Source organism: Pseudorca crassidens, chromosome 2 (genome assembly GCF_039906515.1).
Source record: "Pseudorca crassidens isolate mPseCra1 chromosome 2, mPseCra1.hap1, whole genome shotgun sequence".
NCBI lineage: Eukaryota > Metazoa > Chordata > Mammalia > Artiodactyla > Delphinidae > Pseudorca > Pseudorca crassidens.
Window position 1 is genome coordinate 177,571,756 of NC_090297.1, and position 144,179 is coordinate 177,715,934.

Below are 144,179 nucleotides of genomic sequence, written 5' to 3' on the forward strand. Positions count from 1 at the left end.
TACAGTATTTTGTCAATTAAAAATTACTATGTCTGTTAGAATTTCATTAAATTTAGAAATCAATTTGAAGATGCCTGCATCTTAACAATATTTATTCCTCAAATTCCTGGAAGTCATTTATGTGTCTCAACAAAGTTTTATAGTTCAGGAATTTTGAAGCTACTGGGAACAAACTGGAAAATTAACTGGAGTTATGAAGTCTGTGAATTCAGAGGATCCACCTTGCTATCTCAGCTGAATGTTAATTACGATAATAAAATTAGATTTTGGAAAGTAGTTTCATAGCAACCATCTTATTTTATCCTCTCGTTTATTGTAAATAATATAATGTAATTCCTAAAATCCCCAATTTTACACATTCCCTCTGCCCAACTTGCTCTTTTATCCCTATAAATGTATCTTTAAATTATGTATTTCCTTCAAAGTCAGCTAGAAGATTAGTCTTCTGCAGAGCATTTCTTTTTTCCCTCTCAGTTTTGTTGAGAAATGGTTGATATATAACATGGTATTAGTTTAAAGTGTGCAACGTAATAATTTGATAGATGTATATGTTGCAAAGTGATCACCGCAATAAACTTAGTTATCCCAGGGCATTCCCTGATCTCCCCAACTCACTCAAAGAAGTACTCTTCTCTCCTAAATGCCTTTGTCTCTGTCTGTCATAGGAAATATATAATTTGCATTTAATTATGTGTTTGCAAGTCTCTGGGTCGCTATAGCACCCAGCACAGGGCCTGTTAATAGTGGGGCACCCAAGTGGCCATATCGTTAATGGTTGCTTGGCTTCCTGGCCACATGGCCGTGAGGATGGAGAAGCTGCTGTGCCGGTCGATTTCCATGTGCACCCAGACCACCGAGGAGCAACATTCACCTATAGTTATGAAACCCACATTTTAAGCTTAGGATACCTGTCTCCATTACCAGCTTTATCTCATGTTTTGTGTCACAACCTTACTATATAAAAAATTATGACAGTAATGAGTCCTTCTCTGAGTGAATATTGGAAATGTCATAGATGCAAAATAATCCTTAATCAGATCTACCCTTCCTCTTCTTTCTGTTTTCCTTCTCTCTTTTCTTGCTACTGTTCCAGTTATTTTTATACTTTTATAGGAGTGCTTTGTGAAACCCAGATCTGTTTATATATAGCTACATTTTTATCACCTTAAGATGATTAGAAGAGGTATGGGGCTCGAATGTGTTTCATTAAAAAGGCAGTAATATAATGTCTTGTATCATTAAGTCCATGTAACACCTTAAACACACAACAGAGGATGCAAATACATCTGCGAGTGTACATATATATGAACTTACAAGGATATATATTTACACACACACACACACACACATATATATATTCCCATAAAAGAGTCCTTCAAATGAACACTCAAAGACTGATGGAGTGGACAGATAGGTGTGATGTAGCCCTGTTTGTATGTTACAATAAGCAGAGGATGCCCTGATTCTTTAGGGTTTTTATTGGTCAAAATAAACCATGTTGTATATTAAAGACAGGAAGAACCATGATCAAGCATTGAAATAGTTATAGTATTAGCATTCTCAGCTTCCATGCCACTTGCAAAGAAAGGAGCATTTCTCTTCTCATTCTTAAAGAAATATAAAGGGAAATTCACTGTAGTTTGCTTTTGAAAGCATAATGAAATAAAAATAGTAAACACGGAGTCCTGACTGGTGGGGGAAATCCATGTCACTATTTTGTGTCCTAGTTTATTTTTTATTCTGCTGTAACCTTTGATCAACACCAGTTCCTTTCCTTTCTCTCCAAACAGAAAGAGGTCAACATAAACATGCCTGTCAAGGATCTGACAGATTTATTGTGCAAGTTAGATTTTGTTGGTGTTCTCCCCTTACATTTTGCATCAGGAGCTGGATTTTTTTTTCTTTCTTGAAATATATATATTTTCATCTCCTGAAAGAATGCAAACATAAAACACATAGGTTTTTCCAGGAACTTTGAAATATGGTATACTAGCTAAAAAAAAAAGTTATGAGAATATTCTTCATTGCTTGGAGATCTGTGATGATAATGAAAAAGTAATATGGGAACAGTGAGACACCTGAGAGCTTAATGGATATATTCAAAAATAAGACTTGCATATTCCTTATGTGAACTTTTTAATTTTAATTTTTTTCAAATGGAGCTCAGTCTATGCATCAAAAGTCACACGAAAATTGAGGCATTTTTACATACGGGTCAGGAGAAAATATCACCATCTCTGCCCCACATCCTTTTTATTAAAAAAAAATTTATCACCTAGATAATTCAGGTTAATTATTTTTCTGACCTAAATCTTCTGGGAAATGACTTTAATTATCCAATTAACCTTGTATGTGTACAAAGTTTAAGTAAGGCACAGGCCCAGAAGACTGTGTCTTTTAAAGTGTAAATTCAGTTAACCTGTTTATTGACATCATGTGATTAAAAATACAAAGAAAAATGATTTTTCAATTTAACTGGAATGAACTTAGGCCCTTTGCTGAAATCAGAGACCAGGTACAACATCATCCAATGACTAGGAGGTCATGGGAGAGCTGATCAAGTATGTCCTGGTTGGGAACAGCCCTCCTACCCTAGGCTGACTTTGAGCCCGGTTGAGTGCTATTAGCAGTTTCCTAGGGCTGCTAGGAAACATACCACACACGGCTTGGCTGAAAGCAACAACAGAAATAACTTCTCTCACAGTTTTGGAGCCTGAAATTCCAAAATCATGGTGTTAGCAGGGCCGTGTTGCCCTGAGGACTCGGTAAAAATCCTTCCTTGGTTCTTCCTAGCCTCTGGTGGTGGCCATCAATCCTTGGTGTTCCCTGCCTTGCAGCTGTGCCACTCCAGTCTCTGCCTCTGTCATCCTTAGGTGTTCTCCTATGTGTCCATTAGGCTGTCTTTTTTTTTTTTTTATTATTGAAGTATAGTTGATTTACAATGTTGTGTTAGTTTCAGGTGTACAGCAAAGTGATTCATATATATATTTATATATAAAAAATATATATAAATATATATGTATATATATTTGTTTTACAGATTTTTTCCCCTTATATGTTATTACAAAATATTGAGTATAGTTCCCTGTGCTATACAGTAGGTCCTTGTTGGTTATCTATTTTTTATGTAGTAGTGTGTGTCTGTTAATCCCAAACTCCTAATTTATTCCCCCCCCCCTCCTCTTTGGTAACCGTAAGTTTTTTTGTTATTGTTCTTTTCTGTGGCTCTATTTCTGTTTTGTAAATAAGTTAATTTGTATCTTTTTCTTTTAAGATTCCACATATAAGCGACATCATATGATATTTGTCTTTCTCTGTCTGGCTTACTGCACTTAGTATGACAATCTCTAGGTCTGTCCACATTGCTGCAAATGGCATTATTTTGTTACTTTTTATGGCTGAGTAATTTTCCATTGTGTATATATACCACATCTTCTTTATCCATTCCTCTGTCAATGGACATTTAGGTTGCTTCCATGTCGTGGCTATTGTAAATAGTGCTGCTATGAGCATTGGGGTACTTGTATCTTTTCAAATTATAGTTTTCTCCAGGTATATGCCCAGGAGTGGGATTGCAGGGATTGTGGTGTTTTATAAGAACACTTGGATTAAGGGATTACTCTAATCTAGTATGAACTCATCCTAACTAACTACACCAACACCCTTATTTCCAGGTAAGATCACATTCTGAGGTGCTGGAGGTTAGGGGACACAATTCAACCCATAACACGTGTCCAGTTGTATTATCAGGATGCTGGTCTGCCCTCCATGGCTGAACTCCAGAAAGGTCTCCACAATGACCTACCTAATGAGCATTTTTATGTTTCAGTAATACCCAACCTCCGGATGGTATTGCCACTGCTGATTACTCCTGCCAACCTGAATTCTCCCCTCCCTTGGCTACTTGGCAATGTTACTGAACCAGACTTGGATCCGCTTGCCATGTGCAGTAAAGCCAATCTACTGACACCAGGTTGTGGTGAAGGAAAGGACAGTGTTTATTGCAGGGCACCAAGCAAGAAGAACAGGCAGCTCATGCTCAAAAGAACTGAACTCCCCAAAGTTCCTTTTAGGGAAGGAGTTTTAAAGGCAGTGTGAGGGAGGGGGCTGCAGGGGGCGTGATCAGCTCGTGCACAATTCTCGGATTGGTTGGCATCAAGGTGAAGCTTCGAGCGTCATCATCCTTCTGGATTCAGCCAGTCTAGGGTCTATGCTTGTGGTCAGTGGTTTTCATCCGGAGGGTCTGCTTCCTGTAAAAACAACTTAGGAATGTGTGCCAGGCCTTTTTCTGTATTCAGGGAACTGAGAGTTCCGTGATGCTGCTGTGTGGTGGATTTATAGTCTAGATTGTTACCAGTTTCCCGGTCCAACAGCTCTCCTTTGTTTCTACGTCTTCCCATTTCCCAATCTTTAACTCTTGAGCCAGCCTTTTGAGACCCAAGGGAGGCCTGGGAGACTAAAGCAGAAGCCTTTCACTTCAAAGGACAGGGACACAGGGGCTTGCATACCATTTCAGTCCTTCCTTTTCTTCGATACTCCTCAGTCTGGAGGGGAGCAGCTTCAGGAAAAGACAGGAAGTAAAGTGTTGGATAGAGAGGTTGATCATAAACTCAGCAGAGGAACTCAGTTTTAGGAGGAGTCCCTGCTACGTAGAACTGGTAGTTATCTGAGTGATCGGAAATTTTTGGCTGCCATCTCCTACTACTCTAGTTGCTCCAAGGCTTGTCTGCTGAACCAAACCCATATCACTTCTGACTTCCCCATTTTGGTGTTCTGTGGTCTTGTCTGTGTTCTCCAAGGTCCTAACGTTTAATTTTTCTTTTCTAATAGGCTTTACCCAGGTGACATCATCCACCCGTATGCCTTCAACTACCACCTGTATGCCGATAATTACCTCGTTCATATGTCAGTCCAAGATCTTACCTCTCAACTGCCTCCTGATACTGTCCCTGTGGAACGAAGCCAGGTAACTTAAACTTTTCATATCTCAGACTGAGCATGCATCTCCCTCAGAGGCAGAAGTTTAGGTATCATCATTCTAGAATCCTACTTCTCTTTACACTACCCACAGTCACTTGATAATTAAGTCTCACCTATTCAACTTTTTACACAAGTCTTGTTGGAACCTTCCTAACCACTCCCCAGTTACTGCCTAAGTGCAAGCCCTAAGTTTTTTTTTTTCCTGGACTAGGGCACTGCCTTTCCTATAGGTCCTTCTGTTTGCAGACATATCCCACTTTAATCAATTCTCTGCATGATATCTAGGGTGATTTAAAAATAGGATTTCTGAACACATCTCTTTCTTGCTTAAAACCACCACCAGCATAGTTTAATGATGCATTTTCAACCTCTTAATTCAGTTTTGGAGCCCTTTCTATCACTCTTGCCATGTCTCCTGCATGGGTCTCATGCTGAGCTATGTGCTGTTCCCTGGATGAAGTATGCTGTTTCATGCTCTTATACCTATGCTCCTGAAATTTGCTCTGCTAGGAATAAACTCCCACTATGTCTCATCCTGCTGACCTCTGAGTCATTTAAAATCTTTTAAAGTACAGCTTAAGGAAATTTTTATAACTGAAAGAGAACCTAGACTACAATTGAACACTTGTTTGAAGATCTGGATTATTTGAATTCAATTTAATTTTGATTTTTATCAATCAACATAAAGATAAAAGGTCTCCCTCTGACCATTGCACAATTAATTGGAAAAATTAGTTGCACCAATAGAGTTCTTCTGTCCCACTATTATTGCTTAATTATTTTGAAACCAAAGCACATGTGGAGGTGGATTAAAGCAGTCCTAGGATTAAGCTGGATTGATGACTCTCTAGCTGGCATTTCCACTGAGTAGCTATTAAAGCTATTTGGGCTCAAAAATTATTACTTACTGTGAGACAGTTTCACTTCAAATGGAAAAGTAATGTACTGAATGGTAAGCAATGGGGTTGAGGTAGACTGTCTTGGAATTGAACTGAAAATCACTTCATCAATCACGAATTTTTGGCTGTCATAATGACTGAATTACCTGGGTGAACTCTAGTCCGATGAAAAAGAACCTAGTTATGTGGACTGTCTGACCTCTCTGTCATCAGTTGTACAACAATCTGCTTGATTACTCTGTGACTGGCCTAAACTATCTGGAAAATGATCAATTTTCTGTCATGTCTAATCCTGTCTGTATTATAATGGAGGCTGTTGCTAAAACTGCATTGTACTCAATTCTCCATCACTGGTGAACAAGGTCACTGTAATTGGTAATAAATGAAGTCTTTTCTCATCATGTGAATGGGGGATTCAGATTTAAACAGTGCCTTAAAAATGAATCATTTAATTTAATCAGAGTGTCTGCAGTTAAGTGGTAGTACTTCCCTCAAGTAGGCCTTGAAAAACCTTGTCTTGTTATTTCAGAGTTTCCATTGCTGACTTTTATCATGATTTTGAAGATATCAGATGTTTTGACACCTGCATCAATTTGACGCTTTCTTCTATTTTATTCTCATGTTACATTCTTGAGAGTGTTAATTAAAAAATAAATAAATAAAATTGCTCCCACTAGACAGTGGGTGATACAATAAGAGTCACTTGTGATTTGCAAGCTACAGAATCTCTACAAATAGCCATTGGTCTACTGATAATGGATAGAGTGACTATAAATACTTATGATAAAAAAAAAGGCTCAGGTTTTTGATTTCCTTAAGTACACACTTGCATACTCGTTTTAACAGTGGGAACCCAAACATTGGACACAGGCTAAGAAAAAGGCTAATAATATTTACGTGCTTTAGTTACCAGATCACTAAACCTGATTTACTCTCATGGATAATGAATGAAATGTTGGGATTAAGTGAAATTTAACTTCCATAATCCTGAAGTAAGGATTTCTTGCAGAGTATGTTAATAGCAGCAGTTCCTTTCAGAAACTCTTTTTGGTTGGCATTTATAATGATTAAGACATACAGGTATTGTATCTGCCATCATCAGTCTTCAGTTTACTATTCCAATCATCAATTGTACTATCAGTACACTTTAAAAGAGCTCTTACAGAGATAGATTTAAGAATGATTCCAATTAGTCTAGTTAAAAAAAAAGCTTAGAGAGTAAAGTATAATTTTCCTTTAAAACTTATATGGAGAAACCAGAAGTTCAGGAAGTTTATACCAAGTGATAGATATGGTCAAAATAAAGTTCACTTGAGTTATAAAAATTAAAGAGGCAGTTCTGAAAAATTCAGAATTCATGAATTCAGGAATACATGTGGAATGTAAATTAACAAAAGGAATAAAAGCCGTCACATGTAGTAAACTTTCTTAAAATTAGATTACCTTAATGATCCAGCACGTTTAGTCTTTGATGTATGCCCCCCAAAATGCATGCACACGTGCATCAAAAAAGATATGCATAGGAATGAACAGAACTTCATTTTTCATGTTAACCCTAAATGGACCATGACCTAAATTCTCTCCAAAATAAAATGGATCAATAAATTGTGATGGGTTCATACAATTGAATTCTCTACACAATGAAGATAAGTAAGTTAAAGCTACAGCAACAACATGATGATCTCATGCGTATACTTTGGAGCAAAAGAAGCCTAACAGCACAATACAGGATGCATACTTCCATTTATGTAAAGTCCCAATTACACTAAGTGTTGTAAGTCACCTCAGGTCCTTTCAAGGAGGAGGTAGGAGGTATTAATTGGGAGAGAACCCGAAGAAGGCTACCGGGGACATTCTTTCTTGATCTGGGTGGTTGTAACATAGATTTATTCACTTCGTGATAATTCTGCAGTGATTTGTAAACTTTTCTCTATCCATATTATACTTCAGTAGAACAGTTTTTAAAATTAGATTTTTTAAAAAAGAGATCCTTGAAAACCATCACTCTAATATACAAAGAAAGCAGTATTTTAAAAAAATTTTATTTATTTATATTTGGCTGTGATGGGTCTTCATTGCTGCGTGCGGGCTTTCTCTGGTTGTGGCGAGCAGGGGCTACTCTTCGCTGTGGTGTGCAGGCCCCTCACTGCGGCGGCTCCTCTTGTTGCGGAGCACAGACTCCAGGCACGCGGGCTTCAGTAGTTGTGGCACGTGGGCTCAGTAGTTGTGGCTCGTGGGCTCTAGAGCACAGGCTCAGTAGTTTGGCACATGGGCTTAGTTGCTCCGTGGCATGTGGGATCCTCCCCACCCAGGGCTCGAACCCGTGCCCCTTGCCTTGGCAGGTGGATTCTTAACCACTGCGCCACCAGGGAATTCCCCAAAGCAGTATTTTTTACAAGTCAGGCAGTGCATCAGTTTTAAGTTACTTCCTGATTTTTTAAAACTTATTAACTACAGTTGCCATGCTGTACATTATATCCACATTACTTATTTATTTTATAACTGGAAGTTTGTACCTTTTGGACTCTTTCACCCATTTCCTGTTATTATTATATAATAAAGATGCTGAGAGAAAAACTATGAACGACAGAGAAATAGATAATGCAGAATGGTGTGGTGGAAACAACTAGTGATTTTCAGTCAAATGATTTGAGTTTTATTAGCTGCTATGATAGTGATCTTTAATTTTCATGTCCATCAGCTGATATATAATTAATTTTATATATATAAAATATGACAATGTATATAAAAACACTTTGAAATGCTAACCAAAACTATCGCTTTAAATCAATACTACTGATATTTGACATAGAAATTTCGATATGTGTCTCCAGGAAGCCTGGACAACTGACTGGAAAGGACCTGAAAGACACCTAATCAAATGACATATTAAAATCCAGACAATCAATAGCATCATCTATTCTTTAATGTGCCAGTCATGTGCTTTTTAAAAGAAGGAGTTCATTTGATGTGATTTGTTTCTGGTTGAGACTATAATATTTGGGAAATGGAAGCAGTCAGATGTTATCTTTGAATGTTGGAATGTGTTCCCATTTGGCCAGTCGAATTAATTTTAATTAATTAATTCAATTGAATTAATTAAATCAAATCAATTCTAATTAAATTAATTTAATTTTAATTAATTCAATTGGACACTGGTGTCCTAAGGTACTGCAGAATTGTAAATAACACAGACACCTTGCCCTTAAGTAGTCACAGCTTTAAGCAGTCTAACTTTTGAGAACCTACTTGGGGAACTGGACTGGGGGTGTGGCAGGTCAGAGATGGAGCTGGTCACTGGTAAGAAAAACAATTAGTAGCTGCTAATATTGTGGAAATCGGGGGTAAAGCTCAAAGCAGGAAGAGAGGTAAAATCAGGAACAAAAAAACAATCTGGGTTTCTGAAAGTTTTCCTGAGGGACATAGAGGCAGAAATCAAACCCTCCCTAAACAAACAAAACATAAAACATTGCTATGATATTGGGAAGGTCCACCAAGCATTTGTGACCTCAGAGTCTAGGGTTCAATCTGGGAATCATAATGGCGTGAATGTCTTCAGTAAGTCCCATTAGCTAGCTAAGAAAGACCAAAGACACTGCTACTATTTTTTTGAGAAACCTATCTCTGGGTGACAAGACATCATGTGCAGTGTTTACTGAATAACAAAAATATCCTTTCCCTACCCCTACCTTGTACTTAGGAACTAATTTAAATTGTTTCATAGAACTTCCAAAATACTTAAAAAGAAAATGATTCAAAATTCTAAAGCTTTCACTTATAGCCTGATCAAGTCCATCAAGCATTATCTTTTAGATAAAATATATAACCTGATCAGGTTACATCTGTATTTTTCTCTTCTCTGGCATATATTTTTAAACTTGAGAGCTCTTATTTAGTGATGAGTGGCCATGATGATAGTGCTTTGTTAGCCAAATTAAGGGTGTTGCTTTCAATAAAAGTTTATTGAAATTACTATTTGCTAGGTACTTTTCTGGGTGCTTTATAACTGTGAATTTTTCAGTTTAGGCAACAGTAGGCTTTGTTGATTCATCTAGGAAATTCAGTCTTTAAATTGAACATTTGAAGTATGCAGAATCCTTAAAAATCCTTAAAAATTCATTTGTGTCTGTAATTGTTTGAAATCTGTACTGATGCAGCACAAAATATTTCCATTGAAAATTTCCTAAAGAACTAGCTGCATTCTGTGATTGAATAGTTTGTGAAATTTTGGGAGGGAAAAATATGGGACCCTTTTTTTTCAGAGCAATATTAATTAATCAGTGTTTCATTTAACAAGTATTTCCTGAGTACCTGCCGTGTCTGGTGCCTTATGTTATGCTCTGAGTATGCAAAGGTTAATAAGACATCTTATCTTGACTCACAAGTAGTTTGTGTGGCGATTTGCAGTTTGATATGCAAGACTCCTCAACCAAAACTAGGAAGTAATGATGTCTTGCATTCAGCCCATAAAAACATTAAAAAATTGCCAGTTGATTGTCACCTCTATAGTGACAGCCATTGGGTATACAATCTTTGTTCCAGAGATGTGAAATTCAATAAGACTCTGTGTATATATGAATGTATGTCTGTATGAGTGACAGGGAGTAGGTGAGAAGTGAGAGAGTTGTTTTAAACTTTATTAATAACGAAGAAGTGGGGGGAGGAACCAAGATGGCGGAGTAGAAGGACGTCCTCTCACTCCCTCATGTGAGAACACCAGAATCACAACTAGCTGCTGGACAGTCATCGACAGGAAGACACTGGAACTCATCAAAAAAGATACCCCACATCCAAAGACAAAGGAGAAGCCACAATGAGATGGTACGAGGGGCTCAATCACAGTAAAATCAAATCCCATAACTGCTGGGTGGGTGACTCACAGACTGGAGACCACTTATACCACAGAAGTCCACCCACTGGAGTGAAGGTTCTGAGCCCCACGTCAGGCTTCCCAACCTGGGGGTCCGGCAATGGGAGGAGGAATTCCTAGAGAATCAGACTTTGAAGTCTAGTGGGAATTGATTGCAGGGCTTTGACAGGACTGGGGGAAACAGAGACTCCACTCTTGGAGGGCCCACACAAAGTAGTGTGCGCATCGGGACCCAGGGGAGGGAGCAGTGACCCCAGGGGAGACTGAACCAGACCTACCTGCTAGTGTTGGAGGGTCTCCTGCAGACGCAGGGGGTGGCGGTGACTCACCGTGGGGACAAGGACACTGGCAGCAGAAGTTCTAGGAAGTACTACTTGGCATGAGCCCTCCCAGAGTCTGTCATTAGCCCCACCAAAGAGCCCAGGTAGGCTCCAATGTTGGGTTACCTCAGGGAAAACAACCAACAGGTAGGGGAACCCAGCCCCATCCATCAACAGTAAAGCGGATTAAAGTTTTACTGAGCTCTGCTCACCAGAGCAACAGTCAGCTCTACCCACCACCAGTCCCTCCCATCAGGAAACTTACACAAGCCTCTTAGATAGCCTCATCCACCAGAGGGCAGACAACAGAAGCAAGAAGAACTACAATCCTGCAGCCTGTGGAACAAAAACTACATTCACAGAAAGAGAGGCAAGATGAAAAGGCAGAGGGCTATGTACCAGATGAAGAAACAAGATAAAACCCCAGAAAGACAACTAAATGAAGTGGAGATAGGCAACCTTCCAGAAAAAGAATTCAGAATAATGATAGTGAAGATGATCCAGGACCTTGGAAAAAGAATGGAGGCAAAGATCGAGAAGATGCAAGAAATGTTTAACAAAGACCTAGAAGAATTAAAGAATAAACAGAGATGAAGAATACAATAACTGAAATGAAAACTACACTAGAAGGAAGCAATAGCAGAATAACTGAGGCAGAAGAACGGATAAGTGACCTGGAAGACAGAATGGTGGAATTCACTGCTGCAGAACAGAATAAAGAAAAAAGAATGAAAAGAAATGAAGGCAGCCTAAGAGGCCTTTGGGACAACATTAAACACAACCACATTCACATTATAGGGGTCCCAGAAGGAGAAGAGAGAGAGAAAGTACCAGAGAAAATATTTGAAGAGATTATAGTCGAAAACTTCCCTAACATAGGAAAGGAAATAGCCACCCAAGTCCAGGAAGCGCAGTGAGTCCCATACAGGATAAACCCAAGGAGAAACACGCCGAGACACATAGTAATCAAATTGGCAAAAACGACCAATAACATACAAGGGAAGTCCCATAAGGTTAACAGCTGCTTTCTCGGCAGAAATGCTACAAGCCAGAAGGGAGTGGCGTGATATACTTAAAGTGATGAAAGGGAAGAACTTACAACTAAGGTTACTCTACCCGGCAAGGATCTCATTCAGATTTGATGGAGAAATCAAAAGCTTTACAGACAAGAAAAAACTAAGAGAATTCAGCACCACCAAACCAGCTCTACAAGAAATGCTAAAGGAACTTCTCTAAGTGGGAAACACAAGAGAAGAAAATGACCTACAAAAACAAACCCAAAACAATTAAGAAAACGGTCATAGGAACATACATATCGATAACTACCTTAAACGTGAATGGATTAAATGCTCCAACCAAAAGACATAGGCTTGCTGAATGGATACAAAAAGAAGACACATATATATGCTGTCTACAAGAGACCCACATCAGACCAAGGGGCACATACAGACTGAAAGTGAGGGGATGGAAAAAGATATTCCATGCAAATGGAAATCAAAAGAAAGCTGGAGTAGCAGTACTCATATCAGATAAAATAGACTTTAAAATAAAGAATGTTACAAGAGACAAGGAAGGACATTACATAATGATCAAGGGATCGATCCAAGAAGAAGATATAACAATTATATATGCACCCAACATAAGAGCACCTAATACATAAGGCAACTGCTAACAGCTATGAAAGAGGAAATCAACAGTAGCACAATAACAGTGGGGGACTTTAACACCTCACTTACACCAACGGACAGATCATCCAAAATGAAAATAAATAAGGACACAGAAGCGTTAAATGACACAATAGACCAGATAGATTTAATTGATATTTATAGGACATTCCATCCAAAAACTGCAGGTTACACTTTCTTCTCAAGTGCGCATGGAATATTCTCCAGGATAGATCACATCTTGGATCACAAATGAAGCCTCAGTAAATTAAAGAAAATTGAAATCATATCAAGCATCTTTTCTGACCCCAACACTATGAGATTAGAAATGAATTACGTGGAAAAAAATGGAAAAACACAAACACTTGGAGGCTAAACAATACATTATTAAATAACTAAGGGATCACTGAAGAAATCAAAGGGGAAATAAAAAAATACCTAGAGACAAATGAAAATGAAAACATGATGATCCAAAATCTATGGGATGCAGCAAAAGCAGTTCTAAGAGGGAAGTTTATAGCTATACAAGCCTATCTCAAGAAACAAGAAAAGTCTCAAGTAAAGAATCTAACCTTACACCTAAAGGAGCTAGAGAAGAAAGAACAAACAAAACCCAAAGGTTGCAGAAGGAAAGAAATCATCAAGATCAGAAAAGAAATAACTGAAATAGAAACAAAGAAAACAATAGCACAGATCAATAAAACTAAATGCTGGTTCTTTGAGAAGATAAACAAAATTGATAAATCATTATCCAGACTCATAAAGAAAAAGAGGGAGAGGACTCAAATCGATAAAATTAGAAATGAAAAAGGAGAAGTTACAACAGACACCGCAGAAATACAAAGCATCCTAAGAGACTCATACAAGCAACTCTATGCTAATAAAATGGACAACCTGGAAGAAATGGACAAATTCTGAGAAAGGTATAACCTTCCAAGGCTGAGCCAGGAAGAAACAGAAAATATGAACAGACCAATCACAAGGAATGAAATTGAAACTGTGATTAAAAATCTTCCAACAGGGCTTCCCTGGTGGCGCAGTGGTTGAGAGTCTGCCTGCCAATGCAGGGGACACGGGTTCGTGTCCCAGTCTGGGAAGATCCCACATGCCGAGGAGCGGCTGGGCCCGTGAGCCATGGCCACTGAGCCTGCGCGTCCGGAGCCTGTGCTCTGCAACAGGAGAGGCCACAACAGTGAGAGGCCCGCATACCGCAAAAAAAAAAAAAAAAAAAATCTTCCAACAAACAAAAGTCCAGGACCAGATGACTTCACAGGTGAATTCTATTAAACATTTAGAGAAGAGCTAACACCCATCCTTCTCAAACTCTTCCAAAAAATTGCAGAGGAAGGAAGACTCCCAAACTTATTCTATGAGGCCACCATCACCCTGATACCAAAACCACACAAAGATACTACAAAAAAAGAAAATTGCAGATCAATATCACTCATGAATAATAGGTGCAAAAACCCTCAACAAAATACTAACAACAGAATCCAACAACACATTAAAAGGATCATACACCATGATCAAGTGGGATTTGTCCCAGGGATGCAAGGATTCTTCAATATAGGCAAATCAATCAATGTGATACACCATATTAACAAATTGAAGGAGAAAAAACCATATGATCATCTCAATAGATGCAGAGAAAGCTTACGACAAAATTCAGCACCCATTTATGATAAAAACCCTGCAGAAAGTAGGCATAGAGGGAACTTTCCTCAACATAATAAAGGCCATATATGACAAGCCCACAGCCAACATCATCCTCAATGGTGAAAAACTGAAACCATTTTTACTAAGATCAGGAAAAAGACAAGGTTGCCCACTCTCACCACTGTTACTGAACATAGTTTTCAAAGTTTTAGCCACAGCAATCAGAGAAGAAAAAGAAATAAAAGGAATCCAAATTAGAAAAGAAGTAAATCTCTCACTGTTTGCAGATGACATGAATACATAAAGAATCCTAAAGATACTACCAGAAAACTACTAGAGCTAATCAATGAATTTGGTAAAGTAGCAGGATACAAAATTGATGCACAGAAATCTCTTGCATTCCTATACACTAATGATGAAAAATCTGAAAGAGAAATTATGGAAATACTCCCATTTACCACTGCAACAAAAAGAATAAAATACCTAGGAATAAACCTACGTAGGGAAACAAAAGACCTGTATGCAGAAAACCAGAAGACACTGATGAAAGAAATTAAAGATGATACCAACCAATTGAGAGATATACCGTGTTCTTAGACTGGAAGAATCAATATTGTGAAAATGACTATACTACCCAAAGCAATCTACAGATTCAATGCAATACCTATCAAATTACCAATGGCATTTTTTACGGAACTAGAAGAAATCATCTTAAAATTTGTATGGAGACACAAAAGACCCCAAATAGCCAAAGCAGTCTTGAGGGAAAAAAAAAAAGGAGCTGGAGGAATTAGACTCCCTGACTTCAGACTATACTACAAAGCTACAGTAATCAAGACAACATGGTACTGGCACAAAAACAGAAACATAGATCAATGGAACAAGATAGCAAGCCCAGAGATGAACACATGCACCTATGGTCAACTTATCTATGACAAAGGAGGCAAAGATATACAACGAGAAAGACAGTCTCTTCAATAAGTGGTGCTGGGAAGACTGGACAGCCACATGTAAAAGAATGAAATTAGAAGACTCCCTAACACCATACACAAAAATAAACTCAAAATGGATTAAAGACCTAAATGTAAGACCGTACACTATAAAACTCTTAGAGGAAAACATAGGAAGAATACTCTTTGTGATAAATCACAGCAAGTTCTTTTTTGATCCACCTCCTAGAGTAATGCAAATAAAACCAAAAATAAACAAAAGGGACCTAATGAAACTTCAGAGCTTTTCCACAGCAAAGGAAACCATGAACAAGATGAAAAGACAACCCTCAGGATGGGAGAAAATATTTGCAAATGAATCAACGGACAAAGGATTAATCTCCAAAATATATAAACATCTCATGCAGCTCAATATTAAAAAAACAAACAGCCAAATCCAAAAATGGGCAGCAGGCCTAAATAGACATTTCTCCAAAGAAGACATACAGACGGCCAAGAAGCACAGGAAAAGCTGCTCAACATCACTAATTATTAGAGAAATGCAAATCAAAACTATAATGAGGTATCACCTCACACCCGTTAGAATGGGCATCATCAGAAAATCTACAATCAGTAAATGCTGGAGAGGGTGTGGAGAAAAGGGAACCCTCTTGCACTGTTGGTAGGAATGTAAATTGATACAGCCACTATAGAGAACAGTATGGAGGTTCCTTAAAACACTAAGAATAGGATTACCATATGACACAGAAATCCCACTACTGGGCATATACCCACAGAAAACCATATTTCAAAAAGACACACGCACCCCAATGTTCATTGCAGCACTATTTACAATAGTCAGGTCATGGAAGCAGCCTAAATGCCCATCGACAGGCGAATGGATAAAGAAGATGTGGTACATATATACAATGGAATATTACTCAGCCATAAAAAAGAATGAAATTGAGTCATTTGTTGAGACGTGGATGGACTTAGAGACTGTCATACAGAGTGAAGTAAGTCAGAGAAAAACAAATATAGTATATTAACGCATGTATGTGGAACCTAGAAAAATGGTACAGATGAACCGGTTTGCAGGGCAGAAGTTGAGACACAGATGTAGAAAACAAACGTATGGACACCCAGGGAGGAAAACTGTGGTGGGGTGGTGATGGTGGTGGTGGTGGTGGTGATGGTGATGTGCTGAATTGGGCGATTGGGATTGATATGTATACACTGATGTGTATAAAATTGATGACTAATAAGAACCTGCAGTATAAAACAAACAAAAAAATAACAACTAATACTAAACTTTCTTTGGATTATTTGTATGGAAATACGTTAATATAAATGTTTCAGACATTACATGAAATTTCTAAAAATCTTATATATTCTGGTATAATGTTATAAGTCATATTTCTAGTTATTACTTTAAAATGTATATCTCAGAAATAACTAAATTTCCTTGTCAATTGCATTAGAAATAACTAAATTTCCTTGTCAATTGCATTATTATGAACTTTCATCAAATCTTTAACCGTGGTCATTTTTTTTTTTTTTTTTGTGGTACATGGGCCTCTCACTGTTGTGGCCTCTCCCATTGCGGAGCACAGGCTCCGGACGCACAGGCTCAGCGGCCATGGCTCACGGGCCCAGCCGCTCCGCGGCATGTGGGATCTTCCCCGACCGGGGCACAAACCCATGTCCCCTGCATCGGCAGGCGGACCCTCAACCACTGCGCCACCAGGGAAGCCCTAACCGTGGTCATTTTTTAGTCTTTTGTCATTTACAGACAGTTCTGAGTGTACTCTGATGCTTTTGCAAAAATATTCCTATAAAAGGGTTTCATCTTCAAGGAATTCATGGAAAAGACTGACAAGTAACTGACTATACTGCTTAACTGAATGAATAAGCGTTTTCAGAACTCTAATGGAAAACTGATGAATTCTTAAAAGTGCTAACAAAAGATCAAGATAAAAAAAAATTAATTACATGGGACTGAGTGAACTGATGAGGATGATTATAATTTTTGTGCCTTTCTGTTTGTATTAAAAAAGAAAAATAATGAAGAAGTTTCTCTCTCATAAAAAATAAAAGCAGTGCAGTTGTATCTTATGCAGAATATAGACTCACAGCAGTGATGTGCCAGAGCTGGCTTGTTCAAGCTCACGCAAGTTGGCTTGTACCAGCTGGTGGGAGATGATTGTGAAGTTTTCAGGAATTTTGTGATCTGGTGGTTAAGCAGAGCTATTATTAAAAATTAATTATACGCTTTAAAAAATTTTATTGAAGTATAGTTGATTTACAATGTTGTGTTAATTCCTGCTGTACAGAAAAATGACTCAGTTTATATATATATATGTGTATATATATGTACATACATATATACATATATATATTCTTTTTCATTTTCTTTTCCATTATGGTTTATCAGAGGATATTGAATATAGTTCCGTGTGCTACACGGTAGGACCTTGTTGTTCTAAACAATAAATTTAGAACTAAATTATATTAAAAGCAAAAGTAAGCAATGTTAAAAATCTATCACCTCCTAATTATTTTCCTACATTTTATTATTCTCGTTGCTCTTAAGTTCATTTACCTGTAACATTGTATCTTATGGAGGAGAAACTATAAAATAGCGTTCTACTGTGCGTCTTTTCCCAACTCTGTGTTCGGTGACATCAGGTGGATAGCTTGAAATCGTCCTTGGGACGATCTACACTTCAAAAATAGGCAAACACTGCAAATCAGGTTTCCCGCTCCAAGCTTCGAGGCCCTGGTTAAACGTTCACCAGCACACCGGTGACTGCCGTGCAAGGCTCACCACTCCTTTCTTTCTGTTTCAAAGGGTGGAATCACAACCTCATTAACATTCTTTCTCTCTTAGTCCATATTTGTCATTTCTCACCTTGTAGGACTTGAATGAAGTAGATGGCAAATCTGAGAACTAATTAATCACTGTTCTCACAGTTGTATTTTGAGTTTAAGGGAGTTAATGTGGGGCACAAATGAAACTACCCCTTCCCAAGTCAGGCCACAAACATGCAGACTTTACCTCGTGTGAAGTCAAGGGTGTGGAGAAAGCAAATGAACCCGGAATGAAAATGGGCATGAAAAGCTTATTTATTGTTCTGTCAATTGTGAAGCTCCTTGCAAAGACATGGATTAAATGAATATTCGTCACAGATAAATACTTATTCAGTGATTGTCCTTGGGGCTTTGTCACTGAGAATAAGTAATCAATAAGTGGGCATTTAGGGGCAAATATGTATCTGTAATAATTCACTGAATGTGAAGTATAGTAGGTCTAAACAGCAGTGTATGAAAACAAAATGGTGGGTGTATCATATATATTGTAAGACATTTTTAGATATATTACAGCTGTCATATATTCTTTATTTGACATATCCTAAACTCTTTGTAATTATTACTTCACACTTACAGGGTCCAGATGATTTTCTTATTGAGGAAACCAAGAAGAGAAGGCTAAGTGAGCTTAGAATCTTCACAGCAAACCTCATATAAAATATGAAAAAGGAATAAAATGATATTTTAGAAGAAAAGCAGCTTTGTGATGTTATAATCAGCTGAGAAAAATCTTTTACAGAGTTAATATTTAGTTCTGCATAGAAAGACAATCTGTAAAACTTCTGTGTCTATGTATCCATACAGATCAGAGGCTAACAAAGCTTTTCCGTAGAAGGCCAGATGGTAAATGTTTTAGGCTTTACAGGATGTAGAGTTTCTGTCATAGTGGTTTACGTTTGCTGTTGTCGTAGTGCTGAGTCAACCAGAGACAAAGTGTAAATGAATGGGAGTGGTGCTTTCCCATAAACTCTTATGGGGACAGGTTTTGGATTCTGGGGCTGTACTTTGTTAGGCCTTGATCTATGGCAATAGGGATTTGGTAATCACGCTCGCCAGCTGAAAGTTCTCCTCTGGGACCTGAATCACTTGATTAGGAGTTCTATTCTAATCACAGTAACTGGGGAGCTCTGAAATGTCACTGTTTTGCATTATGAAGGCTGATATGGCAGGGAAGTAAGACGGTACTTTCGCTGTAAGGCATAGACTGAGACTGTTATCTAGATGTCTTATACTCCAAAATATTTCCTCAGTTATCTGCATGCACTCTGAGAATACTGTAGACTATCTGGATAATCCCAACCTTTTAATGTACTTTTCATGTTTACAGCCACAGTATGAAATTTGCTAGCCATAAGACAACCATAAAATCTCATGCATAGGACAGATGACTGCACTGATTTTAGGACCTTTGTTTTTAAACATGAGATTCTAAGAGTAACTAAGATAAAAGTTTGGAAACTGAAACCAGCATAATTAAACAATATAGGGACTGGACATACTTTGTGCTAAAAATAAGCAAATGTAATTTAGCTGCTGGTTCTTGGAAAATAACAATGTGAACCAACTGAAATAGCATACTTATTGAGTGTGATAGTTCATGTTACATGTCACCTTGACTGGGCCCTGAGGTGCCCCAACATTTGGTCCATTATTCTGGTGTTTCTGTGAGGGTGTTTTGGAGTGAGATGAACATTTCAATTGGTAAACTGAGTAAAGCAGATTGCCCTCCATAAGGTGGGTGGGCCTCATCAAATCAGTTGAAGACTTGAACAAAAGGTTGATTTTCCCCTGAGTGAGAGAGAATTGTTCCTGCCTGATGGCCTTCAAACTGGGACCTTGGCTTTTTTCCTGCCTTTGGATTTAACTGAAACATTGGCTCATCCTGAGTCTCCAGCTTGCTGGCCTTCAGACTGGAACTACACCGCTGGTTCTTCTGATTCTCAGGCCTTTGGACTCAGGCTGGAACTAGACCATCAGCTTTCTTGGGTCTCTAACCTGCTGGCACTTACCCTGCAGACCCTGGGACTTGTCAGCTTCCATAATCCTATGAGGTAATTCCTTATAATAAATCTCTTTCCACATATATTGTTTCTCTGGAGATCCTGACTAATTAAGATCAACAGTTTCCTTATCTAGACTTTTTTTCAAGAAGGTTGCCACACTGCACCTACCAATCCAAAACTACTATGTCATTCATTCTGCCCAACTCTAGCCAGTTTCCTTCTTTGTAAGACTCACCTTAATATCACGTATCCCAGGCCATGACACTCTAAGTACTATAAATATGGTCCTCTGACTGTCCCCTTCTGGACACTACTGTAAGTCCATCATGGTAATATTATTCTTTAATGTTGTAGATCTAATAATCTTAGCTTTGCTCAAAGCTGGTTTTCTGAGGATCCTAAAGTGTTGACAGTTGGAATTTACTGGACATTAATTTGAATTAATCATACATTCCTCATTCAACAAATATTTACCACAGGGCAGGACTTGTACTCAGTGGCTGGGAGTGTTCTGGTCAACAAGACAAACACAGGCCTCATGTTCATGTCCTAACAGAACTTAGATCCTGTGACATTCCCTCCGCTCTGAAGATTCTAGTGGCATGAAACCAAATTTGTTCCTCACCTAGCCCTGACTTTCTTTGCACTGGTAGTTGACAGTTTCTCTTGAATATTCTTCTATAGGCACTTGTAAGTGAATAGTGATGTGCTCACACATAATAGCGCCTGCTTGTCATACATCAAGGATGTGCTAAAACCGTTTGAGTTCAGTTCTGTTAGGCCATTCTTCCTAATCTGTTTTTGAGCTTTCTGTCCCCCCCATCTTTACCGCACACTTACAAAGGGCAACGGGGATTTGCTTCACTCGTACACAGACCTGGGGACTTGTGATTCTGAAGAGACCCACTGGCTTTCACTTGGGCCGCAAGTAAGATACAAACTGCAACCCTCGAATTTAGCCAGATGCCGAAGTGAATCCTACCTTGGTTCCAGTACATCACGATTCACTGGCACTTAATTTCTGTGAATGTAATTAAGATAATAAGAGTCTCCCATTAAATCAATGGCATGCTCTTGTTGCTATTAGGGTAAAGCAAAAAAAAAAAAAAGATCAATCTTTATGAAAAATAAGAATCTGATTTCATAGAGTTATGTCTTAGAGAAAAGAAAGCTGACATTTATAATGATGGGAGTAGCTGTTTCCAGACAAATATCTTTCCCACTTTGTTCGCCAAAAGATCCTGAGCAAGCAGGGTGGATCTCGTCACTCGTTTATAGAGAATGCAGAAGATTATGGAAAGCAGCAGGTGTCAGGGCAGAGAAAGCAACTACTCGGCATACCTGCTTAATTTATTAAGGAAATTTAAGTGCTTAAAATAGATGTAGCTGTGTTTGAAGTGAGACACAAATTGTTGAGAGCTAGCTTTTCAAAGCACCTACTGTTTTTACACACGTGCCTCCAAATCCACAAGTATAGGACTGCCCAAGTGCAGCTAATTGTGCCTGTATCTGGTCCTACAGCAAGGCATGTGGCCAGCTACATACCTAGTCCATTCCTCAAGACAGCAATTATTTCAATATACAGTTTTTTGCTGGGAAGCTCTTTCTGCAACATAGTTTTTGGGAAACCTCTTGAGGTAAGACCAGTTCTTTTCAGCTAAAGTTTGGCCTTGCTTCTGGAACAGTCATGCACAGCAGCCTGGAGCATCAATGCTGAAAACCAGTGGAAGGCGGTCCCCTTTACAGACTTCACAGCTCAAACCTAACCAAGCCCATCTGGCTTCATTCTGTCATAAAATGGGAGTAACTGACTAGAATAGCAAAAACGTTACATTTTATCACAAGACTGTGTTAATGCAGTTGCTTTTGTTTGCCATTATTCCTTAATAAGATACACTAAAATCACCATAATGCATGTAAACAACTATCCTCTCTGGGATAAAACTGGATTAATGACATTTTGTGTTTATAGAAACAAACACCATTTAGAAGCCATTCCTCCCCAGAGATTTTTCTTAACCAGCAACCAGGTACTTTAGACCTGAAAGGCAAACATAGCTAATAATACTGAAAGGTTATTAGTGCAGTAGGGTACTTATCATCCTCGTGCAATGGAGAAAGCAGGTTCATGTAAAAGAATCATAAAGAGAGTTTGCGTATTTATATGGAACGTGGGACTGTTGGCTTTCTCTCTCTCAAAGCTTAGAGTTATTTTTAATTATGAAATCCCTTGCTGATGAGGATCTGACAAAGGAGAAAAGAAAGTAGTCATTTCTAAATTGAAAATCTGAAGTGTTCTCGGTTAACCACATTTTGAACAGCAAGATAGGAAACATCCAGATGGTGAGATGGCATTTTCAGCTTAATTAACTTTGACTTAAAAGTCGTAGATGTATAGATTCTCCGTTAATAGGAGCCACGCCTCCGCCATGCATAGTTAATCTGCATTATACATCGGATTGGCTTATGTAGTATCCTTTAAGATGGACAGAGTGGAAACTGTCACATACTTCACTGTGTTTTTTGCTCACACTCATTTTTTAAGTAAAAATGACTTCTTTTAATTGAAAGTGAATTTAGAAATTAAGAAGTAATATTTAGCCCCAGGTACTAGTTTCCCATTGCTGCTCTAAGAAACTACCACAGATTTATCTTGTAGTTCTGGAAGGTAGAAGTCTGAAATGGAGTTCACTGGGCTAAAATCAGGGTGTTGGCAGGATTGCATTCCTTTTGGAGGCTATAGTAGAGAATTTATTTCCTTGCTTTCCTCAGTGTCTTAAGGCTGCCTGCATTCCTTGGCTTGTGGGCCCCTTTCTCCATCTTCAATGCTAGCAGTTTTATCACTCATAACCCTGCTTTGATTGTCGTATTTTCTTCCCTGATTCTGATACTCATACCCAGCTCTTATAGGGATCCTGATGATTACATTGTATCCACCTGGATAATTCAGGCTAATCTTAGCATCTCAAGATCTTTAGCTTAGTAAATTAGCTTCATAAGTCATTTTATCTATGCAGGTAATATATTCACATATTTCTGGGATTAGGACATGAACATCTTTGGGAAGCTACTGTTCTGACTACTATACCAGTCATTGCTTTATTTACTTAGTTCCTAGTTGCTCACTTTACTTACACTGTTTTATAGTGCTTTTGTCAGAATAACATTTGTCTTATGTAGGTTCTTAGTGGTTTTCTGGTTAATGTATCATTTCCAGCGGATAAACAATATTGTGATTCAGTCACTTATCGGCCTCTTAATTTTTATTATTCATTCGTGAAACTGATATTTATTTACTGCCTTTTTGGTGCAAGATGCTGGGTAAAAGGAAATGAATCAGTGGTGACTCACATCAGATTCCTTAGGTGTAGACTGGTCCCATTTTCTTCCTTTGAAATTATTGAAAATTAATTCTAAGATACAGAATATACATTGACTAGGCATTACTCCTTCCTAGTTACTTTGCTTCGTGGAGTTACTGGTTAAAATGATAAAGGAGAGATAACCTAAGTAGATGTTAAAACTACATTTTTTTACAAAAGAAACTAATGGTTTATTAACAAACCTAAAACAAACCCCATTTAATATCTGCAGTATGTTACTTTTTCAGCACCATCATTAATTTAAAATTCATTTTTAAAAAACTGGGTTTTTCATGGCCAAGTCAAAGAAAATAATCCAATGGGAGGTAAACCTGAGATTTTCTAACACCAAAAACTTCCAATGAAATGGGAGAAAAAAGTAGCAGTGCTGCATGGAAAGAGGAAGTGAGTATATTTTGTGTATAGCTAAATACGAGACAGACAGTTATTTTAACATCTTACAAGCTCTGGTTTTATGTTTCCCTCTTATAGAGATAATTTTTAATATGCTTTGATATGTTGTACAATGCAGTAATGTTTCCTGAAGGGCTTAACGCGTTTTGCAGTGTTCTGTATGCATTGAATTTAATAAAGAGGAATTTGTGAGAAATTTTGAATCTTAAAGGGACTGTTCAGTGGTTCTGTAGGAATTTGAGTTTCAATGAAATGTAAACTCATTGAAGCACCTGCTCTGATAAAACTGTGAAGCTCGGCACTTTCTCTTCCTTTCAGGCATGTAGCTTTGTCTTCCAGTTACTCCACTAAAAGCTTCCAGTTCAATGGATGAACTTCTTTTACTTCACTAAGAAAAGGTCAAATCCTTTTTCCTCCTCCAATCACCTCTCACCACTTACAAGCGCTGCGATGCAGGGTGAGTTATTGAAAATCGTATTTTATCTTGAGATGCTGCAGTTAGTGCTTTCAAGGCTTCTAATCAGAGTTGGCGCTTGGCTGTCCCTGCGGATTCTTTTACTGCTGAAATAATTTCCCCTTTATTCTAGGTGTTTAAAGCAGCCTCAGAAAGACCTTTCCTCTGACTCTTCCTGTATACTTACATGTTCCTATCTGGGCATATGTTTCAATGGACTTGATTTGAGGATTGCTGTTATTTGGTGAAATGGTAAAAATGTGAAATAACTTACTAGAAAACAGCATAAGGGAATGTAGTCAAAGATATACTCAGCACTTAGTGGACTTAGAGGAAAAAAAGCAGTTTGGATAATGTTTTTAAGTAGTTTCTGCATGGAGGATTTTGCAGACAGTTAATGTGAATTCATTTTCTAATTTATAAAGTGCTACATGTATGGAAAGTATTATTAGCTAAGATATACACAACATTTTGTGTGTGTGTGTGCGTGAATAAATGAAATGGTTGCAAATGGTTTGCATTTCAAAATAGCTTCATTTAGGGATGAGACCAGGAGGAACGTGAAATGGTGCTGAATGAGATGGTGTTTATGACTCAAATTTTGATTTAAAATTTACCTTTTTTTTGTAATGTAGGCAGTTGTGACATTGATGATGCTAATTTAGGAGTTTTCTTTAAATTAAAATACTTATTTCCAAAAAGTGCTTACTATTCAAAATAATTAGCATACAATTAAGTATATTTCAACCAACTGGTAGTGATGCTTTAACTTCAGCTGTGATCATTGAACAGCCTCATGTTTGCTGTAAGGAGATAATCGTATTTTTTAGCATAAAAAACCCACAACTCTTTATAAATGGGCTAAAGATTAGCATTAAGGATTTAACAGGCGATACATATAGAGAAAGATTTAAAGCAATAACATTTAGCTAAATTCAACCCTAAAAATATGAAATTGTTCTTCTAAACAATTCATTTCTAAACCCATTAGATTCAATGAATCTAAACCCATTCACTTCTCCAGACTTTATCAGAAAGATCTTTCTATAACGCACTCTAAATGCTTATCATGGAACAGTGGCTTTTCTGGGCCATGGGAGTATAACTCTGCCGGTGCTGGCTGGGATCCAGTTTCTGCAGTGTCAATCACAGGGCAGGTTGAGCCTCCATTTCTGTTGTCCTGCTCTCACTTTGTCTAGTCTTCTAAACACATTGCAGAAGCAAAGCAGGAATGAATTTCTGAAAGTAAGTAAGACATGTCAAAAATGTTGATACATGGCCTCGTGTAGACATTCTTTGGGTGCCTGCCTGGGATCTGTCCTTAACTGTTAAGAATGGTCAGTAAATTTACCCACTGTCTTAATACTGGATTTATTATGACAAAAACTTCCAGTCATGATTTATGTAAGCTTCCCGGTGACAAGGTTCATATAAACGTATTGCTTATGTTATTCCGATGTAATCTCATGGCAGTGATGTGATGTTATGGAGAAATCCTGGAACACGAGACTTCAAAGAGATGCTCAAATCTACTCTTTTCTATGGAAGTGTAATGAGCCCAGGCTTCTGAGGAGACTCAGTTATTCAGCTGAAAACTAGGGTTAGGTAATCAATTGCCAGGATATTTAATTAATAATGTAGTTTTCGGAGGTATTTCGTAGTATCAAAGAAGGAGTGGAATTAACATCTAAGGATTTCAATTTTAGTTTTGTTCTGCCATGAATAAGCTCATGTCCTCATGGGACTTGTTTGAAGCGTCATTTCTAAATCAAGGAATTGTGTTTAGTGATATCAAAATATTCTCCCAGCCTTTAGTGTATTTATAATTTTTGGATGATTCTGGTCTGTATTACCACATACTTGGCAGTAATTAATAATCAGCTGCCCTGCTTCTAGATTTTCCTCTAATGCATCCTACGTGCTGCCTTCAGAGCAAGCATTGCAGGAGATTTTATCTTTCTTTTTCCTTCTGAAGTCGTTAGCGATTCCTTGATGACGATAGAAGGAACTCACCACAGACTCATTCTTATCTGCCTTTTTAAACTTTTGTTACTGAGTTCTCTCATACATATTTTTTCTGCTTCAGTCTGTTTACTGAAAGGAAACCAAAGCAAACAAGCCACCAACCAACTGGCCAACTAAACAACACAAAAATAGCCTTTGTGCTTTACCCCTTGGATCAGAATGACTTTTTTCTTTCTTCCTGCATAACTAATCTTATTTCTCCTTTAAGGCCTCACTTGGCATTTTGACCTACAAGAAAATTTTCCAAATCCTTCTAGAATGAAACCAAGTACTTCTTTTTAAAAATTTATTTTTTTATTTTTTTGGCTGCGTTGTGTCTTTGTTGCTGCGTGCGGGCTTTCTCTAGTTGCTGCGAGCGGGGGCTACTCATCATTGCGGTGTGCGGGCTTCTCACTGTGGTGGCTTCTCTTTTTGCAGAGCATGGGCTCTAGAGCGCGGGCTTCAGTAGTTGTGGCGCACGGGCTTAGTTGCTCTGCAGCATGTGAGATATTCCCGGACCAGGGCTAGAATGCATGTCCCCTGCATTGGCAGGCGGATTCTTAACCACTGCACCACCAAAGCCAGTACTTCTTTGAGTGCATTACACTTTTGGATTGTGCTGTTCTCTTGACATCTCTTATGAAGAGTCTTCTATTCATGGCTTAAATTTTAATCTGACACATATTGATTGTTTACTTGCTCATATGCTTATTCCTTTTATTTCCAACTAGGATATAGGCATTTTGAGGAAAGAATACATGTATTGCTTTGTACTGTGCTTGTTACATAGTGTGTATTAGTGAAAAAGCACTCAGTAAATATTTGTCAAAAGAACCTATAAGGGCTTCCCTGGTGGCGCAGTGGGTGAGAGTCCGCCTGCTGATGCAGGGGACACGGGTTCGTGCCCCGGTCCGGGAAGATCCCACATGCCGCGGAGCGGCTGGGCCCGTGAGCCGTGGCCGCTGAGCCTGTGCTTCGCAACGAGAGAGGCTACAACAGTGAGAGGCCTGTGTACCACACACACACAAAAAAAGAACCTATAATTTGGAAAAATTTTGTTTCCATAGAAGTAAAACACATTTTTTTTCTGATGCAAAAAATAAAGTAGGATGAAACAACTAAAATTTTGTTTTTTTCTAGCAAGGTGCTATGAAGTAAAATTATGTGGCTAAGAAAATGCTGGTAGGATTTAGGTATCAGACCCTAAGATTAATAATTAAATACTGTTCCATCATCGGCTTCTTATTATTTGAGATGCTGTCCATCAGATTCTTATTTACTATATAACAGCACTGTGATTAGCTTGGTGAAATCCAACTAAATCGGGGACCTCTGGCCTTTGCTTTAAGGCCATTCAGCCCAGTGTCATATACAATAGAAACACAGACATTTATACAGAGCACTGAAAAATAATGTTTGCTTATCCCAAAGCTCTCTTGAAGATACTGAGAAGTGTCTTCAAGGTACATAGCAATAAGATACCTACAAATCTTCCTAAAATTGTATCCTAAAATATGCTTCTTAACAAAACTTCCTAAAATTTCTCTTTAGATACCTGGATATTCTTATTCTCCAGGAGTTATTTGGTGTTTTTATTCTCTCTCTCATCTTTTTCCAATACTCCATTATTATGCATTATTTTATTCAGGACCACAGATTCCTTGGAGCAGATCAACACAAAGAATTCTGCTGAGCAGCCTGGGGAGGGAGGCTGTGAATACTTCTACTTTAATATTTTCACCTTTGTTATATATTCTTCATCAGCCCTGTGTTAGAGGTTCTCTTTCCTCGTGTTAGGGTCTCAGGCAAGTGAAGGTTAGACAGAACACAGAACTAGACCAAGGTTACTGTTTCATTTAATATTGCTGCATAAATCACCCCAGAGCTTAGTGGTACACCATAACCATTGTAGTAGTCATACAGACTCCATGGGTCAGGAATTTGGACAGTGCACCACAGGGCCGTGATGTCTGGGGCCTCAGCTGGGAAGACGTGAATTCTGGGGATGATGGATCTCGGCTGTAAACTTTTGGAGACGCCTTCATTCACGTGTGCAGTCACTAATGTTGCTGTTGACTGGGCTGAACTCTCAGCTGGTCTGTTGACTGGAACATTTACCATGGCCTTTCCGGGTGCTCTCTTTACATGCACTAGTTCAGGCTTCCTCAGAGCATGGGGGCTGGGTTCCAAGAACAAGCACTCCAAGAAAACAAAGCAGAGGTGTGTGCCATTTTTATGGTCAAATCACGAAAACTGCAGGTGTCACTTCCACAGTACTCTGTTGGTGGAGGCAGTCATAAAGGTATGCCCAGCTTCAAGGGGAAGGGATCCTTACCATTAAGTGGAAGAATGTCAAGGTACATTGCATGAAAAGCATGGAGGTTGGGAGATACTGTTGCAGTCGTCTTGGAAAGTACAGTCTTCCTGAATCTTCCAGAATCACAGATGGGAGATATTGTTGCAGCCATCTTTGGAAAATACAATCTTCCAGAATCACAGAATAGCCGAGTAGGGATTTGAACCAAGTTTTATCTAACTCCAATTCCTATCATTTTAATCACTATTCTAAAATTCATTCTTCAGTGTAAGTAAAAATTCTGTCACAATGCAGAATTGTATTCATTACATTTTAGATATCAGTAAATAATTCAAAAGGAAATGCATTTGCAGAAATGTTGGATTATGCAAGAAAAATTTGTCAAAAAGCCATTTTAAATGTACTGTTTTCCAAATAATAATGGGGAAGACTTTATTTTCTTTCAAAACCACATCTTTCTAAAGTGAGTGTAGGGTTTTGGCTTACATTGAGTTACTCTGATATTTTTAAATGAGATGTCAAATATAATTTAATGCTTGCAACTTGAAGCAAGCCTGACTACATTTAGAGTTTGACAGCATGCAGCGTTTCTATTAAGCTATCTATCCATGCGGATCAAATATTATGTTTAATGGAGAAGCCTATTAAGTGATACCTGTGGATCTATGTATATATGGATTATTGATTAATAATGATGAGTGTTTACTGAGTGCTTTCTGTGTGCCATGTTCCTTTCATAGTTTATCATTTTTTTTAGCATGCGTTTTTTTATACAGCAGGTTTTTTATTATCTATTTTATACATATTAGTGTATATATGTCAATCCCAGTCTCCCAATTCATCCCAACCCCCTTCCCCTGGCCCCCCCACTTTCCCCTCTTGGTGTCCATACATTTGTTCTCTACGTCTGTGTCTCTATTTCTGCCCTGCACAGTGGTTCATCTGTACCATTTTTCTAGATGCCACATATATGCATTAATCTACGATATTTGTTTTTCTCTTTCTGACTTACTTTACTCTGTATGACAGTATATAGGTCCATCCACATCTCTACAAATGACCCACTTTCGTTCCTTTTTATGGCTGAGTAATATTCCATTGTGTATATGTACCACATATTTATCCATTCGTCTGTTGATGGGCATTTAGGTTGCTTCCATGACCTGGCAGTTTATCATTTTAAATGCCTTCAATAAATGTGTGGGGAAGATGCTATCACTTCATTTTGATGGATGGAGAAGCTTAGAAGTGTTTCTTGATACTTTGTCTAAGGTCACACAGCTGGTCCAGAGCAGCATTTTTAAGCTCTATTTTATCCTGTTTCCATCACGTATGAAATGTAACCGTCTCATTCAGCCTTTGAGTATCTAAACTCCAGCTGTTCCCAAGGTGACATTTTGATAGGATCCACCCTGGTCGGTTGTGCCTTGAGGAGCAAGGTGGTGCCACGTTGGTAAATGTATGATATTCATGAACACCTCCGTGAGGTCACTGCAGTTTAGGAACTGCATGGGAAGTGCAATTTCTTTTGTTACTCATAAAGATCTGTGGGTCATCATTCTCCACATTTTATAGATGAAGAGTGGCTTCAGAGCTAAAATGGAATATAGTTTGTCACTTAGATTTCACTACAGGGAATCATGCCTTTAAGTACTTCACTTTTTGTCCATTAGTGCTTCTTCCTGTAATACAAGCACATAGATACACACACACACACACACACACACACACACACACACACACACACACACACACACACACACACACACACACACACACACACACACACAGTGAAAGGTGAGAATTAGGTGGATGAAATAATGGGACTAATTGTTTCCTTTAACAATGCTTTTCAGACTTATAAAATTTATGTTCATGGAAGATTGAAATACATGTAGCTAATGCTTTAGTCTGGGTTAATATGATTACTAACCTCTTACACGTATAGTGCAGCATCTGATGAATCATGAGCATTAATATAAGGGTGAACTGAACCATTCCTTCCTTAATTTAAAATTTCTGAGAATAAATATAGACCCAGTTATGTAGGTGATGTTCAGGGTGAGGAAGTTGCCTGTAGAATAGGACTCCTGAAATATCAAAAAGGAGTAGGATTTTCTCTTCTTCTCTGTAGTTTAATGGAACGCTTCCTCCACATCTACTTTTAGTTAACAAACCCCTTTCTTCTCCTGTGGGTACTCTTCATTGATTCTAAAATCTGTTTCCAGTGGTCTAACCATAGAAGTCTTTCCTTGGACCACCCATGATTTAATTGATGTTTGGGCATTGTTTTCAGAACATTTTGACTATTAACATTTAGGTTAAATTCACAGATTGTCCTGACATCCCACCACTCATTGCTTGCAGATGATACTCTGATTTTAACAGTTTGGAGTTTTTAACTCAAGATATCATCTTGTGGTGCCCCCTGGAATGGTGCATGCAGTTTTGGTGTAAGGACATACCAAGAGGATGAGAACTTGAGTTTGGACATAAAAGTATTAAAAAGTATGATGAACAGAGGGATATGGTTGAAGTCTAGAAGTGAACAGGTAAATCGAATCCATGTGAGGTTTCTATATCAGGTAGTTAACACAGATACAGAGTGAAAATGGAAATTGGTTAATGTTTTTAAAGTAAAATCAAGAATATTCATAAGAAGTTGTTAAGAGGAAGCCAGTTGCATTCAGGGCATATTTCTAACTTTTGGAGGGTGACATCATGGTGGATAACCATTGTGTTCCATCTCAAATCATCTCTTAGTCACAGAGGTGGAAATCTGGGTGAGTTGCCCCAGCATGACTTTGCTTATGCACTTAGCTGCCTTGTCTTCTCCTTTGTTCTCTATGTGGGAATATTTATAGACTATCTATAGTCTATTTATTATCTTTGATTCCTTTCTCTTAGCAGTTCTGATAGAGAAATGCATGAGATTTTATTCTTGACACAAAGACCAGTATTATTATTTTTTTAAATCTCATGAAAATGATTATAGGCAAGCTCTATTATTAAATTTAAATCAATCTAGCATATTTAATCTATGTCTGTCTATACCCAATTCTATAGCTATATCTGTAATTTATTAACCATATTGCTTTGAGACCTATTTCTTTGGCTTGTCAAGTAAGTTTTCTACTTTACCCAAAGCCTTATATTCTGATCTGATTTTTCTGCATTCTTCCTTCTACTGACTCTGGCTCATTGAATGCCTAGGGTGTACGTGAGTGTCAAGAGACTGCAGTTTGGGGACATTTGACAAAAAAGCTGCTGAATGTGCCAGTAGGGAGCTAATGATGCAGCAGAAGGGCCGTGAGTGATGAAGCAAGACCTGCCAGTTACTGTGCTTCCCTTTGTCTGTTGACCTTGGGGAAGTTCAGAGTGCTGAATAGGTCGTTGAGCGCTTACCCACTCAGTTCCAGGCGCCCACCATCCGTGACCTCATGTGCCTAAGGCACGTGTGGCAAGTTCTTCGCATTAGTTTGGCACTTAAGGAAGATCAAGCTGTCATCTTGAGAAGAGCAAAGATATTAGAGCCGTGGAACAGATTTCCGACCCTAATCCACAGAAACCATGCTAGTCTGAACTCAGAGGAAGACCAGTTTTATAGACAAAACAAATAATACAAATGGAATGAAACAAATACTGAATAAAAATAAGTTCCATTGATTTAGTCAATACCTTCCTGGTAAGCGTCAGGGAAGAGAGTCACATGTTGCCAATTGGGGATGAAAGCTGGGACACAGCAGAAAATTATGCACGAATCTTAGGACAGGATATTACATTTGTTTCACTTGCTCCTTATGTCTGAGACATAAATGAATGCTCCTTAATATGTCTTTCTTCCTCCAAGCAAGTGTGCCCTGACCCAGTTACAGAATATTTGTGGCAATTTTAGATGAAGGGTGGAGGGGAGAGGGTTATGAGTCTGAGATAGTAACAGAAAATTTCATTTACTTTGTAGACCTCCATGCCTGGAAGTCTTCTGGCATACTAGTGATAGAGTTTTGCTTAGCCCAGGTCTTTATTTTAGCTTGAAAAATAACATTTGTTAAAATAACAAGTTCACTGGGCTGATCTTGGGTGAAGGCTTTTATTTGAGAATAAGGATTAATCCAATCATACTTAATTTGTAAAGTGCTCCAAAATAAACTACAGTTGCAGATTGTATCTATTGTTTAATTTAATACAAGTGTACAGATTTCATTTTATGTGAGACTTTATGTGAGACCCCTGGAGAAGGGCTTCGAAGGATGAAATACCTCCAATACAAAAGTAAAGAAACAAACAAAAAAACCCAGAATCATTTAACCTTCTGTTAAAACTATAACCTTTGTCTCCCATTTTTTTTGCAATTAAAACTGTCTGAAGGGCTTCCCTGGTGGCGCAGTGGTTGAACGTCCGCCTGCCGATGCAGGGGACACGGGTTCGTGACCCAGTCCGGGAAGATCACACATGCCACAGAGCGGCTGGGGCCGTGAGCCGTGGCCGCTGAGCCTGCGTGTCCGGAGCCTGTGCTCTGCTACGGGAGAGGCCACAGCAGTGAGAGGCCCGCGTACCGCAAAAAAAAATTGTCTGAAGACATTAGTATCCATCTCTAATCTCCAAATAGCTAGATGTACATAAGATCTTAACATGACAAATAGAATATAGCCTTCACATTTTCTTGGGCTTGGAAGGAATTAAACCATGCATATACGCTCCCTAAAAAAATTCACACCTCAGCCTGAGAAAGCCTCAGAATTGTGCTGAAAAGTGAAAACTGGCACTCAGATTGGCAGGGGAGGGGGGAAGGAAATTTGCTGAGGTTACTTGTTTTTTATGGAGGCAGGTTAGTGTGGGATAGTGCGTTTCAAATTGTAATATGCTTTACATGGGAAATACGTGATTCACAGGGGATTTTGCTCAAATGTAGGTTTTAATTCAGTGGGTCTGAGATGAGACCGGAATCTGTTTCTAATAAGCTCCCGGGTGAGGCCAAGGCAGCTGGTCTGAAGATCATACTCTGAGTAAAAAGGAGCTACAGAGGAAGCCACCTATGCAAACGCTAGGGTTAAATCCTACTTCCGTTTACTAGCTGATCTTAATCTCTCTGAGCTCCACCTTGCTACCCTGCCCAATGGAACCCATTTAACAGGAACGTTGTAAACACAATAATGTTGATAAAGCATTTTTTTGCATTTAGCACTCTACGCTGTGTCAATAACTATAAACATAGACTATTTGGAATTAAATAAAAGCTCATAGAGCATTATTATAATTATTTATTCTTTTTTGGTGGGATGTAACCATTTTTTGATGATAATTTTTGAATTGTTGCAGATATAGGAAGAAATAGAAATAAGTACTGAGTACGTTGGACGGGAACAACGGAGAGAGTCCCAATACTCATACAGATCTATCTAGAGCTGTTCTCAGAGGCTGGTCCTGCCCAGCAGCATGGCCTCGGCTGGGAACTTGTAAGAAATGCACATTCTCAGACCCCATCCCAGACTTACTGAATCCGGGACTGCCTGGCCTCCCAGGATCCAACAAGCCCTCCAGGTGATTCTGATGCACGTTAAGGAGGGAGGCCCACTGAGGAACCCATCGGGGAGGGTTGTAGATTGAATAAACCACTCCTGGCTTCTGCTCTGCCCAGTGACCCCATTCCATTCTCCGAGTCCAGCTCCTCACATGAATAAATAGTTTCGCTTAGAAGGTATTATATATGTGTTACTAATGAAATAGCAAGATGTTAAATAATCAGGAGCCCAAGAAAGAGGTACTGATGGGGATGGATACAAAGGCAGAGACTAATAAAAAAAATAAGAATAGGAAAATTTGTTGGAGTCTGGGGGTCAAGAAAAACTGATCTGAATAGAGTCAGATTAGTGCCAAGCAACCAAAACGTTTAAAATAAAAAAAAAACAAACAGGCACAATATATCCTATGCCTTTGGATTTCTCTGTTTTATATTCAGCAATGAACTAGAAATTGTAACTATGGCAAAGGAAGCTTTAAGGAAAGCACCACAGTTTTCAACCTATGTTAGAGTGTGGAGAGTGATACAATGTAAAACATCCATAAATTCAGGAGCCTTCTGTGAACCAGGAGAAAAAAAGAAGAGGCTTCAAACTTTGTAGATGAGTACAGTCACTAGAAGGTTTAACTATGGGTGCGCCTGTAAATTCGAATCTGCAATGTCTGCATTTTAATCCCTCTCAAGGTTCTTGAAATCTGAGGTTGTCGCACATGGCTTTCACTAAGGCATCTACTTGTATCTGTCTGTCTCCACCCACAAGGCATGACACTGAACATTTCTTAAAATAGAAAAAGAGGGCTTCCCTGGTGGCGCAGTGGTTGAGAGTCCGCCTGCCGATGCAGGGGACACGGGTTCGTGCCCCGGTCCGGGAAGATCCCACATGCCGCAGAGCGGCTGGGCCCGTGAGCCGTGGCCGCTGAGCCTGCGCGTCTGGAGCCTGTGCTCCGCAGCGGGAGAGGCCACAACAGTGAGAGGCCCGCGTATGGCAAAAAAAAAAAAGAAAAAGAAAACCGGCTTTATGGAAGTTGAGGTAACGTCTCTTGGTTTCCGAACAAGTTGTTTTGCATTTCAAGAAGATCTAAGAAATCAGACTATCACTGTGTACAGGCAGTGATTTGAGATAAGCTATGTAACCAAACCTTTTAAAGTTCTCATATTTGGTTTGTATCAGGTCAGGGGAGAGGAGAGGAAGAGGGAGGGAGTGAGAGAGGAGGAAGAAGAGGGGGAGAAAGGGAGAGCAGTATGTATACTGTTTTATATTCATCCATTGATTTAGAAAGTAGTACTGTGTGTATCTTAGTTCAGTGAGCATTATAAAAAACCAGAGCCCTGTTTGCTTGTGGCCCTGTGTGAGCAGGCAGAGTGAGTGACCTGTTCAAGCCACGGAGATGCACCTCAAACCTGCTCTCTGCAGGCGGGGTGCACCTCAGCACTGCAGGCCTGTTTCTAAGAGGCACTAACTGACAATGCTCTTGATGCCAGCAAGAAGCCAGGACTGTATGCCTGCTGCCCTCAGCTGCATTTCCCCCATAGTGTGTTCGTATCATTTTCCTTAGTGATGTGTTCCCTTGGTGATAGGTTTCCCTTTTCCTAAAGGGAAAAAGGGAAGGATGAAGGAGCAGAAGCCCAACTGTGGAAACTTTCTGTCCCTAAACTCCTCCCTGAATCTTGCTCTAAGGATGAGGGGTATTTTTCTGGCTTCATGAAAGGGAGTCCTTTCTTCGTTGGCCAACATGAATGAGAATATCGCACTTATCATGAATGAGGCATCTTCTTGGCCTAGGGTGTCTAAAATCTTGTTGTTTCTATACTGTAGAAAACAAGTCCAGTTTTACTTGCATACTTATTACTTTATGACTTTCATCTCACTGGATCAATTATGTTAATTTTATACGCCATCAGTGAGGTCAGCAATGGGTGTCTTCATTTTCATCTTTATAACTGTTTCCAGTATTGGCACTCAATATTAGTTGAATAAACAAATCAATGAGTAAGTATTTAGCGTTTCTTAAAATGACATTGTAGTGTCAGTGGATAATGGGTCTGTTTTTAAATAGTAATTGGGGTGAACTTTGAGAAATTGAAAATCACATTATTTGGAGTTGGAATGAATATTATAATAAATACGTGTTGAAGGAATGTGATTAAACTGGATTCTGTCTGTTGTTTTACCAATGAGGAGACAAAGAGGTTAATTGATTTTCTAATTGTTTTATATCTAGTTAGTCACAGAACTGGTACTAGAATACCTTTTTGGAATATTTTTATTATAGAAAATTGCAAACCTTTATGAAAGTAGAGGAGATAGTATAATAAATGTCTTATTTCCATGAGTACCTTCAAGCCTATTCTATTCATTTATTCAGTATTGTTTTTATCAATGCCTGTCTTTACCCTCTGCTGTTCCCAGATTATTTTTATGCAAATCCCAGAAATCATATCATTTCATTTGTAAACATTTTAGTATTTAGCTTGAAGTGTTAGAGACAAAATATCCACAGTACCATTAATTCATTAAATAATAATTCCTTATTATCATTAAAAAGTTTTTCTATTTTATATTGGAGCATAGTTGATTATCAATGTTCTGTTAGTTTCAGGTGTACAGCAAAGTGATTCAGTTATACATATACATGTATCTATTCTTTTTCAAATTCTTTTCCCATTTAGGTTATTACAGAATACTGAGCAGAGTTCCCTGTGCTATACAGTAGGTCCTTGTTGGTTATCTCTTTTAATTATAGTAGTGTATATATGTCAATGCCAAGCTCCCAATTTATCCCTCCCTCTCACCTTTCCCCTTTGGTAACCATAAGTTTGTTTTCTAAGTCTGTGAGTTTGTTTCTGTTCGTAAATAAGTTCATTTGTATCATTTCTTTTGTTTTTTAGATTTCACATATAAGTGATATCATATGATATTTGTCTTTCTCTGTCTGACCAGATTATTATTTAATATCCAGTCAGTGTTCACATTTACTTGTTTGTCTGGTACATTTTTTTACACTTCATTTGTTAGGACTGGAATTCAAATAAAGTCCATACATTGTGATAAGTTTTCTCTCTTCAGGCTATTTTAATATACGTGTTCTCCCTCCCTGACCCCCTGCTCGCCTTCCCCCTAAATCTCCTTTTGTTTTTTCAGTTGTTGTTCATGAATCTAGGTCATTTTTCCTGTTTTCCCAAGTTTGAATTTTGCTGGTTGCCTAGAATACAATTTTCTAACATAAAATTTGTCATTTAGACCTATTTAAAAAAAAGAAAACTTGGGGTGAAAGATACAGATATATTGAAAAATGTTTCCATAATGTATACTCTTAAAATTTGAAAAGTTGTGCCATCATATTTATTTCTATTTGAAAAAGAAAAAACTCAAAAATAATATCTCAAGAAAGTTTTACCATGGCATTCCTTAAATGACCTTATTAATTTTCTAAAGTGTTTCTCTTTGATACTTGGATTAAAACCAACTTTTAATTAATACAGAAAAATACAAATCAGAACTGTGACAGGAACTTTCATAATGCTTAAGTGTTTTTGTTTTGTTTTTACTGATTAGAGCAAATCCAAAGCAGTTATATTAATTTTTTATAATTATTCAGTTTATTAGCCATTCAGAATATGAACCAAATGGACATGAAAATCCCTAGTCTTCTAAGAACATATAATAAAACTCTCAGTAATGCTAGTTGGTGATTATTTCTGGGTACAGGAGTGTCATCATTTGCCCTTTCTGGTTTATATAATTCACAGGGCTTCAGGTTTTATCTCTGTAGGCGTCTGAGAATGCTGCTAGAGATTTGTAATGGTAAACTGGAGTCAACTCATGAATTTTCACTTTATTGCATAAAAACAAAGGGACTAAAATATATATTAAAGAAGTGTGGAATATGAATTTCCAATCACACTTAGGTAGAATTAGCTAATCCATCTAAATTGGAATAATATCTTAACAATTGGTGCTACATTGAAAATTTCTCTAAAAACAAAGTCATCTCCCTCATTAGAGATGTCTGTTCTCCTTTTGCTCCTTTGCTGACCTGACTTTCCTCTGGGCACTTTAATTTCTGCAGCTGTGAAAACACTGGCATCTTAAACAGAGCTGCCAGGGAGCCGTGGAAGATGCCCACGTGATTTCTTTTCATTTGAAACACTTAGGAGGGGAGGCTGGGTGAAGGGTATATGAGGACTCTCTTAACTATACAATATTTTCAGTTTTTCCTTAAATTTAAAACTATTCCAAAATAAAAATATTTTAAAAACTTGAGTTTTATTAATTTCACTATATATTACTGAAATTTCATTAAGTAGGAAACACATATTCATCCATGCTTTCTTCAGCCTACCCCAATTTAATATTTAAAAAATAAAATCAGAAAGGAGGAATAATGTAAAGGCTTATATTTGGCATTTTAATGGAACAAAAATGGTTATTTTGTCTATTTCAAGGTTAACACCATTTACTGAATGTTTTCTTCTCAAAAGAGATGTCTGTTTAATGGCCACCTTATATTTTCAGAAAAATATCATTATAGAATGAGAAATATCAATTATTACAAGATGAGTTATTTTATTTATGAAAAGGATAAAAATTAATGAATTCTATGATTCCAATAATTATTATTTCATGACATTGGAACTAACCAGAGCACTTGGGGATGAATTCTTAGTAGCCAAGCGTTCTGGATGGTTGAGAAGTTACACTTTAAGTGTGGAAGTTTTAACTATTACTGTAACAGTTTTGAATATTATATTCCTCTCTGAAATTATTGTTTAATGCTTTCCTGAGGACTTTGCATCCTGAGTCTTATTCTGTCTTAAATTTCTCAATTCCATTTTTCATAAGACTTCCAGAGACATCTTACTAAATGTAAAAAAAATTTTTGAACTTCCTTCAGTGACTTTCTTCAGCCTTCAGGATAAAGTCCCAAGTCCATCTTGTGACAGATGACGCTCTTATGCCCGGTCCTTGTGGACCCCTCCATCTGTTCCTTTCACCAACTTTCTCTGCCCTGGGTTCTTGTCATACAGACCCAGATTTCACTCACTTTTTCTGTCACACGAAGTGTGAACAGTGCCTGAATACCTTCTTCTACTACTGGTCTTGGTTGAAGCTTAATCATCTTTTATTTATTTATATATTTATTTTTGCGGTACGCGGGCCTCTCACTGCTGTGGCCTCTCCCGTTGCGGAGCACAGGCTCCGGATGCGCAGGCTCAGCGGCCATGGCTCACGGGCCCAGCCGCTCCGCGGCACGTGGGATCCTCCCGGACCGGGGGACGAACCTGCGTCCGCTGCATCGGCAGGCGGGCTCTCAACCACTGCGCCACCAGGGAAGCCCCTTAATCATCTTTTAAATAGAAAAGATTTAAACAGACAATCCTCCTCTTCTCCCTTCCTTCAGGCTACCACAGACGCTGATGACCTCTGTCACATTGCCTGTGATGCTGTATTGTAATTGACTACTTGTTTGTCATCATATAAGATGGAAAATATTATGGACACAGATCATTTGTCATTTGTCATTGTTTTTCCAGCATTTATCATGGCATCCTGCATATAAGAACCAGTCAATAAATGGTGGTGGCTGTTGAACAATTATGACATTATAATTATTGGAGTTTACTGAAAAATATAAGGTTATATCATATTACATCAAATGCTGTGCTTCTTAAACTGTTGAGTTTTCATGGTATAGTTGTTCTGGGCATTCCTTCTCTCTTTGGTTGTCATTGGCCGATGCTTGATCCTCCAGTGTGATCTGTCCATGGTAGCTGTAACTTTTTCTGATTTGATAATTTTCATATATTGTTTTTGTTTTCATCTCAAGTGAGAATGTGAGATTATTCTATTTGTGGCTAGAACTGTTTGCTTCTAAGTACATTAATTCTATTCAAGAGCTGATTCATTAAATGCTATGATTTTATAGTACTGTTGGTTTGATATGGGTTCCTTAAATTCTTGATTACTTCAATCTAATCAACCATTGTTTTTGTATTATTCAATAATAGCTTCTATTTTTCTGAAACAAGCAAACTGCTATCATGTGCTATAAACAGGAGCTTGCTGAAATAAGTTTAACCAGGTCTATTTCAATGTTAAAAGCAAAACAAAGCCAACAAAAACTTTTAACTTAAAATTCACAAGGGTAAGTAAAAAAATATTTATCACCAACCTCTAATTCCGTTTATGGAAAGATGGATACATCATGTTATGTTATCTCAAATGATTAGGAAACTTTTTACAGTAGGAGTTGGGATGGTGCTTATTTTTCAAGTTGATAACAACCAATTTTCTAAGTGAAACCATGTGAGGATTGACTCTTTTCCTTCTAGCTTATAGATGAGAAAATCGGTATACAGAAAACTAAAGAGTTATACTGACCCCTCAATTTTGGCCATTTTTAGTGGTAATACTACCTCTTTTCATTAACTCTGTTTCAAAGGCAGTGATCATTTAACTCCCCTCTCTCCCATAACCTGTTTTTTTAATTAAAATATCATGTTATGTGCTTTGTCACACAGTAGATTTAGGTGTCTCTTTCCTTGGGCGTCTTGTATCCTTGCTGAGACTATAGGACTTAAATTCATCTTCTCAAACAGTTAAATGTTCTCAGCAACGTGCCCAGGATTGACAAACTGAAATGCAAGTTGGACATTTCGATGTGAGCAGAAGAAGTGTGGAGAGAGCGCCCTATAAACTTGTTCTACTCAACCTTGAAGACAGGTTACGTGTTAATTCCCTGCTTCCAGTAAAGTACATCAAGTGTATACGCAGTGTTCCTGAGAGCTTCTTAATGAACTGAAAAGCAAACAATTTGAGGTGGGAAGAAATATATTTCATCAGCCTCCTGCACAACGATGATTTCCCTCAGCTTGTCCTACATACTTGATTCTGATTAGAAGAAGGCAAAGGAGCTATTTTAACCTTTCTTGATAAAGAAATTGCACTTGTCATTAATAGAATCTCAGATCCCACATCATTGGGATCGTTTACGTTGATTGTTAACATGCAGGCTAGCAAGGCACCACGAGACAGTTAAGTCGAGGAATGTGTTTTAGAGGCCATTTCTGGATAGAGAATTCATCGTTTTTAAATGACCCAAATGACAAAGGTGACGGGATTGATGTGATGACCTGGCTAAGGAGGCTTTCAAAACTTGTGATTAAAGTAAACTCCTCAAATTGTTCTACTCCTTTTCGACATTTCTTATAGTTGGGTTAATAAACCACACGATGGTGGCTGAATGTTTAAAGAAAGAAGAAACGATGTCTTTGGGGAAAAACAGACTCAATGCAGAGATTTCTGAATTAAGATTCTTGTGCTACAAAAACACAGATAAAGGGCAGCAAGACCAAAATGTAAGGATAGACCCCAGGCCCCCCTTGTGTTGCTGTTCCCACTGCAGGTCTGAGTAGAAGAGGGCCACCTTGAGGCTTGTTGATATACTGCAGGCTGCCTGTTAACAAGCTAGCTTCCCAGCTTCTGAAGTCAGATGGCCTCTACTGGGAACAATGAGACTTTTGAGAAATGATCTACATAACTTTGACCAAAACCGTGCTCTGCCTAACTAGTAATAAATCGAGATGATTTCATAGTTAGCATGATGCTGTATGTTTCATAGAGCAAGTTCAACATGTAATCTCAAGCGTTGTTCACAAGGACTTTGGAGGCACCATCATCATTTACTGACGAGGTTCACAGAGACTGTTACATACTTGCTGAATAACTAGAACATGAAACTGGATTTTCTGATTTCAAATCCAGAGCGATTCTATCATTTTGCTGTCTGGATTTTTACCTGAATGTTATGGTGGAAGTCATCTGGACAGAGAACATCTTTCAGTGATCAGGCATTGATATCTACTACTATATCTGTTACTGGTTCTTGCAACTAACTTGTTACAGAGTGTGGCTTTTTCTCTTCACGCACCCTGTATTTCAAACTTTGCATCGTAAAGCATGATACACAGATAGAATATGACTCTTTGGCTCTACCTAACATATTTTAATGTGATGTACTGTTGTCTTCTATAATGCTACTGTCTAATTTCATGTTAGGATTGTTTTGTGTGTGAGATCAAGTAATTCACTAACCTTTGGGATATTCTGGTTATGAAAATGTTGGTTTCTGGTTATAGAATTTGGGGATGTTTAAGACCCTGCTAAAGAAACGCTCTTGGGGCTTCCCTGGTGGCGCAGTGCTTGAGAGTCCGCCTGCCGATGCAGGGGACACGGGTTCGTGCCCCGGTCGGAGAAGATCCCACATGCCGCGGAGCGGCTGGTCCCGTGAGCCATGGCCGCTGAGCCTGCGCGTCCGAAGCCTGTGCTCAGCAATGGGAGAGGCCACAACAGTGAGAGGCCTGCGTAAAAAAAAAAAAAAAAAAGAAAGAAACGCTCTTAATGGTCATATATTTTTATCTGAAGAAGCCAAAATATTTTTTCATTGGAATATTATTATTATAGTCAACGTTTGTTTATTGAAATGCACACATATACCTACACCCCGATTTTCAGGATGGCTGCAAGGAATTCTACATTATTTTAAAATGACCTATAATATGTATAGGGAACATTTTAATAACCTCCCCCCCTTACACATAGCCTCTGTTTCATTCTCAGGAGTTTATTCAATTTATAATTTGTACCTCAATCATGAGGCAGAATATTTAATATTATCAAGGTATATATTGTCCCTAAAGTAATAAAGTCTATAATATCAATATGATGTCAATAGCATTTCCAGATAGGTTTTTTTGAAACTGAGAAAAAGTAAATTTCAATTGGAAATTTATTTGTAAAAATAGCAGGAACATTCTGAAAAAGAAGAGTAATACAGGAAGAGAATGTTTTTTTTATCAAATATTGCATTATGTTTTAAAGCTACAAGGACATTTGGTGCTAGCAGGGGTAGTAGAACAGTGTAGTGGTGTCCAGGAACAGGCCCCTATGAATATTTGTGTATATGAAGGTGACATTTCAATTCAGTCGAGAGAAGGTGGTTCACTCAATAACGAGTATTGGGAGAACAATGGTTCATGTGGAAAAATAAAGATGGATCTCAACCCTTTGAGAAAAGGGAAAGAGACTTTCCCTTTTCACTAGTCCTATCTTATCCCATTTCACATTTGTACTCTGTTCAAGTTTTATTTTTATAATAAAAGTAGCTTATTTTTTCAAAAAGCTAATGACTTCATAATCTGACTCCCTAGTGTTGTGTTAGTACCAATTTACTCTGTTGTTACCATAAAAATGAGTGATTTGTTATTCTCATGTTTCGTATTTTAAATGTGGACTTTTGAGTTGATAGCAACAACAAGATACCTTGCTTAGAAAATGAATTGTCAAGCAGATACTTTTAATAGTTTTAGTTGCCCAATTTCCTATGGTGCTTCTTGCTGACAGCTTTTGATTCTACTTTAAGTCTTTGATTTTATAAAACTCAGCTTTCTCTTAGGATGCAGTGCCTGTGACCTTCCTTATAGGCAATGATGATTTCTGTTCACCATTTAATCTATGAGTTCCTGTTTTTTTTTTTTTTAATAAATGTTAGATTTTTATTTATTTATTTATTTATTTTTGTGGTACGCGGGCCTCTCACTGTTGTGGCCTCTCCCGTTGCGGAGCACAGGCTCCGGACGCGCAGGCTCAGCGGCCATGGCTCCCGGGCCTAGCCGCTCCGCGGCATGTGGGATCTTCCCGGACCGGGGCACGAACCCGTGTCCCCTGCATCGGCAGGCGGACTCTCAACCACTGCGCCACCAGGGAAGCCCTGAGTTACTGTTTTGAGCTGAGCTTCTTACAGCCGTGACTCAGTTGTCAGCATGGCACAGCTTCGACCTCAGTAAAATCCAGATGCCTATGACAGCACCTTGGAAACACAATGTCTTCATCTAATAATAATTTGAGATGAACTTGCATCCTTGAGATTGTTATATGATCTCAGAACACAAGAATCCCAAATGGTGGGCAACATTTCCAAGCGATGAAATATTTTTTGCCTCTCTCTTTTGGTGATATATTTAAAGGGGTGCTTTATAATACCTCTAATTTATCCTATAGATAAATAGATATAGTTTTCTGTGGGGTGGGATATATACATATATATGAGTGTATGTGTATGTCTGTGTGTGTTTATTGCCTAAAATAGTGTTTTACATTATAAAGGATGGTTAATAAATATTCATTATAAGAATATTTGAAATACAAAGTAGACTAGTAGCTTATAGTAGGATTCAGACAACCACCCAATTTTCCCTAAGCTGGGAATTTACATTGTTTTATTTAACTCTTAACTCTCATATTTACTCCTTCCTGATAATTCTTTCTTCTTTCTTTCACCTAACCTGCCACCTCAATGTACCTTTTCAGTTACATGAAAGATATACAAGAAGACATACATGCTGAAATCTTAACCTGTTTTTGTAAGGCTTCTGGGTGGTGTGAACTTTTGATGGAGAATAGTTAATAAAAGGAGAACATTTCAGACTGGATTGAGGATAAGGTCAGGCCTACTGCTTCAAACAGATGTCAGCTCCACATGGACTTACCTACTAGAGAAAAGAAAATGTACTTCCTAAATCCATACCATATATATTTTTTACATATATATGTGTATGTATATATATTTAAGAATTAAGACGTTTTTAAAGATCAGTTTAAGGTTCACAGCAAAATTGAGGGAAAGGTGCAAAGATTTCCCCTGGCCCCTCATGCACTGCCTCCGCCAGTATTAACATATCCCTGAAGTTTACATTTGTTACAATTGATGAACCTACATGGACACATCATAATCATCCATGGTCCATTGTTCACCTTAAGGTTCCATCTTGGTTTTCAACATTCTATGGCTTTTTACAAATATATAATGATATGTATCTACCATTATGGTATCATTTTATAGAGTATTTTTACTGCCATAAAAATCCTCTGTGCTTTGTCTGTTCATTCCCCTGCTCCTCCAACCCATGACAACCACTGATCTTTTTACTGTCCCCATAGTTCTGCCTTTTCCAGAATATCACATAGTTGAAATTATATAATATATAATCTTTTCAGAGTGGCTTTGTCACTTAGTAGTAAGCATTTAAGTTTCCTCCGTGTCTTTTCATGGCTTGATAGCTGATTTCCTTTTTAGTGCTGAATAATACAGGCATACCTTGGAGATATTGTGGGTTTGGTTCTGGACCACTGAAAGAAAGCAAATAACACAATAAGCGAGTCACATGCTTTTTTTGATTTCCCAGTGCATAAAAAGTTATGTTTACATTATACTGTAGTCTATGAAGTGTACAATAGCACTGTGTCTAAAAAACAATGTATATACCTTAATTAAAAATACTTTATTGCGAAGAAATGCTAGCTACCATCTGAGCCTTCAGCAAGTCATAATCTCTTTGCTGGAGGAGGGTCTTGCCTCAATGTTGATGGCTGCTGACTGGTCAGGGTGGTGTTTGCTGAATGTTGGGGTGGCCGTGCCAGTATCTCAATATAAGACAACAGCGAAGGGCTACCCTGGTGGTGGTGCAGTGGTTAAGAATCCACCTGCCAATGCAGGGGACGTGGGTTCAAGCCCTGGTCCAGGAAGATCCCACGTGCCACGGAGCAACTAAGCCCGTGTGCCACAACTACTGAGCCTGAGCTCTAGAGCCCGTGAGCCACAACTACGGAGCCCACGCACCACAACTACTGAGCCCATGCACCTAGAGCCCTTGCTCCGCAACAAGAGGAGCCAGTGCAATGAGAAGTCCGCACACCACAAGGAAGAGTAGCCCCCGCTCGCCGCAACCAGAGAAAGCCCACGTGCAGCAATGAAGACCCAATGCAGCCAAAAAAAAAAAAAAAGACAGCAGTGAAGTTTACTGCATTCATTGATTTATTCTTCCTTTCACAAACAGTTTCTTTGAAGCATACTATCTTCAAAGAAGGAGTTTGATAGCCTTATAAGGCTATAAGTTTGATAGCCTTATACTCACAGTAGAAATTCTTTCAAAATTGGAGTAAATCTTCTCAAACCTGCCCTGATACCTAACCAAACTTGGGTCCACTCACCCAATGCACAGCAAAGCCCATCTACTGACACCACTTTCTTTGCTCGTCCATAAGAAGTAGATAAAATTGTTATTTCTTCTCTGAGACTTAAAACATTTTATCATTTTCATTTTATGATTATTATTCTTGTATGATAAAAACATTTTATCATTTATCTTTAAAAACTATCTTAATTTCTAATAATGCTTTTTGCTTTAAAATTAATTTTTGGTATTAAAATGAAGATGTCATGCCCTTTCATAAGAAGTAACTCCTCATTCATTAAAGTTTTATCATGAGATTGCAGCAATTCAATCACATCTTCAGGCTCCATGTCTGATTCTATTTCTGTTGCTGTTTCCATCACATCTGCATTTACTTCCTCCACTGAAATTTTGAGCCCTTCAAAGCCATCCAGGAGGGTTGGAATCAACCTTTTCCAAACTCCTGTCAATGTTGATATTTTGACCTCTTCCCATGAATTATGGATGTTCTTGATGGAATCTAGAATAGTGAATCCTTTCCAGAACATTTTCAATTTACCTTTGCCTGGATATGGCAGAGGAATCACTATTATGTGGCGGCTGAAGTTTTACAGAATGTATTTCTTAAATAATAAGACTTGCAAGTCATAATTGCTCCTTGACCCACGGGCTGCAGAATGGATGTTGTGTTAGCAGGCATGAAAACAACATTAATCTCATTGTACATCTCCATCAGAGCTCTGTACACTGTCAGTGAACAGTAATATTTCAAAAGGAATCTTTTTTTCTGAACAGAAGTTCTCAATAGTGGGCTTAAAATATTCAGTAAACCATGTTGTAAATAGGTGTGTTGTCATCCAGGTTTTGTTGTTCCATTTCTAGAACACAGGCTGATTAGATGTAGGATAATTCTTAAGGGCCCTAGGATTTTCAAAATTGTAAATGAGCATTGGCTTCAACTTAAAGTCACCAGTCACATTAGCCCCTAACAAGAGAGTCAGCCTGTCCTTTGCGGCTGTGAACCCAGCCATTGACTTCTCCTCTCCAGCTATGAAAGTCCTTGACGGCATCTTCTTCCAATATAAAGCTGTTTCATCTGCGTGGAAAATCTGTTGTCTAGTGTAGCCACCTTCATTAAGAATCTTAGCTAGATCTTCTGGATAACTTGCTACAGCTTCTACACCAGCACTTGCTGATTGACCTTGCACTTGTATATTATGGAAATGACTTCGTTCCTTAAACCTCATGAACAAGCCTTTGTCAGCTCCAGACTTCTGCAGCTTCCTTACCACTCTCAGCCTTCATAGAACTGAAGAGAGTTAGGGCCTTGCTCTGGATTGGGCTTTGGCTTAAAGGAATGTTGTGGCTGGTTTGATCTTCTCTTCAGACCACTAAAATTTTCTCCGTATCAGCACTACGGCTGATACAGAGAAAATTAGGTTAGTTAGACCAAGTAAGTCTTGGATGAAGAATATGCAATTTCTAGGTTGAGGAGAAGGACTTCAAACCTTGGTAGCTTAGAAGCAAAGCAGGCTGAAGGATTTGATCTTCTTTTCTGCCCTTTTAACTTAAATCTCAAACCTGGATATGACTACGTCAATGTGAGAAAACATCAGTTAGTCATATGACAAGCAGGAGAAATCAAAAGACATGGGCCCATGTGCTGATGGGACCACCTGTGCAGATGTGTTTCTTGGATCAGCGTGGGTTGCTTGAATAAAGTACCATAGACTGGGTGGCTTCCAAGGAACAGAAATTTATTTCTGACAGTTCTGGAGGCTGGGAGTCTGAGATCAGAGTGCCTACATGTTTGGGTTTTGGTGAGAGCCCTCTTCTAGGTCGCAGATGCCGACTTCTCCTTGTATCCTCAAGTGGTGGAAAGGGTGAATTAGCTTCCTCTTATAAAAGCACTCGCCCCATTCACGAGGGCTCTACCCTCATGACCTAATCACCTTCCAAAGTCCTCACGTCCAAATACCATCACACTGGGGGGTTAAGATTTAAACATATGAATCTGGGGGGAATAAAACGTTCAGCCATTGTAGGGATGATGGAGGGGCAGGTGGTTCTCAAGGCAGTTGCATCCAGGATCCAGGACACATAGTTGTGTGGGAGAGAAAAAGCAAGCATCTGCAGAGAGCAAGTCCAAACCAGCTGTGATGTGACTAATAATTCCACACGGTGACTCAAAGGATGTCTTTTTTTTTGCGGTACGCGGACCTCTCACTGTTGTTTTCTCTCCCGTTGCGGAGCACAGGCTCCGGACGCGCAGGCTCAGCAGCCATGGCTCACGGGCCCAAACGCTCCGCGGCATGTGGGATCTTCCCGGACCGGGGCACGAACCCGTGTCCCCTGGATCGGCAGGCGGACTCCCAACCACTGTGCCACCAGGGAAGCCCCAAAGGATGTTTTAAAACCTGTTGAATCACAGCAATACCTTTTCTCCTCAGGGACAGAGGGTTTGCACAGTGGACAGAGAATATGGGTGGAGAAGAGTCATGAGCTTGCCTTTGAACTGTGGTCCTCATTCATTTTTTCTATCCCAACACACAAGAGCAGTATTATACTAGACGATCAGTAAAAATAGATCTCAGTGACAGTGAAGGAAAGAAATCATTCTCCATCAGGGAAGGGAATCAGACTATGAGGGAAGGAGGGATATGAGGTTGGAAGAAGTCCCTTTCTGTGCAGGGGATTCTGATGCACCATGCCTCCTTCTGATTCATTAGGAATCTTGCCTTAAAATTTTATCCACAGGAAAACACAATGTAGGGAGGTTGGTGAACATGAGAGAAAGAAAATCTCTATACTTACATTCTGGTTTATGCTAGATACTGAAACTAAGAGGACTATATGAAAAAAATAAGTGATAACGCAAGATAGAGGTAAAGCATAACTAAAATGGAAAGATAAATAGCCCTGACTATATTTGGCCTAAAAAAATGCACTGATCTTGCTAACAGTAATGAACTGTGGAAAGTGAGTTGGCATTCGTCAGTAATCAGTGGATGGATCACTGAACAAGTCAGTGTGATTTCCGTCATGTGTGACAGATCGATCAAGAAGACTCTACAGGAAATTTGACGATTCTGTGAAGTCTGAGTAAAGATTTTTAGATATATTGTGTGGCACCGTTGAATTATTTAAAATATTCTCAATATTTTTTATTTAAATTATTATTTTTAACCTATAGTTTATCTATTTTTGTTTTATTTATTTCTTAAATTGAAGTATAGTTGGTTTACAATATTGTGTGTCAGATATTCAGCGAAGTGATTCAGTTATACATATATACATATATATATACTTTTTCAGATTCTTTTCCATTATAAGTTACTACAAGATATTGAATATAGTTCCCTGTGCAATACAGTAGGTACTTGTTGTTTATCTATTTAATATATAGTAGTATGCATCTGTTGATCCCAAACTCCTGATTTATCCCCCCTCTTTCCCCTTTGGTAACTATAAATTTGTTTTCAATATTTGCCTGTTTTAATCATCAAAATATTTTACAAAGACATTTTCCCCTTTTAAAATGAGGAAAGTGCCAATAAAAACCACACACACATATATGACTATAATTCAGTGGTTTATACAAGTTCTCATTCCACAATAAAGTGGTAATATGCAGTTATTATAGAACCGCCCCTGGGAAGTGTTAGTAATACAGGGAGATTTCCTGTGCTCATTTGGATTTTACCCAGTGGTATAAAATTGAACCATTGCTAAATATCAGACAATTCGTGGAATGATTTCATCTTACTATAATATTCCTCACCAGAGCATTTCACCCAATTCTTGCCTGAGGTTATTATTTCAGTGACTTTTGAGAAGGGAAATGAAGCACATTCCTTTCTGTGTGTTTATGGGCCAGAAAAGACAGGTCTCTGGGCAAAACAGGATGATCTTAAAAACTAGAGCTTTACATGTAGAAAAGTGCCAGTATTTTGAAAGTGACACAACTTACCTTGGAGATTGCTCTTCATGTCTAAATCATGTAAACCTCTACATGGTAACTGATTAGTAATTACAATATAGAAAACTTTCATTCATGTAGCTTTTTATTTTGCTTTTTCATCAATTCACAGCACAGTCTGGTATTCAGCAGTTTTATATCCTTAAGATATAATGATGAATGATGTTTACAGAAATATCTTAAAGGGTACCATAAAAATCATTCAGTTCTCTGTGTCATCAAAGAGGCATAAAACTATATTCAAAATAATTGTGTGAAATATGTTTATTATGTTGATTTTTTTATTTTGAAAAATATTATTATAAGGTACTCAACTGGCATTTTCTACTACTCAGTCATATCATATAATACAATTTACTGTGCTGACTCGATTTACTGTATTTATATAGCATTATAAGTTACTTTATAGTCCAAAATTGTTTTGTTCTTGTATATTGCTAACAGAACAAAATGCAAGGCTTTCCACTTTGAAGAAAGAAAATAGAGGCTAGTAAGACCAGCACAGATCTTATAATAAAATGAAAAAGTATTTATAAAGTACTAAGAGTTATATTGAATAATTCTAAAAGTGTTTATATATGTAACTAAAAGGAATTTAAATATATCCTATGGTGATTTTTTTGTGTCCTATTGGGTATCTCTATATAGACCTCCTTTAATCATTTCAGGAACAAGATACGGTTTAAATGTAATCGTATACCATCGACATTGAAGATTAGCAGCAAACCTAGAAAAAGTAAATCTTGTTTAAACATTCTTGTAAGGGGACTGTTAAATAGGTCCCTCACCCAGTCCCCACTCCACATACTGAAATCTAATTAGCAGTAATCAGGTGTGGTCTATTTGGCATTATCTGGAGGATAAAAAAATGCTTCATAAAAATAACTGAAGGACTAGTACAGAATGCATGAATTCACAATGTAGGATGAAAACTCTAGGCAATTTCTCATACAATTAAACGTAGTTATACACAAGTACATACCAATTATATTCAGTGAAGCTTTGGCATTCTCTCAGTCAGTTTAGGCTAAGTTATGCTTTGGAAACAGGCAACCCTAAACTCTCAGTTGCTCAAATCACCAGAGTTTATTTAGTTCTCGTCTTTTGTGTAACAGTGTTTGGCCTTTTCTCTGCTCTGCGTCATCTTTACTTCAGAATCAGCCTGACTGAATGATTTTGTTAGAATATTGCTGAGCTCAAGGCAGAGGGAGAAAATGGCAAACCATGAGCTTTAAGGTTTAAGGTTCGGCTCAGAAGTAACATACGTTTCTTTTTCATGTATTTCGTATTTCACATCTGGGTTCAGCAGCACGGAGGTGAATAATTCCTGCCCTAGGGAGGGATTCCATGGTGAGGTGAGCATGCAGGAGAGGAGCAGCGAATTTTTGGAGCAATAATACATTCTCGTGTAGACTTAAACTTCTAGTTTCTTCTCATTAAGGAGCTGATAGAAATCCTTGGAACACGTATGGTTAAATACGGTGCAAATAAGATTAATAAGTGATTTCGTTTTGTGATTCCCATGCTTTTACTGACTAGCTTGTCTTTAATGAATTTCTAAAATCAGTTTTTCTTATTATTGCAGAAAACTCTCATACCCTGTACCTGTGGCTACTCCAAGTTTATTTTATTCATCAAATGCTTAATAAGCGCTCTTATGTATTCATGATGATGGTAGAATTCTTACCCCCTAGAAGCTCAGCATTTAGTTGAGGATATAAATAATTATGTTGAATATTTTGAGGATAATAAAATGAAAATATAGGTTTATTACTCTGATTAACATTATTTTAAAAACTATGAAACGTATAGATTTTCTCATTTAATACAGCTGTGCTACCAGGTAGAGGTCATTAGTTTTTTCATAGTCACATGCTTAGGGTAGTTAAGTGACATGCCTGAGTCACATAGCTATGTTCAACTCAAACCAGGTCATCTGTTCTAGAGGCTAAACTCTTTCATAGCACTGTACTGTTATCTCCTATTTTTGCTTCTCTGAAAAGATCTTACTTTGAGTCTGTGTGATCCTGAAGTTATTGTCTACTTTGTGTCCTGCATCTGGCGTGTTGGCAATGTTGAGGGTTGTTTTCTCTCACATTTGATAGTATGAGTGTCTTCTGCTTCAAGGTCAAAGCTGAATGTATGTCTCATTGGGCAAGACATGGAAGATACATCATCTTCTGTACATCTTTATTCAGCTTCCCCAGTAGTAAAGTTTAAGACTGTTTCACCATTTATCTACTTCAGAGTGGATCTATTTATGTTCAATAGGCTTACTCTAAAACTAAAATGAATTTAAAACTTTATGATGTGGTAAATAGATTTAGATACCCTCACTTAAATCACTAAGCCTTAAACTGCATGGAAAATAAATTTATCCAAAATACTTCTGTTGTTGAATAGAGTGCAGTCTACTTATTAATTAATTAAGCCATTGTACACTTTTTTGATAATCTTTGTCAAGCTCCCATGCTCTGAAAAGACTTTTCAAAATTGTGAAAACTTCAAAACCAACTTTGTGAATTCTGAAGATTTGAGGACCATAATAATTGTCTTAATTTATTTTTTAAAAGATTGAGGAATTTGTTTCTTTGTAACTCAGAAGTAACTACAAGGATTCAAATTTTGCCTGAATATAAGGAAGTTTTTTTTTTTTTTTTTTTTTTTTAACGTTAGAGCTTTTCTCCAAAAACTTGAATGCTTTTGGAGGTGGAGAGCTTTTAAAATCATTGTAGAATACAGGTAGAAACTAGATGTTTACTTTGCAGAGATGTGATGGAGGGGCTGTGGTATCAGCTGGAACCCAACAGGTATTGGCAGTCTTTGCTCGCAATCTCAGTTTTTAACTCTTGAAGCAGGATTCATATATCTTTTGCCCTTGACATCCTAATGTAAATTTATTTCCCCAATTCAAATTAGTAATGGACACTTAAGTGAAGATTTCTTGGTGTTACAAAGGAGAAAATGTGTCACTGACCACACAGCAAAGAACTTCATGAAATCTGCATCAGATGTTTTGTTCTTCCAGAAACCTCCCTCAGCCTTTATCTGCCAGGGTATCTCCTGCTCTCTACCATCCAGTCTTGCCCACTCAGGCTTCTAAATTTTCCTAGATATGGTTCCTTTTCTCAATCCACTGCCAATTGATAAGTCTCTTCAAATTTCTATCTCCTCCTTTTTAAAATCAGAGCAATTTGTCTCTTTCTTATTTCTCTAATACGTATCCCTGTTCTCTTCACTTTGCTGTGCTAATAAAGCACCCTCTGGCTAGCAATCTCTCCTCTTCCTTGAATGCAGTGGAGATTATCAAGAACAAATATAGTTTTGCTGTGATATACATACATACATGCAAATATGTAACCTTGAGATCAGAAAGTCTCAAAAATTAAAAAAAAAGTGGTGAAGATGCCATTGGGATCGAGGAAGAAAATTGCAGGTACAAAAAAGGTATGATTTCTGAAGTCAATAAGCTTAAATTTTTGCACTTAGATACTATTTTTGGTGATTGAAATTAATCATGCATAGAAGGAAACCAGAAGACTTGACACTAACCTTCTTATGTTGTTGCAAATATAACATGATACTTAAAAAAATAAAATCATTAGTTAAGATGTATTTTACTCTTTATTTATGTGCAGTGTATCCAGAGTTTTTGGAAATCACAAGTGGAATGGAGAGGGGAAAGACTGCATTTTTTTTTTCTTATTTCTATTTAACACAGGCCGTCATGACTGACTACAGTCCATCCTTTGTGGTATCTTAGTAGCTGTCAAAGCTACTGCTTTTTCCTCTTCTTTTTTTCTTCCAAAGTCATTACTGAAGGACAACCTGAAAGGCCACAGAAAAATGAATCTGTGGATTATTGATGCTCCAAGAATTCTGACCTGCAGAGCAGAGTTTGTGAGACACCTTTGGGAAGGGAAAAAGAAAAAAAAAACTTCCAGGAATTAAGAGAAAATGAGATGTTTAGAGAAGGGTATGTGAGTTGGGTTCTAAGGGAAAAAGTAAATATGAAAGCTTCTGCCTTCCCTCTTGGCTCTTTGAAGTTCTTTCAAGGATACATTAAAAATTCCTGGATTTACCTTATGATATTGAGTGAAATAGAAGCAGAGTTTTATAAACATAATTTTCTTTGAACTGCAGTGTCACTTAAAATTCAAAACATCTCATCTTTATATGAACTACTGAACGTACACTGCAGTTTCTTTCTTTTTTTTTTTTTTTTGCGGTACGCGGGCCTCTCACTGTTGTGGCCTCTCCCGTTGCGGAGCACAGGCTCTGGACGCGCAGGCTCAGCGGCCCAGCCGCTCTGCGGCATGTGGGACCTTCCGGACCGGGGCACGAAGCCGTGTCCCCTGCATCGGCAGGCGGACTCTCAACCACTGCGCCACCAGGGAAGCCCGCAGTTTCTTTTAAATCTTGGACTTCTACCAGTCTGATGATTGTTCTTCCTCAAGGTTCGTGAGGTAATGTACAAAAAAAGTACAATAACATAGTTTTATTCAAGTAAAAAAGTATTCTGAAATTGGCAGAGTGTTAGAAACAAGAAATAATAACTTGGCTCCCTACTTTCTTTCATATTTTGTGAAATTAGAATACTCAGAACTGTCATGGGATGATCTATCCCTTTACAACTATCCTACAACTTTAATATAATAGATATATAATCACAATTGTTAAATTTTTTAGTTTTTACCCAATTATAGATTTTTTTCTGTCTTAAATATAGATTCATTTTCCATGTAAGAACTTACCTTCTCAGCCATTAAAACATTTTGAGAACATATGGTTTCATTAAACTCTCTTTATTGAGAATCTGTCCAGAGTAATCAATATTTTAAAATAACTTGTTACCTTATCTCAGGACATTTCCATTTTCTTTCCCTTATGAGCTGGTAAGCTGTTTGAAATAAAAATTAAGCAGTATGCTAACATTTTAGTGTTTTTCTTAACAGGGATGAGCTATTAAATAAATTATTAATTTGGGATGTATGAACAATTTCAATAAACTTCAAAAAACTAGATGGTTGAGGTTGCTGGTAAATAATGGTCTTAAGCAATCTTAATTTTGGAAAATTTAAGGAAATAAGGTGGACTCTTTTATTCTTTAGTAATGTCTATTACTGCAGCATTGTTTTCCATAAGTTAAGGAATCCCAGGACAGATTCTTGGAACATTTTAAAAATTAGAGAAGAGATTGTTTTTGCAATAGAGCACCTGTCATGTTACTATTTTATGGTATTTTTATATAATATGTTCACTAATTATAGTGTTCTATATATGCAATGAAAATATGAAGAGTTAAATGCAGATTTCATGGTTAATTTCCTCACCAAAACATTAGTGTTCAGAACCTACAGAGATTGAAATGTTTTGGATAAAGTTATTTTCCATGCAGTTAGGCTTTAGTATTTAAATGAGGCTATCTAAAATGACCATGTATTAAGATTTATTAATACCTCATAAGATTTTAAATTATTTTGCATGTCGGGGTATACTGAACATAGTTGATATTGAGTCTGAAAGATGTTATGAACATCCCACTTCAATTTGCTTCTTTGGGAGCTTTCTGATGTAGCTGTAGATTCGATTGGGCTTCATGCATTGACAAGGTCTTGATGCCAGCTCTGGCTTTAAATCTTTCCAAGTGATTCTTTAACGTAAAAATTAATGAAGTGTTGTTTTATTGATTGACGATGCTAGGTAAAATTATCGAACATCATCAGATGTGAACCAGTTTTATCTAAATTATAAAGATATTCCTTTGTAGACTAAAAGAGTGCCTGACCCATGGTATGTGTTCAAATCAAGATTTATTGAATGAGTGAGTGGATGAATTCATACATGACATAAACCTATTCTGTAGAAATACTTCAGCCATTTTTCTTCTGTGCCATTTTCAGGTCACGTGTAGATAGCCATTGTGGTGATTGCTGCAATTCTCTTATACATGTGTTTTGCCTTTTAGTCAAAGTATGAGTTGCTTTGTTATATTCCTATTTATATACTGCAGTTCAGGGTGTGGAACCACTGTAGAATTTTATAGTTTATTTTGCCTTTCATTTATTCACTCAGGAAGCATGTATTAATTATTTTCTATGTGCCTGATCCTTTGCTAGGAGGAGAAGCTACAAACAAAAAACCTACTCTCAAGAAATGAGAGAAATAGAAATGTTCACATTTAATTATAAATCACCAAGGGTGTTCAGGAGATTTTGCCTGGGACATAGCCTGGGAGAAGGAAGTAAAACGTCCTGTAGGGCACTGGATAGCTTCTGTTCTTCAAGTTTTATTATATTTCTATTTCTTCTAACCAGTTACAAACTTTAATGAAATTTTAATTTTTTTAATATAAATACATTCCAAAGAGGGCCCTCCCCAGCCCTTCCCTCTTTCCCTTATAGGTTGACATTCCTTTCAGTCTTAGAATGAATCCAAATTCTGGTGTGCCTCCGAGTTGGCCAGTGTGAGAAGCCAGGAGCCGCAGGTGTGTAGATGGGATGGGGGGAGGGGCTGCTTCTTACGATTACCTGTTAATTTGCTTTTGCCTAAGCGAGTTGCAGGGCACTTAACAACACTGAGATTTCTCAGCACAGTCTCACTGTGTGCATTGCTCCCTGCTGGTAATGTAGTGCTTAGTATTTATCCTTTTATAATGTATCTCTTCTTCTTCATCTGCTTGTGAGCTTCATCAAGGCAAAGATCTTGTACTTGAAACATAATAAAATCTCAAGAAATGCTAAAAATTGCTTATTACATTAGTGAATACATGGATGAACACATGAATGGTGTTTCTTATCCAGGCCCTGGAAAATTTTAGACTAGAACCTAGGCTTCTAATTTTCAATCCACTTTTATTCTCACACTCTTGTCTCATTTACCTACCAACTATTCCATGTGAAATTCTTGCTTATTTATATATCTCCTAATGAATGAAGCTAGGTATTTTTAAATGCTTAAAAAGCATTTATGTTTTTATCCCTCTGTTAACTGTTTATTCATGTCTTTTATACATTCTTTTAATTCTTCTGTTGGATTTTTTTTTTTTGGCTTCTTCTCACCTTATGGCTTACTTTATATATTAGGTAACTTCACCCTTTGCCATAAACAGTTTCCCATTTCATGGTTAGTATTTTGCTTTTTCTCATGCTGTTTTGCCAAATGGACGTTTTCATTCACTTTTAAAAAAAATTTATTTATTGTATTTATTTATTTTTGGCTGCATTGGGTCTTCATTGCTGCGCGCGGGCTTTCTCTAGTTGCAGCGAGCGGGGGCTACTCTTCGTTGCTGTGCGTGGGCTTCTCATTGCCCTGTCTTCTCTTTATTGTGGAGCACTGGCTGTAGGCGCGTGGGCTTCAGTAGTTGTGGCATGTGGGCTCAGTAGTTGTGGCTCACGGGCTCTAGAGCGCAGGCTCAGTAATTGTGGTGCACAGACTTAGTTGCTCTGTGGCATGTGGGATCTTCCAGGAGCAGGGATCAAACCCGTGTCCCCTGCATTGGCAGGCGGATTCTTAACCACTGCACCAGCAGGGAAGTCCCTCATTCACTTTTAGGGAATTGACTTTATCAATCTTTCCTTTGTGGCTTCTGGACTTCGAGGCATGGCTGTGTCAAATGTGGACTCCTCAAAAGACAAGTATTAACAAAAATATGTTAATCAAGTAAAGTTAAGCTAATTAGTTCAGCTAATTAACGCAATAGGGGAGAACACCAACTTGACAGAGTAAAATAGTATCTTGACAGAGAGGAAATTAGGGCAAGGATTTATAGGGTTTCAGGGCCTCAAAGGATGGATGTAAGGTAAGTCTTAGAAGAGTTGGCTGAGGCTGTGCAAAATATATGGAAAAATTGCTTTGGGCTGCTGAGAATAATGAAATGAGGACCTTGAAGACAGCCTTGGTAAACAAGCTGTTAATCTTGAGACGTTAATTCTTAGTCTTATCTTTTAGGAGCTGTTATTTCCTGGAGAAAGCAGCGAAGATATTTTTACCTGGTCCTCATATTGTTTAGTACAAAAACAGTAAATTATATCCATTCTGTATCGTTCAACACAAGCATAGGGCGTGATGTTAGATTTACTTCTCAATTATAAATAAAGTTTACCTTTTTCTGTCATTTTACCTTTTATTACTTGTATAACTTAGTCTTACACTTACATTAATGTTAATGTCCTTTATTCTGATGGACTGTATGGATTCTGATCCAGCTTTGTTTCACAAAATGGCTACTTGGTTATCTCAGTACTATTTATTAACTAATTGAATGTTCCTCCAGTGATTTGAGAGGTTATCTTTATTATATACACGTCTTCATCCATATTTGGTTCTCTTTCTGCACTTTTCCTTCTGTTTCATTGATGTGTCTGCCTTTGTATTGCTGTCACATTATATAAATTATGGTGTCTGGGGATGTTTGGAAGTTTGGTAGTGGTCATTCTCCCTCATTTTGCTTCCTTTTAAGAGATATTCCTGGCTCTTCCTATTTGCTTATTTTTCCACAGGAACTTTAGAATCATTTTTTTTTCTAAACTGATATTTTCTAAGAAATTTTAGAATAGAATTAGAATATTTTCTAATAAAATATTAGCTTATATTGCTGTGGGAAATACAGAAATTGAGTTAGTTTAGAAATGAATTTAAAACAACTTGACTAATTTTTCTCAAAGTAGAGTATACTCCTCTACACCATGGATACCCTTCAGAGTGCTTTGATATATTTTTGCAATTCTTGCATCATTCTTCAGAACTTTTATTTTAGCTTGACTGTCGTTTCAACTTGACATTATAAATGAGAGCTTGCTCTCTAGCTGTATCTATATATTCAAATTTATGATTGATTTCATTATTTAAAGCTATTAAATTCTATGTCACTATGTTTACCCTACCATGTTACTGAATTCTCTCATTGCTTATGTAGTTTTTAGGTTTATGCTTTTGACTTTCAAGATGTACAGTTATTTCATCAGCAAATAGTGTTAGTTTTACATATTCTTTTCAATTTAGATAACTTTATTTTCTTGCCTAATTGAACTAACTAGTATCAATACCTTCAATGCAATGATAAATAACAATGGTGATTGTGAGCACTGCCTTGTTCTTGACTTCTGTGGGAATGCCTCTAGGCTCTGCCCATTAAGCATAACCCTGCCTTTAAGCAGAATATCAGTGTTTTATAATGTTAAGAATCTTTCTATTTCGGTTTCAATGCCCAGTAATTTTACTAGGTTATGTCTTTAAGTAGAAAGTTTTAGGTCCGTTTCCTCTGCTATTAGGATTGCTGGATTCAAGCGTTCTTTCATGGGACTATTTTTGAACTATAAATTATATATTTTTTTCTTCTCTTTATTTTTGGTTTTCTTTGCAAATATATTTATATATTGAATCTGCTTTGAATATTTTTTATATATCTGTTTCTTTATTTTTTCTACTTCTGTCAATTATTTATTTTTCATTTGCGTGTTTTACAATTATAACCATTTTGTGCTTCCTGCAGTATTCATTCTTCTTTATGCAAACTCCAATTATTATGTTTATTACTGTGAATTTTTGTGTGCTTTGTCCAAATCCTTTCCTATCAGTTCATATCTCTCCTCCTGTTTTATTTATTATCTCCATGCTGAGTTCCTGCACGCTAGTTTTGTGGTCTCCTTTTATTGGCAGTTGGTATTTTTTTTAATGGTGGAATGTATATTCACAAATTTTATCTGTTCTCTAATACACTTCTTTTCTCTTCCATGTTTTTCCACTGTAGATGAGTTAGCTACTATTTTCTATAGTTTTCTTATAGTGTCTTTGCATTGAATTTGTACCATGGTATTGTTATCGATTTCCCTTTCATAGCTTTTTTTTTTTTTTTTTTTTTTTTTTGCGGTATGCGGGCCTCTCACTGTTGTGGCCTCTCCCGTTGTGGAGCACAGGCTCTGGACGCACAGACTCAGCGGCCATGGCTCACGGGCCCAGCCGCTCCACGGCATGTGGGATCCTCCCGGACTGGGGCACGAACCCGTGTCCTCTGCATCGGCAGGCGGACTCTCAACCACTGTGCCACCAGGGAAGCCCCCTTTCATAGCTTTTCAAAGAGGTTCCTTTGGGGATGAAGGGGTAGCTTTCTAGTCTCTACAACCCAAACCTTCCTCCTTCCTCCAATCATGTGACACAGGGACAGAGTGATTCCTGCATATAGGATTCTACTCTGTGTGTGTGTGTGTGTGCATGTGCGTGCGTGTGTGTGTGTGTGTGTGTGTGTGTGTGTGTGTGTGTGTGTGTAGGTAAAGCTCTACCTCTTCTGCTTCTCTGGTAGACCAGCTATAGGAAGGCGTCTATGACTTAACTTTTCTTCTTCCTTCTTTAAAGACTGTAGCCCTTACTTCCCAAGGTAAACTCATCTTCAAAAAGTGTATTTTTGCTGTCACATTTTGAAATCTTCCACCTGGGATCCCCTCAACACTCCCCTGAATCTCTTTCCTCATGGATTCTGACCATTCTGAGATGTGTTATGCAATCCTTCCTATATTTTGAAGTCTGAGGTTTAAATGCCAGAAACTGGTGTTTGTGAAACTTTAACAGTTCACCTTGTAGCTTTATACAATTTTCAGAAGGAGCAAAAGTTTTGAATTATGACATGTTTAGGTCAGGAATCTGAATGGCCTTTTACTTAATTCTAAAAGAGAAGGAGCTATAAAATTGGGTACTCATTACTAAAAGATGCTATCAATATAGGATGGGTTAGGAGATATTACTTGTAACTCGGTTACAAGTTGCTTTTCAAATTTTTATATTTTATGCTCTCAATATTTGTATAGATTGCATAAAATGGCACTTATGACACTTTTCCTCCTATCTCTCTATACATGCCCTTTTGCCAAGTCCTTTGACTCTTCTTCCCATCAAGAAATGGAATCTGTTTATCCACGCTCATCAATCCTGGCTGATCTTGTAACTTGGTTTGGCCAATAGATTAGAGCAGAAGTGATACTATGTGTAGGAGTTCTAAGCCCAGGTCTCTCCTCATTCTTGTGGTGTCTCCGTGTGCAGACACCAGGCTAGCCTCTTTGAAAGTGAGAGAGCATGAGAGAGAGGCCCAGCCTAACTTCAGAACTAATTCCTAGATAAGTGTTTGAAGCTATTTAGGCTGCTCAGCTGCAATTGCACTGCACGGACGACTCCAAGTGAGACCAGCAGAACATCTGTCCAGTTGAGCTTCACCCAAACTACTGATCCACTGAATTATGAACAAATAAAATGGTGGTGATTTTAAGTCTATACATTTTGGTGGGTTTGCTATAGAGCAATAGAAAATTGATGTGATAGTTCAGTATATTTAATAAATATTTCACTATATGCTATCATCAGACATAATATGAAAAAAGCTCATGCATTATTACTATTTTTAAATAGTAGAGTACACTGCATTATAGAATAAGGTTTCAGTGATGTGCTGAAAATAAGCTCTTTGATACTATATAAAATGAGACTTGTTAATGTATTCAGAATTGCTTTATCTTAAATCAGAGATTCAGCATTCTAAATTATTGCTCTCACTCCAGTCATTTGGTTGGAACTCTGTGGCAATACATGTAAATGTGTCAAAAATTTAATAATTTATCTAATTTTATAAATGACTAAAAAATATTCTAAGATTATGGAATAAATTTTATATTTACCTGTTGGAATATATAGTATATCACTTTTTAACTTGTCTCTAGAAGGTTTTCTGTCATTCCAAACAGCAAGGTCTTAAATTGATATCTAGACAGAATTTCTTTGAAGATGTATAGAATCCATGGTGAATAAATAATCAAAGAAAATTTTGAGTTTCAGGGCAAAGATCAGCAAGTTCTGAAAACGGAAGCCAACCTCCTCTCTAAAGTCTCTCCTCCACTGATGAATTTGTTTTTAAATTAGGTTGTTTCTTTTTTTTTGTTGAGATAGATTCATTTTTAAAATGTCAGTTGTTTCAGGTATAATGTACATAAGATAAACTGCATTCATTTTTAGTGTAGATTTTGATGATTTTTGACAGAGGTGTTTTGATGACTTTTTGACACCATGTAATCATTTCTTCAGTCAAGATCTAGAACATTTCAGTTACCTTAAAAGGTCTACTGTGGGGCTTCCCTGGTAGCACGGTGGTTGAGAGTCCGCCTGCTGATGCAGGGGACACGGGTTCGTGCCCCGGTCCGGGAAGATCCCACATGCCGCGGAGCGGCTGGGCGCGTGAGCCATGGCCGCTGAGCCTGCGCGTCCGGAGCCTGTGCTCCGCAACGGGGGAGGCCACAACAGTGAGAGGCCCGCGTACCGCAAAAAAAAAAAAAAAAAAAAAAAAAAGGTCTACTGTGTCCCTTCCCAGTTAATCTCCATCCCTAATCCTTGGCCTTAACCAACGACTAATCTATATTGTATCACAGTTGATTATACTATTGCCTTTCTTAGGATTCCATAGAAATGGAATCATACACTAGTGTATACTCTGTGTCTGACTTCTTTCACTTAGTGTCGTATTTTAGAGATTCGCTCCTGTTGTTGTGTGTATCAGTAGTCTGTTCCTTTTTATTGCTGAGCGATAGTCTATTGTATGGCTATACCAAAGGTTATGTTTCCATTCACCAGTCGATGGGTGTTTGAATTGCTTCCGATTTTTGACCACTATCAGTTAAAATTTGTGTGAACATTTGTGTTCAAGGCTGTATGGAGATAGTTTTTCATTTCTTTGGAGTAAAAACCTAGGAATTGGAATGGCTAGTGGAAGACTAAGCACATATTTAACTTTATAAGACAGTACCCAGCTTTTTTCCAAAGTGATTTTGCTGTTTTACATTGTTGTCATCAAGGTATGAAAGTTCTAGTTGCTCTCCATCCTCACTAACACTTGATATTTTCAGCCTTTTAAATTTTAGCCTAGTGAGTATGTAGTGTTACTCATTGTGGTTTAGCTTGCAGTTCTCTGATGACTAATAGTTTTGGACATCTTTTTATATTGTGTTGGTTACTTTATCTTATTTTCAAGGTGTCTGCTGAAATATTTTGCTCTTTTTTACTTGGTTGCCTTCCTCTTTCTGATTTATAAGAATTTTTAAAAATTAAATTTAAAAAATTTCTGGATGCAAATCTTTTGATATCTATAGAATATTTTCTCCTTGTCAGTGGCTTATCTTTTATTTTTCTCAGCAGTATATAAAGAAGAGCTGAAGTTTTAAATTTTGATAAAGTCCAACATCGATGTTTTTCTTTTATGGTTTATACTTTTTGTGTCACATCTAAAATATCTTTGGTTCCCCTAAGGTTGCAGAAATTTTCTCTTAGGTTCTAGTTTTTTATAATCTTAACTTTTCATTTAGATCTGTGATCCATTTTAAGACAGTTTTTGTGTATTGTGTGTAGTATTGTGTGTGGTCAAGATGCATTTATTTTTTTCCATCTGGTTATGCAGTTGCTCAAGCACCATTTATCTGAAAGCTCTCTTTCTGCATTGAATTACCTTGTCCACTTTGTTGCAATTGAATATATGTGTATAGATCTATCTCTGCACTCACTATGGGCACAGGGTATTTTTTAAAGTAATTATCATCTTTATTTTACTTGTATTCTGATTACCTCTTAACACATAACTATAGCTTAATCACAGCGCAGGACTGACTAGCTAGGGGAATGAGAACTGGAAAGGAGGTATTGTAAAGACTGAAAGATGGCAGTGGGACAGCCTCAGCCAGGAGTGAAGGTGTGGAACAACATGCATGCATTGAACACTGGCCAGTGGGAGAAGGATATTACATGAGAAAGGTTCTCAACAAATATGTATTTTAATTAAATAATGAATGAATTGATAGATGAATAAGTGGGGAAGTGGAGTAGCAAATACATTTTCCCTCCTTATAAATTACTACTGTTTATTCCTAATTTTTTAAAGACTTGCAATGGATTTCATTCTAAGACCCATTTTGAATAGTGTCAATAACTAGAATAAATTTACATGCCATCTGGTAAAAGTTTCTCACTTTACATGTTAAGAAAACATTCCACTTACCAGGGAGAAAGATAATGTTCGAGACACATAGTAAATGGTCCAAGTAGAATCTCGATTCAGATCTTTGGACTTTTTGTGCAGAGTTTGGGTTCCTTCAACTATTCTAAAAGTTTTGTTTCAGACACCACAAATGGTGCTTTTAAATAAATAATTGAATCCACCTTGGTAGGCCAAAAAAAGATTTAAAAATCTCTAAAGGAAACTTTTTAGAAAAAAATGTCCAGGAAGTGAATGTTTTACTAATTGTTAAATCTAATGCTTTCCTCCATCCAAGATCAGTTTGGGTCTAAATAATGTTTCAAGACTTTGTAATACTGTATCAGGATATAATGCCTAATTGTCTAGTGCTCAAATCAAACAAGAGATCCATGCATAATCCCTTCTGTATTTTTTTTTTTAACAGGGCTACTTTTGCAGAAATCAAACATCTGTGGTAGTGATAAGAAAGTAAGAAGTTGTGAAAAGTTTGTTGTTTCTTTCTGTCTTGTGACTGAGTACAGACGGTTATATTTACTGAAAAAGAGACTCCTCTCAAAAATGTGGAATTAAGACTGCTTTCTGCAAGCTAAATTACATAATCAACACATAATGGGTCAGAATAGAGATATTCAACATTAGCTTTAGGGAGCAGAATGGCTTTCACAGTCGAAGCTAGACTTGAGACTAAACTAATTTGAAGGCAGTAATCTGTTTAAAGAATGAAGGTGTCATTCAGAAGGGTTAGTCAGTAGTGGAAAGTTAGGCAAGAAAAGTTAGGGATGCAGATGCATGCAAAGAAGTCCCAGTGGTGCTGAGAGAAGAGAATGTTCTCTTTTTAACCTTTTATTTTTTTGGTGAGAACATGTAAGTTCTACTTTCTTAGCAAAATTGTTTTACAATACAGTGTTATCAACTACAATCACCATATTATTACAATTAGATCCTCAGACCATATTCACCTAATAACTGAAAGTTTGTACCCTTTTACCAACTTCTCCCTCCCCCCACCTCCACCCCCCACCCCCAGCTCCTGGGAACCACTTTCTGCTCTGTTTCTATGACTTCAATTTTTTTTTTTTTTTTGAGAGTCCACATTTAAGCTATACCATGTGGTATTTGTCTTTCTCTGCCTGGCTTATTTCACTTAGCATAAATGTTCTCCAAGTTCATCCATGTTGCGAATGACAGGATTTTCTTTTTTAAGGGGGACTAATATTCCATTGTATACATGTACCACATTTTCTTTATCCATTCATCCTTTGATGGACACTTCAGTTGTTTCCATACCTTGGCTATTGTAATAATGCTGCAGTGAACATGGGAGTGCAGATGTCTCTTTGAGATAATGACTTCATTTCCTTTGGGTATATACCTAGAGATAAAATTGCTGGATCATATGGTAGTTCTATTTTTAATTTCTGGGGGAACCTCTGTACTCTTTTCCATAGTGACTGTACCAGTTTACATTCCCACCACCAGTACCTAAGGGTTCCCTTTACTCCATATCCTCACCAGTATTTGGTGTCTCTTGACTTTTTGATAGTAGACCTTCCAGTATCTCATTGTGGTTTTGATTTGCATTTCCCTGATGATTAGTCATGTTGAATACCTTTCCATGTACGTGTTGGCCATGTATATATCTTTTTTGGAAAAATGTCTATTTAGGTACTTTGCCCCTTTTAAATTAGATGATGATGATTTGCTATTGGGTTATATAAGTTTCTTGTATATTTTGGATGTTAACTCCTCATCAGATATGTATTAATATTTACAAATATTTTCTCCCATTCCATGGGTTGACCTTTCATTTTGTTGATTTCCTTTGCTGTATGGAAGCTTTTTAGTTTGACGCAATCCCATTTTTAAACTTTTGCTTTTGTTCCCTTTGCTTTTGGTGTCAAATCCTTTGCAAATGTTAAGGAGTTTCCACTTATGTTTTCTTATAGAAGTTTTAGGAATTCAGGTCTTATGTTCAAGTTTTTAATTCATTTTTAGTTGATTTTTGTGTATGATATAGGATAATGGTCCAGTTTTACTCTTTTGCATGTGGCTATTTCCCCCAATACCATTTATTGAAGAGGTTATCCTTTTCTCATTGTATATTCTTGACTTCTTTATCAAAAGTTAATCGACCATTTATGTGTGGTTTTATTTCTGGGCTCTCTGTGCCACTGATCTGTTTGTCTGTTTTATACCAATACCATACCATATTGATCACAATAGTTTTGTAATATAGTTTGAAGTCCAGAAGTGTGCTCCTCCAGCTTTGTCCTTCTTTCCCAAGATTGCTTCTGCTATTTAGGGTCTTTTATTATTCCATACAAATTTTAGGATTGTTTGTTCAATTTCAGTGAGAAAAAATGCTGTTGGAATTTTGATAGGGATTACATTGAATATGTGGATCACTCTGGGTAATAAGGATATTTTAACAATATTAATTCTTCCAATCCATGAATATAGAATATCTCTCCATTTATCTGTGCCTTTTTCAATTTCTTTCATTAATGTCTTGTAGTTTTCAGTGTATAAATCTTTCACCTCCTTTGTTAAATTTATTCCTAAGTATTTTGAAAAATTCTATTTTACATGAGATTGCTTTCTTAATTTTTCTTTTTGATTGTTTATTGTTGGCATATAGAAATGCTATTGATTATTTATATTGATTTTGTATCTTATTTTACTGAATTCTTTGATTAGTTCAACAGTTTTTTTTTTTCTGATGAAGTCTTTAGAGTTTACTGTATATAATATCATATCATCTGCAAATAGAGACAGTTTTACTTCTTTTTCCCCAATTTGGATTCCACTTATTTATTTATTTCTATTGCCTAATTGCTCTGTCTAGGACTTCCAGTAGTATGTTGACTAAAAGTAGTGAGAATGGACATCCTTGTCTTTTTCCTTGTCTTAGAGGAGAACTTTCAGTGTTTAGCCCTTGAGGATGATGTTAGTTGTGGGCTTGTCGTATATGGCCAATATTATGTTGAGGTATTATTATGTTTCTTCTATACCCAGTTTGTTGAGAATTTCTATCATGAAAAGATATTGAATTTGTCAAATACTTTTTCTGCATCTATTGAGTGATCAGATGATTCTTATTCTTCATTTTTTAATGTTGTGTATCACATTGATTGATTTGTGGATATTGAACTATCCTTGTGTTCCTGGAAAAATATCGCTTTGTCATGTATGTATTGTTCTATATTGTTGGATTTGGTTTGCTAATATTTTGTTGATGAATTTTGCCTCTATGTTCGTCAGAGATATTGGCCTATAATTTTCTCTCTTTTTTTTTGTAGTGGCCTTGTCTGGCATTGGTATTAAGGTAATACTGGTCTCTTAAAATGAATTTGGAAGTATTCCCTCCTTCTCTATTTTTTAGAAAAGTATGAGAAAGATCAGTGTTAATTCTTTAAATACTTGGTGGAATTAACCAGTGGAGCCATCTGGTCCCAGACTTTTTTGTATTGAAAGGTTTTGGTTAGTGATTCAATCTCCTTACTTGATACTGGCCTGTTCATATTTTCTACTTCTTCCTGATTCATATTGGTTGGTTGCATGTTTCTAGAAATTGATTGGCTTTTCTAGGTTATACAGTTTGTTGGCATGTAACTGTTTATAGTAGTTGCTTTGATTTTATGTATTTCTGCAGTATCAGTTGTAATGTCTCTTGTTTAATTTCAAATTTTATTTATTTGAATCCTTTCTTGTTTTCTTAGTCTTGCAGAAGGTTTGTCAATTTTATTTATATTTTAAGAAAACCACTTCTTAGTTTTGTTGATCTTTTTTTATTGTTTTTCTGGTCTCTATTTCATTTCACAGATCCACTCTGAACTTTGTTATTTATTTTCATCTGCTAACTTTGGACTTAGTTTGTTCTTTTTCTAGTTCCTCGATGTATAAAGTTAGTTTTTGCTTTAATAGGAGATCTTTCTTGTTTCTTAATGTAGATGTTTATAGCTATAAACTTCCGTCATAGAACTGCTTTTGTTCTATCTTTGCTGTGTACTTATATCAGACAAAATAGACTTTAAACCAAAGACTGTAACAAAAGACCAAAAAGTAATTATATAATGATGAAGGGGTATATAACAATTGTATATACAACATACAAAGGATATAACAATTGTAAATACTTACGCACCCAAAATATGAGGCTCTAAATATATAAAGCAAAAAGTGACAGTTCTGAGGGGAGACATAGTCAGTGATACAGTAATAGCAGGGGATTTCAGTACTCCATTTTCAGCAATAGGTAGATTATCCAGATAGAAAATCAGTATGGAAATATTGAACTTAAACTACACATTCAAACTGATAGACCTAACAGACATACATAGAACATTCCATCCAACAACAGAATATGCATCTTTCTCAATTGCACATGGAATATTCTCTGGAATAGATCACGTTAGGCCACAAAACAAGTCAATGATTTTAAGAAGATCGAAATCATATCAAGCATCCTTTCTTAACACAATTGTATGAAAGTAGAAATCAGTTACACGAAGAAAACTAGAAAATTCACAAGTATGTGGGGATTAAACAGAATGCTCCTGAACAACCAGTAGGTCAATAAACAAATCAAAAGAAAACATTTAAAAAATTCTTGTGATAAATAAAAATGAAAATACAACATGCCAAAACTTATGGAAGAATGTTCTGATCTGCAGGCATGGTGTGTCTTATTTGGGTGTCAAATATAATCCTACTTTAAGGAGGAATGGTTTAGGTTGCCTGATGTCATTAAACATTTGAATTTTATGTCCCACTTCCTGTGCTCTAATTTGTGGCCATCAAGTCATCTTCAATTTATATTTTGACTTCCCAGAAGCACACTCATGTTGATAGCATAATGGCCAGAAGATATTAGTTTCTGGTTCTATTAGTCATTAGTATTACGAAAGTTACTGAATAAAATGCCATTTTGATTTCATATCTCAAACTCCATCATATCTGGGTACAGACTCTGCATCCATGAATCTGATAAGCAGCTGAGGAGGTGAACATCTGTGAGTCTCCAAGGGAGACATGGTAGAAAGAAACTTTTTCTTGTGAGAGAGAAATCATGGCATCATGTCAGATGTTACTGAGGCAACCAATGGGGGTTTCATCTGTGGAAGGACTCTGGGATCAGGAATATTTGAAATTCAGGTTTAAATTTTTCTTATCTGTGTTATAATTCACTTACATGACCTTCTGATTTTCAATATGGAATCTTATGAGGATGCATTGAAAAGAAAGGAACATATTTTGTACACCTTTGTGGCAAAATTAAACTCAGCTGCAGAAGAGCAATAAATTAGTTATGAATACAAGAAGGAGCCAAGAGAGCAGCCTGGAGCTCTGCAATAGCCCCAAATCATTAGATGTGTATTTGCCAAGTAACAGAGGAAAAGGGTGAGTGTCCTTTTATCGTCAGTAAGATTATCCAATGAAAAGATGTATTGGATATAATGTTTTCATTATTTCTATTTGTGCAGCAATTGTCTTCCAGGGACTAAATTGAATAGATTTATTTTTTTAAATAGAATAGAATTATTTTTTTAAATCTCAGGTAACATTTTTATATATATATATATATATTTTTTTTTTAAATTGCAGTTTCTTCTAAGAAAAACATGCTTAAATGGTTAAAATAGAATCACAGATGACCTTTTTTCCTCAAGGGTGTCATTTGATGTGTGGAAAACATATTAGACTGACATTGGTGATAGTCCTTTGTTACCACCTGGCTCAAATTGGTATGTTTTAAACTTAGAGTTTGGAACAAGAAAGACATAGCTATGAAAAATGATATCATTTTCACTAGGATAATCTCCAGTGGCTTTTGATAATGACAGAGTCTGACAAAGTATTTCCATCTGAACACTCTTTTAGTGAAGTAATGCAGTATAGAATCTCACTATCATCTTCCCACTAAGCAAGATTTAAGGTTCTGGTGAGTGTTTCCCTTGGACTGTATTAAAAGTTACATATTTGTAGTCAAATGAGGTACATTCTTCTTTACTCAGTTCAAAAAAAAGAGTGTATACCTCTTTCTGTTTGCTTACTGCAGGTGAAATCTGGAGTTCCACTATCCCCTTAGTAGTGTATAGAGAGGACTATGTCATAGATTGTGAGAAGGCGTTTGGTAAATTAATGGAAGCATAAGCTTTAGCACTACTTCTGTGAAAATTAAATATGGAATTCAGTAGAGTGTGTCTAAACTAAACAGAGCACTAAATTAAATTAGTATTCCTTCATTTTGGTTTAAGAAAATAAAGGAGTTACTGATAGAGCGTAGAATGTGGATTATTCATAAGACTGGGGGAAATTATTAGTTTTAGATAGAAGACATTCATATTTGAAAGAATGCTTGGATATTTAACATAAGCCATAATTTGTGAGCTTAAACATACAGCAGGAGAAACAAAATGTTTATGTTATGGTTGAAAGGTTGGAAATTGTAAGTTTATTACTTACTTGGAGGAGGAAAAGTCTACAAAAAAGTGAAATTAGAGAGCAGAGATTCTATATGGAAAACATAGATCAATGACTGGAGAAGAGATTTAAGGGGAAAACTACTGCACCTCACAAAAAGCTCTTAAATACTAAAGGAGAAGAGGCTGCTGAGGGATTTAACTGTGTGGGACTGCCCTTCACGCCATCAACATATAGAAAACTGAAGGCGATATATGAAACATCTGTTTGATAATATAGAACAACAGGCAGTACATAATTTTCATGTGTGAGAGAAGAGAAATAAACATGGCGAACCCTCTACACCATGGCTTTCTGACCAAAGGTAGTGTCTGGAATGTAGTACAGGGAGGAGTAGCCACCCGGACTGACAGTGTTGCTGAATTGAGGAGACACAGATCGTAGCTCAGGGAGGTCTTAGCAGGTGGGATTTGTGGGGCAGAGCAATAGAGAATTGGGATTTACATAGAGAGAGAGCTCCAAAACTCAGTGAAGTGGACCCGTCAAGTCTGCATGTAGGAAGAAAATCCCACGAGGTCAAGCAAAGAACAGTTGTGCAAAAGCCATAACTCACAGGTGCCTGGGAGACACCTGCATGCATACTAGTCAGAATCAGCATGTGACAGAGAACCCATTGAGGTCTCACACCTTCATAGAGGGGCTAAACTTGCGCTAGAGTAAAGGTTACTCTAGAACCACACTAACAAAGCTTAAAAAACAAGCCTGGAAAGGATTAAGCTGATTTGCAAGAAACTTAGTGTCAAGAACTCTGAAGGGTCTGTATGAGATTTCACCATACTCGTATGTTCACATGTTAGCCTGCCATAGTTTCATGGAAGCTGGCAAGAGACACAAGTCTACTGGATTTGAGACAAAAGACAGTTTGTTATTTGCAGCAGTAACGGTAACCAGAGTGCATGTATTTTTGTGTTGGTTTCCTGAAACTCAGTTCCCACAGGCAATGGGAAGACTTGTGTGTAACAGTGGGGTGTCTTACAGGAGAGGAATCCAGATCTTAAGGGATCTGAATCTTTTATAATGGAAAGGAAGCATGCCTATATCCCTTGTTTCTGAGGGAGACATTATCTTTATTATAGTGGACAGTGAAGATACCTGATATTTGTTCCAAAAGGAGACAATATCTCTGTCTTCCAAGGTTTGTTGTTATTAAAATATCCTTGAAAAGATAATACAAAACCAGGGGCAGTTCATGACTTGTTCATAAGACCTGCAGAAACCCATGGAGAATTGTGTCCCAACAGCATCTACCATCGTTTCTACGCCATTTTGTCTTCTGGTAAATTTTCCCATGAGTAAGCCACTGTCTTGGCCACTCTGATGAATGTAACTGGCAGTGTCTGGGACCAAATCCATTCTGTTCATCTTGTGGAGCATTTGATTAAGGCCAATATCAATAGGACTTCAAACAGCAGGATGAGGCCAACCTGAAGTTTTGACCTCAGTCATGCCTCCAACTAAACAAATCCCCATAACCCATAAAGTCAACTTTAGGAAGCAACCTTTATATTGAACAACCTATAGCTCAAAGAAAATATCAAGTGGTACATCAGAAAATATTTGGAATTGAATGATAATGAAACACAACATAAAGCCGTGGAATGCAGATAAGTCAGTGTCTGGACAGAGACTTATAGTTTTAAATGCTTATGTTGGAAGATAATTAAGATCTAAAATCAGTGATTTAACCATTCACCATAAAAAGTTGGAAAAAGAGGGCTTCCCTGGTGGCGCAGTGGTTGAGAGTCCGCCTGCCGATGCGGGGGACGCGGGTTCGTGCACCGGTCTGGGAAGATCCCACATGCCGAGGAGCGGCTGGGCCCGTGAGCCATGGCTGCTGAGCCTGCGCGTCCGGAGCCTGTGCTCCATAGCGGGAGAGGCCACGGCAGTGAGAGGCCCGCGTACCGCAAAAAAAATAAAAAATAAATAAAAAAATAAAAAAAAATAAAAAAGTTGGAAAAAGAACAAATTAAACCCAAAATATGTTGAAGAAAGGAAAAAAAATAAAAAGGGAAATCAACAAAAAAGAACACAAACAATAGAGAAGAAGCAACAAACTAAAACCTGGTTCTTGAAAAGATAATTAAAGTTGATAGTCCTGTAGCCAAACTGGTAAGGAAAAAAGAGAGATGACACAAATCATAAACGTCAGGAATGAAAGAAGTGATTTTCTGTAGGTTACAGAGAAATTAAGTGGAAAATAAGAGAACGTTATCAATATGTTGCAACATTGCATATAAAATAGATGCATAAATATATGCAATAAAATAGACAACTCAGGTGGAATAGACAAACTCTTGAAGCAAATGCCCAAGGTGTCACAGGAAGAAACAGAAAATCTTAATAGGTCTATGTATTAGTTTTCTAGGGCTGCCATAACAAAGCACCACAGATTGAGTGGCTTAAACAACAGAAATTTATTTTCTCACAGTTCTGGAAGCTGGCGGTATGAGATCAAGGTGTAGGCAGTGTTGATTTCTTCTGAAGACTTTGTTCTTGGCTTGTCCCACTCTCTCTTTACATGGTCTCTCCTCTCTGTATCTGTCCTAATCTCCTTTTTATATAAGGATACCAGTAATATTAAATGAGGTCTATTGATGTCATTTTAACTTAATGACCTTTTTAAAGGCTCCATCTCCAAATGCCAATACATTCTGAGGAACTGGTGGTTACAGCTTTAACATATGAATTTTGGGGAAATACACTTTAGCCCATAACCTCCTATATATTAAAGAAATCAAATTGGTAACACACGCCTCCACAAAAAAGTCTAGGTTCAGATGGCTTCACTCATGATTTTTATTACACATTAAAGAAAGAAATAGTACCAATCCTACACAAGCATTTACAGAAAAACAGAAAGGAGAATGTCTCCTATCTTGTTTTATAAGGCTATCATAATTCTAAGACAAAGCACAAAGACATTACAAGAAAAGAATAGTTACAAATATCCTTTTAAAATGACAAATTGAATCCAGCAATATGTAAGAATGAAAATACCTTATGACTAAGTGGCATTTATTCCAGTAAAGCAAGGTTGGTTATACATTTGAAAATCAATGTAACTCACCTATTAATGGAATGAAGAGAAAAAGCATATAATCACATCAGTCTTTCCGGAAGATTTAAAAAAAAAATATCCACCAATTCATGATCTTAAAAATTCTTACAGACTCAGAATAGGAGGAAACTTCTTCATACTGATAGAGAAAATCTTCAAATATGTTAAGCTAGGGACTTCCCTATTGGCACAGTGGTTAAGAATTCGCCTGCCAATGCAGGGGACACAGGTTCGATCCCTGGCCCAGGAAGATCCCACATGCCACAGAGCAACTAAGCCCGTGTGCCACAAATACTGAGCCCACGCACCACAACTACTGAAGCCCGTGTGCCCTAGAGCCTGCATTCTGTAACTACTGAGCCCACATGGTGCAACTACTGAAGCCTGTGAGGTCTAGGGCCCGTGTGCCACAACTGCTGAGCCTGTGTGCTGCAACTACGGAAGCCCCGATGCCTAGAGCCTGTACTCCACAAGAAGAGAAGCCACCTCAATGAGAAGCCCATGCACTGCAATGAAGAGTAGCCCCCACTCGCTGCAACTAGAGAAAGCCCATGCACAGCAACAAAGACCCAAAGCAGCCACATATAAATAAAATTTTAAAACTTTGACTGGTCCCCACTACTGGGCATATACCCTGAGAAAACCATAATTCAAAAAGAGTCATGTACCACAATGTTCATTGCAGCTCTATTTACAATAGCCCGGAGATGGAAACAACCTAAGTGTCCATCATCAGATGAATGGATAAAGAAGATGTGGCACATATATACAAGGGAATATTACTCAGCCATAAAAAGAAACGAAATTGAGCTATTTGTAATGAGGTGGATAGACCCAGAGTCTGTCATACAGAGTGAAGTAAGTCAGAAAGAGAGAATCAAATACCGTATGCTAACACATATGTATGGAATTTAAGAAAAAAAATGTCACGAAGAACCTAGGGGTAAGACAGGAATAAAGACACAGACCTACTAGAGAATGGATTTGAGGATATGCGGAGGGGGAAGGGTAAGCTGTGACAAAGCGAGAGAGAGGCATGGACATATATACACTACCAAACGTAAGGTAGATAGCTAGTGGGAAGCAGCCGCATAGCACAGGGAGATCAGCTCGGTGCTTTGTGACCACCTAGAGGGGTGGGATAGGGAGGGTGGGAGGGAGGGAGACGCAAGAGGGAAGAGATATGGGAACATATGTATATGTATAACTGATTCACTTTGTTATAAAGCAGAAACTAACACACCATTGTAAAGCAATTATACTCTAATAAAGATGTAAATAAAAAAGTTTCCTTTAAAAAAATATCTTAAGCTAACATCATACTTACAGGTGAAAATTTGAACCCTTTTGCTTCTTCAAAATCAAAGTATGTTCACACTCACCACTTCTGTTCAACATTACACAGGAGGTTCTGGCCAGTGTAGTAAGGCAACAGAGATATAAAGGCACACAGATTTTAAATGAGGAGGTATAATTGTATTTGTAGACAACATGATCACATCTGTAGAAAAATCTACATGATCTGTAAGAAGCCTATTATAACAAATAGTGAACTTCACAAGGTTGAAGGATATAAGGACAACATGAAGAAATCAATTCTATTTCTATTTACTAGCAGCAAACAACCAAGAATTGAGATTAAAAAATCATTTATGAGAGAGTCAAACATATGAAATACACAAGAGTAAATATAACAAAATACATAGGTGGCATTTACACTGAAAACTATAAAATGTTACCAAGAGAAACTAACAAAGACCTAAAAATGACGAAGACTGATACAGTGTTCATGAATTGTAAGACTCAATGTTGCTGAAATATAAATTCCACCAAAACTTATAGAGTCAATACAATCTTTGTAGACTTTAATTTTGTTGAAACTGATAAGTGAATTCTAAAATTCATATGGAAATTAAAAAGACCTTTATATAGTTGCTAAAATAATTTTGAATAAAGTTGGAAGATTTATATTGCATGATTTCAAGACTTACTATAAAGCTACAATAATAAAGAGAATGTAATTTTGGAACAATTTTATATGTGTGTGTGTGTGTGTGTATCTATATATAGCCAAGTAAACCAGAAGAGAGTCCAGAAATAGACTCATACATGTAAAGTCAACTGAGATATTACAGAGCTCTTAAGGTAATTTAATGGAAATATGATTGTCTTTATTACAAATGGTACTTGAATAACTGGATATCTTAAAAATAAATAAACCTTGAATTTACTACTTACAATACACAAAATTGAACCATAGACCTTAGCATAAAAGCTAAACTTATACAACTCTTGAGAAGAAAAAAAATGGAGACTTTTTTTCATGAATTTGGGATGGGCAAAAATAATTTAGATACAAAACCAAAATCAAAACCATAAAGAAAATAATCGACAAATTGAATTTCATCAGAGTAAGCAAAATCTGCTCTTTGAATGATACCAAAAGAATAGATACATGTATAACTGAATCACTCTGCTGTATACCTGAAACTAACACATTGTTAATCAGCTGTACCCCAATATAAAATAAAATTTTTTAAAAAAATGTTAAGAGAAAAAGAACAGTGATGGTTCCTGGCCCAGAACAGCAACAACAAAGAAAAGTGAAAAGGCAAAAGCCACAGACTGAGAGAAGATCCTTGTAATTTATTGTATTTATCTTAGGATTTGTATCCAAAATATATTAAGAACTTTTTAAACTCAATAATAAGACAGCTAAGAACAAAGTAAGTAAAAGATTTGAGCAGTTTCCCAAAGATGACATAAAAATGTCCCCAAAGCATATGCAAACTGCTAAACATGACAATTTTCGAGAAGATTCTAATTAAAATCACAATGAGCTATTACTACATAGTTACAAGAATATTTGGTGAGAATGTGGAACAACTGGAACTCTCCTATGTTATAGGTGGAAATAAAAAACAACCCAATCACTTTGCAATTCTAAATTCCAAAAGGAATGAAATTAATGTCTACACAGATACATATATCTGAATATTCATAGCAACTTTATACATAATTTTTAAAACTGGACCAACCTAAACGTTTATCAACAAGTGAATACCTAAACATATTTTGGTGTATCCATATAATGGAATACTACTCGTCAATAAAAAAAAATGAACTACTGAAACACATAATGACACGGGAGAGTCTAAAAACCATTATGCTAGTCAAGGAAGCCAAATCAAAAGACTACATTCTGTGTAATACATGTTAAACTCTAAAAGAGGGAAATCTATGATGATAGAATGCAGATCAGTATTTGCTTGGAGTCAAGGCTGGGGATAGGAGAGTTATGGCAAAGGAGCCCTAGGGACTTTTGGGGTGATGGAATTGTTCTTTGTTGTGATGGTAGATATATATACACACACACACACATATATATATAATTATATATATAAACTTCATGTACACTTTATATATACTTACATATATAAACTTTGCATATATATGTATAAAGTATATATATATATTCACTTTTCAGAAACATTGAATTGCATACTTCGAATTGATGCCTTTTAATTGTATATAAATTATACCTCTATATAGTTGACTTTAAAAAACTATGTAAAGAGTAAAGAGATATTTGGGGTTAAAACAGTTGGCTTTCCTTGAACTATTAAAAACTGTTTAAGTAGAATTGAACTTTTTCACTCATTTGAATGTAGAGTTAGCCAAGATTTTATTTAGTTAAGGAAATACTTGAGTAGGTCATGTGACACCCTCAGTCAGAAAATTAAATCCCATTAAGTGCTTCCCCAAGCTCTCTCTTCCCTCTGACAATATTTGGGATGGCGGTGTCTTCATTAGCACAGATTTCTGAGTGACAGGGTAAGCAGAGTATTAATGCAGGATAGATATGTAATAAAACTCCGTGGTTTTAAGCTACTGAGATTTTGGGGGTTATGTTTGTTTGTTTGTTTTTTGTTTTTGTAGGTTAAAAATAACCTACCTGGACTGACACAAATATTTTTCCTTTTATAAATGTGCCTGGCTTAATTATAGTCTTACTGTGTGTATGAGCCCATAATTTCCTTAGGGAGTACAGTCTATTTATACAGCTTTGACCATGATTTCTATTCTTAGATGTGCCTGTTGGCTTCTGTCTGTGCTAATACTACACCCTGTAACTCTTAGATTCATTGAGGTAGATAAGAAAATGTTGTGAGAGCAAACTGCGAAGTGAGACAGAGGTGTCGTCATAGCAACCAAGCCCTTCTGATTGCCAGCTGATGTAAAGTCATAGAAACCAATTAAATTCTCAGTGCCAAATATATGTGAGTTCTTATAACGGAAACTTTTATAATATATTATAAATGGATATATTCAAACAATATTTCGGCTACTTAGAAATTTTTCTGAAAAGTTATTTTTGAAAAGTTAGGTTTTTGAGATATAATTTACATACAGTAAAATCCATTCTTTTTAGGTTTATAGTCTTGACAAAACTGTTTAGAATTTTGACAAAAGATACAGTCATACAGCCACTTCTGCAATCAAGATCTAGATTATTTCCATCACCTCCCAAATTTTCCTTGTTTCCCTTTGTTATCAATCTCCTCCGTCCACCCCTAGCCCCTTGCAGCCTAAGTTTTGATTTCTGTCCCTGTAGCATTGCCTTTTCAAGCATGTCCTATAAATAGAATCATATAGCATGTAGCCTTTTGTGTTTGAATCCTTTCACTTACCATGATGCTTTTGAGTTGTATGCCTGTTGAATGTATTATTAGTGCCTTTCTTTTTATTCCAGAATAATGTTCTGTTTTATGTATATGCCACTGTTTATCCATTCTGTAATTGATGAACAAAATTTTAAAAATTATCTGTTTAACATTTTAAGGGACATTCATTTTTAAAATTATTCATAGATTCATTAGGACGATCGTCTGATGATGTCAGACCTAGAAAAAGGAAAAAACAGTAAGAAGTACAGACTTTTTGTTAAGCGGCCGGAAAACACAGCAGTTGAGATCATGGTCCCCCAAGGCAGGCTCCTTCAGTTCAAATCCCAGTTCTGCTACTTACTCATTACTTAACCTTTTTAAGTTGATTAACCACCCTTTCCCTCAATTTTTTCAAGCTTAAAATAGACATAAAAATGCTCTCTACATCATATTGGTGCTTTGATGAATTGAATGACTTAACACTCGTAGAGAAATTAGAACAATGCCTACTATCAGCTATTATTTTTGTTCTCTTACATTCCTGCAAATATACATTTCAAACCAGCACCACTCTGCTCAAGCTTGCTTCCTCAGCACTGTGCACAGTGCTGCTACTGTTCATCAGCTGGTCAGCCCATCAGTAAAGAATAGCCGTGGTCACTGCAAATTTGTTTGCCTTTAGAATGCTGCTGCTGAAGTTCTATCTGAATGGATGTGGAGTTAATTTATACCCTTTAAAAGATCACTCTTTTATGTATTCTAAACTAGAGACTGATTAATTTATTGAATATTCCATACACACAGAAAATAGCAGTTTCAGATCTGATGACATGTAAATCTGTTTTCTATAAAAAGCAAGTTTGTGGTAAGGTTGTACACCGGAGAGCACTGTTATTTCCTTTATAAAGCCTAGGGACAAACTGCCAGGAATAACAGATTTTACTTTTATTAACTTTTGCTCAGTCTTTGATTCTGGGGGGAGGAATTGTTATGGACTAAGTTTAATTGGCCCAACATAAACTCTTGACAATCGATGTCCTTGTGGAAGCTGAATTGTAATAGCTACCTGAGAGTCAGGCTGTACCTCTGTCTACTAATCAGTTAGTGATTTCCAGTGACACAAAATAGGGATATTTTCTCTCTTTCCCTTAAAAACATTTTCCTTACTAAGTCAATACCATTTTTTAATTAATCAGACATTGTTATAGTGAATGGAAAGAGATGAATTCTCTGATGCCTGACAACACTGAGGAAGAACCTTGGAATTATGACTGAGGCACAAAAAAAGAAAATCTGGGGACATTTATTCATTGCACAAAGCTTTATTCATTGCACAAAGCTGCTTCTTGTAGAACAGAGAAAAAAATGTTCTTATTCTAGCTCAGAGGACTTCCCTAAAAAATTTACTTTACTACTGGTAATGAATAAATTTCTGGTGAAAGTTTACCTCCAAGATATGTGATCATTCTAACAGATTTGCTATCTTCTTTTAGTCAAAGACAGTGATATGAAATAGAGATGATTGCATATTATTATAGAGGAGGCATCCAGGTTTTCTTTAAGATTACAGTGACATGTAGCGAAACCTGTAATTGCCTTATAGAAATTGTCTTGTTGGCCCACCTCAGCGATGTCGCTATCATTAAAAGGGGACACAGTGCTTGCTTTTAGTGTTATAGCAATAAAGCCTTTTCTTATCTTCTAATTCCCAGCATGAACTGGTCATTTCCTCTTTCAAAACTCTCCACTGGGCTGAAATTTTGGACGTTACAGCCAGAACCAACTTTCTCTTATGTTTCTGAAAAGAAATATATAAACTCTTTCTAAAATATTCTCTATTTCAGACCTGAGTGAGGAACTCTCCTCAGAACCAGCACATGGCCCATTCTGCGTCACATTGTCTCTTTTTGATTTTCTCAATTTGTTGGTCCTTTTTGTTTGAAAGAAAGGATCAGGCAACCTGAGTCCAGAAAAGGCCTCACGATTGAGTTGGGGTATCCGTGGTTGTAAGTGGGGAGACTTCTCTTAACCCTATTGAAGTGAGAAATGGGCTGAACATTGAGGAAAATGGGCAGTCTCAAGAGGCTCAGTTACAGCTTTTAAAATATGACCCTTATGTATGTAAGTTGGTGAAAACGTTAAAAAACAAACAGAATTTTACACTTGAAATAGTCAAGAATTCCTGCTTCTCCCTACTGTCTTGGTATGTAATTACCTTGTGAGGCTTAATTATTCAGGCCCAATGATTAATATGTACCAAACATTCTTAGATTGAAACATAAAACTAAATTCTTCTAGAACTGTTTTCATATTGCAACATTGTTAATACTCTGTTTTCTACATTATCTTTTTGGTTGAAGTATAGTTGATGTATGATATTATGTAAGTTACAGGTGTACAGTATAATGATTCAGAATTTTTCAAGGTTCTACTCCATTTGTAGTTATTTATAAAACATTGGCTCTATTCCTTGTGTTGTACAGTATATCCTTGTAGCCTATTTTTGAATATAAATTCATGGAATTTGTTCATTAAGTTTCTAAAAAATGGCTTGTGTTTTAACTATTCACACAGTTGAGCCTGTGGCACTTTTCTCTGCCTCTTGGTGGTTCTGGGGCTCCTGTATCTTCTCTAGGGCTGGACTTTTATGAAGGGACTATATAACGGGGTCAAGTCCCTGGAAAATAAGGTGAACAAATTGTGTACCCAGGTTCACAGTGCACTGAATTGTTTGTAGCCTTTCTGTCATAGCCACTTGTGTAATCCACAAACTTCACTTACTCTATCTTACTCACAAGTCAAAGAAGTAACCATGGAATGTGATTATAAAACCTGTAAAATCTGTTCAGTAAAATAATAATCAATATAAAATATCTGGTTGAAATAATAAGTAAAACCATTGCATAGTTAGTGCCTCATGTGTATGTCTGCCTTCCTGAAGACAGCTCTGGAAAGGGTGTTGGCAATGAGTTCTGAATTCCTGTTAGTACCCTCCTCCAAGACTTTTACTAAATTTTATTCAACTTCCTAAAATTCCATTTAGAATAGAAGTACATGGGTTCTAGAGATATGAAAGCCTTTCATTTATGGGACCAGTTCTATTTTCATCACTATAACCATTCTTAATAAGAATGTTCCATAGGAAAAATAATAATAATTCTATTATAATAATGACAGTAATGCTGCTAACTAGCATGAGTTCCCCAGCATCTCTCTCCAACATCACGATTGTGTCAAGACTGCACAAGAACTGCTCTGTCTGCACAGAAACCCCTCTTTTTTTTTTTTAAAAAAAAGCTGAGATTAAAGTTTCCTCTGGACTATGAGTCATTTGCAACTGATTTCACTAAAGTACAGACCCAGTGTGCCCCGGATGACTGAAACTGTTTCAAATGAGAGTGTACTGGTTTCCTAGGGATGCCTGAAAAATTACCACAAACTGTTTGCTTAAAACAATAGACATTTATTCTCTCATGGTGCAGGAAGCTTGGAGTCTGAAATCAAGATATTGGCGTGACTGGTTCCTTCTGGAGGAGAAACCATTCTTTGCCTCTTGCTTAGCTTCTGGGGGTTCCTGGCAATCCTTGGTGTTCCTTGGATTGTAGCTGCATTACTGCAATCTCTTCCTTTATCATTACATGGCCTTTGTCTGTGACTATGTCATCTGTGTCTCTGTCCAAATCTCCGACTCCTTTCTCTTATAAAGATACCAGTCATTGGATTTGGGGCTCACCTTGATCCAGTATGACCTCAACTTAACTTGAGTTACATTTGCAAAGATCTTATTTCCAAATAAGATTACATTCACAAGGATGGGGTAAGGAATTGTACCTATCTTTTGGGGGTATATAATGCAATACATTATAGATAATGTATAGATAAAAATACGGCAAAGAATTGAATGGAGGTGCAAGACAAACTACTGCAGTAATTCCTTGTTAATGGGGCAGACATAAACATTTTGGTTCGTTTAATTGGCTAAAATTTAAATATTTTATAAGCAATTTGTAGTTATATTATCAGTTATATTTTGTTGATATCATTATGGTTAGTTAAAATTTTTTTAGACACAGATGGCTCAAACTTGAAGAAAAGAAAACATATCACTTTGTTGTACAGCAGAAACTAACACAACACTGTAAAGCAATTATACTCCAATAAAGATGGTTAAAAAAAAAGAACAAAAGTAAAATTATCATTTTTAATAAGATTCAAACTTTAGGAGCAAAATTAATTTGGGTGTGAGGAATTACAAGTTTTACAATTACAGTTAAAATCTTGTTTTTTTTCCTCAAGTAAATACAATCTTTTTCTTAAAGACAGCTTCAGAAAAATGCTATTACTCTGAAATAGTCAAGATTTTCAGTTTGCTCTATGATACTAGTTTCAGTAGAATAATTTATTAGGATAGTTATTGCCAATCTGATCTAGGTCAGACTTTTTTAGGGTCCCGATATACAACTTACCTTTATCACATAATAATTGCTGTATTTTCTCAATCTAGGAATTGCTTTCACAGAGAGCTAGACCCAGTATTTACTTATTATTTGCTATAAAGGTTAAAAATAACTAAAGAAGATAGTTTAGTATTTTAGGGAACACAATTACATCTTAAACTAATTTATGGAAAGTAATGATACATTAGGTCACCTTATTCAGATACCTTTTTTTTTTTTTCCCCCTCAAAGAGACTTTCTTGGAAGATTTAGTAGGAAGTAGCACTGTATAAAGCTGGCTATTCTATGAATGCTTCACAGAGATTTATTTTTATGGCAGTTAGACATTGGGTTGCTCTTTTCAAACTTTTTCAAGCTTTTTCACTATTTAATTTCTAAATAGTGATCTCTATGTTATAAACTTATGCAAACAATGTTTTGTTTTTTTCTAAGAGGCTTGATATCCCTCTCTGCAGATACTCCCTTAATTTAACATTGAAGAAAGTTCTAATATCCTAATTTCAAGTATTTGTTCTTTTTGGTTTCCTTAATTCTCAAGCAGCAGTGTTACTTCTGTTTCTGAATTCTTGAATTTAACTGGTAAATAAATTCACTTCATAACAAGTTGTGTAAAGTTGATCATGTTCTGATTTTAGCTCACCTGCTCTGCTTCGTTTCTCACCTCTACCCTGTATGTAACTTATATCTGGTGATTCTGAAATATTTTCCCTTGTTGGTAGGGGACATTGGCTTTTAAATATTATTGTTGCTTGTCTGAAACTTGTCTCTTGTAGCAGCTGCCACATCACTGCTCTCATCCTTCCAAAATCATCTGTCCAGCTAACTTCTCATGTTCTCTTATCTGTGTCAGCACTTCATCCAGGACTTTCTAACTGTTTCCTCCTTCTGCCTGGTCTGGATTAAATGTATGTGTTCCCATAATTATAGTGGTCATATAAATTGTCATCCCTAACAGGACCCTTTGAGAGTCCAATGGGGTGCTGATTAGATGAGGCACTAGGGAGACAGACATACATTTTCCTAGGTAGCCTGAGAGTTGTGGTCATGCTATAGCATATTTATTCTGGGGCAGTAGTATTATTTTTTCCATGCTATTGCTAGCTTCCTGTGAGTAGTGATTATGTCTTTTAATTCTGGGACTCAGTTCCCGGCATTTCATAAATGCTTGTTGAAATGAAATAAAAATAAATGAAAAATAAAAAAAAAGTAAATGAAATGAGTGAATGTATAAATATGAAAAGAAGGGGCTGGAATAGATAAAATCTAAGGCTCTTTTACATTGTAAAGGAATTTAACAGTCATGGTGACTATTGAATTACCGTTCAGCTCTCCTGTGGCAGGGAGTAAAATTGCCTGAGCTGCTCCCGGCTTTTGCCCTTCGCGATTCACCTTGACCTTTGCACTGTGGTTCTCAAGCTGCTCCCAGCCAGCGATGAGCACAGTGGGGATGCTAATGCAGGCTCATTCTGGCAAGACGGTTTCTCATATTTATTCATTCACTCTGTTAACAAGCAACTTTGGCTGAAGGACTCCCCACAGACCTTGCAGATCTTTCTTAGCCCAGCACTGCAATCAGATTCTTTTCACAACTTCCCCCTCCCCCTCCCTTTTCCTTCACAGGCTGAGCTACCTCCATTTTTTCTTTCTTCCATTGGCATCTCCCCCCGATAAATTTGTTGCCTATTATTGTAGGTTGAATAATGCCCCCTGAAGATGTCTATGTCCTAATTCCCCACACCTGTGAATGTGTTACTTTACATGGCACAAGGGACTTTACAGATGTGATTACATTAAGAACTGGGGAATGGAAGATGATCCTGGATTATCAGGGTGGACCCAGTGTAGTCATTAGGTTCCTTAGAAGAGGAAGGCAGAAGGGTTGGAGAGAGAGAAAAGGCGATGTGACAGCAAAATCAGGAGAGAAGGAGAGTTGAGAATGGAAGCAGAGGCTGGGATGAGGCAGCCAGGAGCCCAGGAGTTTGGGAGCCTCTAGAAACTGAAAAGGCAAGAAATGGATTCTCCCACAGAGTCTCCAGAAGAAACACAACCTTTCTGATTTTAGCCAGTAGGATCTGCTCCCGAGTTCTGACCTTGAGAATTGTAACATAATACATTGTGTTGTTTTAAGCCCTGAAATTTGTGGCTGTTATAGCAGCCCTAGGAAACTGACATCCACACATCCACACATCTAGTTCTATTTTTTTTTTTTTTTTTGACCACACTGCGTGGCATGCAGGAGCTTGCAGGATCTTAGTTCCCCGATCAGGGATTGAACCCGTGCCCCCTGCCATGGAAACATGGAGTCTTAACCACTGGACCACCAAGGGAGTCCCTATTTTGACATCTTCTTGGGGATCTAAACTTATCACAACTGTGATTGTTTAATGTTTCATTATCTGATGAAAAAATATATATAAATAATGACTTAAGGGATTATTCATGAAGTTATTTGATTGTGTTGTCACTTTTGAAAGTCTTTAATTTTTAAAGAAATAAAAGTTCCATGATGGCATGAAGTTCCAGAAAAAGATACTCTCAAACTTCAAATGGCAGACTAAATCATTTAGAAATATTATACGTAGTATCTGTGCTTAAGGAAAGATATTTCACAGACATATACATTGATAAAATATTGAGAAATCATCCTAAATAATGGATGATGCCAGTTAGAGGGAGAAACTGTAGTCTAAATCTTTGTGCTGGGATATATTGCAGAGTTTTGTCTCTGTTGATTAGACTGAAAAGCCTAAGCAAGTTCTATGAAGGCTTTTATTGTCCAGGAATGTGGAGGGACAGTCAGACCCTGCCTGTCAGCCATTTAGCCTCTGTGCCCCTGCGTGCACAGTACAGCATTGAACCCACCGGGCAATGATGTTTTGTTCAAGTTTATGCTCTGGCTCCATCTGAGAACTTATGCAATATTGAAAACATTGTATTCTTCACAACAATCTTTGTTATTAGCCAAGTCCATGGTAATTAAGCCTGTTGGTCACTTTATAGGCCAACAGGCTTGAAAACTCTAAGGTTTTCTTAGAAACTTAAAAATCAGATTTTCTGTTAAATCCAAAGAAAAGGCTGTAAAACTTGTTGTCTTCATAGCTTTCTTCTTTATGTGAACTTATCATATCTGACCTTGCTATCTGCTCTGCTTAGGTTGCCTGTCTTCTGTTGAATTCTGTGGAGTGTCATTACTCTGGTAATCTGAATTGAATTCATTAAGCATTAATGGCTCATATTGTCTGGGAAATTTGAATTCAAATGGATGGGGATTAATAAGATTAGCCTTTCTCTAAAAGAAAGAAACAAATTCCAGGAAAGCTAGCATAAGCTTTTAAGGTTAGGTCTTTTGTGTGGTTTTTAGCTCAGTTTCTCATAAAACATAATGCTAACATGGCAAGGTTTAATTTTTCAAATAGCATTTTGACATACCTGTCATTTTTAATTAACTGACCACAGTTTAAATGTGATATGGCATCTACATGTTCTGTATCACAAGAGCAATTAGGAGAATGGTACGATGGACAGATAGATTAATTTAGATCTATCCTGATACACTGTGTATCAATCAACTCACCAATTTATTTGCTGATTCAGTATTCACATTTTTAATACAACTTCTTTGAGTATTTATGTGTTCAGAACATATATACCAGGCACAGAGAAAAAGAGTTACAACCCAATAGCTGCCTCCAGCAATTTCACATCCAAGTAAGAGTTGGACAGGCAAGTAAATAAAGTGTGACAACGTGTTATAGAAAGCACTGCGGTAGCATTATGGGTAGGTGGAAACACGAAGAAGAGTGCTGAAATCTGGACTGGCGGGTGGGTTTGAAAAACCTTCCTGGAGGGGGTGGTGCCTCAGCAGAGAAGAAGGTGAGAGTGAGTGACCAGGGGGAGAAAGGGGAAGGATGAGTTTGTCCGCACAGTGGGAACGGAATATGTAAGGTGAGAAAAATCATGCTGCCTTTGGGGAAGTGGTTGGCATTGCTTTTGCTCTAAGTCAGGATGCTTCTGAGGTGGTGGTAAGAGTTGAGAATGAAGCGTTAGACTTAATGCACTCAGGGCCATACGAAGCTCCTTTCTTTACATTCTTGCCTAAAAAATCTCTCTCTCAATGCCTATTATTACCTCCAAATTTCTTTCTCTTCTCCTAATTTTATTTGCTTTTTCTTCCTTTTCTTATGGAAGACAATTTAGTTCAGATTCCATTCTTTCTGCGTGGCTTCCCCTTGGGGTATATCTTTTGAAACTCTTTTTTCTCTGTTTGAGTCTTGGATTGTGATTTCTGATTTGTTTCATTCTCCATTGTGCAGTGTTGGCACTACCCACTTCTATATTTTCTCAGATCTGAACGTTCAGCTTGGATGATTGCTATGAAAGAGAGGTTAGAAAGTAGAGGGAAGCCGGAGAGGCTGGGTGTGCCATGTTTAAGTTTTCTAAAAAGCATGATATGAGATTTAAATTTTAGAAGGATCACCCTGGCAGTACTGTTTGGTAGAGTCAACTGATTGAGCTAGAATAGAGGAAAGGAATTAGGGAGCCGGAACAGAAATTGTATCAAGAAATAATAATGATAGCAGTGGGAAAAGTGAGGAAAGGATGGATTTTAAGGTACAACTAGTAAAATTGCTCACAAATTAAATTTGTGCCATTTTCTAGCTTGGGTGTCTCAGTAGATGCTGGTATGATTACTTTAGTTAGAAAACATGGATAGAAAAGCAGGTATAGGAAGAAGGGTGGTGCCTTCCTTTTTATTGACAATTTGAATTTGAATTGCTGGAGATATCTAGAATGGAATTGAGTATATGGTTCTAGAACTCATGAAGTCAGTTCTAGACTTGTAATACGGATTGGAGTGTCATCAGTCAAGAGATAATAGTGAAAACTGTCAAAGAATACACAGAGTTAATAAAAACTAACATGTAACAAATACTGTGTACCAGGCACTGTTCTAACTGCTTTACACATTAAGTCGTGAAATTATCACAACTCTGTAAGGCAGGTTATATTTTATGATCCCTATTTTACTGATGGGGAAACTTAGACACAGAGAGGTTAATTAGCTTGTCCAAATTACAGCTAGATGTGGAAGAGCTGACATTCCACTTAGCCTGTTTTCCATTCTCTTGATCATCACACTACCCTGTCAGGAGAAACGGAGCAAAAGAGAACCATTTGAATATCAGATCTCTGAAGAAACACCAGTGTTTGTAAATTAATGGTGATTGAAGAAACCACAGAGGAGCCTGAGAAAGGGAAAGAAGGATAAATTGCTTTAGAAAAACAAATGGAAGAGAGTGCTACAAGGAAGGAGTGGCCAGTGGTACCAAATACTGGAGGAGAGCAAGTAGGTTGAAGCTGAAAAATGTCTGTTAAAATTAGCATTTAATTCTACGGTCTCTGCCTGTATTGCTCACAGACTTCTTATAATGCTGAAAAATAATTCTGCCAATATGCAGAGAACAGTGACTCTCCAAATAGATGTACTTTTATTATTGTGGGCGAGGTATTAGACTATTACCAATACTCAGTTTCTTCTCCTTGTGGGCACTAAGTCAAGTTGTACTTCTCTGCTGTCTTTGAAGGTAGGTGAAGCCATATGACTTGCTTTGGACAATGAAATATAAGTGGAAATGATTTCTGTCACTTCTACATTTAAGCACCTATGCACATTTCACTGGTTCCCTTTTCTGCCTTGGTGAGCCAGGAGCTGCTGTTACCTTGGGCACTGAGTAGCCCCCAGCCGCGTCATCCTGTGCGGGACGTGTGATGTGAGGTGTGTGTGTGTTAAGTCATGATGGTTCAGCCCGTCCTGATGCACCAGTGGGTTAGTAGCATCTTCACCTTCTTGGGCTTTTTGTTTGCTTGTTTTAATTCTCATGGTCATAATAGATCGGTGTAGGAGAATACAGTACAGCAGAGAAAGAGAGTATATATTATTCTTATGCTCTTGGGAATTAAATACAAAAATATTTGGCTAATAAAAATATCCAAGAAATTAATTAAACACAATTTAATAATAAAGTAGACAGAGAAGAGTCAAGGGTTCTTTTTACTCTGAGTTTATAAGATCAGGTATATGGACAATCAGGTCTGTGGAGTATTCACACATACAGAATAAACCATGGTAGCAAACATTTTTAGAAAGTTGATACAACTTAAAAAATTTGTACTGAGTTTATAATGAATAAGGTTAAAAATCCATGTGGTTAGAATTTGACCACCTGTTGATTGATAGGTAAAAACTTTTTACTGTTTAATTCCTACAGTTATATGAAATTCTACTAAATAAATGCAGCCTGAAAAATACTTGTTTCCTTCTTAGGATTTATTTAGAGATTTTAAACTCACAAAGCACTTTTCATGTACATTATTCCAATTAATCAACTGACATGTGAAATCTGTTTTTATAAGAAATGAGAAAACTGAGGATAGAAATTCACATTTTTAAAAAAGAGATTTATAATAAATTGTATTATTTTAAATTAATACTAAAATATTTTTGCTCTGAAAAAATTATGTGCTGCCTATAGTGAAACAAACTCACTGTAGCATTACAACAAAATGAGTATTGTCATCATGGGGAAAAGGCCACGTAACATCCTGTCATATTTGTAATGGCATAGTTGGTGTTTGTAGTTGAGAAGCTTAGGCAGGAAGGGCTTTAAAATGTACATATCATGTAGTCCTGTTTTTTAGACAATTACCTACTCTGTATCTCTTTTCTCCCAACTTAGCATTCTAGAATTTACTTTTCATTAAGCATCTAATAATGAAGTCTGAGGAGCATGAATGTTTATCAGTTGCTTTGTTGAGTCTTTTTTTTCCCCCTCTCTGTATAATGTGATCTTGATTTTCCTGGATTCACATTTCTTTTGAAATCTGTTGACATTTCTTCTCCTGTGAAAAACAGAGAGAGAGTTGGCAGCTGTGACAGGTCTGGTGATGGAAGTGGTCCAGGTGATAGGTTGTGTGGCAGATCTTGAAAGAGAAATATGGAGGAAAAAAATCAGTGCTACAAAGAAATTTCTTTAAAGAGAACCTTTTTATTCATTAAAGGTAAAATTAAAGTCAAGGTTTGAGCAACCACAAGGATGGGACACAATATCGTGGGTCTGTAGATAAAGAGATGATAAAGCACGTATCCACACAGGACCCTCATGTTCCCTGGGGCCAGGATGGTGGGGAGAAGTGGAGGCTGCAGGGTAACAGGAAGAGAGAATAAATGCAAATGAGGATACACATGGGTTTATAATGGAGGGCACTGGGGTCCTTCAGGTGCTGAGATTATTCCCACAAATTTGTCCTCTGTGAGACACATGCCAGGGAAGTGAAGAGTCCAGTGATTACCGCCCTATTACAGGGGGGGAACTCCTTGCACTTAGAAACCAAGTCTTACACCTCTGTATATTTCTTATTCTTGGTACCTAAAGGGAGAAAATAAATGTTAGGTGATGTGACCATTGTAACGTATCTACTTCAATCAAATGGCAACAGTGATGCCAAAGAAATGGAGGAAAAAGGAAAGTTTTAGTAAAATTTATTGTTTTCTAGGTTGGTCATATTTAGCAAAAGGAAAACAAAAATAACAGGATACCTAATTGGGATTTTAAATAAACTTAAATAATTTTCTAGTATAGATATTTCACAGATATTGTCTCCTTATTTTATCTGGCAAACCTAGTGATATCATACCTCTCAACACCTCCTTGCCCTATGCCTGTTTATTTGAGTTTACTGTTTTCTTGAAACATTTCTCAATTAAAAATGATTAATGGATTATAGCCACAACTTTTAAGTTTGATTCTCATCAACACAAATTCCATCGCAATTTTATTATATCTTTTCTCTCTGTAATAATATCAACTATAGTATTAGCTTGAGGGCTATACCTATAGAAAATGATAAAATCTACACTTCTGAGGACAATGTAATTGACATCTTATTGCAATTTTTTATGAAGTCAGACTGTGAGTTCACTGAGTACAAATAGCAACATTAAAATAACATGAATTATATCTTACATTATTCTACTCAAGCTGACAAAGCAAAGGGATTTATAGCCACTGCTGCCATTCCTCTATTTAGGTATTTATTCATCTCTCTTTTTTCAAATATAAGTACCTACTCTCATTACTTTTATCATTGATCTTGAAAGTTGAGACTGGTAGGACCACATTTTCCTGGACTAGAGTATACACAGGATTTTCTGAATAGCACTTAGAAATATGCATTAATTGTAGGTTTTATTATTTCTCTAGGTTTTTCCTGTGGGGTGAATTATTTTATGGAGCTTTAGACTACAGAATATGTGGCTTATAGAGCTTTGTTTCTATTTTTGGAATTTTAGTTCTAGAATTCACTCTGAATGTATATTAATGATGAAGGAAATAAAAACCTGATTGTCTTAATACATGTCTAACTCAGACCTTTCTTATTATTCAGCCTTTTACATTTTGACATATTCTAAAAGTGGTTATTTTTCTTAACATGAGCACAGAGATCCATGTAAACAAAGTATATGTGTGATGCGGTCTTTAATTTCAGGCTTTTTACACGTAATGACAAAGTATCTCACGTGTGCTTATTCTTTAATTAAAGTTTTATTATTTATTTTTAAAACTCTGTTTTAATATTGTTTCCATTACAAGATAAAAGCCTGTGGTTTGGAGCTTCCCTGGTGGTCCAGTGGTAAAGAATCCACCTTACAATGCAGGGGACGCAGTCCCACCTGGTGGGGGAACTAAGATCCCACCTGCTTCGGGGCAACTAAGCCCACATGCCTCAACCACTGAGCTCACGCGCCTCAACTAGAGAGCCTGTGTGCTGCAAAGTACAGAGCCCATGTGCCCTGGAGCCTGTGCGCCACAACTAGAGAAGAGAAAAAAACCCGCACGCCACAACTAGAGAGAAACCTGCGCGTCGCAGTGAAGATCCCGCGTGCTGCAACTAGACCCGCCGCAGCCAAAAAGAATAAAAAAAAAGGCCGTGGTTTGGGATGCTATCTAGATGCTAGCATTTCCCAATTATATTCATTAAGAAAATTGGGCTGTAAGTAACAGTAACCAAAATAAACAGTGGTTTACATGATTAAGAAAATAACACTAATTATCCAACAGAACTGAAGTGTAGAGTCAGTGGTTTCAGTGTTAGGTCAACAGCTCTGATATCCTAATGCTCCACCATCATTAAGATATCAGTCTTTTGTTCTCAGGTTTGTTGCTTCATGGTTGCAAGTTGGCTGCTACAGTTTTACCATCATATCTTCCTATTGTCAAGTTCAGAGGCCTGCAGCTATGGGGTCAGAGTAGCTAGACAGCTGTCTTTTCTGTTTTAATCAGGGAGCAAAGTATTTCCCAAATGTTCTCCAGCAGATTTCCCTTCCTCTCCGTAGAATAGATTCATGTGAGTGGGATTCACTTTCCCATTTTGGGGAAGCCCACCCCTCCAGTTTAATAGGCTCTGTTAGGCTGCATGTCCTGTGTCCTGTTACTGAGGTTTAACTCTTACCTTCCTAATCACAGACTTTGGGAAAATGAGATTGTTATGGAAAATTTGGATTCTAAGTGTTAATAGATGTTTCTTCAGTCCCCGTATCCTGTGTTTGCCTTGTTTTAATTTTGAGTGAAGTGGAGAATGGTGATACTGTTATAGGCTGAACTTGATTTAGCCTATATCATCTATATTATGCTACTAAATCAGGCCAAATCATATGATTTCAATGAGCTTATGATATAATCTAATGATATAAAATAGGTTAATAATGAAGACCAATGCCAAGACCTAATGATCTTTAAAATTTCAAGTAAAATTTGCACTTTATTTCTGCCATGTTAAATGTGGCTTAATTTTTCTGCTGTGATTTTCAAATGTGTGTTAACTTTTTAAATTTGACTTTATATTCTAGTGTTAGGGTGATGTTGACAAGAGTATAAATGAAAAAAAGGTGTCTTAATAAAACTAGGTATAGAGGAAGAAATTATTTCTGAGAAATGTCTAGTAAGAACCCTTCTTGCTGGACCTTGGAAAAATAATAGCATTGCTATTGTACTTATTGAGTGATAGGTCAATGCCCCATTAATATTATGTACCAGCCTTAAATTAGCCCAGTGAAATTCATAGGTGGCAGTAGGGCAGATGATGTCCAGTGGGTACCGGGATAGGAGAACTGGATGGTTACTTCTGTAGGACCTGGTGAATAGCAAGTAAAAATTTGGACCTGCAAGACAAAGTTAGAACAGGCATGTAAACACAAATTCTAGACAACATTTTAGGATCTCAGAGACAGTTATATAACAGAAAATAGACCAGCAGCCAAAGTATATGGGCAGATGAGGAAATGGAGTGATGTCATCTGTTTTCAGAACATCAGTATGATTCTGATGCAAAGACTGTGGGTGGATGAGGAAGTTGAGAGCTACCACTTAGTTCTCTGAGTAGGCACTCAGATGCCTCAGGTTGTAAGGGAAAGGTTTTGTTCTACAAGTATAAACTGAGATGAAATCTTAGAAAACTCAAAAGGAAAAGAAATCATGTCATCAAAGAAAAACAGTGGGTGGAGCTTCCTTTTCTTCCCAACTCTTTGCTTCCATCTCCTAATTCTTTTCTGGTTTAAGTAGAAGAAACAAAATGGAGAGGTAAATAAAATTCTGGAGCGTCGTTTTCCTTGTTTTGAGAAGACTGAGAAAACACTTTTTCATAGGATGTTTGACAAAGATATAATTCTACTGATCTCCTGATCAAGTAACTCAAAATCACAAAATTAAGTAGCACAGATATCCTCTAATGAAATGGAATATTCAATAAGAAGCATTAAACATATAGAAATATATAACATGGAACTATAAATTAGATTTTCATATTAAGGAAATATTATCTCTATTTACAAGAATTGGATGGCTGTTCTAGGCCTGATAATTTGTTATGGACTTGGTGAAATAAACGAAGATCTGATGGCTTCTGTTCAGAGGAAGCTTACAATTTAGGAGGGGAGATAACATTCAATTCACAAGTCTGTACTAACCTGTTAAGTTAGAAAGACAAGTCCCCAATCCCTGAAACTCAGTTTCTTCATGTGTAACCTTGCTCTGAAAGGTTACTTTCAGATTGTAAATTACATTGTTCTTGAAGACAAGGAAATATGTTATCAAATATATTCATCTCTCAGAAAGCATCTTGGACTTATCTATGATGATCAATAACAATGAACAGAAAGGCAAAAGTGACATTATCTGAAGATTTCTGTTGCTAGAGCGAAGAGTGCAGGCTAGAATCATGGCTGGAGATTTTAAGAAGGTAGATTTTTATCTGCTCATCCATTGACAGGCACTTAGAGTGTTCCCATATCTTGACTATTACGAATAACGCTGCAGTGAACATGGCTGGGTGTATATCTCTTTGATATCCTGTTTTCATTTCCTTTGGGTATATACCCAGAGGTGGAATAGTTGGATCATATGCTAGAAGAAACTTTCATGGCTGCACCAATTTACATTCCCACTAACAAGGTATAAGAGTTCCTTTTCTCAACATCCTCACCAATATTTATCTCTTCTTGGTGAAAGGCATTCTCACGTGTGTTATACGTAGACAGTGGAATTTTACTCAGCTGTGAGAAAGAAGAAAATCTTGCCATATGCAACAACATGGGTGGAACTTGAGGACATATGCTTAGTACATAAATCAGACAGTGAAAGATAAATACTGTATGGCATGACTTATACGTGGAATTAAAAACAACTAAGCTTGTAAAAACAGAAAGTAAAATGGTAGTTACCAGGGGCTGCAGGATGGAGGGATAGAAGAGAGATTGTTTAAGGGTCCAAACTTGCAATGAGTAATAAATAAGTCCTAGAGATCTAATGTGCTGTATAGTAAGTATAGACAACACTATTGTATTATTATAATCATCAAACTTGCCAAGAGACTAGATCTTAATTATTCAAACCACAAAAAAGAAATTATAATTATGTGATGTGACAGAGGTGCTAGCTAGTGCTACAATCATATCACAATATAGACACGTATTAAATCAACATGCTGCATACCTTAAATTTACATGATGTTATATGTCAAATATATTTCAATAAAAAAGGTAAATTTTGATAGTGATAGAAAAATGTTAGTAAGGACTAAAGTCCTCAAAAATGAAATTTTGATAAACAAATCACAAGCTAATTAGATGAGAAAGAAAAGGAAGAGACATTTGATGAAAGTGATTTAGCTGAATAAATAATTTCTTTGAGGAATGCTGACAGTAGTATGGGCATAATTTAAATGGAGAGGGAGCGTATAGACGGATGGCCTTGTGCTCTAATATATATGCTGAGAATGACGTCATTAAGATAAGGACTCCATGGGAAGAAACTTGCATAATGTTAAAAACAATAAAACAAAATTTTAAAAAATTTCCACCAAGCAAAGGGAAGAATAAAGACGAATGAGGCCTGTGTCTCGAGGTCAGTCACATAATACGAGCAATTGATGATGAGAAGCATCACTATTCAACTCTTGTGTTGCCCAGTTCTCTCTGTTGTGGAGACTGATTGTCAAATTTTTGTTTTTGTTTTGGCGGTACGCGGGCCTCTCACCGCCGTGGCCTCTCCCGCTGCGGAGCACAGGCTCCGGACGCGCAGGCCCAGTGGCCACGGCTCACGGGCCCAGCCGCTCCGCGGCATGTGGGATCTTCCTGGACCGGGGCACGAACCCGCGTCCCCTGCATCGGCAGGCAGACCCTCAACCACTGTGCCACCAGGGAAGCCCGACAGCTTTTTTATATATTTCCTCTTTCAGTTCCACCTTCCTGGGGCCACTTCTTTGCAACACAAAGGCATCTTGGAGGCTCCTGCTGCCCGTCCCCCATGGGAATCTTGCTATTCTAACCAGAGACCACTGCACCACCAGGGAAGCCCTGATTGTCAAATTTTTACAGCCAGGAGTACCATTGGTAAGATGATTACAAAGCCCAAAATAGTTGAGAAGAAGCAGAGGACTCATCGGTGCTTTGTGTGGGTTCATTTCTTCTAACGGTCCCGTTTTATCCCCAAGCACACAGAAAATGCATGAAATTGGTGAACTGCTATCAGTTATTTTGGTGGAATAGAGGTAAACAAAAGGAGTTCCAGATTAGAGATGGACCAAAACTTTTATTTGATCAAATATATGTGTAAACGTTCCATAGAGATGGGGTGAAATATAGAATTACTGAAGATCATTTGTGAGTTTTCAAAAAAGAAGTCTAGATTTCCTATTTAAAATGGCAGTTTTAAGTAGTCCAAATTATACATTTCCTTCGCTTTAAAATTCTTAGTAAAATAACTAGAGGAATATGTTAAGAGACCTGATAGCCCATGTGGATAACATGCTGGACCCTAATGTAGCATGTTATCCACATGTGAGAGACTTTGAAGTTCTTTATTATGTGGTGCCAGAAAGTTCAGATTGGGAGAAAGATCGAACATAAATAATTTATTGATACAATGTGTGAAAGAAAAGTTCTCCTATAAAAACACCCTAGAATAAACTTAACAGTTTTCCCTGGGTGAGAGAGCGGATATGAGGGAAGATTGGGGAGCAGATAATTGGGCAGTTTCCCCTCCTACTAAGATCTTTGGATACGTAACAGTTGACAGAGCCCACAGGTGCCGAAGCAACCTTGGCTCGGTAAAGCAGGGACACTCAAACTGGCTCAAAAGGTAAACTTCTGTATTATGGCCACCTACAGCTTTAGCTCTTTTCCCAGACCAGCGCATCTGCAAATAGGTTAAACTGCAATAATCTATACTTTCCCTTATCCTTTCATCTGGGCCTGCAGTATTGGATCAGAGACCACACAGTCCCAGAAAGTACACATTTCCTTGTTTTTTTTGGTATGAGACAAAACCACAAAACCCTTAGTTCGTAAGATGAGCAGTGAAGAAAAAAATGCTAAATGTACAAAAATACTGAACCTCTCAACCTTTGGGGAAATTTTAAGAAATAAATTTGCTCTTTACGAGAGTGAAGAGGAAGTAGTAACAGGTTTGATTGTGGACTGTGGGGAGTATTTTTTCCTCTTTCCTATGATAAACAATTAAATTCTGCATAATTCACAAGTGGATTGGAAAGCAGGAGTGGCCAAAACTAAAACCGTTTTTTTCCTTTACTTGGTACCAGCTAGTGTCCGTGTGGTCTTTAATGAAACTAAGCTCTTGTACTGGAAACACAGTTTTCAAGAGATAAGTGCTGTAGAGATGGCACGTTGCCTAAACTTTTGGTTTGCTGGGTCAGCGCTGTCACCCTTAAGGTCACGTTGAAGTATTCAGTTACAGAATAGGTACTGAATAGTTGCTGAAATTTCCTTAAAGGAACCACACGCATTCCAGTGAAAGGCAGCCCAGGATGCAGCACTGAAAACCCCCAGTTCTACCTCCAGAGCCCCACCAAGAGCAGATAGAAAGAAAATATTGAGGAGCATACGTTTGGGGCTTTGTTTAAATTTCATTTCTCCTGTTCCTGTATCATCATTGCCTGTTAGGTTTATGGGCAGCAGGGAACTTGTTTGGTTCACAGGTCTTTATTTGGGAGGAGCCAAACTCCAGGATACAGTTAAGTCTCTACATACGAACGAGTTCCATTCTGAGAGCACATTTGTAAGTCCAATTTGTTTGTAAGTCCAACAAATGTAGCCTACGTACCCAACTAACACAATAGGCTATATAGTACTGTACTGTAATAGGTTTATAAAACTTTTCACACAAATAATACGTAAAAAACAAACCCCAAAAATAAAGAAAACATTTTTAATCTTACAGTGCACTACCTTGAAAAGTACAGTAGTACCAGCTACATCACCGCTGCTTTTACTCTTGCTTCCAGATCTTCTGGGCTTGAAATAAAGATACCATACCACTGTACTCTATACAGTGCTGTACAGTAAAGTACAACCACTTGTAGAGGATGCACGCATGTGACAATGTATGTCAGACACGTGAACTAACTTATGTGATGTAACAGTTCTCAACTTGAAGATTCTTATCTAGGGGGACTTACTATACAAGGCAGAAACCTCATCTATGTCTGGTCCTGATTTGGAGAATGAGATCTAGGACCACAAGCCAGAACCTGATGCTGGGGCTCTTGGGAGCAGATAAACACATTTTGCAAGTGTTATCAAATGAAACTTGGGTCCGCTTTCATGTATGCAGTAAAGCCAATCTACTGACAGTGGGTTGTGGTGAAGGGAAGTCCACATTTATTGCAGGCACCAAGCAAGGAGTCCAGGTAGCTAGTGCTCAAAAAGCCTGAACTCCCTGAAGGCCTTCAGGGAAAGGTTTGTAAAGACAGGGTGAGGGAGAGGGAGTGTGGGGTGTGTGATCAGCTCGTGGACATTCTTCTGATTGGTTGGTTGTGAGGTCATCAGGAGTCAGAATCATCAACCTTTTTCTTCGAACTGGTCTGGGGTCTCCATGCTTGTGGGCAGCATACACTTAACTTCTCCCACCTGGTGGGGATTTCAGTATCTGCAAAACAGCTCAAAGGACATGGCTCAGAATATTATCTATAGCCCTTGAGGAGGAACTAAAGGTCCTTGACTTTGTTTGATGGCTAAAGTATTATTATTTTGTCTTGCTTGACTTTTTTCTGCGTTTTTCTCCCTCCTCTGATTAAATTTATTCTTTGATTAAAGTTTTTCTACAGACACAAGGCAGGCAGAGGACATGGGTTGGGGAGGGTCTGTTCTGGGAGGGCCTCATAGCGTCCTGCTCAGTTACACAAGTAGGGAGAATGCAATTTGTGGCCAAGGAGCAGACTATTTCAGATTAAAGATAACTGGACATCCTGTGGTATTACTCTCATTAAAATACGACATCTGTGTCCTCTCTGCTTGATCTGGGCTGGGCTGGGCTGGTGTTACCAGTAATCTACGGTGGAAGTGATACTCTTTGGGTTCCAGGCCGGGCTTTGAGAGGACTGGAAGTTTCTACTTTCTTCCTCTTGGGGCCCTGAGCAGCCATGTAAGAAATCTGACTCTTCTGCTGGAGGGACCATGTGGAGAGGCCCTGAGACCACATGGAGAGGAAGAGCGTAGCTGAGTCCCACCTTCTGGCTATCTTTGCCCAAACAATACTGCAGTCCTGGAAGGATGCACATGAAGATGGGAATGCAATGAGGCTACCATGGACTGAATATGCGTGTCCTCCCCAAATTCATGTGTTGGAGCTGTAATCTTCAATGTGATGATATTAGGACGTGGGACCTTTGAGAGGTTATTAGGCCATGAGGGTGGAGCCCTCATGAAAGGGATGAGTGTCTTATAAGAAGGGATATGGGGCTGATGATGTAAGGGCGCAGTAAAAAGGAAGTCTGCACACCAGGAAGAGGGCCTTCACCAGACAGAACCTGCTGGCACGATGATCGTGGTCTTCCCAGCTTCCAGAACTCTGAGAAATACATTTTTATTTAAACCATCCAGTCCATGGTATTTCACTGCAGCAGCCCAAACTGACTAAGACAAAGGCTCTACAAGATTTCTCACTTTAACTCCACCATATCCATGGCCCTGTTGGAGCACAAACATAATGGTTAAACCTATGTGTTCAGAAAATAAACTGGAGGAACATTGGTGGTATTCCTATTCTGATTTTTCTGAGGCAAGGTTTTCCTTGAAATCCCTTAGGTTTTCTTAACCTCACACTCGAACTGGAAGTGTCGGGGGCAAGGGAGGACTAGATTTGCATGTTTCAGACCCTTGTGTGCTCTTCATTTTGTATGACAGCTGCCTATAGGATGCATACAATTTGGTGTGCTTCTCTGTGCCTTAAGTGGGGAGGTCTGAGTTTGTGTCTCTGGTTGAGAATTCTAATTCTGGGCTCTGGGCTGAAACCTGTTGCTGATACATACATGAGCCACACCCTCACTTTCAGTTTTCATTGGTAACAAAACTGATGTTTTGATCTTTAAATGCTTTTTCTATGTGTGTCTCTCAATTGGTTGCAAACTCTTGATGAGAGAAACAGTGTTACTTATTGGTTCCTTGAAACCCAAGTATCTAGATGCTTTTGTTAGGGCCCACCTTGTAACTCTTCAAGTGTAGATAAACAAAAACACTCCATGAGAAACATGGGGTTGAGAAAAAGATGTAGGTGTTTCATTTCATCTCAGTCATGTTCCCTGAGCAATGCTGATGCAATTTTAGCCTATTGGTAGAAGTATGTTATCTAGAAAATGATTTTTGTGCCAGTCAGTTCACTGTAGACCTATTGTTGCTAAACTCTTCAGTGATAAACTCAAGAGATGATTGGTTAAACCAAAACTGGTTTGAAAGAAGGTGACTTGGATAATGACAAGATAAAACCTTTGGCCGTTGAAAATATGTGTGAAGAAGTTAGAGATGCTTGGCTTTGAGAAGGGTAGATTTATGGGAATTTGAGAATTTTCTTTCTTCTGATCCTGCGCATTCATCACACGGAAGAAAAATGGACCTTGTGTGAGCAGCTCCTGACTATTTTGCAAGTTTCAAGGAAGCAGATCTGGCTCCAGTTTATTGTTTTCCATCACATGAGAAGGGTATCCTTGGGAGATGGTGAAAAACCTCCAGAGGTTTTTAAGCGGTTATTGAGCAAATGTTCGTAAGTGATATTTTAGAGGACACTCACGTACCAGATAGCAGCTAGGATATCTCTAAAATTTCTTCCAACCTTGACTTCTTAATCTCTTAATTCTGTGATTTAGATTATGCGATACAGTCTAGAGTGCTGTGGAAAGGTGGGCATAGTACATAAAAGATCATGGGCATTGCTAACTGAAGTCACCCGAAACATCCCAGACAGAGGTCTCATAGTTCAGTATGATCTTCGGCATATCCACCCCCATCTAAACCTCAGCTCTGCAGAGCACAAAGATGATTTTATCATTCTGCCAGTGTTAATCCGACTCAGGAAAGCGTACACACTCTAATGAAGTTTACTTGAGGCTACTGTATGAAACCAGAATGCCGATTTATTCATTTACAGTGAGAAATAAACCTGCTAATGGAATATATATTCAGTTCCCCTGGCTAACACATCTCTTTGTATGAACATTATATTGGAAGCCAAATTAAAATCAGACTGTTGTTTGATGAGCATGGGATCAGAACAACCTGGGATAACTCTAGGAATTTGATGTTTGATGATGTCAAGCCATCAGAACTTGAGGCATCCTTCTCTGCAGTAGGGGTGTACACTGCCACCTGATATAGCAGGTCTTCTTGCATTATTATCCTTTCCTTTGGTTTGCATTTACTGGAACTGTCTGTGCTTCTCATTCAGCTATAATTTTTCCTAGGCTTCCTGGAATGAGCCGTTAACTTTTCTTAGTGGTTAAGAATACAGGCCGTGTGAGTTCTAATTTAGGTTCTAACGCCACTGAGGTTTCTTGGGCAACTTGCTTAACCTCTCCACGGATGTTGCCACATCTATAAAAAGAATAATAATAGTGCCTACCTCTCAGTATTGTTATAATGATTTAGTGAGTGAATATGTCTAAACAAGCTTTGAATAATGCCTGGCAGACATTAAGAACTCAAATATTAGTTATTATTTTTGCTAAAATAGCCACAGTTAAGTGACTTCGTTCTGTGAGACACTGGTTTTATTTAGGTTTATTTTGATAAAAATATTTCGTTTTTTTGGTTGACATTTTGATTTCATTTCACAGGATAAAGTTACTGGCTTTATGTAAGTGTTCTTGGAGAGTATTTCACTATTTCCCTGCCCACCCACACCAATACCAACACCAAGTATGCAGGTAGAAAAAAGAAAAAAAATGTAACTCTAGGCTATGATTAGTCAAGGGAAAGTTCAAGATCAAATAAGTGTTGGGGGTGGGATCATGATGGCCAAGTAGGAAGATCCTGAGCTCACCTACTCCCATGAACACAGCAAAACTATGATTGCACAGAGAATAACTCTCTCTGAGAATGACCTGAAGACTAGCAGAATGGCTCTTATACAACTAAGGATATAAAGAAAACACCACATTGAAACTGGTAGGAGGAGCAGAGACACAGTCTAGTCAGGACCCACACACCTGGTGCAGAGACACACAAGCAGGAGGGGATATCACATATGCGGAAGGTCTTCCCTAAGGACAGATGGATTTGAGCCCCACATCAGGCACCCCAGGCCTGGGGACCTGCTCTGGAAAGATGATCCCCCATAATGTCTGGCTTTTTAAACAAGGGGGGCTTCAGGAGTGCTGGAGGGCAGTAGGAAACTGAAACTCTGCTCTGAAAGGACGCTTGCACTAACTCGCTTGCTCTGTGTCCCAGTGTAAAGGCAATAGCTTGAAAAGCTATATGTGAAGGAGATTCATTGTCTAGGGTGAATACCAAAGGGGCAGGGGTCTGTTGGAACTTTCTTAAGACACTGAAGCACTAGTGGGCACCATTTAAAAAAAATTTCCTTCCACCCAGCTCTCCAGGAGCAGGCAGATGCCATTTCTAATATTTGTCATCTCCTTGCTAGCACGGTTTGCCCTGCCCTGGCATTTGCTGCGGACCTGCCCAACCCAACACACTTGCCTTGGCTGGCCCTCCTCCAAAGTGGCTCCTGTCCCACCACACTCAATGGGCGGCCTCAGTTTGGACTGGCACCTCCACAAAATGTCTTCTGCACTAGACCCCACATGTCCACCAGGGTGCCTGCAGTAGTCATAGCTGCGCCTCACAGACAGCTGGACCAGAGGCCAGCCCCATCCGCCAGTAGACCCACAGCAACCACAGCACCACCACAAGAGGAGGGCACATGCAGTCCACACAGGGGTTACCTCTGGAGCTCCTGGCTCTGGTAACAAGGGGGAGATTGCTCTTCTGAGCCCCACAGAAGATCTACAAAAGGCCACTCCTTTAAGACCAGGAGATGTAGCTGAACTACCAAAGACATAGAAACAAACACAGAGAATTAGGAAAATGAGAAGACAAAGGGATAAGTTCCAAACGAAAGAACAAGATAAAACCTCAGTAAAAGTCCTAAAAAAGCAGAGATAAGTCATCTATCCCATAAAGAGTTCAAAGTAAAGGCCCTAAAGATGCTCCCTGAACTTGGTAGAAAAATGGAGGAACACAGTGAGATCTTGAACAAGGAGGTAGAAAACATTAAAGAGAACCAGTCAGAGCTGAAGAATACAATAACTGAAACAAAAGTACACCAGGTAGAATCAACAGCAGCTTAGATGATGCAGAAAAATGGATCTGCAATCTGGAAGACAGGGTAGTGGGGAAATCACCCAATCAGAACAGCAAGAAGAAAAAAGACTTTTAAAAAATGAGGTTAGTTTAAGGAACCTCTGGGACAACATCAATCATACTAATATTTGCATGACAAGAGTCCCAGAATGAAAAAAGAGAGAAAAGTGGCACAAAAACAGACCCATGTATCAATGGAACAGAATAAGAGCCCACACTTATATATTGAAGAAATAATGGCTGAAAACTTCCTTAATCTGGTGAAGGAAACAGATATCCAAATCCAGGAAGCATGGAGAGTCTCAAACAAGATGGACACATTATAATTAAAGTGTCAAAATTTAAAGACAGAATCTTAAAGGCAGCAAGAGGAAAACAACTAGTTTTATATCAGCTGATTTTTTAGCAGAAGGTTTACAGGCCAGAAGGGAGTGGCACATAAATTCAAAGTGCTGAAAGGAAAAACTTCCAACCAAGAATACTCTACCTAGTAAGGTTATCATTCAAAATCGAAGGAGGGATAGATTTTCCCAGACAAGCAAAAGCTAAAGGAATTAAGAGCTACTAAAATGGCCTTACAAGAAATGTTAAACAGACTTTAAAATATCTACACTAACCAAACCTTTATACAGATTCTGTGCAATCCCTATCAAAATACCCACAGCATTTTAAACAGAACTGGAACAAATAATCCCCAGATTTGTATTGAACAACAAAAGGCCTAAGTAGCCAAAGCAATCTTAAGAAGGATGAACAAAGCAAACTATATCACACTTTCTGATTTCAAACTGTATTACAAAGCTATAGTAATGAAAATTGTTTGGTACTGTCACAAAAACAGACCGATGTATCAATGGAACAGAATAAGAGCCCACACTTATATATCAGTTAATTTAGGACAAAGGAGCAGTGGGGAAAAGAAAGTCTCTTCAATAAATGGTATTGGGAAAACTCTGGACAGCTATATGCAAAAAAAAAATGAAACTGGACTACTTTCTTACACCATATACAAAAATAAATTCATAATGGATAGGTTAAAGCGTTAAATGTCAGACCTGAAACTGTAAAACTTCTAGAAGAAAACATAGGCAGTATGCTCTTTGACCTCAGTCTTGGCAATATTTTTCTGGATCTGTCCCCTCATGCAAGGGCAACAGGGGCAAAAATAAACAAATGGGACTACATCAAACTAAAAAGCTTTTGCACAGCAAAGGAAACCATCAACAAAACGAAAAGGGGAGAAGATATTTGCCAATGATATTATCTGATAAGGGGTTAATATCCAAAATGTATAAAGAATTCACACAACTCAATATCTAAAAGACAAATGATCTGATTTAAAAATGGGCAGGGAACAGAATCGTCATTTATCTAAGGAAGGCATATAGGTGTTCAACAGACACACGAAAAGATGCATCACTAGTTACCAGGGAAATGCAAATCAAAACCACAATGAGATGTCACCTCACACCTGTCAGAATGGCTATTATAAAAAAGACCAAAAAAAAAGTGTTGGTGAGGCTGTGGAGAAAAGGGGACCCTTGTGCACTGTCGGTGGGAGTGTAAATTGGTGCAGCCACTGTGGAGAACAGTGTGGAGGCTCTTCAAAAAGTGAAAAATAGTACTACTCTCCAGTACAGCAATTCCACTTCCGGGTACTTATCCAAAGAAAATGAAAGCACTAATTCAGAAAGATACATGAACTCCTATGTTCATTGCATTGTTATCTACAATAGCCAAGATATGGAGGCAACCCAAGCGTCCACTGATGGAGGAATAGATAAGAAGATGTGGTGCGTGTATGTACGTATATAATGGAATATTACTCAACCATAAGAAAGATTTAAATCTTGCCATTTGTGACAACACGGATGGACCTAAAGACTATTATGCTGAGTGAAATAAGTCATACAGAGAAAGACAAATACTGTATGATTTCACTTATATGTGAAATCTTTAAAAATCCAAAAAGCGGGCTTCCCTGGTGGCGCAGTGGTTGAGAGTCCGCCTGCTGATGCAGGGGACACGGGTTCGTGCCCCGGGCTGGATTCTTCTGGAGGCTCTGAGAAAGGAACGGTCGCGTGCCTCTGAGTTTACGGTGGTTGCTGGCAATCCTTGGTGTTACTTGGACTGTAGATGAATCATCCTCATCTCTGTCTCCATCTTCAGATCACCTTCTTCTCTGCGTCTCTCCGTGTGTTTCTCTGTATCTTTTCCTTTGAAAGGGACACCAGCCATTGGACTCAGGCCCACCTTACATCCACGATGAGTTCAATCTCAAGATCCCTAATTAATTATGACTGCGAAAAACCTATTTCCCAGTAAGGAAGTGTATTTATATTTTTTCTGGAAAGTAAAATCATATTTCATTAGGTTCCAGGGGTTCCAGGAGGTTTCAGATGTACCTGAATTTTGGGGAGTCACTATTCAACTCACTGCAGCTTCCACTGTACAGACAGGAAAGGAGGAAAGATGAGTGCCCACGGGAGTAGGTGTGTTGGTAGGACGTTTTATTGTGACGATTTCTGTATTTTGTGTGTGTGTGTATGTGAGAGAGAAGCAGGTTCATCAGCTAAGTCTGAGAAGCATGTAATTTCAATGTGGTTAACATACACCTTGAAAGGACTGGTATGGAGAGTGACAAAATGTATTAGAATCGAGGTTTGTGGTCATGAATTTACCCAGGCCTCCATCTGCTACTACGACCTCTAACTTCAGATTCCATGGAATGGCCTTCAGGTGATCCCAGTGCAAGTTACATCTTCAGATTTTCTGTTTGAATGTCAGTCCATAATGGAGCCACACAGTTATTGGTGTTCCATAAAATCTCCTATCAAAATTCATATGTCTGTGCCCTTGGTCTTTTTTTTTTCAATTTGAAATTTTCTTTCCTTCCTTCTGTCTTTACTGACAGTCTATCCAAGAAGATCCTTCATGTGTAGTTATCTCAGAAAAGCTGTTTTAAAATTATTTGCTCCATTTTTATATTTCCACAGGATTCCTTTATATTCAGTTGATTTCATTCTTACCTCTGTTAGAGTTAGGTGTAGTCTACATGTCTGTCATGCCAGCTAGACTGTAAGACCTAGTCAGTGAAGGAATTGGTCATATAGAGTTTTGGATCTCTCTTGAGTCTAGTACATTGCATTGCACAGAGTAGACACTTGATAAACATTTTTAGAATTGAGTTGGTGACAGCTTGCTGTCATATTTATGTTTTACAGTTCATATGGGAAGATAAACCTACTGACAAAGACTTGTTATGGTTGGTTGCTTTTGTAGTGAAAAAGATATATTAAAAGCAAACTATATCTTCTCTTTTGCCAATAATTTCTTGGTCATATGGCTGGCCAGGTTTAATGGTGCAAACCAAGAGCCTTGAAACAGTGAAACAAGCTAGCTTCTATAAGAATTTCATTTGTGGCTTAGGACTATTGTAATAATCTTGCCAAGAGATTTAACTTGTTGCTAGCAATATGGTCTCCAAAGATTGGCATTGTTTATTATTAGCAGTACATTGCTTATTGTGTTTTTTTCTAAATAATATCTTAATGAAAAGCTTCATTTTCTTTTAACTTAAGGCTGTATCCATACACTTTAAATCATTTACTGAATGTCCCCTTTGTACTCAGTGCTTTGCTGGGTACAAAGCAAACACAAAACATACACTGAGGGGAGTCCAGGAGTGAGGGCAGTCATGGGTCCTGCCCCTAAGTTCATGGTCTTAAATACAGAGGATGACAAAGAATGATACCAGGGAGTTTATGTATGTTCCAAAGATATAAAGAGATTTTTTTCATGATGAACATAATACTCAAAAACATTTTAATCATCTTAATTCATTAAGATGTGCCCTACATGTTATTATTCTTAAAAGGCAGGTATGGTTTCTGTTTGCAGTGACCTAACCATCACTGTTGTTACTATGTATGCCATCTCCAGATGGTTTTAGTTTTCTAGAAAAATAAGTATATCGATAAAGACACTTACATTTGCTTAAAAGTAAAAAATATATATTTTTCATTTGGAATTTACTGAAAAAAAATGCTCAATTAAAAAAACTTATAGAGAACTAAGAAAAATGCTAAGAAAAACAATCATTCATATTATAGGCCAACTTAATCTATGTAAGAATTTAAAATCAATTTAAAAACTATTTAGAAACCTAAATTTTATCCCATAAATGAATGTGAAAAGTTTTAAAATAGACTGCTTTTTGGGAAGTAGATACATTTAGATATTAATGTCTAATGGCTAACAAATAAGGATATAAAATTGTATTAAAAGCATTCTTTTGAGACTTGAATTATTATGGAAAACAAAATAGTAAGTTTAAATAATATTTAATAATATTGGTAGTATTTCCTTGAAAATAATAAAAAGTAATTTCTAGCTTATAATTTATTCATTCACAAATGTCTGCTCAGGGCCAGGAAAGGTCCTGCTTTCAAGAATTTAATGATGAAGGGCCCTAGAAATTCCTGACTTCTTGAGAGCCTGTATTCTAGTGTCAGGAGATGGTGTAATTACAGATTGCATAAATGCTTTCAATAAAATAAATATGATTATGTGGTGAATGTAATGAGGAGGCCTAATCTGATAAGATGGTCATTTAGCAGAAAGCTAAGACCTGAAGGCTGAGAAAGAGCTCCCTCTGCTTCACATGTTATGGTTTATTATGTTAGATCCAGAAATGCTAATGCAAAAATGTATTTATGTTTTTATTAGAAAGTTGAAATCACATTTCATTATATACCTAGCTTTCCTTGGTATGAACACAATTTTTTTCAAATGAATCATATGCTTAATAAGGTGAAAAATATGCATTTTAAGATGATGAGTAATTTACATTAAAAAAATGAATCTTGTAAAGTTCAATTGCCTATAATCTCACTAAGCCATTCTAAAGTGTACTTTTATTGAGTTTCAATGTGTTACAGCATGACTGCATAAAGAAGTACATTCTCAATGGGGAAAAAAGCAAGCTTTTAAAAAATACACCAAAAAGATGCTTTATTTAAATGTAATGACAATACAAAGAAGGTTAAAGCTTGAATTTGGAAAAGAATATCCATTGGGAATATTAGATTTTCCCATAATGATGATTTCTTTTCATATTGTGCACTTTTTTTTTACATCTTTATTGGAGTATAATTGCTTTACAATGGTGTGTTAGTTTCTGCTTTATAACAAAGTGAATCAGTTATACATATACATATGTTCCCATATCTCTTCCCTCTTGCGTTTCCCTCCCTCCCACCCTCCCTATCCCACCCCGCCAGGCGGTCACAAAGCACCAAGCTGATCTCCCTGTGCTATGCGGCTGCTTCCCACTAGCTGTCTACCTTACGTTTGGTAGTGTATATATGTCCATGCCTCTCTCTCGCTTTCTCACAGCTTACGTTTCCCCCTCCCCATATCCTCAAGTCCATTCTCTAGTAGGTCTGTGTCTTTATTCCTGTCTTACCCCTAGGTTCTTCATGACATTTTTTTCCCTTAAATTCCATATATATGTGTTAGCATATGGTATTTGTCTTTCTCTTTCTGACTTACTTCACTCTGTATGACAGACTCTAGGTCTATCCACCTCATTACAAATAGCACAATTTCGTTTCTTTTTATGGCTGAGTAATATTCCATTGTATATATGTGCCACATCTTCTTTATCCATTCATCTGATGATGGACACTTAGGTTGTTTCCATCTCCGGGCTATTGTAAATAGAGCTGCAATGAACATTTTGGTACATGACTCTTTTTGAATTATGGTTTTCTCAGGGTATATGCCCAGTAGTGGGATTGCTGGGTCATATGGTAGTTCTATTTGTAGTTTTTTAAGGAACCTCCATACTGTTCTCCACAGAGGCTGTATCAATTTACATTCCCACCAACAGTGCAAGAGGGTTCCCTTTTCTCCACACCCTCTCCAGCATTTATTGTTTCTAGATTTTTTGATGAAGGCCATTCTGACTGATGTGAGATGATATCTCATTGTAGTTTTGATTTGCATTTCTCTAATGATTAATGATGTTGAGCATTCTTTCATGTGTTTGTTGGCAGTCTGCATATCTTCTTTGGAGAAATGTCTACTTAGGTCTTCTGCCCATTTTTGGATTGGGTTGTTTGTTTTTTTGTTATTGAGCTGCATGAGCTGCTTATAAATTTTGGAGATTAATCCTTTGTCAGTTGCTTCATTTCCAAATAATTTCTCTCATTCTGAGGGTTGTCTTTTGGTCTTGTTTATGGTTTCCTTTGCTGTGCAAAAGCTTTGAATTTTCATTAGGTCCCATTTGTATATTTTCTTTTTATTTCCATTACTCTAGGACGTGGGTCAAAAAGGATCTTGCTGTGATTTATGTCATAGAGTGTTCTGCCTATGTTTTCCTCCAAGAGTTTGATAGTTTCTGGCCGTAAATTTAGGTCTTTAATCCATTTTGAGCTTATTTTTGTGTATGGTTTTAGGGAGTGATCTAATCTCATACTTTTACATGTAGCTGTCCAGTTTTCCCAGCACCACTTATTGAAGAGGCTGTCCTTTCTCCACTGTACATTCCTGCCTCCTTTATCAAAGATAAGGTGACCATATGTGCGTGGGATTATCTCTGGGCTTTCTATCCTGTTCCATTGATCTTTCTGTTTTTGTGCCAGTACCATACTGTCTTGATAACTTTAGCTTGGTAGTATAGTCTGAAGTCAGGGAGCCTGATTCCTCCATCTCCGTTTTTCATTTTCAAGATTGCTTTGGCTATTTGGGGTCTTTTGTGTTTCCATACAAATTGTGAAATTTTTTGTTCTAGTTCTGTGAAAAATGCCAGTGGTAGTTTGATAGGGATTGCATTGAATTGATAGATTGCTTTGGGTAGTAGAGTAATTTTCACAATGTTGTTTCTTCCAATCCAAGAACATGGTATATCTCTCCATCTATTTGTATCATCTTTAATTTCTTTCATCAGTGTCATAATTTTCTGCATACAGGTCTTTTGTCTCCTTAGGTAGATTTATTCCTAGATATTTCATTCTTTTTGTTGCAATGGTAAATGGGAGTGTTTTCTTGATTTCACTTTCAGATTTTTCATCATTAGTGTATAGGAATGCCAGAGATTTCTGTGCATTACTTTTGTATCCTGCAACTTTACCAACTTCATTGATTAGCTCTAGTAGTTTTCTGGTAGCATCCTTAGGATTCTCTATTTATAGTATCATGTCATCTGCAAACAGTGACAGCTTTACTTCTTCTTTTCCGATTTGGATTCCTTTTATTTCCTTTTCTTCTCTGATTGCTGTGGCTAAAACTTCCAAAACTATTTTGAATAAGAGTGGTGAGAGTGGGCAACCTTGTTTTGTTCCTGATCTTAGTGGAAATGCTTTCAGTTTTTCACCATTGAGGATGATGTTGGCTGTGGGTTTGTCATATATGGCCTTTATTATGGTGAGGAAAGTTCCCTCTATGCCTACTTTCTGCCGGGTTTTTATCATAAATGGGTATTGAATTTTGTCGTACGCTTTCTCTGCATCTATTGAGATGATCATATGGTTTTTTCTCCTTTAATTTGTTAATATGGTGTATCACATTGATAGATTTGCGTATATTGAAGAATCCTGCTTTCCTGGGATAAACCCCACTTGATCATGGTGTATGATCCTTTTAATGTGCTGTTGGATTCTGTTTGCTAATATTTTGTTGAGGATTTTTGCATCTATGTTCATCAGTGATATTGGCCTGTAGTTTTCTTTTTGACATCCTTGTCTGGTTTTGGTATCAAGGTGATGGTGGCCTCGTAGAATGAGTTTGGGAGTGTTCCTCCCTCTGCTGTATTTTGGAAGAGTGTGAGGATAAATGCTTGATAGAATTTGCCTGTGAAGCCATCTGGTCCTGGGCTTTTGTTTGTTGGAAGATTTTTAATCACAGTTTCAATTTCATTCCTTGTGATTGGTCTGTTCATATTTTCTATTTCTTCCTGGTTCATTCTTGGAAGGTTATACCTTTCTGGGAATTTGTCCATTCCTTCCAGGTTGTCCATTTTATTGGCATATAGTTGCTTGTAGTAATCTCTCATGATCTTTTGTATTTCTGTAGTGTCAGTTGTTACTTTTCCTTTTTCATTTCTAATTCTATTGATTTGAGTCTTCTCCCCTTTTTTCTTGATGAGTCTGGCTAATGCTTTAGCAATTGTGTTTATTTTCTCAAAGAACCAGTTTTTAGTTTTATTGATCTTTGCTATCGTTTCCTTCATTTGTTTTTCATTTATTTCTGATCTGATTTTTATGATTTCATTTCTTCTGCTAACTTTGGGCTTTTCTTCTTTCTCTAATTGCTTTAGGTGCAAGGTTAGGTTGTTTATTCCAGATGTTTCCTGTTTCTTAAGGTAGGATTGTATTGCTATAAACTTCCCTCTTAGAACTGCTTTTGCTGCATCCCATAGGTTTTGGGTCATCATGTCTCCATTCTGATTTGTTTCTAGGTATTTTTTTATTTCCTCTTTGATTTATTCAGTGATCTCTTCATTATTAAGTAGTGTATTGTTTAGCCTCCATGTGTTTGTATTTTTTACAGAACTTTTCCTGTAATTGATATCTAGTCTCATAGCGTTGTGGTCGGAAAAGATACTTGATACAATTTCAATTTTCTTAAATTTACCAAGGCTTGATTTGTGACCCAAGATACGATTTATCCTGGAGAATGTTCCATGAGCACTTGAGAAGAATGTGTATTCTGTTGTTTTTGGATGGAATGTCCTATAAATATCAATTAAATCCATCTTGTTTAATGTATCATTTAAAGCTGTGTTTCCTTATTTATTTTCATTTTGGATGATATGTCCATTGGTGAAAGTGGGGTGTTAAAGTCCCCTAGTATGAATGTGTTACTGTCGATTTCCCCTTTTATGGCTGTTAGTATTTGCCTTATGTATTGAGGTGCTCCTATGTTGGGTGCATAAATATTTACAATTGTTATATCTTCTTCTTGGATCGATCCCTTGATCATTATGTAGTGTCCTTCTTTGTCTCTTCTAATAGTCTTTATTTTAAAGTCTATTTTGTCTGATAATGAGAATTGCTACTCCAGCTTTCTTTTGGTATCCATTTGCATGAAATATCTTTTTCCATCCCCTTACTTTCAGTCTGTATGTGTCTCTAGGTATGAAGTGGGTCTCTTGAAGACAGCAAATATATGGGTCTTGTTTTTGTATCCATTCAGCCAATCTGTGTCTTTTGGTGGGAGCATTTAGTCCATTTACATTTAAGGTAATTATCGATATGTATGTTCCTATTCCCATTTTCTTAATTGTTTTGGGTTCGTTATTGTAGGTTTTTTCCTTCTTTTGTGTTTCTTGCCTAGAGAAGTTCCTTTAGCAGTTGTTGTAGAGCTGGTTTGGTGGTGCTGAACTCTCTCAGCTTTTGCTTGTCTGTAAAGGTTTTAATTCTCCATCAGATCTGAATGAGATCCTTGCTGGGTAGAGTAATCTTGGTTGCAGGTTATTCTCCTTCATCACTTTAAATATGTCCTGCCAGTCCCTTCTGGCTTGCAGAGTTTCTGCTGAAAGATCAGCTGTTAACCTTATGGGGATTCCCTTGTGTGTTATTTGTTGTTTTACTCTTGCTGCTTTTAATATGTTTTCTTTGTATTTAATTTTTGACAGTTTGATTACTATGTGTCTTGGCATATTTCTCCTTGGATTTATCCTGTATGGGACTTTCTGTGCTTCCTGGACTTGGTTAACTATTTCATTTCCCATATTAGGGAAGTTTTCAACTATAATCTCTTCAGATATTTTCTCAGTCCCTTTCTTTTTCTCTTCTTTTTCTGGAACCCCTATAATTCGAATGTTGGTGCGTTTAATGTTGTACCAGAGGTCACTGAGACTGTCCTCAGTTCTTTTCATTATTTTTTCTTTATTCTGCTCTGCAGTAGTTATTTCCACTATTTTATCTTCCAGGTCACTTATCTGTTCTTCTGCCTCAGTTATTCTGCTATTGATCCCATCTAGAGTATTTTTAATTTCATTTATTGTGTTGTTCATCGTTGTTTGTTTTATCTTTAGTTTTTCTAGGTCCTTGTTAAATGTTTCTTGCATTTTGTCTATTCTATTTCCAAGATTTTGGATCATCTTTAGTATCATTATTCTGAATTCTTTTTCAGGTAGACTGCCTATTTCCTCTTCATTTGTTAGGTCTGGTGTGTTTTTATCTTGCTCCTTCATCTGCTGTGTGTTTTTCTGTCTTCTCATTTTGCTTATCTTACTGTGTTTGGGGTCTCCTTTTTGCAGGCTGCAGGTTCATAGTTCCCGTTGTTCTTGGTGTCTGTCCCCGGTGGCTAAGGTTTGTTCAGTGGGTTGTGTAGGCTTCCTGGTGGAGGGTACTAGTGCCTGTGTTCTGGTGGATGAGGCTGGATCTTGTCTTTCTGGTGTGCAGGTCCACGTCTGGTGGTGTGTTTTGGGGTGCTGTCAACTTATTATGATTTTAGGAAGCCTGTCTGCTAATGGGTGGGATTGTGTTCCTGTCTTGCTAGTTGTTTGGCATAGGATGTCCAGCACTGTAGCTTGCTGGTCGTTGTGTGAAGCTGGGTGCTGGTGTTGAGATGGAGATCTCTGGGAAATTTTCGCCATTTGATATTATGTGGAGCTGGGAGGTCTCTTGTGGACCAGTGTCCTGAAGTTGGCTCTCCCACCTCAGAGGCACAGCACTGACTCCTGGCTGCAGCACCAAGAGCCTTTCATCCACACGGCTCAGAATAAAAGGGAGAAAAAGTAGAAAGAAAGAATTAGTAGAAGTATAAAGAAAGAAAGAAAGAAAGAAAGAAAGAAAGAAGTGAGGGAGGGAGGGAGGAGGGAGGGAGGGAGGAAGGAATGAAGGAGGGAAGGAAGGGAAAAAAAAGAAATAAGATAAAGTAAAATAAAATAAAGTGAGATAAAATATGATAAAGTTATTAAAATAAAAAATAATTATTAAGAAAACAAATTGAAAAAAGGACGGATAGAACCGTAGGACAAATGGTGGAAGCAAAGCTATACAGACACAATTTCACACAGAAGCATACACTTATACACTCACAAAAAGAGGAAAAGGGGAAAAAAATAATATATCTTGGTCCCAAAGTCCACCTCCTGAATTTGGGATGATTCGTTGTCTATTCAGGTATTCCACAGATGCAGGTACATCAAGTTGATTGTGGAGCTTTAATCTGCTGCTCCTGAGGCTGCTGGGAGAGATTTCCCTTTCTCTTCTTTGTTGGCACAGCTCCCGGGGCTCAGCTTTGTATTTGGCTTCGCCTCTGCGTGTAGGTCGCTGGAGGGCGTCTATTCTTTGTTCAGACAGGACGGGGTTAAAGGAGCCGCTGATTCGGTGGCTCTGGCTCACTCAGGCTGGGGGAAGGGAGGGGCATGGAATGCGGGGTGGGCCTGCGGCGGCAGAGGCCTGCGTGACGTGACGTGACGTTGCACCAGCCTGAGGCGCGCCGTGCGTTCTCCCAGGGAAGTTGTCCCTGGGCCACGGGGCCCTGTCAGTGGCGGGCTGCACAGACTCCCGGAAGTGGGGTGTGGAGAGTGACCTGTGCTCGCACACAGCCTTCTTGGTTGCGGCAGCAGCAGCCTTAGCGTCTCAGGCCCGTCTCTGGGGTCCGCGCTTTTAGCCGCGGCTCGCGCCGTCTCTGGAGCTCCTTTAAGCAGCGCTCTGAATCCTCTCTCCTCACGCACCAGGAAGCAAAGAGGGAAGAAAAAGTCTCTTGCCTCTTCGGCAGCTCCAGACTTTTCCCGGGATTCCCTCCCGGCCAGCCGTGGCACACCAACCCCCTGCAGGCTGTGTTCATAACGCCAACCCCAGTCCTCTGTGCGCTCTGAAGCCCGAGCCTCAGCTCCCAGCCCCGCCCGCCGCGGCGGGTGAGCAGACAAGCCTCTCAGGCTGGTGAGTGCCGGTCGGCCCTGATCCTCTGTGTGGTAGTCTCCCCGCTTTGCCGTCCTCACCCCTGTTGCTGTGCTCTCCTCCGCGGCTTCGAAGTTTTCCCCCTCCGCCACCCGCAGTCTCCGCCCGCGAAGGGGCTTCCTAGTGTGTGGAAATCTTTCCTCCTTCACAGCTCTCTCCCACTGGTGCAGGTCCCGTCCCTATTCTTTTGTCTCTGTTTATTCTTTTTTCTTTTGCCCTACCCAGGTACGTGGGGGGTTTCTTGCCTTTTGGGAGGTCTGAGGTCTTCTGCCAGCATTCAGTAGGTGTTCTGTAGGAGTTGTTCCACGTGTAGATGTATTTCTGGTGTATCTGTGGGGAGGATTGTGGTCTCTGCGTCTTACTCTTCTGCCATATTCCCGGAACTGTGCAATTCTGAATATAGCATTGGGCCAACATTATGCATCATGATTTCTAGTTTCTACTGTGTTGTTGTCTCTATATCACAATAGAGTTATTTTTAAAAGTGAGAAAACAATTATGGTGTCTCTGATGGGGTTTCTGAGAAAATATCTTCTCAGTATTTCTCATTGAGAAATTTCATAATATAACTTTTGCACAAGATGGTTAAATAAAGCCTGGGTAATGATAATACCACTAGACAGGTAGACTGTTTATATCACCATACATCAGATTGATGTTTATTGCACTGATGTCTCCTTCAAGGGGTATTTAAAAAATTTGAAAATTATTAGGGAAATAGAGTAATGGTTTTTGAGCACATAGTTGTTTAGTTGCTTTTATTTTAGCACATATATAATGAGTGTCTGCTGTGTTCAGGGTACCTTTGTACAGTGTTTCAAGTCAGTGTATTATTTGTTATATCATTTAATCCCCAGAACAAATGTGTAAGGTAGGTAAATACACTTCATACTCATTTCGCTAAACCACTACATTCTGCTAATCTCCCCAAGCTTGTATTTGTGTATCATCCTTTTTTAATACAAGGATTTAAAAGAGAAACAGCACTCTATGAATTATCTTAATTTCTTAACGTTGCTTCTGAAGACATGCCTCTGAATTCTTCCTCCTTAATGTGATTTGGACGCATTCTTTAACCTCTCAAGTAAATATTCTCCTCTTTAAAATTCTCATCTCTCTGTATGAATTTTATTAAAGTTTATTTCAAAGAATACATAAAACAATGTGTATACCACAATAATTACAATGTTGATCATACAGAATAAGTAAAATAATATATGCAAAAAAATGATTACAACAGCCAACACATAATAGTTTGTAATTTCCATTTTCTGATGATGACACGGATGGTATGGAAAGCCACATCATGTGATGGCATTGTAAACTCTTCCCACCTATTCGGTCTCTCTGCACACCATTTGAAATGCCTTTGGGATTTGCCTCTTCCTCTCTGTTACCACAGTTGACTGCAAAGTGCTATGGAAAGTTTAGGAATGATGACGATGAAGAGCATTCTTTTTGCTTAAGTACCCAGATGCTTTTAACAGACTCACCTGTACCCTACCACCTGACTCCTAGACTGTATCTTTGGAGAACTATTCAAAGCCGTCTGAAATCAGTGTAAGCAATTGTGACTCAAACACTTGTTTTTCTGACAGTGGTCTTTGAAAATGAAATGAATAACCGTGAGATTAGCTTATAAAATGAAGCACCTCTTGCCTCCATGGCATATCTTCAATTGAACTCCAAATAAATTACAAATACATAAGATTCACAAACATTTTCAAAAGGTTAGAAAAGTAAAATAGTTATAATCAAGAACACTTATTAAGGCAATACCACTTAATCTGAATCCATAAATCGGGTTTAAAAAAATATACTTAAAATAGCATTTACAAGATAGAGGAGTTTTTCTTGAGAAGAGAACAGAATATATCTGGCTGTTGACAGGTGGGAAAAAATTATTTGCAAATAAAGTATGCCTTCACAATGGATTGTGGGTATTTGGTGATTTAAGAAGTACTGAAAGGCCAATCCATGTATCTTGTGCTGGGCTACCTGTATTAGGCCACCTGTATAGATGGCCACTAGCCACAGGTGACTCTGAAGCACTTGGAATATTCTAATGCACACTGACATGTGCTATGCGTGTGAAAAACACTGGATTTTGAAGAATTAGTTTTATAAAAATAATACAAAATATCTAATTTATAGTGTTTTATATGACTGCATGATGAAATAACAATTCAAATATATTGAGTTAAATTACATATTATTAAAATTAATATCACGTATTTATTTTTTCTTCTAATTGTAGATACTAGGACATTTTAAATCACATCTGTGGCTGGCATGATGTTTCTATTGGACAGGGCTGGTTTAGAATCTCATAATTGTATTTGCCACTAACAAGCTCTTTGTCATGGTCTCAGCATCCTAAGTGTTCAGGTCTAATTGATTTGTAAGGTCCTTTCACTGCCTGAATGTTCCATGGGTGAATTGTAAGTCTGGTTTCACACCCTTAGGGAAGTACAGTCCTTACATAACCCATGTTTTACTCAACTTGTCTGTTTTCTTGTCCTGGAGTAGTTTGCCTATATGGAGAACATTTTGGTAAAGATATTTTCCAAACTGATATATTTTAAGAGAATATTTCTCTTGTGTCTAAAACCACTTGCATAGATTAATAAAAAGCTATTAGTATTATTTCTGTGCTTTGGAACTGTTGTACCATGCCAAATGTAAACTCTCTAGCTTAATCATCATTCACAGCACAGGATTAATGTCAGGTACTGCTTGTAATGACCGTCAAATATTACCAAAAACTATTTTATTAAACCTGTCTTTTGTATTTGATATTTGAGTCATTAATAAGAAATATTAGTTTCTTTGAAGGCCATAGTAAAATTAACCTGTGATTTAATTGTCTTAGGAGGTTTTCTTTTAATTCCCAATAGATTTTAGTTAATAAAGATCTGTGATTAAGACATTCATTGAATGTTTAGTACTTGTGTAATGGGGAAAAAATCCATCTACAGGTTATATTACCCTCTGGCTCTGAAATTCAAAGACACCTAATAGATTTCTTAAGTGGATAATAATAAAAAGAATATTGCATGGACTAAACGCATGCCTATTACATAATGTGAATTCCACTGCTTACTCAATATCATTACTCAAAGGAAAAAATTCGAGAAGATAAATTGAAGCAATTAGATGAGGTGAAGTATTTGGAAGAAAAATGTTGCCATTAAGTTCCCTTCTAACCCTACTTTTTTACTTATTTTCTATTCTTTCACTTTTCAGTAAAAAATGAATGAATGTGATCCCTCAAACATCTATTGATCATTCGGGATGTCAGCACATGTACACTGGAATCATATGTATCAAACATGGTCTAATTTGGGGCTTAAAAATGCTATGGTGGGGGGTTCCCTGGTGGTGCAGTGGTTGAGAGTCCGCCTGCCGATGCAGGGGACACGGGTTCATGCCCCGGTCCAGGAAGATCCCACATGCCGCCGAGCGGCTGGGCCCGTGAGCCATGGCCGCTGAGCCTGCGTGTCCGGATCTTGTGCTCCGCAACGGGAGAGGCCACAACAGTGAGAGGCCCGCGTACCACAAAAAAAAAAAAAAATGCTACGGTGTATGCATGCTCTCATCTTAGGAAAATACGTTTCTCTATTAAGTTGTGAGGTGTTAGATTAGATTCTCTAAGAGGAAGCAGACTGAGACAGAGTTCAATGTGCAGGATGTGCGTTAGGGAGTGTCCTGGGGACACATCCCTGGGGAAGAGAGGGAAGAACGCTGAGTGTGACAGAGCGGGCAGCTGAGCTGCAGTGCAGTCCAGACAGGCTTCTCAGCGGACTCCTTGGGATCAAGGCTGAAGTGGTCAGACCACTTCATCGAATACTTACTGAATGTGGGCTGCCGTGGAAGGGCTGTGACCCTGGGTGAGGTGGCGGTCTGTTGCCAAGGATGTCCCCGAAGGTGCTGTGCTCTCAGTGGTTGGAACAACCAGTCCTTCTTTAGAGGTTTTGGGTAATGTACAGCGTGTCCGCCACAGAAAACATTTATATAATTTACAGCAAAGACTGTGGCACCTCGTTCTTCATGATATTTATCTACTCCATTTAATAAACGTATATTGAGAACTCGTATGTGCGAGGCACTAGGCTTAGATTTCGGGATACAGAGAACGTGGACGGAATCCCTGAACTTATGATTCTGGCAGCTCAGTCGCACGAGTCCTTCTCCCCCAGCACTTCCCTGACCCCGTCAGGACTTCCACCTGATTGAGCCTGTATCTCGTTGTGACGTGTAATATCTTTCTCATCCTCTTTTCTTCCTTCCCATTATATGCCCTGTGATCCATCCTTATAATCACTCCCTCAATTCCTCAGCTCCCTTTACTCTCTTGCACTGACAGAACCCCAGCTCTGGCTAAATTAATCGTTCCAGAGCCTCACCTGAGCAGTTAGACATGATTGGAGAAACACACACACACCCCTATGCTGACTTTTGTCACCTTGAATCCATGACTGTGAACCTCAAGTGAGCCCTCAGTGCTACCTGGCAATCCTATTATACTGTATTCCCCTAATGACTTCACATTGCTACTCTCCAGATGACTAATTCCATGTGCTGAGACATGTTTAAATACTAGCTTTCCAGTGGTGGGAGTGGGATGGCAACCTTGATTTGTAACATTTGCTGATTTCTGTGATGCAATTAGCATGATTCCAAGTTCCCAGTAGGACATCACTGAAAGCGGAGTTGGGAAGAGATGTGGACACTCAGTTCTTTGGGGCTCCAAGGAGCCAGTGCCACCACGCTGAGTATATTCTCCTCAAGCCTGCAACAGTCTCCCCTTTCTTCACTTCCAGATGATGACCTGCCTTCTTTCTTCACTGAGACATTAGAAGCAATTTGAAGAAAACATCCATATACTCACACTACCGAATCTACCAACTTATCTCCTCCTGCATCTGCCCCCCACTCCCAGCTTCCCTCCTGCTGCCAGGAGGGAACTGTCCTTCCTTGTGGCCAAAGCTAAACCCTCCATCTGTGGTTCAATTTCCATCCAGTCTCTTCTAGCCAGTGACTTTGATCCTGCAATGTTCCCTCCATGTCCCTGCATCATTATTGCTTTCCTCTTCACAGGATCATTCTCATCAGCATACGTACATGATGTAATCCACCACTGAAAAATAATACTCCTTACCCAACACTCCCTACAGCTAACTTACCGTTTCTCTCTCTCTCTCACAGAGCAAAACGTAAGAGTTAGCTTACTTATCTCTAGTTTTTCTACTTGCAGTTTGTTTTGAAACTACTACAATCAGAGGTCTGCTGTCAACTTCTTTTTTTTAATTTTTATTTTATATTAGATTATAGTTGATTTACCATGTGTACAGCAAAGTGATTCAGTTATACATATATCTATTCTTTTTCAAATTCTTTCCCCATTTAGGTTACTAGAGAATATTGAGCAGAGTTCCCTGTGCTATACAGTAAGTCCTTGTTGGTTATTTATTTTAAGTATAGTAGTGTGTATATGGCAATCCCAAACTCCTAATGTATCCCTCCCTCCCACCTTTCCCCTTTGGTAACCATAATTTTGTTTTCTATGTCTGTGAGTCTGTTTCTGTTTTGTAAATAAGTTCAATTGTATCTTTCTTTTCTTTTTCTTTTTTGAAGATTCCACATATCAAGCTTTCACTTCTTGAAATGACTCTTTACCAGTTCGCCAGTGTCCTCCATATTGCCAAAGCTGGTGGTCGATTCTCAGTTCTCTTGCAACGCAGTCTTTCCACATTGACCTTTGAACAGCTGGTCACCTCTCCCTTCTTAACTAGATTGATCCCTGCAGGAGCCTTCTAACTGTCTGCTCCCTGCTGCCTTCCATGGTCTTCTGTACTCTCTCCTCCAGACAGCAGCCTGAGTGGTATCTTTAAAACATGTCATGCCATATTTTTCCCTTACTCAGTGTTCTAAGAACATAAATGTTGGTATGGTATCGTAAACCCATGGCCTTTGCTGGAGTCTCCATTAGAAGGGCGAGGCAGGGCAGGGTAAACAGCTCAGGATTTGCTAGTTTGAGTCATTTGGCGTGCTCTAAGCTGTAGGAGTGGTCCTTCATTGTCTGGTCCTTGGACTGAAGACTGGTGTCTGGACCTCATCCACACATAGAGGGTAACAGAGGCCACGGGAAGGGATGAATTGCCCAGGAGAGTGTAAAATGAGGAAAAAAAGAACACAGGAAAGTACCTTGGGGAACACTGACATTTAAGGAATGGTTTAAGGAAGAGAAGTGCATAAAGGAGTCTTAGGAAAAGCTAGAAAAGTAGTAAAAAGGAGAAAATGTGAACTTACAGAAGTTAAGGAAGGGAAGGGTTTTCAGAAACAAAATGAACGGCCACAGTATATTAATATTGCAGAGGTCCATGTGATAAGACCCAAAATAGATTCCTGTAGTTTGAGCAACAGACTTGGGTTCTTGGTGGGTACAGTGTGAGTACAATGGTGGGAAATGAGACCACAGTTCAACGAACTAGAGATTGTCACACTGAGTGAAGGAGGTCAGACAGAGAAAGACAGATACCATACGATGTCGCTTATATGTAGAATCTAAAAAAATGGTACAAATGAACTTATTTACAAAACAGAAATAGAGTCACGGATGTAGAAAACAAACTTACGGTTACCAAGGGGGAAAGAAGAGGGGAGGGATAAATTGGGAGATTGGGATTGACACGTACATACTACTCCATGTAAAATAGATAACTAATAAGGACCTACTACTATATGGCACAGGGAACTCTACTCAGTACTCTGTAATGACCTGTATGGGAAAATAATCTAAAAAAGTGTGGATGTATGTATACGTATAACTGATTCACTTTTGAATCACCTGAAACTAACACAACATTGTAAATCAACGATACGCCAATAAAAATTAATTAAAAATAAAAGAAACCATGAGGAAAGTAATTCTTTTAAGTTTAGCCATGATGGCTAAAGAGAAAGAGGGCAAATATTTTAAGGGAGATGTGACTTTAAGGGAGAGCTTATTTATTTTAAGATTGAGAGACAAATACATTTAAATGCTGATGACATGGAGATGGTAGAAAGTGAGAGGCTGAAAATATTAAAAACAAAAATAATGAATGAAGGCTTGAAGAGTCAGTAGGAAATGAGACAGAGAGCAAGGGTGGAGGAATAAACCTCAGTGTTCCTGATATTCAGGGTCCAAGCCATGCACCTTACATCATGCTGGGTTTCATTTGAGTAAGCTTGGAGAGGCAGCCATCAATGCTATTGGGAAGTCAGTCTCAGCCATTTTGGAAACTCACTCTCTCGCAGTTCCCAGAGTCCCAGATGCTGTTCTGAAAAGAGGAATCCCCCAAAACCCCACCTCTTGAGAAGGGAGGAAGCCTGGCCCTTCAGTCTCCTTTCACGTCAGCCTCCTTTTCACACTTATCCTAGATTATTTGCCTGAACCAGAAATTAGCCATTTCCTCAGAGTTCCTCAAAAGCTCCGATTTTAGTCTCCAAAGTACATGTAATATTTGTGCTTATTCTTTGGTCCCCAGAATCCATGCAGGACTTAGGTTGATTCCACACTGCAATCATTCATTCCCTCCTTTTCTTGGGACATAAAGGCTAATTGTCAAGACCTGAAATTCCAAAATGTCGTAAGATGGCTTCACTCACCTGGCAACCTTTTTTTTTTGTTTGTTTGTAAGCACAAAAGCATATTGTCTTCTCCAAGTACAGTTTAAAAGGTAAATCAAAGGCCACCAAGGAGAGACAGGGTTATGTCTCTTATTGAAAGTAGCACAATAAAAATATAAGTTAATAGTGGGAAGCAGCCACATAGCACAGGGAGATCAGCTTGGTGCTTTGTGACCACCTAGAGGGGTGGGATAGGGAGAATGGGAGGGAGACACAGGAGGGAGTGGATATGGGGATATATGTATACGTATAGCTGATTCACTTTGTTATACAGCAGAAACTAACAACTTTGTAGAGCAATTATACTCCAATAAAGATGTTAAAAAAAAAGATGTAGTACATATATACAATGGAATATTACTCAGCCATAAAAAAGGAACGAAATTGGGTCATTTGTAGAGATGTGGATGGATCTAGAGACTGTCATACAGAGTGAAGTAAGTCAGAAAGAGAAAAACAAATATCGTATATTAACGCACATATGTGGAATCTAGAAAAATGGTACAGATGAAGTAGTTTGCAAGGCAGAAATAGAGACACAGATGTAGAGAACAAACGTATGGACACCAAGGTGGGAAAGCGACAGGGGGGTTGGTGGTGGTGGGATGAAATAGATAACTAATAAGAACCTGCTGTATAAAAAGTAAAAAAAATAAAATTCAAAAATTAAATAAAACATAAGCTGAGTCTTGGGTACATGTGATTGGGGAAGAAAGTGAGGAACTTTGCTATATTATATAATTTCCTCTGTAACTAAAGATGTCACAATTATCTGGTGAGAGCAAGTGGGCATAGTAAGAGAGGGGCATGGAGAAATTATCTCTTAAATAATTTCTATTAAGAAAAATATGATGAGGAAAAGGTGCCTATGGAAAAATGTAAGATTTCCTGGTCCATATTCATTTCCAGGAGGAGTTTATGAATCTGTGGATGCACCTAACTGCCTGCTTTTGTTATTTTTTCCAACAGCACTTTCAGTGATGGTCAGGGTTTTGTCAGGAGTATGTGTGGCAGATAGAAGATGGAAATTGAAGATGTTGGCATAGATAGGACTGGTGCAAATGATGACAAGTATAGGCTAAATGTGGAAGAGAATGAAGATGGAAGGGATCTGACAGATATACGGAGACCATGAAGGAATGCAGGATCTGATGAAAGAGGAATGGCTGAAGAAAAGAGAGGCAAGAGATGACCTTGATAAGGTCATCTGGCAAGATGGCACGAGCCTCAAAGCAACAGGGAGTTTAGCTGAGAGTGGAGAGAAAGGGACCCGGAAGCAGCACCTTAAATACAACAGCTTTCATAGATGAGCGGCTTCCCTCTGAGAAGGCTGAAAGGGAAGGCCAGCCTTCAGCTGGGCCCTGAAGAGAGACAGGTGAGGAGATGGGAGGTGAGCACTGGTGACTTTGAACTGGGGGGCTCACAGGACACTAAAGAAAGGCTTAGGGAAGGGGGAAGCTATGAGAATTTGAGCCAGATGAGAAAACATGAGGAGAATATGGAAGGGGTTAGATAACAGCAGAGGTGGCCAAGAACAGCATTTGACATGGGGGATCCCAAAAAATGAACCTTCACTGCTCCTCTGGTCCTTGAGAGAATGCAGGGAAGAGTTAGTGTAGGGAAACGAGGGAAGACTTTGCTGCCCTATAGGTCAGCTGCTATCCGATGAGACTGAGATTTCGAGGAACTCCAGCTCAGGTGAGCAGGTAGGCCAGGGGATTATTTGCTTGTCCATTTTCTCTGTGTGGGGTAGAAATAGGTATGGTCTTTGGGAATATAGGTCTATCTGGGCAGAATCATCCTGGTTTATCTGTTAGGGCACTGGTCCCAAGAAAGGCTGTGTTTGTGTTGGGTCCCTGGGATCTCACTGTGTTGGAAACAGCAGGGTTGCTTCTCAGAAAGTTTCTTTTCCAGGTATTTTGATTCTACTATAAATACTATTGAATTCTATAAGGATAGAAATGGACCTTTCTAACCTTTGCTCTGTTCATTTTAGGGGCCTTGAAATTGGCAGTTGCTTTATGATATGGTGTCAAATGGTGGAAAGTTCTACCTGTGACCCTGCCTCCTCTACTGACTCCCTTTAAACGTTTAATTATACATTACAGGATAATTTCTTTATTCTTTCTTTAAATCCAAATTCACCATGCAGGGACAATTGTGTGTAGACTTCCTGGACATTCACGTTTTAATGACATTATTTTTCCGAGGTAGAATGTGAGGGTTGAGAATACTGAGGAGTGTGGGGATGGGATGGGGAATAATATAGGTGCAGAAAACAGAAGGCAGGATATTAAAGATAAATCAACTAGATGACGGAGAGTCTATACGTAGTGTGTGCAAGACGTTTTTCTAAATGTTCTACAAATATTAACATATTTAATCATCATAACAATCACATGAGGTGGATACTATTATTATCGTTCCCATGTTACAGATGAGGAAAATGAAGCATAGAGCAATTAAGGAACGTATCCAAGGCTGCACAGCTGAGTGGGCTGGAGTCTATCTTGGGCTAATTGAGAAGCAGCTGAGCATAATGGTTAACTAATGCCAGTCCTGACATTTTCGCTCATCCTGTTGGTTAATCAGTCTTGGGTTTCTAAGCAATTTATAAGGGATGATGCAGGGGACTATTTAAAAGAACCAATAGCATTTGCATAATTTAGAAGAGAATTGAGAGTGATAAAACTGTCAGTGCCCTCTCCAATGGTGATTATGCAAGGCAGAGAAACTCAATTACATCCAATCAAGTCTCCAACTGTAGTGTGGAGTTTTCATTAGTAGTGGCAAAGGCAGGCATGTACACATTAGATTTTTTTTGTATACGAAATTAATGACACATTAAAATAAAGAAAACTTAGGCAGCGTATTTTAAAGCCTGTATTCTAATTACTTTCCTCATTATGTTTCAACATGGTATATTCCTAGATCACGTACCAAGTGATGGGAGTCTGTGACCTTGTACTATCCCAAAAGGCTTGGGAAGATCCCACCTGGAATTAATATATTTCCCAGATCCTTTATAAAGTATTCTAAACAGTGGAATTTAATCTAAGCAGACAATTACATTTAGTCTCATATATATAAACAGATTTAATGATTAAATTCATGTGATTTGTTATATGATACAGATGCAATTTCATATCAATAAGGAAGGGAGAAATTATTCATAAATGGTACTAGGGCAGTTGGTTAGCCTAAATTAATACAGGTAGGATTTCTATTTAATTCCACACACCAAAGTCTATTTTACATCTAAACACAGTTTTCCAAATGGCATCATACAGTTTAGCATGTAAAAAAAATGAAGTTTGAACTGGTCCCCAGGATTCAACCCAAGGACACAGGTTATCCTATCATATTTCTAATTCAGTACCATACAGCGTGTGGTTCCTGATTCAGACTCTTGATGCTCTAAGCTTCCTGGAGAAAACATCACACAGATGTAAGCTGAAAAGGTGGTAGTACCCAGAGCTGTAACACCTAGGGTCCCAGCCAGCTCTCCGTAGGTAGGTGAGCGCTGAGGAAAGGGCCCGGATGAATCATCAGAGGCAGTCATCCCAGGACAGGCAACAGCAGTCCAGCGCCAGGCCCATCAGGTCAGATGCACTGCTCATTTTGCATCCCTCTCTGTTTATCACCAGCAGTCTGGAATGGCAGTGAATGACCACTGTTGTGACACCAGAGATACAACAGTGACACTCAACATAATGTAACACAGATACTTGGGCCTGAATGGAAATTGATGGCTCAAGGCTCTACATCTGAGTGTGAGAAATTCTGGGAGAATCAGCAGGCTACTTAGGAGGGGGGGCGGTTCATGGATTGTTGTTAAGAAGACCCATAAACGTTCTGGATGTCTTCCCAATTTGGTCATTGTAGGAAGTGTGCTTTTATTTTATTTTGACTTACAGGATTGTGTAATGACTAAGAACAAAGCGTTTGGAGATGGACTTGGAATTAAAGTCGAGCTCCCCCCCCCCACCCCGCCTTGCTTAGCCATGTGTCCCTAAGTTTCCTAAACTTTTGCCAGTATTTGAAAATGTGGCTCAGCCATTCTCCTCTTACAAATAAGAATCAATTCAAAAATTCAGTCTTTTCCTCTCTTCTTTTGCTGTTCTTTGAGGGAAACAGAATTCTGATGTGTTTTGATGGAGGATGGAGGATGGAGGACTCCAGAATTCTGCTGATGACAGCATAAGAAACTGGCCATCTCTGTACCACCTGAGGGCTCATGTTTAGTGGCCTTCTCTAACCTGGACGCCCCTCTCGCCCCACCCAGTCTCGTTGGGATGATGTTGCTTTGCTCCAAGCAGGCATAGGCATGGCATCTTCCAAGGACTGCAGAAGTCCAGATCTGCCCTTGTTTCTTCTGTCTTGTCCTTGACTGTCTCCACCAGGCTAGTCCCTGGTCTCTCCCCTGTCCCCACCAGAAACATGTTAATCCTTCCCATAATCTGGATTCTTGCCCTGGGCCTTGACACCATAGATCCATTCTTCCCCTCAGGCCTCCACCTTTCCTTGTATCGTCAAGATTAATTATTGCACAGGGTGATTGATATATCAATTTCCCTTCCAGGGCAAACATCATCATGAGTTAGCCCAATGGCTAAATCATTGAACTTGGGTACATTTTGGTATAAAAACTTGTTAAGAGTGGGTTTTTTAGTCTCATCCATGATTACCTTGTTCTACTCAAATAATAACTTTCATTTGCTTACTAGCTGTCAAATATGTGATGAGTTTATACACATGATACGTATCCTGATACCTCGTGAACAACCTTCAGAGTAACTACCAATGTTCCCATTTTAAAAGTGGAGGAGTTTAGGCTACAAATTTCAGTATTGTGCCTAAGATTACACATATATTAAGTATCAGAGTGAGAATTCAAACCAAACTTTTACTTCAAAATCTATGTTTTTCTACTTAATAAATTACATTTTTACTTATTACTTTTCTTACTTTTAACTGCAATACATGTTTTCTTTTTATATCAAGCATTTATAAAAGCTTTACTCAAAGTAGGAGTAAATGATTATTATTTTTTAATCATAGAAAATGAACCGCAATTATAGCTGGGTTTACTTGACCAAACTACATTGATTATTTTAACTGACCTTATCAATTAAATGGAAAAAATCAATAGTAAACAATCAAATCTGGTTGTGAGAAAACTTCATTTTATTTAGATTAATTAATCAAATCTGAAGTCAAAGAAATCCACTCATAAAAGTAACTCTAGTTTAAGAGATTGTTTGAAATTTGATCAGCATTAAAAAATCTGAAAAAGTTTTCACATAATGACCATATGTCAAAATCATATTTGTCCCATGTATATTAAAAGCGTTTTCTTCTGCAGTTACTTACAACTTATTCTAAATATTTGTGTTTGAGTTTTTCACTAGAAGTGTATCCTGAATAAATTTGTAAATTGAATTATTTCAAATATATTTGATGTTATATATTAAGTTTTACATTAATTTCCAGTATAGTCCTAATAAGAAATCTAAAAGATTTTGACCTTTAAGACTGCTGAGTACAGCAAAATGAGTGCCATTGTATTTTAAATAATGTTCAAGGGAATGGAACAAACTTACATTTGTCACAGTTGAAAATACTCCAGTGTAATCTTTTGATTTATTGACCAGAAGCTCCCTGGAGATTTTGTAAATCAAAGTGATACTCAGAGTGTTCAAGTTTGCTGTTGGATTTCTGATTCAGACAAAGTTTTGTAATGTCACAATGTGGCCACTTTTATTTTGACCTGCCATCACAGAAGATACTTTGATTTGGTATATGGCTTTTTATATGTGTCCACTCTAGTAAGTGGACAGTTTATATGGTCTGTGAAGCAACGGCAAATTCCAGCGTGAAAGGAAGAAAAGAAGATATTTAAAAATTGTATCCTACTACTCTGACAACAGAATTTTGATCATGAAATGTCTAATTTTTTTATTTTTTCATTTTTTTTGAATTTTATTTTATTTTATTTTTACACAACAGGTTCTTCTTAGTTATCTATTTTATACATACTGGTGTATATATGTCAATCCCAGTCTCCCAATTCATCCCCCCACCCCCCGGCCACTTTCCCTCCTTGGTGTCCATACATTCTCTACATCTGTGTCTCTATTTCTGCCTTGCAAACTGGTTCAACTCTACCATTTTTCTAGATTCCATATATATGCATTAATATACGATATTTGTTTTTCTCTTTCTGACTTACTTCACTCTGTATGACAGTCTCTAGGTCCATCCACGTCTCTACAAATGACCCAATTTCATTCCCTTTTGTGGCTGAGTAATATTCCATTGTATATAGGTACCACAACTTCTTTATCCATTCGTCTGTCAGTGGGCATTTAGGTTGCTTCCATGACCTGGCTATTGTAAATAGTGCTGCAGTGAACACTGGGATGCATGTGTCTTTTTACATTATGGTTTTCTCTGGGTATATGTCAAGTAGTGGGATTACTAGTTCATAGGATAATTCTATTTTTAGTTTTTCAAGCAACCTCCATACTGCACTCCGTAGTGGCTATGTCAATTTACATTCCTACCAACAGTGCAAGAGGGTTCCCTTTTCTCCACACTCTCTCCAGGATTTGTTGTTTGTAGATTTTCTGATGATGGCCATTCTAACTGGTGTGAGGTGATAACCTCATTGTATCATTGTATTGTATGATTTGCATTTCTCTAATAATTAGTGATGTTGAGCAGCTTTTCATGTGCCCCTTGGCCATCTCTCTCTCTCTCTGTGTCTGTCTATCTGTCTGTCTATCTACCTACTTACTTATCGATCTAAATTGTGGTTTCCAGTCTATCTGGATACTCAGGCCCACTCAGCAGTCTTCATAATTTCGTTCTCCTGTTGTCCATGCAGAACTTTATTTTTCCAACTTTAGTCGTTTTTCTCATGGTCCGTATCCCAACTCTTCTCTCTAGCAGTGTGTGCTCTTGTACTTCATCAAGAATCTCCAGTCCCCTAAATGTATTTCAGCCTCCAAATATATCCATATGTACTCCCATCTTTACCTCCTCTATTTAGTTTTTATGAAAAAGGGCCCTTCTACTTCAAAATAAAATCTCTTTATTTACATTCTAGTTCATACGCCCATCTGTATCATCAGAGACTTTTGTTCCAGGAATTATCTAGTCTTTCTTACATTTTCAGACCTTCTCTACCTGTTGAATTTTCTTCCTGAGTGGCTGGAGTAGCTACCATCCACATACAGCCCTCCTCAAAGCTGACCACTTGAATTGTCAACCTATTGCTCTCCTACCCTTGCGATCAAGTACTTGAAGAGAGAGTCTGTCTGATCATCTGCATTTTCAGTGTCCATTTCAAGTACTGTAATTTGGCTTCTCCTTTTATTACTGCATTAAAATGGCTCTTGCAGTGTCAATAGTGACTTGCTTATAGCCACTTCTTGGTACTTATCTTACTTGACCTCCTCATGGCGTTTTGCTTAATGGTTCCACCCTTATTAAAATGGATTTCATTTTACAAACCACTTGTAATCCTTTGGTTAATGCTCCAGCTATACAGCCAGTGAGAAACCTGGTAGAAATGCTCAATTCTTTTCCCTCCATTACCACCAAAATTCACTGGCGTCCTAAGTACTGCTGATTCTACTCTGATATAATCCCTTTCCTATACATCTCCTGTTCATCACCAATATTACTACCCTAGGTAAAAATATTGCCAAATTTTTTTATTAGCTTACTAAAATATTTTTCTAACTAATCTTCTACTTGAAAAATAGAAAGGCTCTGACTTCTAGTTGAATGATTCTCCAAATGCCCACTGATTTTTTTGAAAATGCTGACCTAGTCGTATTTATCTCTAATTTAAATCACTCATGTTGCTTAAGCAATGGTTCCAAACTATTGGTCCGATGATCTTGTTTGTGGTAGATACTGTGGACTTCTCCAAAGCAATATCCTATACTTTATTATATCTGAACCCTGATTTTATTCACTTATTTGATTCACATTGTGTGTGTTTACATATTTCGTGGAAGCCCATGCCCCTTCTCAGAAAAAGAGATGAATACTGATTAGCAGTTATGGTAAATCCATTGCCCTTGACAGTGACTGGTTTAAAGTGGCTATATAAGGAAATTTTGGGTAATGAAACATGAGGAAGTATCTATTGGCAGGGGCATCTCTGCAAGAGTTTTCCTTGCCCTCGGAAAGAGATACAGAGAAGAAAAAAGGATTTCATTCATTGGGTATTGCTGTATGAAGATATGAAGCTGAAGGCTACTGAACCCATCTCAGAACTGAGAGGTGGAGTAGCTGATACACTGCAATGTGCAAAGCAGAAAAACAAAAATAATCTGAATCTTTGTTGACATCATTGGGCTACTAAATTACTCAACAATGGAGCTATCCTATCTTGAGACTACTTACTGTATAAGATGCTACATCTTTTAAAGTTACTTGTTAAGTTTTCTGTTGCCTGAAGCCTGATACAGTTTATATCAGAGACCTGGAAGCTTGTTAAAGGGCTTCCCTGGTGGCGCAGTGGTTGAGAGTCCGCCTGCCGATGCAGGGGACGCTGGTTCATGCCCCGGTCCGGGAAGATCCCACATGCCGCGGAGCGGCTGGGCCCGTGAGCCATGGCCGCTGGGCCTGTGTGTCCGGAGCCTGTGTTACGCAACGGGAGAGGCCACAACAGTGAGAGGCCCGCGTACCGCAAAAACAACAACAACAACAACAACAACAAAACCCTGTTTACCCAAGGTGATTCTGGTTTAGGAAGTTTGGCGATAAGGCTCAGCAATCTATATATGTAACAATTTTGATGAGCAGCCAGGCTTGGGAACCACTCCTGGAAGAACTTCTTTTTACATTGTTTTGTATGGTTAATACCTTCTAAGATATGACCCTTGCCTACCTCCCTCCCCTTTCTCACCTCATTATTCACCACTCTGTAAAACAATACACCTTCAAGTTATGTTAAGCTACTTGACATTCACCCTTTTTCTCATCCTCTAGCCTTTCCTGGAATGTGATTTTCCTCTTCTCTCACTTGGCAAACTTTTACTCATTTTTAAAGTCTCAGTATGAGCTTTTTTCCCTTGTGATTTCTTTCCTATTACACCAATGTACAATTGATAACTCTGTGTTTGTGTCACTATTTTACCCAGCAACAATGTTTTGATTATTTCATGTATGGCACTGTAGCCTAATTATGTTTACACGCTGTATTTGCTATTAGGTTCAGAGTTTCCTTGGGAGTAGAGGTGATGTTCTATTTCATTTAGTTTTCTTTTAATCCTAGTAAGTTAACTGCATAGAGAGGTACTCATTAAAAATCTGTGGGGTAGAATTAAATTGAAGAAGAAACCAGAGCTCCTTCTATATGTCAAGGAGTATGTCAGGAATTGGTGGTGAAACGGTACCTAAGCAGATCCTTGGCAACCAGGAAATAGCTAGAAGACAGATTCCCCTTTGATTAGCCTATGCTCATGAAAAACTGAAGATGAAAAATATTTTTAGACGAGACAAGATAAAAAGCTTACTCTGATGATATATAAATATACTCACTCTAGTAAAAGTGTACTTAGTTATTACATTTCATTTTTAACTGAAATTAGAAGAACATCCTGCTGTATCACCCATTTATGGTAGTATAGTGGACAGGGTAACTTGACCAACTTTTTTTCTCCCAAACACCTGAAGTTATAGAAAAACTATAAAAAATATATTGTTAAATGCATCAATGAGCTACCATGAGTGGAAGAAACTGGCAGGATGTAAGCAAATATTAATCAATTAGGAAACCTAGGGTGGTAAGCAGACCACAGAAGCCACTTTTAGCCTTGAAGGCATTTAACAAATCTGGTGAAGTCGAACTTCACTCTTCATGATTTTCAGGGCTTTCAGGACCAGAGAGACGGTGCCCACTCAAGGACAAAACTCTAATAAGAGCCTGTCTGTGATAGGCAGAAATAATGACCCCACTCAAAGATATTCATGTCCTAATTTCTGGAAACTGTGAATAGGTTATGTTATATAGCAAAGGGGAGCTATGGTTGCTAATTAGCTGATCTTAAAATAATTATTATTAAAATTATCCTGGGTCATCCAGGTGGGCTCAGTGTAATCAAAATGTCCTTAAAAGTAGAAGAGGGAGGCAGAAGGGTCAGTGACAGAGCAATGCAATGTGAGGAAGACTTGAGCAGCCATTGCTGGCTTTCAGATGGAGGGAAAGGTTCAGGAGTTCAAGAATCTAGGCGGCTGGAAAGGACAGAGAAACAAATTTTCCTATAGAGTCTCCACAAAGGAACTTGGCATTGGCGACACCTTGATTCTAGCTAGATGAGATCCATTTCAAACTTCATTTTCAACTATAGAACTGTTAGATAATAAACTATTATAAATAGTTGTTTATATTGTTGTAAATATTGTTTTAAGCCACTAGATTTCTTACAGTTGCCACAGGAAACTAATACATCCTCCTTGATACCAACCCTTTAGAGCTTGAATATAAAGCATCTCTTCAGAGTAAGAGTGAGCTGGAATTATGCCAGCCACTTAATGTTAGCAATTGATGAATGAAACTAATAATCTCTGCATTTATTTGGTAGCCAGATCCCTACCCTCAGTAATGAATTCCTGATATCGGGTACCTGGCCCTAAAACCTTTAAGCCAAAAAGTTAATGTTAATTGGATGTGCTCTTGCATGGTAGAACCAAATACATATCCTATCTGAGAGAAGCCACCTGTAAACTAAGCCTTGAAGAATCTCCGCAATAAAGTCCCAAGAAATATGTGCTCACTAACAAATAATATAAAATAAGCGCACAGAAAAGCAGGTTACTATGCATAGGTGTGAACAGATAGAGCAGGCAGAAGAGTTAGACCCAGAAAGTATCATGATACAGGAAATATAAGATACAGAATGCAAAATCAGTAGGTTAAAATATTAAAAGACATAGAGCAGATCGAATTCTGAGGAATGAGCAACATGATATCAAATTAGTAGACAGATCTGAAGGAAAAAGAACAGCTTAAGAGAGAATTGGTGAACTGAAAGAAATATTAAAAGAATGTATCCATTATTCAGCACGGAGGGCATGAAATGAAAATATTAAATGCTAAGATGAATGGAGGAGAGAATAAGAAAGTTTATGTATGCAGCGTGGTATGTAGTACAAAAAACTGTTGACAGCTTCTTATATTCAGGACAGTGCACTAATGTTTGTAGTAGGTATAAAGACATGCCAGACTTGGTCTCAGCTCTCAGACAGCTTTTGCAGGACTATAGTGCAAATTGCTGTAACATCTGGGAGCACTATTACTTATAAATAGACTTGGAATTGGGGTAGCAATGTCTTTAACCAATTTAATACAAGGGATAAATTTATGTTGGGTTTAAAATATAATTTACCAGTATTACTCAGCCATAAAAAAGAATGAAATATTGTCATTTGTAGCAGCTGGATGAACCAAGAGATTATCATGCAAAGTGAAGTAAGTCAGAGAAAGACAAATATTATATGATGTCACTTAGATGTGTAATCTAAAAAATAATACAAATGAATTTATTTACAAAACAAAAACAGACTCACAGACATAGAAAACAAATGTATGGTTACCAAAGGGGAAAGAGATGGGGGTGGAGGGATAACAGATACACACTACTATATATGAAATATATACACAGAGATATACTACTATATATAAAATATAAGCAACAAGGATTTACTGTATAGCACAGGGAACTATAATATCTTGCAATAACCTGTAGTGGAAAATAATCTGAAAAAAATATAACTGAATCACCTTGCTGTACACCTGAAACTAACATAATATTGTAAATCAACTATACTTCAATTAAAAATATATATAATTTATCAATACGTAATTTGAGTTTATGCCAAGTAATTTTCTCATCTATCAGTTTTTAACATATTTTTGGCCACTTTGCTGTTATATCTATCCTCTCAAAGATAGTGGGAAATACAGAGGGAAGAAGTGAAACTCTGTTAGCTTAATTGTATTGGAGATTGAATTTATTGACCAAAGTGAGTATTTCGAGTTATATATCTGTGCTATTTCATTTTTTTCCTGTTAAAAGAAAGTTGCCCATTATTAAAAATTTTATACTCATTATCACCTTTGATATATTCTTAGTGCTATTTATAGCAGTTGAAAAGAAAAAATGTATAAATATAGAACCTCTCACTAGTTCAAGATTATTATGATTTATACAGTTTGGTTATTCATAGTAATTTGCAGGCATGAGGATGAATTGTCATAGAGGATGATAAAGTATACATTCAGAGTGTACATTCAGTAAGCTAAATATAATTTTTGTGAATGTTGTTTTCTATCAGTCAGAATCTCTCTGCATGATATTATCTTGCATGTTGAATTCAGACCAGATATTTAAATTTGTCTCTCACTTAATTAAAAATCATCGTAAAGTACTTCCAAGAGGACACAGAGAGGAACAGCGGTTCATGATGGTTTCCTCCAACTTACAGTGTATTGCAAAGGGCACTCTTACACAAGATTGCACACTCCCTGATCACCCTTCCTCTCAGAATCTAGAAGGAATCAGAAGCTTTGCCTGTGCCCCCATAGCTTCTCGTGAGCAACCCTTGTATACCTTTCGTGAAGCATTGCAATTACTCGCTTATTTGTCTCTGCAGCTAAACTGTGGGCTATACTCAGTGTTACCTATCTGTGAACTCCCCATGGTTTAGTCACTTAACAGGTACAGCAACCGACATATTTCCTAATATTTAAATCCACATTCTTTACAAAATATTATCCTGAGAATTAAAATTTAATAAAGCTTTAATTTGGGGAAAATGTGTAAGTACCAGACAAAAGCAGTTTTCTAAGTAAAAAAAAAAAAAGAAAAAGAGAGTTAGTTCAAAGTTACTTTCGAAGAGAGGGAAAATGTCTCAAAATTTCTTTCAGTGGTCTTGGATGTTCAGTAGCTGATTTGCGTGGAGGTTGAAGCAACCTTGAAGCTCACACACTATTGTTTTTGCGATAGAGAGGGGATGTGGGCAAATCCAGGACGTTGAGAGCAAAGAGAGGAAAATGCCTTTGGATTACTTGAGTGCTGTAGTTTATGAATATTCCTCTTTATCTGTGCAATACTTCTTGTATTGAAGTTTGGTATTATTAATATAGTCATACTTTATTTCTCATGATTAGTACTTGCATGGTTTATCTTTTCCATCCTTTTCATCCATGTCCTTATATTTAATTTTCTCATAAAGAGCATGTTTATTGTAAATAGCAGTCAAATAATCTCCATATTTTATTTGTAATGACTAGTCTGTTTATATTTAATATGATTAAATATAAGTCCGCCTTTATATTTAATATGATTAAATATAAGTCCGCCTTTATATTTAATATGATTAAATATAAGTCCGCCTTCTTTTTATTTGTTCTCTGCTTCTGTCATCTATTCTCAGTTTCGTGCTTCCTATTCTCCCTTTCTTGTATATATATGTATTTCACTTTATCCCTCCATTGGCTCTTTTGCTGTTTCTCTTTGTTTTGTATTCTGTGGTTGCACAAGAGATCAAGTACTTATCACAGTCTTCTTTGAATTAATATTCTAGTTCACAATCACCAAAATAACTATGCAGCACTACTGTTGCTATTCTTTGAGCTATTGTTGGCATGTGATTTATTCCTGCATATAGTGTACATACCACAATATATTATTATATTTGTTTTACATAGTTAATAGTCCTGTAAATAAATGTTTAAAATAATATTTTATGTTTACCCATTTATTATCCCTTTCTGGTTCTCTTTATTCCTTTTTTCTATCTTGGATCATTTTCCTTTGGCAGAAGAATGCTCCTTAGAGTTCTAACAGTGCAGCTTTGTGGAAGGAAGTTATGAAGCTTTTATTTGTCTGAAAGTTTCTGTAATTGCTCTCATATGTCAAGGATATTTTCATTGGGTGTGGACTTCAAGGCGAATAATTTTTCTTTCAGCATTTTTAAGTTGTAAATCTCTTGTTTTTTAGCTTTTATTCTCATCACCCTGAACCTAATATGACTGTCCTCTTCTCCACCCCCCAACCCCAGCTTCCCTATGATATGCACGTGGGTTTGTTCTTATTGTTTTTTATTTTGTCCTGTAAAGTGTTCTCTGAGCTTCTTGGACATATGAGTTGATGAATTTCTTTATTTTTGGAAAAGTGGAAGAATCATGGCCATGGAATTTTTTAAAAAATTTCTTCCCCATTCCCTTTCTTACTTCCGTATCTGGGGCTTCAGTGTTAACATATGTCTTATTGCATGGGTCTCTGAGTTTCTCTTTTGTTTTCTCCCTGTGCTTCCATTTGAATAATTTCTATTAGCCTATATTTGGGTTCACTACTCTTTTCTTCCACTGTGTCTAGTCTGCTTTAAGCCCATATAATGATTTTCTTATTTCAAAGATGCTTTTTTTTTCAGTTCTATAATTCTCTTTTGGTTATTTTTTAGATTTCCTAGTTTTAGAATTTGTAGAATTCTTATCTTTCTAATCCATTTTGAAAAAAATTTACTCTAAATTATATATATACATACCCATACACACACATATATATATAATTTCTTGTTAAATTTGAGTCTGGGTCATTGTTGGATCTGTTTCTGTTAATCATTTTTTCTCTAGGTTATGGGTCATGTTTTCCTATTCATTTGTTGGTCTCATAAATTTTTTTTTTTTATACAGCACGTTCTTATTAGTCATCCATTTTATACACATCAATGTATACATGTCAATCCCAATCTCCCAATTCATCCCACCATCGTCCCCACCCCCCCCACCACCACTTTCCTCCCTTGGTGTTCATATGTTTGTTCTCTACATCTGTGTCTCAATTACTGCCCTGCAAACTGGTTCATCTGTACCATTTTTCTAGGTTCCACATATATGCGATATTTCTTTTTCTCTTTCTGACTTGCTTCACTCTGTATGACAGTCTCTGGATTCATCAACGTCTCTACAAATGACCCAATTTCATTCCTTTTTATGGCTGAGTAATATTCCATTGTATATATGTACCACATCTTCTTTATCCGTTCGTCTGTTGATGGGCATTTAGGTTGCTTCCATGACCTGGCTATTGTAAATAGTGCTGCAGTGAACATTGGGGTGCGTGTGTCTTTTTGAATTCTGGTTTTCTCTGGGTATATGCCCAGTAGTGGGATTGCTGGGTCATATGGTAATTCTATTTTTAGTCTTTTAAGGAACCTCCATACTGTTCTCCATAGTGGCTGTATCAATTTACATTCCCACCAACAGTGCAAGAGGGTTCCCTTTTCTGCACACCCTCTCCAGCATTTGTTGTTTGTTGTAGATTTTCTGATGTTGTTTTCTGATTTTGATTTTCTGATGTTCTGATTTTCTGATGTTGTTTGTTGTAGATTTTCTGATGATGCCCATTCTAACTGCTTTGAGGTGATAACTCATTGGAGTTTTGATTTGCATTTCTCTAATAATTAGTGATGTTGAGCAGCTTTTCACATGCTTCTAGCCCATCTGTATGTCCTCTTTGGAGAAATGTCTATTTAGATCTTCTGCCCATTTTTTGATTGGGTTGCTTGTTTTTTTTTTAATATTGAGCTGCATGAGCTGTTTATATATTTTGGAGATTAATCCTTTGTCTGTTGATTCGTTTGCAAATATTTTTTCCCATTCTGAGTGTTGTCTTTTCGTCTTGTGTATAGTTTCCTTTGCTTTGCGAAAGCTTTAAGTTTCATTAGGTCCCATTTGTTTATTTTTGTTTTTATTTCCATTACTCTAGGAGGTGGATCAAAAAAGATCTTGCTGTGATTTATGTCAAAGAATGTTCTTCCTATGTTTTCCTCTAAGAGTTTGATAGTGTCTGGCCTTACATTTAGGTCTGTAATCCATTTTGAGTTTATTTTTGTGTATGGTGTTAGGGAGTGTTCTAATTTCATTCTTTTACATGTAGCTGCCCAGTTTTCCCAGCACCACTTATTGAAGAGACTTTTTTTTCTCCACTGTATATACTTGCCTCCTTTGTCATAGATTAGTTGACAACAGGTACGTGGGTTTATCTCTGGGCTTTCTATCCTGTTCCATGAGCTATATATCTGTTTTTGTGCCAGTACCATATTGTCTTGATTACTGTAGCTTTGTAGTATAGTCTGAAGTCAGGGAGTGTGATGCCTCCAGCTCCGTTTTTTCCCCTCAAGACTGCTTTGGCTATTTGGGGTCTTTTGTGTCTCCATACAAATTTTAAGATTTTTTGTTCTAGTTCTGTAAAAAATGCCATTGGTAATTTGATAGGGATTGCATTGAATCTGTAGATTGCTTTGGGTAGTATAGTCATTTTCACAATATTGATTCTTCCAATCCAAGAACAGGGTATATCTCTCCATCTGTTGGTATCATCTTTAGTTTCTTTCAACAGTGTCTTATAGTTTTCTGCATACAGTTCTTTTGTCTCCCTAGGTAGGTTTATTCCTAGGTATTTTATTCTTTTTGTTGCAATGGTAAATGGGAGTGTTTCCTTAATTTCTCTTTCAGATTTTTCATCATTAGTGTATAGGAATGCAAGAGATTTCTGTGCATTAATTTTGTATCCTGCAACTTTACCAGATTCATTGATTAGCTCTAGTAGTTTTCTGGTAGCATCTTTAGGATTCTCTATGTATAGTATCATATCATCTGCCAACAGTGACAGTTTTACTTCTTCTTTTCCAGTTTGTATTCCTTTTATTTCTTTTTCTTCTCTGATTGCCGTGGCTAGGACTTCCAAAACTATGTTGAATAATAGTGGCGAGAGTGGACATCCTGGTCTTGTTCCTGATCTTAGAGGAAATACTTTCAGTTTTTCACCATTGAGAATGATGTTTGCTGTGGGTTTGTCGTTTATGGCCTTTATTATTTTGAGGTAGGTTCCCTTTATGCCCACTTCGGGGAGAGTTTTTATCATAAATGGGTGTTGAATTTTGTCAAAAGCTTTTTATACATCTATTGAGATGATCGTATGGTTTTTCTTCTTCAGTTTGTTAATATGGTGTATCACATTGACTGATTTGTGTATTTTGAAGAATCCTTGAATTCCTGGGATAAACCCCACTTGATCATGGTGTATGAACCTTTTAATGTGTTGTTGGATTCTGTTTGCTTGTATTTTGTTGAGGATTTTTTCACCTATGTTCATCAGTGATATTGGTCTGCAGTTTTCTTTTTTTGTAGTATCTTTGTGTGGTTTTGGTATCAGGGTGATGGTGGCCTCATAGAATGAGTTTGGGAGTGTTCCTTCCTCTGCAATTTTTTGGAAGAGTTTGAGAAGGATGGTTGTTAGCTCTTCTCTCAATGTTTGATAGAATTCACCTGTGAAGCCATCTGGTTCTGGACTTTTGTTTGTTGGAAGATTTTTAATCACAGTTTCAATTTCATTCCTTGTGATTGGTCTGTTCATATATTCTGTTTCTTCCTGGTTCAATCTTGGAAGGTTATACCTTTCTAAGAATTTGTCCATTTCTTCCAGGTTGTCCATTTTATTGACATAGAGTTGCTTGTAGTAGTCTCTTAGGATGCTTTGTATTTCTGTGGTGTCTGTTGTAACTACTCCTTTTGCATTTCTAATTTTATTGATTTGAGTCCTCTCCCTCTTTTTCTTGATGAGTCTGGCTAATGCTTTATCAATTTTGTTTATCTTCTCAAAGAACCAGGTTTTAGTTTTATTGATCTTTGCTATTGTTTTCTTTGTTTCTATTTCATTTATTTCTGCTCTGATCTTTACGATTTCTTACCTTCTGCTAACTTTGGGTTTTGTTTGTTCTTCTTTCTCTAGTTTCTTTAGGTTTAAGGTTAGATTGTTTATTTGAGACTTTTCTTGTTTCTTCAGGTAGGCTTGTATAGCTGTAAACTTCCCTCTCAGAACTGCTTTTGCTGCATCGCATAGGTTTTGGATCATCGTGTTTTCATTATCATTTGTCTCTAGGTATTTTTTGATTTCCTCTTTGACTTCTTCAGTGATTTCTTGTTTATTTAGTAGCGTGTTGTTTAGCCTCCATATGTTTGTGCTTTTTACGTTTTTTCCCCTGTAATTAATTCCTAATCTCATAGCACTGTGGTCAGAAAAGATGCCTGATATGATTTATATTTTCTTAAATTTACTGAGGCTTGATTTGTGACTGAAGGTGTGATCTGTCCTGGAGAATGTTCCATGTGAAGTTGAGAACAAAGTGTAATCTGCTGTTTTTGGATGGAATATCCTATAAATGTCAATTAAATCTATTTGGTGTATTGTATAATTTAAAGCTTGTCTTTCCTTATTAATTTTTTGTTTGGATGATCTGCCCAATAATAGTTCCCCACTCTTTTTGTGTTACTGTTGATTTCCTCTTTTATAACTGTTAACAGTTGCCTTATGTATTGAGGTGCTCCTATGTTGGGTGCATTTATATCTATAGTTGTTATTTCTTCTTCTTGGATTGATCCCTTGATCATTATGTAATGTCCTTCCTTGTCTCTTGTAACGTTCTTTATTTTAAAGTCTATTTTATCTGATATGAGTATTGCTATTCCAGCTTACTTTTGATTTCCATATGCATGGAATATCTTTTTCCATCCCCTCACTTTCAGTCTGAATGTGTCCCTAGGTCTGGAGTGGGTCTCTTTTAGACAGCACGTATATGGGTCTTGTTTTTGTATCCATTCGGCAAGCCTGTGTCTTTTGGTGGGAGCATTTAATCCATTCATGTTGAAGGTAATTATTGATATGTATGTTCCTATTACCATTTTCTTAATTGTTTTGGGTTTGTTTTTGTAGGTCCTTTTCTTCTCTTGTGTTTCCCACTTAGAGAAGTTCCTTTAGCATTTGTTGTAGAGCTGGTTTAGTGGTGTTGAATTCTCTTAGCTTTTGCTTGTCTGTAAAGCTTTTGATTTCTCCATTGAATCTGAATTAGATCCTTGCCAGGTAGAGTAATCTTTGGTGTAGGTTCTTCCCTTTCAGTACTTTAAGTATATCATGCCACCCCCTTCTGGCTTGTTGAGTTTCTGCTGAGAAATCCTCTGTTAACCTTATGGGAGTTCCCTTGTATGTTATTTGTCATTTTTCCCTTGCTGCTTTCAATAATTTTTCTTTGTCTTTAATTTTTGCCAATTTGATTACTATGTGTCTTGTATTTCTCGTTGGGTTTATCTTGTATGGGACTCTCTGCACTTCCTGGACTTGGGTGGCTATTTCCTTTCCCATGTTAGGGAAGTTTTCGACTATAATCTCTTCAAATATTTTCTCAGGTCCTTTCTCTTTCTCTTCTCCTTCTGGGACCCCGTTAATGTGAATGTTGTTGCATTTAATGTTGTCCCAGAGGTCTCTCAGGCTGTCTTCATTTCTTTTCATTCTTTTTCCTTTATTCTGTTCCACAGCAGTGAATTCCACCATTCTGTCTTCCCGGTCATTTATCCCTTCTTCTGCCTCAGTTATTCTGCTATTGATTCCTTCTAGTGTGTTTTGCATTTCACTTATTGTATTGTTCATCTCTGTTTGTTCTTTAATTCTCCTAGATCTTTGTTAAACATTTCTTGCGTCATCTCGATCTTTGCCTCCATTCTTTTTCCGAGGTCCTGGATCATCTTCACTATCATTATTCTGAATTCTTTTTCTGGAAGGTTGTCTATCTCCACTTCATTTAGTTGTTTTTCTGGGGTTTTATCTTGTTCCTTCATCTGGTACATAGCCCTCTGCCTTTTCATCTTGTCTATCTTTCTGTGAATGTGGTTTTCCACAGGCTGCAGGGTTGTAGTTCTTCTTGCTTCTGCTGTCTGCCCTCTGGTGGATGAGGCTATCTAAGAGCCATAAATTTTTATTGTGTGTTATTTATCGTATATGAAAGAACGGTAGAGACTGAAGCAGATAATATTTTCTTTCAGAAAGTTCGTGCACTTTCCTTTGCCAAGTGTCCAGAGTGAGGGGTTCATCTTTATGATCTACTGAAGTTTTGGACCAAGTCCAGATTGGGTTAATGACCATCATTTTACCTCTGCTTTCAAGTGTCTTGTGAGAGCAGACTGCTTCCACCTGTACTATTAGATGATCAGATCTCCTTCTGTCCAGCCTTCTTCTACAAATGTTCTTTGGGGTAAAATCAGTGGACAGGAAGAACAACTCTGTATTTGAGATACCTTTAGATTCCTATCCATCATACCAGCAGATTCATCACTATTACAGTTATCTTAGTTCTTTTATCAGCAAAATTTTTCTGATTGAAGAAAGCTAACTCTTGCTCAGTGGCCTTCAGAATTAGCTAATATTTCATGCTTATAAGTGGCTACTTTTAAGGGAGAGTTTATCCATCTCTGGAATTTTTGTACCCACTGTTCTTCAGTGGCTTTAAAGAAATATATAGTATTTCATTTTATCTAGGCTTTTCTCAGAATTAAGGCAGAAGTGATTTTTTCTTTTTTTTGGTGAACATCCTAGCTAAAAGCAGAACTCTCAATGTAGTATTTTTGAAATTAGCTTAAATTGGAAAAACACTGACATTTCTAATAATTAGTCCAATAAACTTTAATGATCACTGTCTCTATACGAAGTATTTTTCTTGATTTGGGGAACTTATCAATAAAATATGTAATTGTTGATATCCTCAAATACCCATGATCCATACATTCTAGTGGACCAAAATGTTAATTATTTGAAATAGTCAATTAATAGCATATTTACATACTTTTTCCCTGAGGAAAAACTATTTTCCTATAACTTTGACAATGGATCTGTAATATTCTGTAATTTGATGTTATTTTTTAATGCTGATTTAACCAGAAATTGTATTATTCTTGCATGAACTAGGTTAGTTCTTATCAAAATTCCTAAGCCATGAATTATCTTATTCAAATAATATATGTTACTCAGAAATTCAATATATAAAATAGAGATAAAGGTTGAACTGCCCTGGTTATAGTGGATCTGGGGGATCTGAAACCTCACTTGCTTATCTTCCTTTTTCTGCCCTCCAATACTTTCTGCCTTGAGGATGCCTCTGAAATAGCTGCAAGGTTTCTCTCTGTTCCCAAGATATATAAAGAGCATAATTTGAAAACCATTAAATAGATCATCCATGCAGGTAAGGGATTTTTCTGTTTCCTTTTTATGACCATTTTCTTCAAATTTCTGAGACAAATTAAATTCTTAGATGAAGTTAATGGTTGGTTTGAAATTAACTGCTGATATATATGTTTGAATACACAGAGTTATTTAATAATTCTTTGGGGTTTTCTTCAACCTCACCTTCATTGAATTATAGAATCTCAGGGGTTGGAAATAGCCTTAGAGAAAATTTAGCATAACCTCCCACTCAGTGAGAGTCTCCCTTCTACAACATCCCTGACAGATGGTCACTTAGCTTCTGCTTGAGCATTTCCCGCTCTCGGAGTTCATTACTTTCTGAAACTGTTTCATCTTGACTAGCTCTATTTATTAGAAATTT